Here is a 144179-nt window from a genome sequence, read left to right as displayed (position 1 = left end):
ACTTTATCCCTGACCTGTCTGGTGTCTAAATCCAATCCAGAATCTGTGGCAAGATCTGAAAACTGCTGTTCACAAACGCTGTCCATCTAATGTGACTGAGCTGGAGCTGTTTTGCAAAGAAGAATGGGCAAGGATTTCAGTCTCTAGATGTGCAAAGCTGGTAGAGACATACCCTAAAAGACTGGCAGCTGTAACTGCAGCAAAAGGTGGTTCTACAAAGTATTGACTCAGGGGGCTGAATAATTACACACACCCCACTTTTCAGTTATTTATTTGTAAAAAAATGTTTGGAATCATGTTTGATTTTCCTTCCACTTCTCACATGTACACCACTTTGTATTGGTCTTTCACCTGGAATTCCAATAAAACTGATTCATGTTTGTGGCTGTAATGTGACAAAATGTGGAAAAGTTCAAGGGGGCCGAATACTTTTGCAAGCCACTGTATGTCTGACAATATTTTCATGGACCGGCCTTTAAGGTGTCGTGAATAAATACAATTAAATATGTCCAGTACCAGTACCAAAAAAAAGAAGATTTATTCATAACACACGGGAAAAGACCCAGGGAAACCGAGTTAACGATAAAAACGATTAAAAAAAATAACAATAAAAGCCGATAAAAACCCCTAAAAACCATCAATTTCACACCCGAGCCTCAACTCTCGTGGCCTGGTACCAAACGACTCATGGACCGGTACCGGTCCTTGGCCTGGGGGTTGGGGACCGCTGATCTTAGAGGTCACAAAAGAACCCAGAACAGAATCTAAAGAACTGCAGGCCTCACAGTTAGGGTCAGATTTCATGATTCAACAATAAGAAAGAGACTGAGCAAAAATGGCATCCATGGGAGAGTTCAAGAAGAAAACCCTCGCTGAGCAAAAACAACACAAAGCATATGCCGACAAACATCTGGAGGATCCCCAACACATCTGGGAAAATATTCGGTGGACTGACGAGACAAAAGCTGAATGTTTTGGAAGATTTGAGTCCCATGACATTTGATGTAAAACTAACAGCATTACACAAAAATAACGTCATACCAACAGTCAAAAATGGTGGTGGTGTTGTGACGGACAGGGACTGCTTTTTGCCCTGAAGCTCAAAAGCACTTGAGTTAAGTAGTAGAACAATGACCCAGCACACAAGAACAAGTCCACCTCTGAATGGCTAAAGCATGGTTTTTGGGTGGCCTTGTTGAACTCTGGACTTAAATCCAATTGAGATGCTTTGGTGTGACCTTAAAAAAAGCTCTGAATTGAAATTACTCTGCAAAGAAGAGAGGGCCAAAATTAATCCACAGCGATGTTAAAGACTCGTCGCCAGTTATCACAAACACTTGATTAAGTTTTTGTCTGCCAAGGATGGCAAACAAACTAAAAATTTGTTTGATAACCTTAAACATGTAAAAATGACAAACATTCAAAAAACTAAGAAATCAGGAAGAGGCCAAATACTTTTTTCCAGTAATGTATGTACGGACAGGTGGTGCAGAGATGAGGTTACGCATTCTGTAAACCAATTTTGTAGAACAGAAAACTAAAAGCAGCAGAGAAATGAAGAATCGCTTTAATAAAAATGTAAAACATTTTGCTGCATCTGATAGCAAGCTTAACTTCATTCATGTGAGCCTGAGAGAAGGATTACTTACAGTGATATATCAAATCCAGCAGGTTCAGAGCAGTGAAGTATTAGAGATGGCTGTTCCCCCCCGATAGAACATCTGAGAGCAGCACAAACGGCTGACATTCGACTTTTCATGTGTCCAGAGCCTGAAGCTGTTTGGCACAGGCGTGTGTGCCAAAACTAAGACTATAGAGAGGCCAGAGGAGGTTATGTGTATGTCCACGCCAGAGGACTGATTTATCTACTGATAACTCAGCGGTGGTAAATGAGAAACTGAGAGGCTGCTGGCAGATCTCAGGGTCCTCTGGCCTCACAGAAGCTTTATCTTTGGCACACTCTCTGCCACATAAAGCTGCAATATGACGATGGCAGGGATTCATATAACAAGCTGATGAGGTACAGCATGTTGGTGGTGTTCATTTATAGACTCTGCATCTGCTTGCAGGTAATTATCCAAAGAACAGGCTTTTAGTTTTAATTCAGTGTTTCGTCTTGTTTTATTTTGTTCTGCTGTATTACAGTTGCTCTTTGTTTGTGTTAATACAATTTATTCACATAGCACCATGTGGGGGGGCGTGCAGGGAGGGTGCACCTGCACGGCATCCTTAATCACGCCCACACACAGGGACTCCGGGGTTGGTGTGTGTTGTGGTGTGATGCAAGTCAATAAAATGGCTGAAAACGGTGGGTCCTTACTGGAGCCAGGGAAGGGAGGAGCTGGCCCAGAGGGTGGCCCAAATGGCGGCCGTCCAGCGGGAGCAGGTGGCGGGGGTGCGTCGCCAGCAGGAAGAGCTGCGGGACCAGACCGAGCGCCACCTGAAAAGGATTGGGGAGCTGGCGGCACTGCTCTGGGCCTGGGCACCACCCCCACAGGTGTGTCCCGAAAGCGGTGAAGCGGTGGGGGAGCCGCATGAGGCACCTCAGCAGCTGGAGGTGGCAGACTAGGCGTGCGGGGATCTGCGCCGGCCAGAGGAAGAGGAGCTGCATGAGGGGCTGCTCGAGCCGGGAGCAGCAGCAGCAGCGGCGGTGACCGAGGAGCCGCGCGAGGGTCTGATCGATCCGGGAGCAACGGCGGTGACGGAGGAGCCGCGCAAGGAGCCAGAGGTCCCCGTGCCAGCGGAGCCTGCTCAATTGGAGCTGGCGAGCGAGGCGTGCGCCAAGCTCAAGATCGGCGTTGTCGCCAAACCGGCCTCACCTCCACCAAAGGCCGGTGCACGCCTGACATCTGCCCAGCCGCCTGTGAGCTGGGGCTCACGACCGTGCTGGCCGCGCGGCGTCCACCTGCCACGCGGCCGACCTCCGGACCAGCTTCGCAGGCGGCTGCCTGAACTCACCTCCTCCCCGTCGCTTGTCCAGGGCCCGGGGGCGCCGACTGTCCATCCATCTCCCGCTCGCGGTGGGGGACTAGGTTCAGCCTCAATCGGGTGATGGGGGTATGTGGGGGGCGTGGTCTGCGGTGCCATGCAGGGAGGGCGGACACACCTGCACGGCATCCTTAATCACGCCCGCCGAGTTAAAAACACGGGGACTCAGGGGTTGGTGTGTGTTGTGGTGTGATGCAAGTCAATAAAATGGCTGAAAACTATGATCCTTGGACCCGTCGTGTTTCATTCACACCACACACCAGTTGACAACAATGATTATCTAAATGCACTTTATATAACTATATATCTACAACGGTCCAACAGAGCACCAGGAGAGACACTTCAGTTTCTTAGATGTACTCTTGGTCTGATAAGATTTAAGATTTAAGAATTCCGGATCAGGACTTTTTCATACCACGCAGCAGCATGTTAACGACTGACCCTGTGTTTAGATAAACCGTGTCTGTTTTTTCATGTTTGGTCTGTTTTCAACATCTTCTTCTTCTACCTGTGATATGAACTTTGAGAACAATTTAACCCTTCCCTGTAGCAATGTATTTATATTAGCCTAACCATAGTTAGCAACAGGTAGCACATCATTAGCTCAACTAGAACTAGGCCAACTTTACTAATAACACTCTAAATGTTACAGCTATTTAGATTTCCATATTTTTTACACTCACAATTGTAGCCATGGATTTGTTTTTAGTTTAAAGCATTTCTAAAACAAGACTGTGGTACAGTGATACCACCTTTGGATGGACTAGCTAGCTAACGCACTGCTAACCTAAGCTAATCTGTTTCTCACTGATACCTGGATGCTAAACGCTGATCATTTTATTGGATATGAAAGAATTTGAAGCACATTTAACTCTCACTGTCACCTCAGTGTTTGTTTCCTTTGGGGAACCAAGTGAACATTAGCGCCTGGCTAATGACATTAGGCTTAATAAGCTAATCACAGCTTAACTAATAGATGGTTTAAATTAATCTGATTCATCCCTAACTATCAGTCTTGTTAGAAGGGAAAGTTTGGAGCGTTGGAGTTTCCTGAACCCAAACATGGAGCATGTTGTAGCCAGCATGATGATAATACAGGATATGTTTTCAATGTTTATCACATCTTTTTTCAAAAGACTGTGATGGTAAAAACGATTAGCTCAAGGCTTCAAAAATGGGTCATTGCGAACCAGTGAAAAACGTGGTAGTAGCTTCTGTGGCGGAAATTTGTAAATGGTGGTACCTTTAAACCGTTATGAGTAAAACAGCCACAACAAATGCTTACACCTTATGTTTCAGCTTCTCCCAGTTTGCAGTTAGACAGAAAAAGCACAGCTTCTGAGGTCTTGGATCTTTGGGCAACCAGTATTCTCAGGAGGAGCCAGTGTAACTTAAAGGCGTCATGATGGGAAGAGAGATCACACTTTAATAAACTGCTTTAAAAGCTGAATGTGGTGATTTTTATTTTTTAAGAAAAACTGCTAATATGTTAACTGCTACTTTGATACAAGCTTCTGCTCAAAAACGGGATGAATAACGTCAATTTTGCTTTAAATCCTGTTAAATCCACAGGGCATCTCTGACCATCTTTTTTTACTCCTCTGATTTTTTTCTCCTTCTATCTTGTTTCTCCTCATTTTCCCTTTGTCTCCTATATTCTTCCTCAATTTTCTTTTTATTCTCCCTCATGTTTCTTTTTCACTTGTGGCTTTTATAGTCCCCCTACATCCCCCGCATACCTTTCAAGGACAATCTACAGGTAAAGATGTGTTTGCTGCAGCAGCGATCCTGACAGCGCCCACTTTTATCCGGAGACTCAACACAACTTCACTTTGAAATCCATCATGTCTGTTCCTATGGGCTCAGCGTGAGGAACATGTGCGGGGGGTTGAAGGCTGCGTGGTGAGTGTTGCTGGTGCTTCGGTGGAATGATGTCATTATGTCTACCTTAATACCCCCGGAAACTGGGATCCACGTCGGACAGAGTTCAGCACAAATAAGCCAACCATGTCATCCCTCTAACTGGTGAGATTGTGTCTGACAATGGGGGAGGTTAGGGCATGTTTCTGTTCTCACACACACACACACAGACACACACACACTGAAATTCAGGAAAAACTGGGTTGAGCAGCTTTGGGATCAGAATGGATGGATCGTGGCTTCAAGGATCCAGTGTGCAGCATGTGCGGATGAAATCACATCAACATGCCGACTCGTTCTTTTATTTTAATCTACGTCCCCTCACATACAGCTCAGTGCTGATAAGGCAGAGGTCCTAATGTGGCCCATATGATCAGAAGTAGCCCATCCTCTGCTGGTCATATCAGTATCAGTGATCTAGGACAGCGATTTCCACAGCTTGGAATGGGAAGTACCATCCAGGTGGACCCCCAGAGCTCATTCAGATCAATTTTAGGATTTAAGTAAAAGGAAGCCAGGATTGTTAACTATAACGCAGGACTCAGAGTTGTCCTGCGTTATACACAGAGTTGTCATTTTAACAAGGTTTATTGTTACACAGGTTAAATATGAACAAAAGGTGCAGGAGTGCAGGAGATCACAGGAAGAAGTCTGTTAATGCAGAAAAAAGCTGAGTCGTAGCTTGCATTGATCTCAGAAAGCTCCAGGAGTTCAGCAGTGGTGGATGGTGGGCAGGCAGGTGAGCTCTGGCGGGTAAACAGAGCGAACCAGTCAGCAACTATCTGGTTGATAACGGCTGCTCGAACTGGTACGTGCTGTAATGAGAAAATCAAGAACAGGTGTGAAACTGGGAATCCACCTGAGAGTCTGAGAGAGAAGATAAAAGGAGAACAAGTAAACATTTGACACTGACATAAAGACGAGACCTGTGGTCCTATTAGTGCAAATTATTATGTTAATAAGCATTTTGTAAGGACATCTTGTTACCTTTAATGCTTATTATGACGACCTTAATTTAAAGACTTCTCTCAAACAAAACCATGCTAAGTGACTTAGCATGACAAATACTTGTGTGGTTAAATTCTCCAGCTGTAGAAAAGAGCAACACACAGATGCATCTCTAAGCACTTCAATGGGAAACCTCCCTTGTGTGCAGTCAATGACAAGGTTCCCAAACTGAAACGTCTAAACAAACTGCACTGCCGGAGCTGTCCTCGAAGGTGACGGCGGCAGTGGAAAACCCATCCAAGCTGCCAAGGCCTTTAAAACAGCTTTGGGTCAGAGGACAGCAGAAGAAGAGAACAATCAGGAGCATCACAGAGGCAACAGGAGAGGCGGAAAGACAGCTCTGGATCACGGATGGCAACCAAGACGTGGCCTGATTGCCCCTGGCCACACTGGATAGGCAAGGTGTGTTGAAAGATGCGAAACACTTCGTGACCCCGGGTGATGGTGTGTATTTAAAGGTGTGGACAGTGTAAACATAAGTCCCCTGGAGCGTCAGAAAAAAGAAAGTATGAATTTTTAAACCAGGTGGCAACCTCCAGGGCTGAGGGCTGAAAAATAAAGCCAACATGGACATGAAAAAAAATTCTCTCGTGACCACCGGAGGCCAAAACAGAGTCAATCCCTACAGACTCCCATGTTAAACTTCCAAACTTTTATGTGGGTGAGATGCCACCACTTCATAAAACTTCCTAAAAGTTTGCTTTCCAAACTGCAGGAAACACTCACCTTCAAGTAGTAGTGAGGCTCCACCCACTTTTAGCAAAATTCTTCTGATGAGGGGCATCCAATCAGGGGAAAGGTAAAAGGGGTGAAGCTAAAGCAGCTTTTTTCAGACAGAGGATTAAAGTATAAGATATATGACGATCTAAAATAAGGACCAACTCCTCTAAGTGAACTTTTTGTATAACATTGCACGTGTTTGAGCATATGGGAAACTCAAAAACTGAAATTTAAGGCTGAATGGAAAAAATATCTTGGAGCTAACAAGAGGAGCTGACGTTTGAAGGATGTAATGTTCAGTCAGGCTTCATCACAGAACATTTTAATCCATTAATTCAGTTAAAATGCAACAGATTTACAAATTGAGAGAAATTGTTTTCCATTCCTTGTTTGTAATTTGGGATGACAAGCTGAGTGTTTTTCTACCCCCCAAAAATCTAACTGTGTGCTGCTTTGTTGTCTCAACCGAATAATATGTTTTGGTAAAAAGGCTCCCATGAAGCACAGTGCAGCTTCAATCAAAGATGGAAATTGTTGCAGCGACAAATTTTGAACTAATCAGGCAGCTTCACCTCAATTTTTAATGATTGTGACTCCTTGATAAGACCTCGTAGGATCTTACCTGGTACATTATCACTGCAGCAGACTGGCAGTGGTTATCAACTGTGTCAGGGTTAGTATAGGCACCAAAACACAACTCACAAGCAAAAAACTCAATTTAACACCAAATTTAACACCAAATTTATTTTAACTACAAAAAAAATTTTAATTAGGAAAAAAAAATATTAAATATTAAACAAAACCTCACAAAAACAAAAGAAATGACAAACATTAAGAAAAACAACATAAACAACAACCTACAAAATGAAAATCACAATATTTTACAGCAAAGGAAAAAAACAGAATTCACATCCAATGAAAAAGCAGCAAAATAAATTTAATAAAACACAACAAACAGTCCAAATATTTTAGAAAGGATGAGAAAACACAAGTTGACATGAAATTTCACACAACAAGTAACATAGAAGATCACAGCTTTATTAAAAAAAATTAAAATTAAACATTTTTAAAACTAATTCAGAAAGCACAACTTTTAAAACGTAGCTCACAGATATCGAAGTCCAGTCCTCACAGGCCGGTGTCCTGAAACTTTTCCATGTGTCTGTGTTGCAACACACCAGAATACAATTAGTAGGTCATTAGCAAGACTCTATATAACTTGCCTGCATGCTGAGGTGGCAATTCAGCCATTTGATTCATGTTACAGCAGCTCATGAGTGAGTGAACATGGTGCAATAAAAGTACTGTTAGAAGTACTTTATTTTTTTAACTTACACTTTCATTTCAATTTACTTGAGTAGGGCTACGGGTTGTCACCTCTGCATCCAGTCAAGTCTTGCTAATGATCTACTAATTTTATTACTGTGTGTTGCAGCAGAGAAACATGGAAAAGTTTCAGGATGCCGGCCCTCGAGGACTGGAGCGGTGCCCCGGAGTCATAAAAGGAACCAAACTCTTTGACAAAAAATGGAGGCAGACGCCAGAGTTCAGAAAAGCAACATTATCGATAACTAAAACACATAAGTGTAACTGTTGAAAACAGAACATGACAAAGTCCATGATAGTATCGATACCAGTTCTGGTATTGGTGTCAGATCAATACAAACGCGATGAGATCGATACTTTGTTTTTATCCTCTAAGTTCAGCACGTAGCCCACTTTTGTTGAATAAATTATTTTTGGGGAAATAAAAAAATATACCTGAAACTATGAAAACTGTCTGAACCTTTTCGTGTTGACTGTCATGTCTGTTTTATTTACACCCTAAAGCACAGTCGGTGTCAACAGAAGTGGACCGGCACATTTACATCCCAGGTCTCCAAAAAAACACTGGGTAAAAAACACAGTGATTTAGTGTTTATTAAAGTCTGTTCAGACTTTGCAAACTGATAATGATTCATCTCACAAATCACAACAGTTTTTGGCCGATAAGCTGCATTTATAGGTTAAAAGTCTTGGTATCGGTGTTGGTCCTGTATGTACTTGGTATCAGATCGATTATCGCACATGACTAAAATGGATTTCCTCCCAAGCCGTCCAAGCTAAAAATAGAAGTAATTTCAATAAACATTAATTATTTTGACACTTTTGGAAATGTTGTTTTTTATCAAATGTTTTTGGTTTGTGTTGTTGTGTTTTGTAAAGGTAAATAAAGTTGATGATCAAACGTTCGGAGCGTGGTCTGAATTAGCTGATCTCCCATCTGAGATCAACTTTTACAGGCAGCTCAGAAACCTTCTCCCTGGAAGTCCAGTCCTGACCACTTGCATTAACCTTTGTTACAAATTTAAGGTGGCGGATCATCACTGGTGACAGGAGCGGGGTCTCTGGCTACGATGTGGAAGAATCTGCAGTTTTCTGAGCTCAGAGGCAGCAAATCAGGTGGGAAACGAAACCAGAAACATGCTTGTTTTTTCTTCTTTAACATTCAGTGTTGTGTAAGGTGAGTTCTGCTACAACATCCTGAGATATCTGAGGCAGGAAATGATCCACTGTGTACCTCACAGTAAGAAAAAAGTGTCAGTTTGCGCTTGGAGCAGAGCACATTAAAAACACAGGAAGCTTTTTTTTGCCACACTAGCCCAATTTTTGGTTCCCGCCTGCACTGTTTGTTAGATTTACCTCCGCGTGACTTCGTCCACTTCCCACTTCCTTTGACACACGGGAGGAAATCCAACCTCCATCACAAAGGCGTAATTACAAGGAGACATGAGGAGCCAGCTTTAAATCAGGCTTTTCATGTTAGAGAACCAGACTCTTTGCAGAGCAGCAGAAATGACTGGAGCGTTGCTTCTATATAAATACATCAACACACTGAGAAAATCATCATGTGGACTCTTATTTTTGTTCCTACTATAACCTGACAGTGGATGTGACGGTTTATGATGGCACTGTCACAAACAGTGTGCTTTGTGCAGCCCTCACTCACAGTTTATTTTTGGATATGCAGTCTATAGCTTTATTCTAGCCGGGCCTCGTATTTTTGGACCATAAACACAACATCGAGTACACTTTTAGGGAAATTGCTCCTGACGGATTGCGGCTCTAGTGACTCACATTTTGCAGGCTGATAAACACAACACGTGCAGGACGCTGCAGGAAGTACAGGAAGGTTAAGACGGTCTGACAAGCTCAACTGTACACATACTTAACGTCACTGTCAACACGGAGTCAGCTGTAATCAGGTGAAAGCAGGAAGCACTGCATGCTAATCAGCATCGGATTCACTCTGCCCGCGTCTCATTCTCCTGCTTTTTCGCGTCGGCTCCCTTCATCACAGCTTCTCCACCTCATCAAATCATAAAGCACATCTGCAGCAAAACAACTGCAATCATGCAGGAAGTAAAAGCGTCTCCAGAGTTGCACTTCTGCAGTATTTTTGTAGAAAATCGATTAAAATATGGCTCAGAGTAGCCGCTGATGACAGCTTTGCACACTTTTGGAACGGGACCATGACTCGCTCTCAGTTTAAAGCCACCATATCCATAAAAAGGCTCCTTACACTAAAGAGGTGCGCACTAAAACTCCAGACCGACAACATCGCAGCGATAAAGTTGTGTTTTTGACACTATTTTGGAAGGACAAACGAAGCTGAAGGAAATTTTTCAATCTATTTATTGAAATGTGATGCACAGATTGTTGTGCATACCTGCGGGGGACGTATGGCAGGGAAAGGAGGACCAGCTACAATTTTCAACCAGTAGAAGAGGCCACGTCACGACTGATCCAGATGCTAATTTCAGGAAGCGATGGCAGATTACTCGTTTTCATCCATGGAAAATCTGTCGGGATTCCTCCTGCGTCTCATTATCACAGGCACGGTGTCCTCTGGTGTTGCGGAAGTCTTCCTGCTGTGAGATAATGGTCCTGTTTGTTTTAGAGAAATCTGCATTTCATCTACAAGACCTGTTTGTCCCGTTGGGACCTTGGTGTTTTCTTTTCCCACTTACTTTTGACATTCACTTCCACGTGTTTGTTTAGTTTAGTTGGGAAAAAGGAGTAAAAACAAAGCACCCCTTCACAGCAGTAACCTTTGGGGACTGGATGTCAAAAGGGGCCATGTTCCTATAGATGCTGAAAAGAGCTTTATTGGGTTTGAGGTCTGAAAAGAAGTGAAGTAGGTCCTAAAAACTATTGTGTTTAGGCTCTACTGCTTTGTGATACTGCAAATTTTTGATACAGATCCAATACCAAGTAATTACAGGGCAAGTATTGCAGACACCGATTTAAATGACCACTGAAGCATTTCTACGTTCCACAATAAAAAAACACCATCAGGTGCCAAACCAACAAAAGATTGCTGTTGTTCAAATAAAGTGTCAAACACGTCCCAATCAAACACTGTGTGGGTCCGTTTGTGCCACAGCTATAAACAAAATAGACGTGAAAGTCAACACAAAAAGACAAGTGTCAGCATTGGCGTCACCCAGAGACGCCAAACAGCTGTGTGGGTAAACGAGCCAACCTGAGGTCCTGATAAAATGGCACTAAGCGAGGCCCCGGGATCAGAGCAGGTTGGTTCTGGTGAGTGCACAGTCTGTTGTGCTCGCTTTGAAAACCAGTCTACACCAATACACACAGTTTACTACCATAAGAATCCAAACTACACGTGGCTGCATCGCAGCACAGTTAAAAGAGAAGTTAAATAATATTTTAATTTTACTTTAAGTTTCTGAGCTCACACTCAACAATGGAAACAGTAAAAATTAACTTGATTCATTTCTCGCATTGCTGAAATGAACTTTGGCCCATTCTGGGCACCTCGACATTACACAGTCACGCCAGCAAAGGCTGGAATATCACACAGTACGCTTCCTTATTAACTGCTTACAGCCTCACCTCAGTGTTTACAGCATGACCTCGGGACAGGAGACAGAGCGAGCGCATTAGCCTGAAGGGAGCCGGAGACCGACTCCGAGTGTACTGTGGTGATTCCGAGATGAGGGTCAGGACCCCGAGCGCCTCTCAGGACGGACACCGGCAGGTCGTTTTTATAAAAAACCTGTTTTTATGTAATGAGCTCTGATCCCAGGCGCTCCCACTGAGACCCGATTCAAAATGCAAAAGTTTCAGGGCCTAATTTCCATCTCTCAAAAAAAAAAAGGTCCAGGGATGTCCAGAAGTCTGAACGGGGTTTCCTTCTGTGGTTTGGAAGCTTGATTTCATCATTATTTCAAGTGGGCACGCTAAAAAGAGTGAACCAAGGAGTTCGGAGATACAGATTCTTATTGGAATAAACTTTAATCTGAGGCGCTGCATCGCAAACAGTCCAGACGTGGTTTAAGTGCAGACTTTCAGCTTTAATTCAAAGGTTTTGTCAAGAGTATTGAATGACCTGTTCAGGAATTACAGACCTTTTTGTCCACAGTTTCTCACTTTTAGAGGCTCTTCTTTCACATTTTGATGGTTTGATGTAAAATCCACTTTGGTGGCTTTAAAGAGGCGAAATTAGAAAAAGTCGTGTTATTCTCCAAATACTTATGAACACCTTTTTTTCTGAGGTGTCTCACTTCTGTCTACCCAGACACGCTCTCTTGTATTATTTCTCTGTCTCTCTTCCAGATCCATCTACAGTATCTATAATGGTTTCCACACTCTGGGGCATTTTGTTCTTTTTTTTAACGAGCAGAGCGTGGGATTAATGTTTGTCAGCTGGAGGCAAACGGTCGTCTGGGGAGTTACCTGTCAGGACCCTGCAGTGGTTTGGGCCTCTCTGCGGGGCGATGGATGTTACATAACAGCAGGACACGTCACTTTGGAGGAATGTGGGAAATGGGAGGGGGTGTTCGAGGAGGAGTGGACCGCCTCTGTGTGATACCCAGACATGAGTCACAGGGAGATGAAAATGGGTCAGTAGAAATCAACCTGAAGAAATGCTCCAGTTACACAACGTGCTGTGGCGTGCAGACAATGAGACGGTTGCATGCAAATGAGTTCTGTCCAGTGTGCACGGCTTTCTGTACCTCCTACACAAAACATTCAGCGAATGGGTCATCAGCTGACCAATAAGGGATAGCGTTGGCATGCATTCAGCGTGATTAGGCCTAATATGAACAATGTTCTGCTTTAACACACTAGAAACAAATGCTATCTGCAAACAGTTTGCAACAACATGGCTGCCACTGCTGAAGCCTCTCAGTATTAGCACTCGAACAAGTTTTATTAGGCAGTGGGAACAGATCCTAATGATGCACGCCAGCCGAAGCACACGTCACACTGAGCTGAGCCGAGGTCAGACCGTGCCACGTTCAGAGTTACACCGCATAAGACCCAACAGCTACATCTCAGACAGGCCTGAGTTAGCATGTTAAAGGTTAAAGTTCATGAGAGGACAGTTAGAATAGGACTGAACCGTTTTTTGGGAAAAATTCCAGAGAGAAAGCTTCGTCTCTTTAAAAGAAACCTGAAAGTACAGTCATGGAATGTCATTTGGACAAACGAGACCAAGCACCATGCAATTTATACAGCTGACAGCATCGGCCTGACTTTAAAGGTACTTTTTGTAAATCCTTGTTTAATGAGAATCTAAGACCTTCTAAAATTAACTATCAACAGAATGTAACAACAATTTTAACTTTATGTCCACGATGTTTGTATATTATCATGCAGAGATACCAGTTTGAACCACAAGGTGGTGCAGTGAGTCAGTGGTTCGATCACGAAACATTCACAGACATTGCAGCAGTCTGGTAGTTAGAACAGTCTCCTTTCTAAGACCATTATTACGAATTATGTTCAAAGCACAGACTCCAATACTGTTTATGGTTCAAAACTATACTAAAACTTTGGTCAAACTGCTGCCATGCATTGAGCACTGAGTTTTAACAGCAGGTGGGCGGGGCTTCTGTTCTTACTGAGGCTTAGTATGGACTCTACATGCGCACTGTCCAGCTTCTTTCTGACTGCTACTGAAACTGTGAAAAGTTCAACACAAACCGGAAACCAGACTGTTTACCTTCAAAATAAAAGTTGCCCCTTTTGAAATATGTTGGCTGCCAAGCAGAGCTTTTACTTTTGAAAGTGAGGCTTCTCCATTTCTTTGCACAGGTTTTGTACTACTGGGCTAGTAGTTAGAGAGTAATTGCGGACAAGCATGACCAACCAAACAACCGTGGCAACTGCGTGTTTTGCTCCAGGAGCCACCGCCAACCAGTCGGGGAAAACTCATTCATCCTTGGGAGATATGTCCCAACATGGTGGACAAATCTCGAGCCATGTGTGCGTGATGTCACATGAGAAACCTGAATAGCCAGATCTGTGTGGCTGAGGTGACCGTATAAGGAAAGTCTGTGACTGTGTTTAGAGCAGTGAAGCCTGAGCTTGCACGTGCACTGCCATGTTTAATGTGAACACCAAGAGTAAGAGCACACAAATGAAGAATACTAAAAGCGTGTTTCCTTTGAAAGATGAACTATTTTTATCTCATTAAATACAAAAATATGTAGAAAAAACAGTCGCTCTCATCCTTGATGACTTCTGCCTCTGACTGGCATCTTTTTTATAAGTTAACCAGGATGTGTTGACAAAAAAAAGGAAAAACAAATGGACGCGTCTTCATTGGCTCGTCACTGCCACGTGCACCTGTGCTCCTGCTGCTTTCAGACATGCTGAGTGTGAATGCTTCCTGAGCCACAAGGTCAGACAGACGGTGGCAGTGTTCAGACAGCTCACACACTCACACACACACACACACACGCACACACGCACAAGAGGGACGAGAGTCTTAAATTATTCAGGAGTAGACAAAACCCAGAGTCGGTAACTTTTCCAAGTGTGAAAGAGAAGGCTTCTCTGTCAGCAGGCTCCCTCGGGGACGCAAACCTCTTCACATTCTGACCATTCAGGCTGAGCTTCCTGTTGGAGGGAGCAGCAGTGGTGCTCTGTGAGCGGACGCAACAACAACAAAAAACAAGACATTTTTAGGTGCAGGACTGAAACAAGCCTGCAGGATTTGACCGACTTTAACATCAGACTCAAACATTTTTGAGTCTCAAACATTTTTGAGTCTGATGGTGTTTTTTTTTTCTTTGCATTGTCTTTATTTAAGAACATCAAATGCTGCTTATTTATTTGGCCGTGCTTATCATCAAAAGCCCAAAATAGACTCTGTGTCCTCTGCTGCTGTAAATGCAGTTTCTGAGGTTTTTTTCTCAGAATAAAGAATAATATTCTGGGTCAGTCTCTGAATTATGAAGCGGTCCTGGCAGGGCACTCTCTGCTGCATATACAAACGTGCATCATTATGATCGCCTCACTGAGCCTCGATTTCTGTCAAGATATTTCAGAGTAGGTTGGAATGATCATTAAAATGCTGACGCACTGCAGGTTGTCTCCTCAGATTGAAGCTGCAGGATGAACATTGCGAGGCGAACGCTCTGTGCAGCGTGTTCCTTTGTTTTAGGAAGGTCCTGTTCCAAAGGGAACTTCCATATAATCCAGGTTTACAGTTGGAACTTCAGAAGAAGTGCTGCAGAGCTGCAACTCGGTTTAGTAATAATGGGTAGTTGAATATAATCAGCCATGATTGTAGGGAACAGCAGTAGCAGGATGCTTTTCAGATCCCTGAGTGAGAACTAGAACTCAGGAGGAAAGCTTGTTCTCATTTCCAGGCTGTTTAGTCTCAGGTGTCTAACAAATACAAAGGTCACACAGGCCTACAGACCTCCTGGAGACTTCCACTCGTTAGAGAAGATGGTCGCTGGCAGTCGCTGGGTGAACAGGATGCCTGTGTCCTGAACAGGAAACCTCCTCGCGATTTCTCACAGACACTGACGGAGCACGAACATCCACTGCTGTACCAGCATATCCCTCGGTTTCATTTGAGCAAATCAGGTCGTTCGACGGAAAGTTTTGGAGTGTCACGTAGTTATTTAAAATTTTAGAATTCAAATGTTTTTATTTAGATAAAGAAAAACAAGAAACCAGGTAAAACATCTGTAATTTTGCTTCTTTCATGTTTGGCTGATTCCAGATGTGAGAGTCACAGTCAGCGATCATGAGGCCCCTACAGTATTTTGTGTCAATGTTTTAAGGACTAAATTATTACTTGGAGTGCAGAAAAATGAAAATTTTATTATTTAAAACCTGTAATGTTATGTAAAAGACTTTAACACTAGAATGTTGTTGCAAAAATAAAATTGATCATTGTTTTCTTCTGAACCTCATACGTAATATTTGATAGAAAGAATCATATAATCTTCTGTCTTAGCTTGAACTTGTAGTTTCTACCTTCAGGGTTTTTTGTTCTATACACATCTATCAACAGCTGACCTTACAGTCAGTAACTGAATGAACCTGTTCAGGCTCGTGATTTTACTGGAAGCTACTTTTTTGTCCTATTTTTTTACTTTGAACAGAGATATTCGTGAAAACTTGATGTCTTTACTTTGTTTTTGTTGTGTCTGTTTTTTTTTCTTTTTTTTAGTTCAAAATAAAAACTCTGTTCTATTGTGAAGCTATAAATAACTGTACAATTTTAGGTCTAATTTAGCACCTGGCCCTCACTGACTGCAGTGAGCTTAAAGGATCATGTTTCTGATGTCACTGGACAAAAAAAATCCATCAAAACCTTTCAGCATATTGAAATGTAAGCTTTTGGAGAGGAATTGAGACTCCAGATCATCTAATTAACACAAACTAAGATGAAGTGCTGCAGTAAGTTTAGAAGAGCACTTGTGTCTGAGTGAGGGGGGTTAGAATCCCATTTGAAGCCAGAAGTTAGCATCGTGTTAGGCCTTAGAGTCGGCCATACGAGCTGCACCGTTTCAGGGTTCAAGCCTTGACTACAGCTACAGGTAATTCTTGACTGTCAGCATGTCGCAGTGCTGTGGTCCATCCAACCAACCATCCATTCAACTTCCAGTCTGGATCCTGCCAGTGGCTATACTCAGTTTTCCTCAGAGGTGGAAGCCAGAAGGAGGAAGCTCTGTGACCTCCAATCAAACATCCAGTACACCCAACAAGGGCACCCAGGCGACCTCATCCTTAGCTTTCTATAAGTCGACAAAACACACGCAGACTGGATGGTGAAACTCCCACGGCCCTTCCAGAGGTAAACATCTGGTCCACAGCCAAGATGGAGTCCGCACTGCTCCTCCAGGATCCAGGGTTCGACGGTTGGCTGAAACATGATTTCCATCACCCTGGAGTAAACGTTTCCCAGGGAAGCTGAGCGGCGTGACACACATCGATAACTGGAGCACACCCTCCGGTCCTCCTTTTTGAAAAGTTGACCAACAATTGTACTGTTTCATCATTTCATTTTGTCATTTTGTTTTGTTTTGTTGTCTTTTCTAGATTTTAGTCTTCTGTGCCTTGAACTCTTTACCAAGTAATCCTGGAAGCAGCTGCCATTGGAAAAACCTGGAACTGACGAATGGTCGTCAAACCACATCACTGTTGATCTACACAGAGGTGTCAAAACTCATAAGTGCGCTAAGGGGGCAGGGAGGTCGTCAAAGGTCTTCACGAAACAGTGAAAGCATGTCAGCTCATCAACAGTACCAAAGGATCTGGGTAACTACATGCAGTGAGCTTATTCCTGCACTGCTATAATCCTTCAACATGTTTATTCCAAGCAGTTTAGTATGTCTTTATTCTGAAAAGACAAAGAGACCTTTTGTAAAGACGTCCTTCTTGGTGATTGATTTCGACTGGTTTGTGGGCAAAGGTGAAGGGAAAAACGCTGTTTGTCCTTCCAGTTCGTAAGTTTGCGTCTTCCTGATGTGATTTCAGGGGATAAAATGTGTTTAGTATTGATCCTCGGAGCATTATTCCCTCCACTCAGCCCGAGGTGGAGAGTGTCAGAGCAGTCGGTTAACCAGTCACATCAAAGTCATTCAGTCACTCAGTGCCTTACTCGCTTTTTTAGCTGCATTCATGTAATGTGAGAATCACTTCTCAAAACTAGTTTAAGACTGTCAAAAATCCAAACTGCAATCATGACACACGATTTATTAATAATGCAGAAGAGGAGGAAAATGTGTCTGCTTTTTAAAGCAACTTTTACCAGATTTAATGGATTTCCTGACAATAAAAAGCGGTTTCAACTCTTCAGCCTGGCTGTCAGGTGAAGCTGTCTGATAATATGAAGACTCATTACTTTCTAGCCTTCTGATGTAGGACGTCCTGGAAGTCCATCAGTAAAATGACATTAAAGCTGAATTTGAGGCGAGATGCATACGTAATATGATTCAGGTGTTAGTGCTGGTTCAGTGGAGCCAAACAAATCCTGTTTAGTCAAATACTCCAGCTCAGCTGATCCAATCACAGTTTACAAACATCTCTAACAGTGAAAAATGAGGTTGTCGCTTGTAAACTGTGACTCGACAATGATCTTTGCAGCAAAAAAATGTAATAGCAGAAATATATTTTGACAAATGCTGACTGATAATTGGTGCTTTTGAGCTTGATTTGTCAGAGACAGACAACCATTTACAACATTTACAACACCATAATCGCAGACATCCTCACCACTAAACTGGACCACCTGCAGTTACCACTGCCACCTGCTCCTGGATCAAAGACTTCCTAACCAACCGGACTCAATCAGTCTGACTCGGCCCCCCATCATAGCTGTACACCTACGACTGCACACCAACCCACCCAACCAACGTCACTGTAAAGTGACATCACAGTGGTTGGACAACTCTCTGATGAAGATCAAACAGCGTACAGGTCAGAGAAAGAGAACTTGCCGCACTGGTGCTCAGAAAATAACCTGAAGTTGGACATCCTTAAAACAACAGAACTCATTATGGACTTCAGGTCCACCCCCCTCTCATTATAAATGGAGAACAGAATCTATCTCCACCTTCAGGTTTCTGGACACCCACATCAACACTGATCTCACCTGGACCCAGAACACCATCACCCTGGTAAAGGAGGCCCAGCAGCTGCACTTCCTCCGTGTCCTGAAGATGGACAACCTGGCCCAGAAGCTCCTGCTGGCCTTACTGTTCCTCAGTGGAGAGCATGCTCTCCTACTGCCTGGGTGTTTAGGGTTAGGGGGCCACAACAGGAAGAGTGCGCAGGGGGTAATTAACACTGCCAAAAAATCACTGGCTGCCTCCAGGGGTGGCAGAAAGTGACAGATTTGTCAGAGACAGATAACCTTTTACGAGATTTACAACATCATAACCCAAAATAAAGGCCCCGCACAGATTCAAACACAGGACATTCTTGCTGTGAGGCAACAGTGCGAACAACCACACCACCAAGTTGCCTGGTAAAGACCCTTCAACATGACTAAGAAATTTCAACAGTAACATGAACCCCTCTGAACAAGTACATAATCTCCAGTTTGTAGTTTTGGTCACATTTGTTTTATACCATGAAAGCTGCTGATAACTGTAGATAACTGTAATTCTTGCTCTTTTTCTTACTATCAAGCCGTGGACTATTTGTAAAAAGTTACAGTTTAGGTTTCCTTATGCTTAATAGGACTTCAAGACCTCACAAAATTCCAAAAATATGAGAAAGTAGTTTTCAAACATGCAGACTATGAGGATAATCTACCAGTCCACTATCTAGTGTCTCACCCACGATGCAGAGAAGGTCCTCTATGCAGAAACTTCCCCGAGGACACAAACCACAACCCAGCACTTACACAAATACTCATATATTAAAAAAGGAGGCAACGATCTCATTATCTCACCGGGGTGAATGTCTTCACATTGAGCCGGTGTAACTTTTCAAAGAACTAATAAAATCTTAGTCACATAAATGAAAAGTAGAATTCATAAGCACTGTATTGCATACTTGCTCAGTTTAACGCACTCAGGCTGTGCTCTTTGGCCTGGTGTGACCATTAGCTAATATTCTCAAACTTTATATTGGTGATAACTCTGACATTGCAGAATCAGTTCACTGATCCCACTTCCTTTAATTGCATCCTCGTTTCCCACACTCCCTTGCCACTCAGTCTCTTTTTCCTCTAAACCATCATCTGAAGCAGCATCTGTTTCTGATGGAGCCCGATCAGCTGTCGGTCTGCTTTTAGGGCTCAGTCGAGAGTTTGGTTGGAGGAGACTATGTATGTGAATTTCCTAATTATGCACTGTCCAAATACTAGTAAGGACAGTGCTGTTTGCTGTTGATCTTGTTTTGACTACAGATTAAAGGTTAAGGTTAATTTATTGTCTCAGACATGAGGAAATTAGTATTGCAGTTTCCCAAGACAAGATAAGCATTACAATAAAATATACACCTGAAATAATAATGAGCCAGTTTAACTGACAAAGGCACAGATGAATGTTTATAATGGTTGAGTTTCCATAAATCCTGTCTGTTCATCAAGAATATATAAAATGCATACTCAGAGTGTAGCATTAGGGAAAGGTCAGCTGAAGGGTCATTTCTATAATCCTACCTGCCGGTTTAAGATTACAAATTTGAGGTCACCGCTCGATGAAGCTTGAGCGTGATCCCAAGGCCACCAAACCTCCTGCTGCTTGGCTACACCTCCGTAACGGTTATTAATATAATCAACAGGATTACATCACCGAGTTGTGAGTTTGTGTTTTCAGATGATAAAACAAGAACTTGCCAATTAATTAGTTTGCTTTCTGTTTGTCATTTTCTGACTTCACAAGCAGCAACATCCAGCATCCTTCAGAAGATAGCGTAGCTTATGTTGACCTGAATTATTTAGCAGTCGTTATAAAGGACTGTTTGTGTGTTTGCTCTCCATCTGTTCTGTCAACAGTGTGATCTTTGCAGAGTGCAGAACAATAAAACCACTGAACAAATCCCCGTTCAGCCTGAATAAGAAATCAGTTGTTTTTTGATGCATTCTCTAAATGCATTAGGAACATCCATGACTCACTGAGGTTTATGGTAAAGGTACTTTTTGTATTTACCTTCTGCAAAGGTTAACTAAAACTTTCACCACCAGGGGGCGGTGTTTTACCTGTGCTGAGATGTTATCATATTTCTTATTCATGTCTGTTGCTTCTTTAACTTGTTGCTAAAGATGTTTTTGCCATTAAATGTTCTTAACGACTTACCTGGTTAATTAAATCAGGGTTACAGTGACTGACTGCCCCATCTTGTGGTGAAAGCTGATATTACAAAGCTAAAGTACTTTTAAACACGGGAGTTTACAGTACCTGTAAGGCTGCTTACGACCTTCTGACGTGATCCTGACCCTGAGGTGTGACCTGGAAGCCGGTCCTGGCTCAGTCTGTCCCCTGTGTGCAGATGTGAGCAGGACTACCAATCAGCCCATCGGCCAACCTCCTAAGAGGAAACATGAGGCAGGAGGACACTGGTTTGGACTTTTGTTTGACAGCTTACCTTGGCTCTGTGTGAGATGTTGTTTTTGAGGCTGCTGAGAGCTTCCACATCCTGCTGCTTTCACCACTGTTCTCAAGACTTTCTTCTCGGTTTGAACTGAGAACTTTGGCTTTGAAGTAACATTAATTTTGCATGCCGGACTTTCAGATAGTTTGTCTTGGTTATTATAGACACTGGAGGAATGAGGTCAGTGTATCAAACGCTGTAGTTAAACTTATGTTTTGTTGACTGCTGCACAAAACCAGCTGGACTTTGACAGTGAAGTAAAAACATATTTTTTTATTATTTGTGCATCTAGTTCGTAGTTTAGTTATAGATGGCTTTAGATGTATTAGTTCCCTTTAGCGTTCCCTTCCTGTTGCCTCAGTTTCATCTTTGCGTTAGCCTTGTCTGTCTTGTTCCCCCAGTTGTGTTGTGTTGTGTTGTGTTTAACTTGCCGCGTCTCGTTATGCCTGATGTGCTCCCGCTGTTCCTCTTGGCCTTTGTTGCATCAGTTTCCTGTTTCTGTAACTTAACATCCCGAAACGCAGCGCTTTTGTTGTTTTACCAGCTCCAAATGTTTCCTGTGTTCCTGCTTTTCAGCTTCATTTTTGATTCACCTTTAAAAAGTTTGTCACGAGTTTACATGAAATATGTCAAAATATTGCAACCTCGCAGACAAAAGTTGCATGTCTGAAGACTTTGAAGAAGTTATTGCCCAACTTGAAGAATACTCACAGTGTGTGATTAATGCCACTGTATCCTACAAAAGACTAATGAAAGTTGTTATTTTTTGACAGCTACTTTATCTACATGGAAATATGATTTGTTACCATATGCTAACCTCATAACATCAAGAAGAAGTAGACATGAACCAAACAGGTTTGTGATGACCTGCTGGATATTACGAGGTTACAGTAGTTGATTCTAGCATATGTTGAGACTGAATTCATTGAGCAGATAAGTGGATTATCCACAGCAGAGTTAATTGTGTCACCACCCAACACTCTACATTTCTCTATGTGGAAAAGCCGCTGCATGGTGAGCCGTGGCTTTTTGTGGAGACACACTGCGTTTTCTCACAGTGAACACTTCTGGACTGCATGTATGAACACTCATATCCGGTCTTTAAGTGATGACGTATGAATCCTGCTTCCGGGTCCAAACTTCTCTTTGTACATTCTTTGTATCTTGTTCTATTTAATCTGAACAAGCCCCTAAAACAGTCAGTGATCACTGTTGGCCTCTCTCGGTTTTTATTACCACTGTTCATTTTAAAGCTGAGTTTTTAAAACCTTGCGATGTAACTACAGCACAGCCCATGCAGCAGTATATTAATAACTAACCTCCAACTTCAGTAACTCTACAAACGTCACTGCTGTTTAGTTTCCTGTCTTCATTTTTGTCGGAGGTGATGGAAGAGCTGTACGTCTTAATTTTTCAGAAATCCTTCAGTCAATCAGAACCATCTGCTGATGGTTGTAGCTTGTTAATGCTCTTGCAGTTAAATCCAGTGAGTAACATGTTTTACAAAAACTAAGACTGATGAATCACTACATCAGTCTAGTGGTAAAGATGGGATACTTTTATAGGGATTTAGAACCAATTAGCAGCATCTCCATAAACAGGTATCCGCATAGGAATATGTGGAATTTTTCTATGTGCTGCAGGTTTCAGGTTTGTAATTATGGAGTTGTACTCATGTTTCAAATGAGTGGAAACGGAAAGGGCTGAAAAGGGACCGAGTTTAAATGATGACTAAAATACTACATTTAAACCAGCATCAGCGTCTGCAGGAGTTCTGGCTGCGCTCACACATCCTGGGCATGTTGTATTGCATCAGTTGCATTTTATTTAAATACTGCAATGTTTATGTATATTGTTCCTGAGATATAATAAATAAATAAAACAGAAATAAAATTAAAAGCAGACATTTTGTACTTGTTGCAATCTGCGCTGGTCACAGACCCAGGACAGCACAGATTCAGTGCTGTTCTGTAAATCAAAGATTATATCAGTAGGTTGAACACTTGGTATCCAACTACTGTGTTATGGATTCACATGCATGCTTTTTCAAGCTTTAACATGCTTCCCATTTATTTTGCCTTGTATCAGCCTCATATCAACAATAACAGATCTCGCCAGCAAAGATCCGCTCTAACATCGGAAACGTTGCTGCGCGAAGCCTCCCTCATGGTTTGCTCTGTATACGTATTCCTGTTTGTCTCCCACCTTTAATTTATAATTCTGAATCTCTTGATCAGATCAGGACTTTAAATCACTGCTGAGCGTGTTTTTAATGTTTTGTTTTACCCGTGCTGGAAAGCTTAGCGCTGCTCGTCAGCGTCTTTGATCACCGGAGGCTGCCTGAGGTTTCCATCCTTTTCTCCACACTCAAACACTACAACAGATTCTCGAGGTACCGAATCGCTCCCCTTCAGCTGGACGCTGCGTGCTCAGATATCTGATGAACCGAGGCCATGATTGGTTGTTACACTTAGCTGCTGGTACCTTTGATCTGTGGCTTTGAGGTCATGTGATGAAAGAGATTTATATTGGTCCGGAGCACTGCTGGGATCAAACAGCGAGCCGAGCCGAGCTCAGGTACAGCCTCCCACGGGTCAAATTTATCTCTAATCGATATTTTGGGAGTCAACGGGCTCATTTTAGAGAAGCTACAGGTGTTCGTGTACAGATGCTTTCTCTTTACATGAAGGTGAGGCCCCAGCAATGACAATCCTGCACAAAGAGCTACAAGCATATTCTCCCAGATTTAATCCTCTGGGGTCTGGCTTTTCATTTCACTGCTGCCTCAGACCTCTAACTATACGAAGCATGAATACACTCAGATACAAGCAGGTAACTGATATCACTTTTAACCCAGGCTGGACTCTCTGATTGTGTGTGCTGCCTTAATGCTATGCAGTGATAAAAAGGTAAAGGGTAGTTCAGACTTGTTGTAGCCCAAGGCCTCAGGTGAGAAGCGAGGCAATCAATCGAGAGAAGCAAGGTGCACATAAAAGATCATCCCTGAAGGGAAATTAATAATGGACCCCCTGACAGATTTTAACAACCAGCATCGTTTTATACCCACTGCTGGACTCTCTCCCTCTTTTTACAGTCGCTGTAGTCCACAATCAATCCACATGGTGATAATGATAGTTGAAAAGCAGTTTTGATACAATTTTAAAAACACAATATTGAATTTGCAGGATTATTAAAGTAATTCAGCTAAAACAGATCTAATAAAAAAAAACCATGGAGCTAATGTTTGGGGGGTTTATGCTGCGTTTTAGTGTTTTGTCTCAAGCATCAACTTTTCTAAATTTAACAAGCTCTGAAACAACAGCTGTGCATTAGCTTAGTATATAGACTGTATGTAAAAGATGGTAGTAGTCCACATCACATCATGGTGTGACCTCGCAACTTGCGCAAGAGCATTTTTAAATCAGTTTATGTGGCATCTCTATGTTACCTTGTACCTTTTTGTTTTTACAAATTGCAGTGATTTTGTACTGGAGGATCACATGCTGTGATTTTATCTGTCAGACAGGTTTCCCAGAAGAGACAATAAAATGAATCAACTGAACTGAGTGCTAAGCTATCAGCTAATGCTAGCTAGCTTGGTTAGCGAGCTGAAACACAGAGACTAAAGGAGGAACTTCTTGGACAGTCTGTGGCTCACAGCACACTACAATATTTAAATACTGTTGTCTGCTACAGTATAACATGAAAACACTCAAAGTGTTTTCATGTTATACAAGATGCAGCTCTTTCTTCAACTTTCTTTCCCACTTTGCAACAACCTCATGACTTTTTCCATCACGGTCATTGTAAGTGAGGAAAAGCTAGTAGGAGGTTATTTAAAGAGACACTGAGTTTATCTTTAAAACTAAAGCCCCATCTGTGCTTTGAAGCAAGAAGGAGACATCTTGTTTTACACTTTTATGTCAGTGCTGGATACTGTCGGTCACGGAGCTATGAGATTAATCGCAAACCTAAAACCTTTATTCACCTTTCTTCTGATTGGCTGCCCCTCGTGAATAGGTTTAAACAGCAGGTGGGCGGGGCTCCTGAGCTCACACCCGTACCTGTTTGCTTACAATTCTGGTTATATAATTCAGATTATTGTTGTAGATAACCCCCAATATGACATCATAAAGAGCCGAGAGTAAGAAAAAAGTATTTAAAAGCAGAAGAAGAGCACTTCTACATAAAACAAAAGCACGGCATGTCCTAATACGTTTGTCTTATACACATGATGTCTTAATAAAAATGAGACAAACATGGCTCACAATGATCTCGTCCAAATGCAGCCTGTGAAAGTTTTCATTTTACACACATTTCTTGTATTTTCTTCCCTGCGATGCCGAGCGAAGTCTCCAACTCTCTTAATGCAGGAAATGAGACTCTCCAGCTTTTAAGGGCCTAATATCACCTGATTATTACCTCGACTGGACACCTGAAAATGGACCAAATGTAGAAGCAGAGAGGAAACATAATGAGGTGTTCGGAGGAGAATGAAGTGCCTTCCTGATTGAATGTAGCTCTATTTGTGTTCAGCATCAGTTCTGAATCACACCTGGATGATAGCTGTGACACTTTCACAGATGAAGGGTCACTGAACCAAATCTTTGCCCAGCTGGAGCAATCAAACTCAGGAAAATCACCTCCACCGACAGGAAGTCCTGATCAGCTGCAGCTGGATCGCACTGTATGAATGTGTGGTGCCCTGCAGGAGGAGGAATAGGAGGGGAACTGCAAATCGCCAGGTAATAAAAAGCAACCACTGAAGGTGTTTTGCATTATGCAGCGTCAGGCCTCAGTTTGTCTGCAGAGGCACATCACGCATCACGAGTTTAAGGTCAGATTCACAGCGTGGCATCATTACTCTCTGTCCCACTCTGTTTCCACTTCATTTTAAATGCTCCGCGGAGCTATTTTTCTCTACCCGACTGAAAAAAATGTAAAAAGCAAAACAGCGATCATCTGCATCATAGCGTGGTTTTTCGTTATTAGCATGGTCAGGTTAAAATCATTTTGACTTATGAAGCAGCAGCAAATTTTAATTCTTTACAAGTCTTTGATATTTACTAGAGAAAATGTCGTTATTTATAGTTCATTTATAAAATTAATCTGACTATAGACCCATATATGAGGCACATGTTTGTGACTTTTGGGCCACAGCTGTCCAATCTAACATTTTCCCTAACCAGTGTAACACCACCTCATGACTTCTTGAGCACATCTGGACCACAAAACATCTTCCAGTGTCATAACTGAACCAGACATAGTCCAGATTAGACCCAAATGTTCCCAGAGTTTACAAAAAGAAAGACAAAATCTCTCTAAGGGTTAAGGCACATATCCCAGGAGTGCAAAGACCTTCAGCTGTGAGCTCCTGGTTTGATTCCAGTTTCCATAAAGCGCCTCTGGAGTAGATGGCATCTCCACTTTCACCACAAAATCATGAGAGATACTGCTCGCCAAGTCAAGCCACTTTATTTACAAGCACATTCACAACTACAAGAATAAAATACTAGATTTTCAAATGGGTTTTGAAGTGTCGAGTATTGGTGCGGTCCTAATTTAAAGGCCTGATCTCCTCTCTTTAATCTGCTTCTCAGTCCAACTGGAAGCATCGGGTCAGCTGACCTTAATGATTAGAAAGGTAAGGTGGTGCTAACCCATTTAGCGACTTAGAAACAAACCTTAAAATCAATTCTGAAAGCCACTGGGAGCCGACGTGAAGAAGAAGGAGAAAGCAGAACCATAATCAACCCTTAATTAAATGAAGGCATGGATTACTTATGATTAGAAGATTCAGGCACCCCTGACCACCAGAGGACAGCACTGTGCCAGACTGTTGTTAATGAGGTGAGGTCAGAGGGCAACAACAGCGGCAGACAGCGGAGAGATGACGAAACCCAACAAAAAGCATGTAACTGACAGGAAAAGTTCAAAACGGAGCAGAAGATGTGAGCTGTACTGGCTGCTCGGGCTCCTGTGGAGAGTTTACTGATGCTGTTTGCTGCAGCCAGAGGGCCGAATGCTGCTCTGAGGCAGACAGCTCATCAAGATGAGTGACAAGCTTGTGGGCAGGAACAGCAGCAGCACAGGAAAAAAGAGGACCAGACTCAACAATACAGTCTGTGCCCAGAGGCAAAAACTGGAGGAGAGGTGAGCAGAGGAGACGGGCTTTCAGTCCTCTTGACAATCAGAGATATTGTGGGCTGAGAGCAGCGAGGGGAAGCTCAACAAGGGGGGAGAGTTAATGATACTTTGGACGCCTGAGTGTGTGGATCTTACACTGTGCTTTAGCTCCTATGTGTAGCTGAGGGATGCTTGATGCACTGAAAGTACTGATGCTTTGGTTAAAGCAGTAAATCCTGAACTTGCTGTAGCTGAGAGTCCTAATGTGTGGATGCTTCAGTTCCTCCTGAGGGTCAACATTTCTCTGAATACGAGCAGTTTCTGTTGGAGAGTTAGAGGCGCGCACACAAAACTTCAAGCATCGGCGCTTTAATTCTGACTTTCTGGTGATTTGTTTTTTTAATCACCGGTTTTTACGTTTTCTGGATCATTTTATTAAAAGTTTTTGTGCAGGAAAAGGAAAACACAAACAGAGCATCAGCTGAATCTGAATCTCTCTGAAGCTGTTTTTCTTTGGGTTCCTTTTTCACTTACTTTCAGTCGGGTCATTGAAGTTTTTGGACTGCTGGGTTCTGTTGGGGCTGGTTGGGTAAAGATAAATTCCAGTTTTTAACAGTGTGGACCTAATAACTGTTTGTGCCACCTTTGGCAGTAAGATGAGCCACAGTGAGTCTTTCATAACACTGTGGAGGATTTTGGCCCACTCGTCTTTCCAGAATTGTTTCAGTTCAGCCACACTGGCTAGTTTTTAGAGCATGAACGGGTCACGCCAAAGCATCTCAGTCTGATTAAAGTCCAGACTTTGACTACACTAAAAATAATGTTGATGACTGGACTTGCTGGTGTGTTTCGGATTATTGTCCTGCTGCATAACCGAAGCACTCTTGAGCTTCAGGCATGAACTGATGGACGGACATTATCCTTCAGGATATTCTGGTACAGAGCAGAGTTCATGCTTCCATCAAGTACAGCCGTTCAGGTGATGAAGCAGCAAAGCAGCCCAGACCATCACACTGCCACCACCATGTCTGACTGTTGCCATTATGTTATTTTTGTGAAACACTGTTAGTTTTACATAAAATGTAGAAAAAACTCAAACCTGCCAAAACTTTCAGATTTTGTTCACAAAATATTTTCCCAAAAGTCTTGGAGATCATCAGGATCTAGCCATCCATTCTCTTCTGCCTATCCATATCAGGGTCACCTCTCACCCTATAGAACACAGGCGTCGAACTCCAGGCCTGGAGCACCGGAGTCCTGCAGGTTTAAGATGTGTCCTTGATCCAACACAGCTGATTTAAATGTCTAAATTACCTCCTCAACGTGTCTTGAAGTTCAGAGGTTGTTAATGAACTAAACGTTTGATTCAGGTGTGTTGACCCAGGGTGTCTAAAACCTGCAGGACACCGGCCCTCGAAGCGTAGAGTTCGACACCCTGTAATCATGATGAGAATAAGTACACAGACTTTAACTTGAAATGATCACTGCATTAGTGTCACAACAAACTGAAAGAGCAGATTTAATTTGCACTGAACGGGCTGCTTTAAAACAAGACAAATTGTCTGCTTCAATGCCTTCAACCTTTGTGTGTTTTGTCACATTTATTGGTGTCGCTTTGATTTTGCACATCGTCTCGGAAACAACAGAGCCGAATCCCGCAGCCCGTCACGGCGTCACCGAGCCGAACTCCCACCTGCTCTCTCGCGTTGGTGAGTCACTCTTGATGAGTGCATTAGCAGGACGCATGCAAATGCAAACGGATGCGCTCTGTCACTAGTAAGGCTGCGCCTCGCTTCTTCGTCTGCTTGGCATTTCCCTCTGATCGGCGGTGAGGGGAGTTCAGATTTGTAGTGGCGCAGCGTGCAGCTGAGTGCTATTTAATTACCTGCTTTTGGAAAACCGCTGGGAATGCAACTAATTTAGGTCTTGTTTGAAGGGTAAACAAATGTGCCAGAAGATGTCTCCCGTCACCCTCCCAGCAGAGGAAGAGGAGGGAGGGTGGGGGAGGCAGAAGCTGCTTCCTATCACAAATATTATAATAGCTGTCTGAGAAGCTGTTGGACAGGATTGAAGGCGTGCAGTAATGGTGACACTGAATGTTATGTTTTTTTACTCTGCATAATGCCGCAGTGAATTGATCGAGCTTTGGGTTGTGCTGATATTCAGAGGGCTTTGTTCTCAAACACTTGAGGGTAAAGGCTGTGGAAACAAAAGCAGGAGAATAATGAGGGAAAGAGCTCTGCTTTGATATTTGAGCTCAGTGTTTCAAAGCTGCAGGTGTTGGAGCGAGCTGAAGTGCTGACTTTCATGCTGACAGATACTTTACGCCAAGACTTCAGGTGCTGGGTGACTAATGAAGGAGCTCGAGGAAATCCTCATTTTCGAACGTGGAAATTTGATCCTCTCGGACTAAATTAGAAGGCAACAAAACTTCAGAGGAAGTCTTTGTCGCGGTCAAGTTCAAGTCGAGTTCAGCGTTTCATAACTTTGGAAACTTGCAGACACAAACACGGCCCTTTGTTCCCCTCACAACCACTGTAATTATGTAAATTCAGAAAATAGACTTACAGACTTTTTTTTTAAAAAGGCATCCGGCGCAATATAACACAAAGGATGCTCAGTGCCGGAGAATCTGCTGATCATGGAAGAGGGTGATTTACGTAGGGGGTGCAGTGGGGATGACGAAGGAGTTCATGAAAGAATAATAAACCTAAGAAGAAATGCACAAAGTTAAGGCAACAAACAAACACAACAACTGGGCAGATTAAAACATTTAACAATGATAACAGGCACCACTGACACTATAGTTACTACAATCAAAGTTATGATTTGATACCAGTGTTAAAACAATAAGCTGCGGTTCTTGCTGTGAGTAAAAACTTGGAATTCATTTCTTTCTTTAAGATCATTTGAGGCTCGACTTAAAAATTTCTTTTTAAAATATAACAAATAAATACATCAGAGAATAACAAATGTGAATAGAAATATGATCTTAGTAACAAATCATGTATTTGTTGCTAAATAATAAATGAAAACAGGACCAGCTGCAGTGATGGAGATTCTGTATGATGAAGACAGAGCTGAGCATGAAAGTAAGCTGTCGATTTACCGACTGATTTTTGCTCTTACCCTCGTCTATTGCCAGGAGGTCTGAGATGACTAAAAGAATGAGATGGCAGATACTTACAGTGGAAATGAGCTTCCTCTGAAGGGTGGCTGCACTCTCCCTCAGAGCAAAGGTGAGGAGCTCAATCATTCAGAAGGGGCTCAGAATTGACCAGCTACTCCACATTGAGAGGAGGCAGCTGAGGTGGTTAAGGGTTCTGATTAGGATGACTCTCAGAAGCCTCCCAGGTAACATGTTTCTGAGGCCCGGGAGCAGACCCAAGACACACTGGAGGGACTACATCTCTCAGCTGGTTTGGGAACGACTTGGAGAGCTTCTGGAGGAACTGAAGGAGGCAGCCAGGGAGAGGGAAGTCTGGGCATAACTGCTGACATTGCTGTGGATGGATGGATCTGATATCACCCAGTTCTGAAGTTCTAATCTCAGAGTTTCATGGAAACCTTCCTTTCCAGATGAGAAAATATGTTATGTCCATGTAGCTGGGCACCGTCTGTTGTCCACTGTAGAGCGCATACATCCAGGAGCGTCACTAGCAAATGGAAAAAAGCTCAGTTTGTTCAGATCTCCCCAAATAGAGCAGCTAACAGCGAAAAAATCACCACAATAATGACTGGGGCAGCAGTCAATACTCATATTGGTTTATATGAATCAACACAACTGAGATATCAGTCGGATGAGCTAATTTTTTTTTCTGCACTCTACCTGAAAGCTGAGTCGTGTAAAAAAACTACTTCACTGTTTTATTAAATCCCTTTACAGACCACACATGAACATTCCCTTCTCTTCTCCTTTAGATTGGAGGCCAGTAATGTAAATTCCCATAATGACGGTGCCAGGAAGGAAAACAAAACTGGCCAAAATTAGCTCTCAGGTGACCAGAGGGAGAGCTGGATCAAAACTGCTCTGCTGCGGTATGAATGTGTCGATGAAAGCAACTGATAACAGCTTCTCCACCATCATTAAACTGACAACTGAGTAAAGGAGCAGAGTTAAATGAGGTGGAGAGGCCAATGGGTGGTAGGGGGGGGGCAATTAAACAAAATCGGCATCAAAGCAACAAATTGACAATTTACTGTCTGGTTTTAAAAAAGCATCATAGTTAGAATTTAAAATTATAGCATATGTTTCTAATGTGCAGCTATTTTAGTCTCTTACGCCACAATAAATAGTAATTCTACTACAAGAACAAAAAAAATCAAGCGTTTTATTATTAGAGCTTTTAAAAGGTTTCTCCTAAATGAGTAAGCAACATGTTCACAGCCATCTGAAGCTGTTCAGATCAGAGGTTTGTGAGCTGCTGTGCTGTCACAGTGCAGGGAGGCAAGAGGTGGTCGCTTCTATCACGACATCCAAGGACAGGTTGTTCATCATGTGAAGAAAATCCATCAGCAGAAAACATCAAGCTTTACATCCTTGGATGGACAGGCTGAGGCTGTTTAGTGAACAGATGGGTCCAGGTGTCCAGCTGTCCTTAGGTAAGACACTGGAGCTCTACTATTACTGTGTGTGCAACTGGATGAATGACAAACACATTACAAAGCTCTCTGGTGACCCAGTACGGTTGCTGGTCCTGTGAAAGTGCAGTCTAAAGATGGGCGTAGCCATCATGTCATCCATAGGTTTGCATTTTGGCCACTGCTATTAGAAGTGACCATATGTGCAAAATGGCTTAATTAGGAATCTGCATCTTCATCTTTGGAGTTCTGCCTTGAGTTTCCACATTTCACAGGTATACTGACAAGAGAATTCAGTTAGGGCTGGACCAGGTGACCCTGAATCCTCCCTTAGTTATGCTGCAATAGACGTAGGCTGCCGGGGATTCCCATGATGCATTGAGTTTTTCCCTTCCAGTCACCTTTCTCACTCACTATGTGTTAATAGACCTCTCTGCATCGAATCATATCTGTTATTAATCTCTGTCTCTCTTCCACAACATGTCTTTATCCTGTTTTTCTTCTTTCACCCCAACCGGTCGCAGCAGATGGCCCCGCCCCTCCCTGAGCCTGGTTCTGCCGGAGGTTTCTTCCTGTTAAAAGGGAGTTTTTCCTTCCCACTGTCGCCAAAGTGCTTGCTCATAGGGGGTCATATGATTGTTGGGTTTTTCTCTGTATTTATTATTGTGCGATCTACTGTACAATATAAAGCGCCTTGAGGCGACTTTTGTTGTGATTTGGCGCTATATAAATAAAATTGAATTGAAGAAAAGAGAGCACAGAGAGATGTTTTTGTCTCTCCAGATGGTTTAAACCTTCGCTTTTGCAGCTCTTGTCTGTACTTTCCATAAACTTCAGTCACTGTTGTTATAAAGGGGGAAACATGGGAATCTATTAGGACGTCATCACTTATGGAACTGCAGTTTTTGGCACTTCTGTGTTGTTTTAATTTTTCAACACCAGGAATCGCTGCTTTGTGCAGATCAGTGACAGTCATAGATCATAAACGTATTTCATCATTAGGAGAAAAGAATGGCCCTTTATGTAGTTGATGAGACTAGAAAAGTGCTATATAACTGCAGCCTGTTTACCATTTAGCTAATTCCAGCCGTCTTTAAATAGCCAACTTGTGGCCTAAATCACAGCACACTTGAACAAAGAACACAAAAACCCTGACCTGATAGTCAGATAGTGAGGAGCCATATAAGGCTTTCTCATTCTCCAATTTAGCATTTCCCCAAGTTTATATCTTCTCCTGCTCTGTTTATTTAACTTTCCCGAGAGAGGAAGTGTATTTTAACCACTGAAGATGACGAGAGTAATGATGATGAGGCATGTTTGTTGAAGGCTGGGTGGTTCCTTAAAGCTGAGATTTTCTTCCTCAGCAAAACATTTTATTTGAATCCTACTGAACTATTATTCACTCATCTAAGGACTTTATGAAAAACACAATATTTCACAACTCTATATTTAACTGCTCCAAGAGTAGTGTTGGATTGTTTGAGACCAGTCTAGTCATTTGTGGTATGTTTTAAGTTATTTAACACTTATTCAAGCCAAGAGTGGCTTAACTCGCAAAGTCTAGACTAAATTCTTTCAGCACAAGTCCAAGTTGACTTTTAAGCTATTCAAGGATAGATCCCCATGAAGTTGTGCATCTTATCTTTCTACTTCTTCTTTTTGCTTCATCCTTTGCTATCGTCTCTTGTATGTCCCCTCATTGGGTCTCTTTCTGTGATGTTATACTCATTTCCTTACAGTATAATGTGGCTTAAGTTGACTATTGTGATTCATCACGTAGATGAAATTGAATTCTCTCTGAGGTTTGTTAGAGTCAAGTAGCAAGTCATGCAAAACAATTCAAAGGCATAAGTCCAATTTCCAATCATTTATAAAGGAGTAATTTTCTCAAACTGTTGGTTAAACATCACAGTGAAGCCAGAAATCCTTTATATGAAGCTGTTTCTCCACTTGCACTGAAACTTTGAACTCTTCTACGATTTACCTGACAGAGGTGCATGTGAGAACTCAGATGTCCAACACAATCTGATCAGACTATAACTGGTCTTTAATCTGCTAGCTCCATAATAACAAGTCCATGTATTGTCACATTGCATTAGCTCAACTAATATGCTAGGACATTTAGTAGTAGCAAGTGAAAGGAAGGGTCACTGGAGTTTGACCATCCAGTTTAAAATGTTTGAACATCACAAAGGCTTACAGGTTATGGTTCTGCAGATGTTTGGGCTGCCATGGTCATTGTTATGACTGATACGGTCATTGTGTGACCAAAGTGAGAGCTATGTCTAGTTCCATGGCATAAAATCAGGCATGTTTTCAGTAGGTGCTGGACTTCACCAGGGTTCTGCTTGTTGCCAAGATCTGACGGTCTATCCTGTGTGCCTAGTTAATCAGGGGTTCATCCTACAGCAAGATAATGACCCAAACCACAGGTGCAAGCTATGCCAGAACTACCTCAGGAAAAAAGAACAAGATGGTAAGCTTGGAAACATGGAGTGTCCAGCACAGTCTCCAGACTTAAACCCCATCGAATTGTTGTGTGAAAGCAAGGCAAACTACAAGTGCCACATTTATAGGAACTTCTGCAACAGATGTGTGAAGAACTTTCTGAATACTATTTGATTTCTATTGTAGAAAGAAAGCCGTGGTGACCAAAGGTAGCTACTTTGATGAGTCAAAAGTTTAGAATACATTTTGGTCTATAAATTGACTCCATGGTTTCTTTTTTAACTAAAATTTGCTTATTTGTACTATAGTTTCTTATCAGAGTGCAATGAGACATTAAACTGCACAATTTCCAATTAAAAAAATGTAAAAATTGGGGCCTTCTAAAACTTTTGACCGGTAGTGTCTCAATGAACAACTGAAAAAAACATCCCAGCCTGATTCTCTCAAAGTTGCTCAAAGCTCATGTGAGAAAAGTCTGACAAGTCAATCCTTGCATCATTCCAAACAAATCCAAGTCAGCCTCATCTCTGAAAGCTGTTCCTTAAACAACATCCTCCCTTCAAAGCTTTCTTTGACATAACTGAGACCAAGCTGCCTCCACGAAGAGGCCCGATAATGAAATGATCAGAGTGTGTGCGGCAGTGCAGCGTCTCGCAGTGTGCATGAAAGTGTTTGTGTTTATAATGTGAGTGTGTCTGCTTCCTTTTGCGTGCGTGTTTATACTGCTGATGCCTTTAACCCAGGTTAGATGTCATTTCCTCTCTTCAGGCCGGCCAAATCCTTTAATTTCTCACACAAGCACGCACACACAAAAGATAAATACTTCTCATTCTCGCCCTGCCTCGCACACACACGGACACTCTGTAATGATTCGCTTATCTTTCAGCTACACACACACACACACACACACACTCAAAATTGCACTGATATTTTTGTGAGGATCTTCGCTGACATATTACATCCCCTTGCCCCATAAACAAATTCTTAACTCTCAAACACCCTTTGAAGGTTTGTCCCAAAGTTTGGACCATCCCAAACATCCTGACTTTATGAATTTGGCTCTCACAAAGATAGATGTACCCACATGCTTAACTTTCTGAGTGTGGAGCTGTAGGGAGGGAAAGGGCTGTGCTGTTTCACAAATTGCATACAGACTTTTTGCATCAAGTGTCAGCCCCCCTGCCTCCTCTTCTACCTCCTCCTCCTCCTCCTCCTCCTCCTTCCTTACTTTGCTGAACTCTTAAGTGAAGCACACCCTCCGTATGAGCCGTGACAGAGTGAACGCTGCCCGGATGGATTAGAAACTGTCCAGAAACGCAGGTTTCTCACTGGGAATATGTGACTGTCGAACGTGTGGAATATGGCTCAGCACACGACGGTAAAATCTCAGCTGCGGAGATCTTTCAGCGAGCATGTCAAAGACTCCACCAACAAGGCTTGGGATGTCTTCTGGAGGGGTGTGAGGGAGAGGCGGCTGTGGGGTGAGTTGGGATTCGATGTGAGTGAAGATTAATTAGCTGGAAAAAAGCGGTTTATGCAAGGTTGCAGAAGTGTTTTGGTGAAAGTGTTTTGTGCAACTCAGCATGGTGAAGGAAACTGATATTAGGGAAGGGAGGTATAGTTAAAATCATCCGTCTGTTTCCAAAGCAGTTGAGATGCTGTGCAGAAGGTGAATTAAATCAAAATGCAGTGGTTTGCAAATCAACTGAACCCTAGAGTCCAATCACAAAGTTTTAAATTAGCAATTTCATTGTTTTTCTGCTCATCTTGAATTCGAAGCCAGGAATGTATTTCAAAAAAGTTGGATCAGGAGCAACAAAAGAGTGGAAAAAACACCTGGTGGAACATGCTGCTTTTAACTGAAGTTCACTGGCAACAGGTCAGGAGAATGAGTGGGTATAAAAGGAGCCTCCCAGGAGGCGATAGGGATGGTTTCACCTCTCTGTGGAAGAGTGTGTGGTGAAAAAGTTCAGTAAGTTAAGGATAATGTTTTTCCCTTGCAAAGATTATGGTACACAATATTAAAGATTCAGATAATCTGGATAAATATCTCTGCAGCATGAAGGAGGCTGAACTGGGTAACATGCATCTCTGTGAACATCCACTGATGCTACATGAAACATAACATCCAGGCTTTGTTTTATTTAGGCTAAGTTATGCTTAATTCATCAACATGCTGTCATTAAACAGTCAGCAGCACTGGCCTTTATCAGTCCAGACTACGAGTCACCATGTGAAAACATTTGGATCATTATGTAAGAAAAAAACTATACAATTGTTGTTGGAACAAAATCAAAAGCTAAGATGTTTCTCAGAGTCATCTGCAGATGTTTCCAGCATCACCGGTTTTCTGGAAATTCCAGTGCATCTCTGAAGGAGTTGTGATTCACGCACTCTTCATGAGAGACTGTTGAACTGAGGCGAGAGTTCAACAAAACAGCCAGAAGATGTAAAGACTCACTTCAGTATTGCTTCTATTTATTGAGGCAATGCTGAAGTGAGTCAGAACCCAGTTTGATGGGAGATGTGATCAGAAAGCCTTACCTGATTGGCATTTGGCCAATCCCACACTCACAGTCACCTTTTCATACACCTGTCTGGACTAGTTGGTGTTTTTAGGTCAGTCTGTTCACTCTTTACCCAAAGAAAGCCTACTAGTAGTAGTCTTTGAAGCTCTTTTGTGAACTGAGTGGTTTCTGTCAGGTTTCAGGCCTGCGTGACTGGGTTTGCATCAGAAGTTAGGGAGGGTGGTGTCTGCTTGTGCAGCTAAAACCCTGAAAAGCATTCTAGTGTTCATCAAACACGTCTTTGGTGATATAAACTCAGGTGTCGAGACTCATCAAATGTTGTCTTCATGGGTGCGAAGAAAAGTTCTTGCTCGTGCGTTTCTTGAATGTGTGCTGGATTCTTTACCTTGTTTTTTATTTTGGGGATGACGCTGCGGGGACATAAATCTGGTGAGAGGTCCAGACTGTGAGTGAAGACTGTTTGTGTAGGCAAAAACAAGTAAAGCTCCAGGATATCACATCGGAGGATAAATTCATGGTGCACAACAACAAGTGACTGTTGAGCTGGTTCATTATCTCACTCCTCACCTGATGCACTGGCTTCAGGTTTGGATACTGCGGTCTCTACAACTGAAAACTATAGAACTCCTCGGTTGTAGCTGAAGAGCCAATCTATTATCATAAACCAGAAGAAATCTCTTTCTAGATGACAAAACAAGGTTAGTTAAAGAAAAATTAAACTAAAATTGTGCAAAAGTCATGCAAATTGCAATAAAAGATAATATGTACACTATAAATTTAAGCAAGAGCTGCAAGAACATATGACACAGAAGGCGTTGTAAGTTGGTTTCTAAGGTGTTGCTCTGGCTTTTCCTCATCTTCTAGTAACTTTGCTGGTGTCTTTAATCGAGGTATTTCGATTATTTCTGTTTGGGTCCTCACTTTATTTCCACCATGCTGGTGAATTTGTATCAGCATCAGATTATGGTAGAAATTTATTTCTGGGACAAAAGAACACCAAGTCCTGAAGATCTGAAGCATCGTTGCCTCACTGGCATCATGAAATCTACACCTTTGCCTTTAAAAGCTAATAATAATAACATCCATGGACCGTATCATAACATGGTGGTCAGCTGCTGCTTTCTGCTGTCCATCATAGACAGTTCCATGAAGCCACTAGCATGTGAGCTGCAGCCGTAACTGATTGTGGTTTCACGTCTCATTGAAGCTGAGCGTTTTCCTGCGCCTATTTCGCGCTGCGAGGCAACTCGCAGGGTGATACTCAGGGTGCTAAACGGAGCTCTCGGTTTTCGAGGAATCCCAGCGTGGCGTCCGCAGTGAGAACTTGAAAGCTCTCTCTCCATCTGAGAGGTCAGCGGCAGCATTTCAGCGCTCTTAACACAAAGCAGGTTTTAAAGGATCCGTGAGCCCGCGGAGAAAATATCATGCGGTCGAGCCAAAGCTGGGTTGGTCTTATTTTCCTGGAGGCCGTTTGTGTGTGGGCTTGTTAGGTGAGCCTGTGACTAAAAGGTTAATTCACTGAAGTAGCTGGGAAAATGTCAAGGTGACCCCCGAGCGTGACTCTTCGCCTCCACCTGCTGTGCCCTGTGTGCTCCACTCTCAGGTGTAAATGTGAATGTAAAGCAGGATGCTGTGAAATACCAGCGCTTGCAAAAAAGTCGAGCTTCAAAGGACTTTCAGTGCTAAAGTGAGAAGTTGAGAACGGAATAATATTTTCTGCTGTGTGCATATGGATGGATTATGAAACCGAGGTCCTCCAGGCAAGACCTCCACACTGGAGAAAAGACAAAGCAGCTCATGCAGATGTGTCTTTTTGTCTCCAGCTCTGTGTCTTGCAGGTATTTTGTGACTCCTGCTAATGATTTGACATCTGTTTGGAGTGTTTTCCGTGGACATTTTTATTCCATCCTTCAGTAATTTTCTCCCTTTTGTTGTTATTCGTCTTTGATGATAGTTTATCAGTTCATTTTTGGTCATTTTCTGTGCTATTTTGGTTATTTTTGTATTTCTTTCTGGGCTGTTGTGCAGGTAAAGTCCAGTTTTCAGTTATTTTCACCTACTAATTCATTCCAACCTGTCATGTATGCTTTATGTACTCACAGCATTTCATTTAAGCTGCCAAACTGAGAAGAAAGTTAATGAGTCAGCTAATGTTGGTAGCTCGTTACCGGGTCTCATAGCCTACTGAGATCATGTTTTGATGCTTTCTGCATAATCATTGGATGTTTCTCTTTTCACTGGTGCTCATTGTTTTCAATAGTGTAGTGGTTTAAACATTACCTGGACAAGCAGAGGTTTGCTGGTTCAATTCTATCCAGAGGTTGTGTGTCAGAAAGAACCAAAAGGCAGTCGTGTAACTCTTCTGAATCAAACATGTGGATCTGCGCTCTGTGAAGGGAGCAGAAAATGTAGCTTTTCATTATTTCTTATTGCTATTTTATAAACAATGGTAACCCAGAGATGTCTTTGTGAGGAGGAAACTCCACCAAAATAAAAGTACCAGCTGTTTCATTCTAAGCTTTCACACCAACACCAGGCTGACACTTTTCTATCAAAGCGAATCGTAGCAAAGTGAAACTGTGAAGCAGTTTTCATACGTTGGTTTCACAGGATTATATTCATACTGGCTCAAAAAGATTTCTTTTCAATAGGAGCAAAAAATGGAAATGCTTTTGAGGATCACAAATTCTTCAAACTGATCCATTGTTAGCGTTATTTTAATTTTCTCTGTAGCATTTGGAAAGAACACTTTCATGTGGGCGTGCTTTACAGAGCCCTGATTGGAAGTCGACTGAGGTGGAAGAACGAGCAACTTCCACAAAAAAAGTTAGGCAGCCATTCATCTTTGGACGAAACCGTGGTGTCCATTTGGAATCAACAGCTCTTCCATACCGACAGTTTGTACTACAGAAACATATTTCTGTGTAATTATTTTAACCAAATTCAAGTAAAAGTGGTGGATTTGACTAAAACATCAAGAACTTCAAATTCATGCTGCAGTAATGCATCACAAAGAGGCCATGGCCTGAAACATAACCCTACTTTGGCTATTTTACTCTGAGACCGTGATTTTTAAAATTCAAACTAGAAAGTAGAGACTGAAACCATAAGATCATCATTTCAGCTACATTCATGCCTGAAAATATCTTAAAAATTATTTTGTGACCCAGAAAGAGTAAGATTAAAACTAAGTAGCTGCCGCCATTGTTAGAAACGAATTGGTTGGGGCGCACTATGAATTCTGGGATAGGTTGGGTCACGAAGGATACACCGACTCGGCCTTCAAATGCGACCTGCGAAGGATGCAGTCTATTTTGCTAGATCTCGCAAAAGTTAGAGCTTAATCTTTTTTTTTTTCTCCCATGTCCCTCGCGGGGCTCCGTAACTATGCAATTCTAACTTTTGGGCAAAATCAGAGACAAGTGAATGAAACGATTAACATATAAACAGTGTTGGGGAGTAACGGAATACATGTACTGCCGTTACGTATTTAAAATACAAAATACAAGTAACTGTATTCCATTACAGTTACTGTTTAAAAAGGTGGTATTCAGAATACAGTTACTTTGTTGAAATAAATGGATTACACGGCGGTATTTTCCTGTTTCATATGTTAGGCTGTCCCCTCTCTATTTCTGGTAATTCCACGCCGGTGGAAACTCAAACAAAACACACATTAAGAGGCTCTAATGCCCGTGTCTCAATCTCCGGCCCATGTCACCTCTACTTGCGGTCGCATAATGACGTGAAAGAATATTTTTTAAAGTTATTATTCAAAAATTTATTTAATACGAAGGCAACAGGCAGAGTGTTACAGGCACAACCCTAAAGAATGTAGCATGATGGGCAGTGTAGTCCGTGCTGCAGGGAGAATGGACTGCCATACACGTTATGTGTCTGTGAGCGAGGGAGGGAGAGAAAGGAAAAGTCCGAGCTGTCACGGAGCAGAAACGGGAGCTGGAAGCATGTAAATATAATAATAACCACAGCAGCCAAAAAAGAGTGCCTGACGAGCCCAGCTGTAAGTAAGTTATTAAGACTCGACTGTACGCTGTGTTCATGTTTTCCTCCCAAACGATAAGTTCGGTTGGAGCAGCCTTTCAACGCCTCTCTCTGCCTCTCACTAGCAAAGTTGACCCAGACAACAAAGTAAAGCTAGTTTTCGGCTACGAGCCCGACACGAACCCACCGTATTAGCCAGAGGTTTTTTTATGTGGTTCAGAGGCACGGACCTTTATATCCACGCGGAATAGTTTTCTATACAAGATCGCTGCAAAAAGTGCAGCCTTACCTAATGTCCACCTACTGTTACTCATTTATATTAAGATTTAAACATCTAGTTGGTATTGGTATGGCGAGTAACCTTCAGTAATCGTAATAAATCGCACAGCAATAGTACATTCATGTAGTTGTAAAAAGCATGACAATATATTAAGTAATCCAAAGTATTCAGAATACGTTACTCTCATTGAGTAACAGAATACATTACAAAATACATTTTGGGGCATGTATTCAGTATTCTGTAGTGGAATACATTTTAAAAGTAACCTTCCCAGCACTGCACATAAAACACCAGCTTGCCTCTACTTAAACACATATTGTGTGAGTTTTCCTGAATCTGAACACCACATTAATGTGGCGCCACAGAACTGCCACATTAATCGGAAACACACAAGATTGAAATATACACACATTCCCATTGACCCCAGTCTCCTGTCATAACATGTAACTGTGGCCTCATTTTGGAAGAAGTGGCGAAATGAAACAGAGTCTGTGTTGATCCAAACAGCGGGGAGTGGGATATGTTACAGATCAGCAGGCTGCAGAGGACGAGGCCGGTTTCTGAGCTCAGAAGCTTTTAATGACAACGCTGCAAATTCAGAAGAGCTACCTGCAGGTCTTCGAATGAACGTGAAAGTTGAGTAATCGTAGTGCTATTAACACCAGAGTGTGTGTGTGTGTGTGTGTGTGTGTGTGTGTGTGTGTGTGTGTGTGTGTGTGTGTGTGCTCTGACAGCTGGTTTGGGTTTTCTAGTGAGAACAGATACCTGACTCCAGCTGTGTGTACACTTACATCAATGTGTGTGTGTTTCTGGATCACATCAACAAATGACGTTGGAAGGGTTGTGCTCACTGATTGGCTGAGAGTGCGATTATGTAACGATGTGGTTCAGATCCCTGTAGCACACATATTCACACACAGCTGAGAGAAAAGCAGCTACAAAAAGTTTTGGTAATGGCTCAGTCACAGGGTGTAGGAAAATAAGACAGCAGCCTTCTGGTGACGAGAGAGAAAATCTGTGTTTGCCTTGTGCCTGCATCGTTGTTTTTGTTTTTTTATGGTGGTTCAGAGGTTGAGTGTGCAACACCTTCAACCTGTTGGCGACCACTTTCAATCAAGAAGGAGAGGAAACTTTCAATTGCTCTATCAGGTTACCTAGTTCACAGCTGTCTCGACACAATAGTGACTGACTTTAATCACTCTCAGACAGACTGTCAAACATTACAAATATCTACAGCCTGATTGCCAACACAGACCAATGAATCTGAGTCAGTCTGTGCTAATGAGCACAATCCATCTGCGATGTGTCTCTTTGCTATAGAGGACTCAACTCAACTGGTTGCCAATGTAAAAATGCAAGGTTCCTTAGCACCAATGTCATTGTACTGATAAATCATCATCCTGCAGCAACTGAAGCACAATGTCTGTTTCAAATCTATAAGGGCTCCATCTGGACTCTAAAAGTAAAAAGTGTATGTGAATTAGTGAATCACAGTTAGGCAATCATCGCCATTTCCAACTTGTACCCATTTGATTTCAAACTAATTGTAGAGTAACACATTTTGAGATACTTTGCAACTTGCTGCCATCTTTAGTGATATTAAAGTCAGTGAAGATGGCATCTGACTGATCCCTGTCTTTGAACCCAAGACAGCAAGAATACATTTAGATTTTATTTTTGTTTGTTTGTTTGTGTTGGCTACGTTTTTTTTTTAAATTTAATTTAAACTATTGATGCGGGTGAGGATAGACATGAAACAATTAAATTTTGCTATCCTCCATGTGTGACACCAAAGATGTGATTTATTAAAATATTATTACTCACAAAAAACAAACTAATTTAAACTAAAACTAATTTAGCCACACAATAGAGCTGACAAAAGTGTGTAACATTCATAAAATAATTTGAAAATTGCCAAAAAGCTTTTGAGATTGTCAAGCTTTTGAGCTAGCTAGCTAAATATTTGTATTACCAGGTGTTCTAGTGTTAGCTAGCATAAGTTAGAAAGGAACATGGCTCAGGGTTGGATTTGCTTTTTGTAAAACAAGCAAACCCCAACATGAATCGATTGCCCCACTGATGTCACTTGTAGTAATCCTCCAATAGCTACATTTCCATTTGGTTTGACAGGCTCCAGAAAGAACTGGCTAATGTTAGCTTATCTGCTAAAGTGAATAAGCTGTTTGATACCCAGTATAGCATATAGCTGCTAACGTCATTGTTTCTATCTAAAAACACGTCCGTTTAGAGGTTTTGTTTGTTTGTCAGTATGTTTAGCTTGTGTTGGTGGGCTGTTAACTAGTCATTTAGTGATGTTAATGGTTACTGAGCTCCATTTCTAAGCTGACATTAGTGCTTGCAGCTAATGTTAGCTATTGTTACTTTTGGGTTTCTGAGGAGTCATTCATATAGAAATTAGTCCACAGGCTGTTAGAGGCGCCACAGAGTAAAGTCTAATTTGTACTGAGTGTTATTATAGTCTCATAAGCACAGGCAATAAAGCTTAACCAATAAACACTAAAAAACTACAACTATTAAGATGCATAAAAACAATATGCTATTTGTGATTAACATTCACACATTAGTATCATCACAAAAAGAGTTGTTTGTACACTGTTCAGGGGAACTAAACCCTACAGATTTAGATATCCATACATGATATTCAAGCTGCTACTCTAGTGACAGTAAGTGATGGTTATTTTCTTCTTTTATAACCAAACTGTCACTGAAGTGAACCAGGTTTGTGTCTCTCTTGAGGAGTGACAACTGTGTTGACTTGTAGTGTGAACACAACCCTCGAGAATCGCCTCTAAATTTCATTCCTGCCTCTCGTTTTGTCCTCTGGTTTTCTTTTGTTGCTCACTGTCTCTGAGCCTCTCCACCACGGCAGCCATTCTTCATCAGCCTGTCCCAATATTTAGAATAAAAACATTTTGTCATAATTCAAATCCCAAATATGGCTGTCCATTGAAACCTTGCAGGCAGCATGACTCCAAACAGTCTGTGTCATAAGCTTTCTATAAACTCTTCTCCACCGATATGAAAGCACGAGAATATCCAGAAACTCACAACAGGTGCAGGTGCCTGCAGATTCATGTCCATGGAGAATTTGAGCGCTTAAAAACCTTTTATAATCGTGTGGAATCAGCTCATCTTTTGTATTTTATGCAAACATTATGATTAAAAGAACATGATGAGTAACTGTTGTATTTTAGGCAAAATCATTATGTTTAGCTTAACCTAATCCAGTTGCTTTTACTACTTAAACTTAACCAGAAAACATGATCTTGGATTAATAACATCCCCCACCTCCACCAACCCCCCCAACCACTAAATTTCAACTTTTTCATCTTTTAAATTTGTAAATCACTAAATATAAGAGTGAAAATTGTCATGATGGACACGGAAAAGGGGGCACAGCAACACAAATTAACAGATTTGGGGTTCTGACTACTGCCTATAGACTGGATCCGTTCACACACCAATCACTTTAATTCAATTCAATGTCAATTAAATTTAAGTTAGTCCGACTAATTTTCCTGCCAAGAAAAATTAGCAACCTTCCTTTTTTCCATCTTACCTAAATTTTGCCAAAGCTGAAATATTTTCAAATGAACAAATGCTCATTTGCCATGTTCGCATCACTTGAGACAATTCACCCTAATTACATACAGCACCACACAAAACGCTTTGCTTTTGGTGGATTTTGGCTCTCTATGACATCACAGAGATCCAAAAGTGTAAAAAAAAAAAACTGTGTAAAGCTGCTGTTTAGAGGACTTATTATTTGTATATGTTTGTTTTGGGTGTTTTTTTTGTTTGTTTTCTTTACTTTGGCCATGTTTAATTTGTATATGACAGAAAATAAGGACAATTCTAAAAGGTCCAGTTGAGAGTTTAGGTTTTCTCGTCATTTCCATGATTTCACTGTGGGCGGCTTAATCAGTATTTGAAGACAGACGTGAGAAATGCTTGATGGATTACTAATTCTCCCCACAAAGCGTTCTTTTAATTTTGGCTTGCTCGCTTTGGGATCAATTTGCCACCAGTAGAGTTGTATTGATGGAGAAAAAAATAATTACAAAAAAGCGTAAATTTCCGTCCTTGCATTTTTTTATTTCCGATGAAGCCGTAGAAGCTTCTGCTCTCCATTTGCATAAACAGACAGCAAATTATACAGTGATTTTACAGTTAAATAGCCTTGCATAATGAAGTGGTTCTTGAGGATAAAGATGATTAAAACTGAAAATGAGAAAGCAGAGAGTCACCGAGGCTCTGAGCCAAAAGTGATGGGGGAATCGATGTGAAGGCTGGTGTTTGTTCTGCGATCAGAGACGGGCCAAACTAAACAGCCGAGTGGGGAAAACTGGGGTGAGAACCAGGGTGACACGCACACACCGAAACAAAACACAAACTTCCCCTTCATGTCTCTGCAGGCTTGACAGTAAGAGGATAACACACACAGGGTGACACACACTCTTTATAATCAGCTTTCAAACACACACACACACACACACACACACACACACACACACACACACACACAGAGTTTTGTTTTCTGCAGCTTGTGTGGTAAATGATCTGTTTTGGGACAGAAGGAGCAGCATGACTGCAGAAAAAGGGCATGTGTGTTTCATCATCTGTCTCTGAGCGATGGCAGGACGTGAGGAAGAGCGTGTGTGATGGAACTAACTGCAGGGTTTAAAACACAGGAGACAAAGAAATAACAAACACACTGTACTCTCCCACAGTTTGAAGGCTCAGTCACGGCAGCACTGCTGACACACAAAACAGTGGATACAATTCAGTCCTTACCCTCAATGAGGTCCGTGACCTCCCGGCCCACAGCTGAACCCTGAGCTGTTGTCATCTGTCTAAGTTCACGCAGTTCTCTGGTTAATTGCCCGTGGGGCATCACACACTGAATCATTATTTTAAATAAAAAAGAGACAAATAAGGCTTAATGATGTATCAGTTTGCAACCTGTTTGATCTACAGCAGCCATTCTTAAAATCAAGAGTGCTGCGACCCACACCAGAAAATCCCACACGGCCCACCCAATCTTAAATCTAAACTCTAATCAACATACATGAGAGTTTATTTAACTTAAAAAAATGTGATTCAAAAATTATAAACAACGAAGGCTGTTTTAACCTCCTAGGGCCTGGCGTCCACACATGTGGACATCACATTTTGGGTTGTCTATACCACAACATTACATTTTGCTCTACAAGGGCCTGATATCCTCCTCTCAGAAACCAGAAATCAGGTAAAAAGATAATTCTTTGTTTTTACATTGATGAGCTCCAAATCAGCCCAAATAGCAGAAAGAAATTAAAAATGAGAGTTTGGGTCTCAGGAGGTTAAGGCCAGTGTGTAACCCACGTGCCACTGGGAAGCAAACATCAAAATAAGATCAGTAAATTTAGGTCAGAGTAATGAGTAACATCACAAACTGACCACCTCTATTACCAGTTTGAATTCACATTTATATTAAAATAAATGCATGCATTTATATAAATGCAGCTACACATCTTCATTTCAAACTGAATTTCTGTTTTTACTGCGGCACACCTGCAGTACTTTCACGGCCCACCAGGGGGCCTACACCCACACTTTGGGAACCACTAAGGGTTAGAACATCTGTTGATACTTTCACGAAACCAAGAAACAAGAATGAGGCTGCCAGCGTCTCACATTTACATTGAAAGTGGTTTTTGGCGTCAGTGTCTTGACGCTCCTGATTTATTACAATCTGCCTGACCGAGCGTCTTTGACGTTTGATAAGACGCTATCTTTGTAACATGCTGCAGTTCTTTGTCTCCTTTTTTTTCCAACCATGACTCTTGTTCTCTCCAGCTTTTTGTTGACTCTTGTCATGTGCAACACATCTATGAACTCTAAAAAACCCACAGTGTAGCTACAGTGTAGACTTTTAAAAGCATTTTCATAGTGAGTAATCCAACATATTAATGACTAATATCATGCTGAGAACGGGCATGAATTTGGTCCATTTTCAGACCCTCCGCATTAACTTTTTTTTTTTTTTTGCAACAATTTAATCGTGACCTTAAATTGTTCCTCTCCTAATGTGTTTATATTAGCCTAGTTATAGCAATGTAGCTAGCTAGCATGTAGGAGACCAGTATATGCCAAGTAGCCAAACGTCGCGAGCTGTCCAAACATTGCTGATATTTGTGAGGCAAGATGTCAATTTCATGTCTGCATACTTGTTAAACTCTAATCATAATGTATTATTGTCGATGCACCTACCACTGAGCGTGCAGGACACCAGTGATTGACATATGACATTACCTAGGCAACCAGAGCCCAAAATCTCCACCTGTGACCAACTATCAGGTTCAAAATGACAACAAGCAAATTACTTCCTGTGTGGATGCAGTTGTTGTACTCTCTGCAGATTATGGGTCATTACGTCCCTGTTGTGGAAAAACCAGGGACCTAACAAGTGCCATTTATTTAATGTTATCCTTTGTAAGCTTTATATTTCTATTGCTTTGCATTCAGGTAGCTGCTTGGTGCATACGCTGTTAGGTGCAGGGAGTATGTAGGTAAAGTCAAAGTAGTGAGAAGTATTAGCTGCAGCTGTGTCAGGGAAAAGCTATAGTCACCACAGAGACAAAGAAATCTCTTTGAGATTGTTCGCTTTCATAAACGCATTGGATGTCTGTCGTCATCGCTGCCTGGGTTTCATCAATGGTATTACCTCATCCTCAATGCCTTCCTTCACTCCGTCTTTTTTCCTTTCCCTCGCTCTGCTTTGCTCTTTTCCTCTCCATGTGCTGCCTCCGCTCTTCTCCTCTTTCCTCTGTTTGCCGTCACTCCGGCTGCATTCATATGACTGACTCTGGAGAGTACCAAGCTGTGTGTCTGTGTGTGTTCGATGGGCTTTTGAAATTCAGATGGAGGCTACGCTACACTTAAAAAACCTTTCCAGATGTGCAGTGGGGGCACATAGACTCCAGCTGGAATAAAAGAGTAAAGGATTCAGTTTCAGGTTTCTCGACTCCAACATCCACAAAGAGAATATTTGAAAATTGTCTTATTTACTGATAGGTTTCCCGTCTGCAATTTTCCCCTCACAGTTCATGAATATTTTAACGTATGAAGCCCTCCGAATCATTTTTATCAGAAATTGTTTGATTTATGAAGATGCAATCTTCATGTGGGGGAAGATGAGAATAAGGAGGAGGCAGGTCTTCCTGTACAGAATGAGAATGATGGACTTTCTGCTTGAAGCTGAAAAGAAAATGTCAGGAGAGGCCACAAAGTGCTCAAGTTTGCGGAGCTATTCAGGGAGCCTGTTAACACCGCCATCGACCGCATCTTCTTCTGTGAGTTAAACTTAATGGTTTCAGGGCCAATCACAGAGAGCTTTGTGTTTTTAAACCTTTAAGTTAGTCCAATGAATAGCTGATGAGTCGGTGAAGAAAAAGCAGGACATTAAAGAGTTGGGAGTTTACTTTTGACTCTTCACACAAAAAAACAGCAAATGGACGATTTTTCAGTCACTTGGCTCTGCATTAGGGAGGAGGACGGCTGAGCGTGGCAGCAAGCGCCGTACCAACTGGTTGAGTTACTTGTTGTGAGGCGTTGGATCAAAATGCTTCATGAGCCGATTCATATTTAGCCCATGTCAGATGCAGAGGAATGAAACTTTCATGCGCTATGTCCATCAATGCTCGCAGCAAGTAGCAGCTTGACTCCAGTTAAATTCCAAAATTAAGTAATTTCCCTGAAAACCAGTATGCACTGGTCTGATTGCAATACACCACTCTGTTGATTTCCATTAGGACCTAATGAAAATCAAATGAATGAGCTACTGGAAGCTCGAAAACTCAATAAAAACGTCCTGGCAGTATTTTAGCTGGCTGCAGTCTGGCTCCTAATGAAGAGATTCAAAGTTGAGTTTCAAAGTTACTGCCTGGAATTCATATGTCAGTCTTATAAAAACTAAAAAACATCATAGCAATGACCTTGACATGTTGTGTACTGACTTTAATCAAAAACCACTCTCTCTCGTTTGCAACCTCTCACAACTTCAGCTCGAGTGCAGTCGAGCCAATAGCACCAAAAACTCTTCACTCTGTTTCCACACCATGAAAAAAAAACCTGTCCATGAACATAAAATTCTGTTCCCATTAAAAGCCACGTTTTCAAAGTTCAGTAATTACAGTGCTCAAACCTCTTTAACCAGCTTGTTAAACACTGAAACATGATGGCATACAGAAAATTAGATTTTCAAATTAAGATTAATTATTAAATTGAAAACCCACAATTTGGAACCAGTAGTCTGAATATTTCAAATAAATACTTTCTCTAACCTATAATTCACCTGTAATCACATCTTGTGACCTGTTTCTTTCTTTCTGGGATATTTTAAGGACTAAAATATGTGCTGTTGTAAGGTGGTAACCAGCATTCAGGATTCCTGGAGGTAGTACAGCTGGTATTTTCCCCATTTTCCTGCCACAGATTTCACAGTGTCGAGAGATTAAATAAAATGTTCCCTTCCATCTGTGCTCAACCTTTTAGTGTTTTTGTTGCTTTGCTTTATCTCTCAGAAATGACAAATCACTCCAATGCTCCTGTCATAATAACACGTACTGCCACAAACTCAACACTGCAACCATATTTTTAATGCATGAGGTATCAAACAAAGAGCACAGTTAAACTTAAAGCAAAAGTTCTGAGAAAGCTAAAGAAGCCAATCAACTGCTTTGTGGGTCATACATAGTTAAGAGGCCAGTTTGTGTCTCCATCATCATCTAACTATTTTTCAATCAAGACTAAACATCAAGTAAAGACGGTCAGCCGGTTGTTTTGAATGGAGAAAACATAACAAAGTGCCTTTTGGTAAACTTTTAAAGGTCCTATTACCGATCGATAATTATTAGAAAACAGATCAAACATCCAGGGTACCAGTGCTTGTGTTGGACTGAGCAGTAAAGGAAAGTCAGGCACAGGTTAAAGTCCAAAAAAAAGGTTTTTTATTTAACCCAGAAAACAAACTTGGTTAAATTATACTAAAAATGTAAATCTTGGGCCCATAAAAGAGGTCAAAGTAACAGAAATCTACTCAAACGCTGGTAACAAACACTACTAACTCAAACAAACTGACCTACATAAATAAGACAAAGGGGAAACTTAAATACAGCCCACGAAGGCAGAAAGGGGTAGTATGCACACAAACGTAGCTGAAACTAACATAACCAATTCCATCCCCCCCCCATGATCCAGACTTGTGGTATGACCCAGTTTACAGGTCTCCATATAACCTTGCTCCGCCCCTTTTCCACCAATTAGCTCATCCACTATGAGACTGGGAGCAGCTGCCACTGAGGTAACTCAGAAAACAAAGAAAGATTATAATCATACACACAACAGTGTGAACTAAAATGTGTGCACTTATTTTAGAATACAGTGTTATGTGATTGTATAAGTAAATTAATTCTAAACCAAAACCAGTTTTTAAATTAAATCCTATATTTAAAGAGAAAAATATAAGTGTTGTGTTATTGTGCTGTTGAACTTGGTCAGATGACTTGCCACAGTCTCCATTGCGTTCACATTCAAATAATGCCATGTGTTTGGCAAACTGATGTTACTGAAGCCAAATTGCTGGGAGTCGGAAGTAACACAGCGGTGAGCAGTGCTGGGAAGATTACTTTTAAAATGTATGAGTCTATGGCTTTTTCTCTACTGTAGCTGTTAGATTAGCGGCTAGCGGACTTTCTGTCCTGCCACTTTTGACATTTTCCTTCTAACCAGTTAGATTGTTCTACACTTCTTACTCACTGCCATTGTTGGGGAGTATAGTTACTTTGTTGAAATAAATGGATTACACGGCGGTCTTTTCCTGTTTCATATGTTAGGCTGTCCCCTCTCTATTTCTGGTAATTCCACGCCGGTGGAAACCCAAACAAAACACACATTAAGAGGCTAAAGCCTGGGTCTCAGTCTCGTGCCCATGTCACCTCTACTGCAGCCCGCATAATGATGTGAAGAAATATTTTTTAAAATTATTATTCAAAAAAATGATTTAATATGAAGGCAATAGGCAGAGTGTTACAGGCATAGCCCTATACCAGTTATGTGCAAAAAAAAAAAGGAGAGTGTAAAAGTACGAGTTGTCACCGAGCAGAAACGGGAGCTGGAAGCATGTAAATATAATAATAACCACTGCAGCCAAAAAGAGTGCCTGACGAGCCCAGCTGTAAGTAAGTTATTAACAGTGATGGGAATAACGGCGTTACAAGTAACGGCGTTACTAACGGCGTTACTTTTTTCAGTAACGAGTAATCTAACTAATTACTATTCCTATCGTTACAACGGCGTTACAGTTACTAACAAGGTAACGCGGTCCGTTACTATTTTTCAACAAACAGACGTTGAAGCTGTGTTCAGCTTACCGCATCTTATATCAGTTGCACGGAAGTAGCTGTAAGTAATCTGGACGCTACAGCTTTAAGCAGCTGCGCGCTCCCGCGGATGGTAATCACGATCACTGTCTAGCACAACACCTGGAGCTAAGGAGGCAAAACAATCGCATGAGTGCTGCTGTTTGACAGAGGAAGAATAAAGTAGTCGTGGTAAGTCAATCACATGACCACTTAAAGACAAAGCAACAAGGTACCAGTTTTTAAATTGTGTTGATAGGCCACGTAAAACCAGATATGATAAACAATATATACGCGGCGTTTTTTCCTCAATAGTTTCGCCACGTTAGCGCTAGCAAGCACTCTCTGCTTATGAGCAAAAAAACAAAACAAAAAAAAGTTTTAGGAGTGACGGAGAGAGAAAGAGAGAGAGAGAAAGAGAGAGGGAGAGAGAGAGGGAGAGAGAGAAAGAGAGAGAGCAGGAAAAGAGAGAGAGCGAGTTTTGAGATGTGAGATTTGTGACGTTTAGCGTGTTTGGAGTGTGTAGTTAATGTGTTGTCTTGTGTAGTTAGTGTGTAGTGTTGTGGATAGTTTTGTGTTGTGTGTCAGAACAATGAGGCGACTGCTGTCTCCAGGTAGAAACAGGAGTGATACACCTGCTGCTGTCAGACCTGCGGGTATCAGGCTGTGATGTTCTCCTTTATAGTGAACAGAAATTATGTTTTTTGGAGTGGCACAAATAATTTGTGTGGCATCTTATTGAAGAACAGCTGATTGTTCTTTAAATAGTTTGAAATGGTTATTTAAAAAAAAGGGTAAAAGGTAAATGGATGCAAATAACTTTGTTGTTTGCAAAACTTGTGCATAGGATTTTAAAATTGACAATTAATATTTGCATTTGAAGTTATGAAATATGATTCATTAAACATGTTTATGGTTGTTACAGTAAAAATATAACTTTTTCTACTCTGATTTTATGTTTTTTGTCTGATTTTAGATCAATTCTGGTTATACAGTATGTCAAAATGAAAACAGAACTGTAAATTCAGGCACGTGAAGTTGCGCTAAAAAGAATGATACCAAACAAGGCAAAGTAAATAGTTTTTAAAGGTAAAATGTGGAGAGAAAATCAAGAGTAGTAAAAAAATGGCCAATTATACCCTGGACCCCAGGGGGTTAAACGTTCTTTGTTTTTTTTTTTTAAGTAACGCAATAGTTACTTTTCCAAGTAATTAATTACTTTTAGAATATTGTAACTCAGTTACTAACTCAGTTACTTTTTTGAAGTAGTAACTAGTAACTATAATTGAATTACTATTTCAAAGTAACTTGCCCAACACTGGTTATTAAGACTCGACTGTACACTGTGTTCGTGTTTTCCTCTGAAACAATAAGTTGGAGCAGCCTTTCAACGCCTCTCTCTGTCTCTCACTAGCAAAGTTGACCCAGACAACAAAGTAAAGCTAGTTTTCGGCTATGAGCCCGACACGAACCCGACGTATCAGCCAGAGGTCCCTTTACTACGGTTCGGAGCCGCGGACCTGTTTTATATACGCGCGGAATAGTTTTCTATACGAGATCACTGCAAAAAGTGCATCCTTACCTAATGTCCACCTACTGTTACTCATTTATATTAAGATTTAAAAATCTAGTTGGTATTGGTTTGGCGAGTAACCTGCAGTAAAAGTAATAAATCACACAGCAATAGTACATTCATGTAGCTGTAAAAAGCTTGGATTACTTAATATATTATCAAAGTATTCAGAATACGTTACTCTCATTGAGTGACCTAACAGAATAGGTTACAAAATACATTTTGGGGCATGTAATCTGTAATCTGTAGTGGAATACTACTAACACGAGTGTGTGTGTTCAAAATGGCTAGCGACTGCGACTGTTTTACTTTAAAACTGCCTCAGTTACATCTAGATTAAATTCTGCTTTTACTAAGGTTTGGTATGTGTGTGACATTTATTTTAGTAGTAACTAGATTCTTGTATTTTCCATTATTTTCTTTGAGTTCTTTATAAAGTGTAAGTTCAGTGAGTTGCAGCTAAATTGTTAAATCAAGGATTTGCTTTTTGGTGAACATTGTCAACACTTCAAGTTGATAGGATTAAAGTTCACGTAGAGGAATGATGCTGCAGTGATTTATTTTGTAGAATAACAGAGCTGGTTCAATTGATATGAAGGTCATAGATCATGTGACCTGTTTAAGGGTTTTTCTTCTCAGTGGTAAAACAACGGATCACAGACGAACTCAGTCTGAAGCAAGCTACATAAAGAGCAGAGATTCCACAGTCCAGTTACCTGGATGGCGAGACAACCCAAGAGTTTATATTACTGCTGAGACTTCTTTGAAGCCAGAACTTCGCTCCCATCTCATGATGGGACAGATACCTGCAGGACTTCAAGCTTTCCTTCTTCACTTTGGAGTGTGGTAGGACAAACAATTAAACACACACAGACCGGGCCCTATTGATCCATCTGTTATCAGACATCCATTCACACATTTGACAAACTGTGCGCGCGCACTTTTGTTCTTTTGGTGGGGAGTGTTTTGTATTTAGTTTTATTGCATTAAGTACATCTGCAGCTGCTGTGCGTTAAATACATAATTTTTGTCCACTTTTTACTCTTTTAATGTGCTTCTTCATTATTGATGTTTATAACTTGGGTAACTGCCATTCCCAAATCCTCGGATACTGGCCTCGTAGGGCTGTTCAATAGGACGATAAATATCGGATGACGATATGAAAACATCTATCGTTTAATATTACACTATCATTTGTTTTGTGGTGTTGCGAAATAAGCTGTTTACATCAATATTTCTTTATCGTTTGGTTGATCACTGTAGTGGCTATATTAATTTCTTAAAGTTCTCTCTTTCTCTTATATTTAAAATAACCACACTACGGAAAGACAAGCGACTGTTTTTACGCGTACTTTTGTTAGCAGCATCAAAAACCATCGCGTGGCTCCGCCGTCTGCTTGTTTATTGTCCACATAAACCTTTCACAATAAAGCTGAACATCCTGTTGAGATTTTTCAAAATAAACTGAATTATGACAAAATACATTATTCTCAAATATCAAATTTTAGAATCAGCATCAAATAAATTACCTCAAATAAAAACATGAAGTAACTATAAATGGCGCTTACAGTCACCACGTGGATGCAGGCACAGAGAATCCCAGCATGGCCAGTGAAGATGAGGCAGAACCAGTTAGCTCCAAACAGAAAGACCAGTCAAAACAAATCTAGGACCTTATTCCTTAACGAGGGGCTGCCTCTGTAGCATGGACATGGTTTGGTTATGAAAAGTCTGACACGGACCAGAAAACTGTACTATGCAAAGTATGCTGCAAACCGGCCCCCAGCACAGACTCAAGCACTCAAATAAACCTTTGACTCAAACGTTAAAACAGGCTTTTCCCCGCAGCACGCTGTGTAATAAATACTTACAAAGAAAATGGCAGCTGATACAAATATTGTCAAAAAATGTATAGTTTCAAGCATCGGTCAAAACGCTCAACTCCAGGTACACAACGCACAGCTGTAAACGCTTCACGCAAGTCGAGTTGCCCGAGATTCATGGAATTTTTACAGAAAATACAATATTTTGTGATATATATCGTTATCGGGATAAGAAATGTCTTTTACCGGGATATGAGATTTTGGTCATATCGCACAGCCCTATGGCCTAGTGTCCTTTTCTCTAGTTTAGACATTACACTGGTGCAGTTCATTGAAACTGTGACCCCATGATACTGGCGGCCAAAGCTGGCTATAGAAACAACATTTTAGCTTCAGCTCGTGACACTTAGAGTGATTGTAAAATTGCTGTGCTTTTTAACAGAGCTTAAATGTGCTTTTAAGCCCTGAAAGTATCAGATGGATGTTGTACTAATTAAGTTAGGAGGGATCAAAAATGCTGGGATTGTTAAAAATTACTGCATTATTTAATGTACCACTATTTTAGGATTTTCCCCTTAAAGATGTGGCAATGCAAATACTTTTTACGGTCTCCCCTTGCATGCACACTTGCCGGGCATATTTTCTATTTAGAATTTGATATAAATGTTTTCACATTTCAGGCCACTCAATATTTGCCTCCAAGAACCGAGCCGGCAGCCAGTTGGCAGGTTTGACGAGGTGGAAAAAAAACTGCTCTCTGCATCTCTCGCCACAATGAAATTCAATGTAAAGCACCTGCGGTTGTATTAAAGCAGCAGAGGGACACAGCTTTGAAAGGACAGCAGAATGAAAAGAGGAAAATACGCTTTCAGCAAAAGCCAGAGTCCCATATTCCACAATATTTATTGAGTTGGATTTATTATCTTGGAGGAAATGTGCTTTAGTTGTTTCCAAAGAGAGCAGAGAGGCGAGGAGGAGGCGGCCACCTGAGAGCCACAGAAAGGCCCAAAATGGCTGCGTTTCTCATCATCTCTCAGCAGATTTTCAGAGAGGCAGGGTGTGGCAGTAAACCAGGGCACAGCTGAGGAAAATGGCTTATCTGAAATGATTCTGCTATCCCGGAACAGCAGGGTGTCCTGTGGCTTAGAGAGTGAGTTTGTTAAAGGTACAACAGACTCTTCATCTTGTGGCAGCAATAGTTTCGCCTGTTTCGGTGCAGCTTTTACTCGCCTCCTCATTCCCGCACAACCTTAAAATCTAGTTTCTCTCTTATTGGATTTGAGAGTCGTTCTGTGGTGCTGAAGTCAGAGACATGGAGGTGCTATGAAAACACTGTATCAACCCCCGCTTTGCCATAGAACTTATAAGCTTGTTATAAGAGCCTCACTAACAAAAGAAGTTTTGTTTTTATTATTAATGCCCTACAGGTTAGAATAACCAGAAACCCAGAAAATCTTAAACTGGCTGCACTTACACCAACTCCAGCTGAATATCGAGCCATTTGCTGCTGAAAAATTTGGTGTCAAATTTACATAATTCTGGTGCATTAATCAGTGTATCGTGTGTTCTGTGATGGAGGATTGCAGAAGACTTTGGCCATTAGCTAAGCATTACTGAAGTAAAGCCAAGTTTATTTATGCAGCACATTTAAGTACAACAGAAGTTGAGTGTTGTGCTGAACAACACATGATAAAATAGCAAAACAGTAGAAAACATAAGAATATAATTGTAAATAACAGTAACATCCTATACTGTTCATGATTTTACCTCCTGCCTCTTATTTTGGATAATTCTGCACTCTCTACAGACATCGTCACTTTTCTGCACTGTAAAAAAATGATTACTTCTATATTTCCCATCAAGAATATAGTACTGTTAGCTGACGGTGAGCAGTGGTGGATGAATGAGTGGAGTTATTCGTTCAGTAAAGGAATAAAATAAGTAAAACATGAAAGTGTTTTCAAAAAAATTATTTTGGCAAAAATGTTACCAAATAGCGTTATATGGATCAATATTACTGCTGCATTTGTTTAAGATAAGCTCAGTTTAGATATTTTTATTCATATATTCTCTTGAATCTACAGTATTGAATCATGTTCTATAAAATTATATTTTTGCCGTGTGGCTATCAAGTTAGGACCACGTGTCACTGAAAAAAGAGCTCTGAAAAACAAGCTACCACCTTTTGTTATTTTTTAAACATACATATTACAATACAGTAATTAAAAAATCACAGCTGAATTAAAGGGTTTAAGCCATGTGTGACAATATTCATGGGAGATTATCAAAAAATTGTGAAATCAAAATCCCTACAGTTTTCAGTGGTGCCTGACAAGTGAAAGATTCCTGGTTTGAGAAGCAGACAAACAAATCTCTTGGAGCTTTGTCGGGACGGGTATCTGGCATAGAAATCTGCCAAATCACATATGCAGGACTCACTGTAGCAAAGCCTCGTGAATAAGGCAGCAGTGGGAAGTCGCTTTCTGGGCCAACTGGGGTTAAGGCTGCTTCCAGAGACAATAGTCAAATGTGGCCACAAGATGTCACTATGTTTAAAGGATGGTCTGCACAGGCAACAAGAGAAGCTTAAGTGACAGAAAACTGTTTGAGATGAGAGAAGATCAACTTAATTTTTAGATTTCACTGGGTAAGCAGTGCTTGGCCTGACAGAAACCCACTACATTAGTGTGGAAGGCCTTTCCAGACAGTTTGGGCTTCTAGAGTTTAGGTTACTGTAAAAGACAATTTCAGTATAAAAGCTAGCTGGAACTATTAACATCTATCAGATAGCTAACCTAAGCATTCACCGTGGTGTATAAATTGATAACATGTCTTAAGGACAACGCTTGGAAGCATTTAAAAGTGCTGTCACTGCCTCTAAAATCGTCCGATCCACTGCTCAGCACTTTTCATAGAGTTAAATGTAGCTCAGTGTTCCACAGAATCACTGAAGTTGATTAAGACAGAACAAGTGCAGACAGTAATTAGCTGGATGGAAAAAACCAGTGGGCAATTAAAACTCAATAAGTTGTTATTTCACCTGTCAAAGCTTATCATCCTGTGATGTTCGGTCTTTGTAAGCTGATTAGCTTTTCTTGTTATTCCTCCTGTATGTTGTTGTGCTTCCTAGTGAAGGCCTGACATGATTTTTGTTATCATTTTCACATTCACATAATGTTGGGGTTGTGAGCCTTGGTTATTTTATGCTGTGTTTTTGTAGCTGTTGTTTCACATTGAGAAAATGTCTCTACCTGACTGAGTGTTATGTTCATTTTCATATCTCTGAAAACTCCCAGGACACAGTCATCATTTGGGTATCTGGCTGAATAACTTTCCATTCACTTTCCCAGGGGGGAAAAAAATCTGTTTATTTACTTCTTGTAGGAGGACGCATGATAACAGCGCAGGCGACGAGTTGGTTGGGACAATTGAGCACAGCGGCATTGTGCTGCTGAGACGGATGGAAACGAGTCGCCTCGCACAGTGTTGTCCCCAGACGGACCTCATTTTCTCTTCTGCTCGAGTTAGCACATTCACACTCACTGCTGGGTGAGACGCTTCAATCTTAGAAAAACTGTTTTTCTTATGTAACAGCTTTTTAAGACGTGGGTTTGAACACAGTAGCTGGATGAATTTGCTTAATTCTCTGTTGGTTATGTTGTCAGACCAAGTGGGTAAGATATTGATTTTATTTTGAAGTCTGTGATGCTTTGCTCACCTACCACTTTACAGTACTTGGTACACTTTGCTAGTACTGGCTTGGGCCCCCTTTTTCCTTTTTTACGCCTCAGTAGTTATAAAAGGCTGATGGGGTAAAAAAGTCACCCAGCCGGGTGGGCTGGCAGCATAGATGCCTAGGTTTGTGAATAACTCAAGAACAAGATGATGTAGGAGTTTCAAATTGAATCCATATGTATATCTACTAAAAATCTTGAAAAAGCTTGAATCCTGGTGACCTCAAGGTCAGAGGTCAAGTTTTCTGAATGGGATAACTCAAAAACAAGTCAAAGTGGGATTTTAGAATTGATACCAGCCCTGCGACAGATTGGCAACTTCTCTACCCCGCCTCTCGCCCTAAGACAGCTGAGTTAGGCTCCAGCGCCCCCCACGACCCTGAAAAGGATAAGCAGAAGCGGATGGAGGGATGGATGGATGGAACTGATACCATAGGTGTATCTCCTAGGAGGCTAAGGGAAGCACTGGCAGCCATCAGTATTTTTTTCCTTTAGAACTGAGTTAAATGTTCATGGCATAGATTCAACAAGTTACTGGAAAAATTCCTCCGAGATTTTGGTCCATGGTGTAAATCTCCTGTTACACCACATCCTAAAGGTGCTCTGTCGTACTGAGATCTGGTGACTGTGGAGGCCATTTGAGTACAGTGAGCTTGTTTTCATGATCAAGACACCAGCTGATTTGAGCTTTGTGATAAAGGGTGTTATCATGCAGGAAACAGCCACTCTGGTCATTTTGGAAAAATTAAAAAATAGCCTCAGGCTCATCCCATACTGTCAGATCAGAGTCTGGGAGGAGCCGGGATGGAGGAAGGTTGCAAATCTTAAATAGTGGACCCCAAATGAGATTTGCCAGTAAGATGAGTAGGAGCCAGCTGTAATCAGCTGATGTGCAGGGATTGCAGCCGACTTTGAGTTTGCCTATATTAGGTTAAATATACGAGTCCAACTGTCTTTATTTCACCTCATTATCAACCACCGTTTGTCCAGATTCGGGTGTGAAGGCAGCAGCTGAAAAACACAGGTGCCTTTACTCCCTCCAGATCTTCCTGAGGGGAATCACAAAGCTCCAGCGTGTCCTTTGGGAAACATGCAGGTGTCAGATGACCCAACTACCTCATTTAGCTTTTTCACCTCGAAAGAGCAACAACTCTGTTCTGAGCTCTTTCTGTTCCCTGGTGTTGGTCCACAGTCTCAGTAGAGACAAGTCATTTCTCTGCCACCTGCATTTGTGAACTTTCAATTACTACCAAGAGCTTCCTGACCCTGGATGATGACAGGAAAACATCAAGTGCTAATTTCAAACTTTTCTTTTGAAATTAGCACTTGAGGATTAACGTCTTTTGTCAAAGAGTGCGCACTGTTGCAGGCTCCAGTCTCCCTTAACTCATGAACAAGAGTGAACTCCTTCAACTCTCTCCCAGGTTCCTGAGGCCAACATGCTGTTTTCTCTCAAAGTACCTTCTCCCATCAAAGCTGTAACCTTTTGTAAATGGTCCATTTTTGGTACTGAGTAAAGTTTTGTAGTGTGTAAGCTGAAGTTTAAAAAAATAAAATTGGAAGTTGCTTCATTCACAGAAACTGTGATCTTAGATAAAGTGGATGGCTGGGTCGTGCTTGTCTTCTCGAAGTGACGTTAAAGTACTTTATTAGAAAGAGTCCAACAGAGGATTTTGACCTTCATCTCTTTCAGTCATTCTGACAGTATATTCTGACCAAAATCTCATCAACTCCTTCACAGTACACATGCTCACATCTTTCTTATCCGGGTGCACAGCTCTCCGGCATCCCAACAGTCAACACAAAACGAGTCCATTTCAACAGACTCTCAGCTCAGCCTTTAATGAAACAGACTGGCTGGAAAAAAAGTTGCAGCTTTCTGCAGGTATTCAAAAAGTTCACCGGTTCATGGAGAAGTACTTAAAGCTTGAAAAGATTAAAGCACCACATCAAATACAGCAAAGTAGTGGGTTACATCACATATATCCACCATAGCCACGATATCTTTGTTAGTGAGTTTAAGTTTATAACATCTTTACGTCCGTGTGTACGCAGTTTGAGATTTTATGTCTTTCTTTGCAAAATGTCTCCGTAATGGCAATGTGGGTCTCACAGTTGGTTAGCAGAAACTATAAACAGTTACTGAAATGACTGTCAGTCATCAGTTTGATGCTAATATTCATATCAGAGGGTAAATCTTGATCATTCGGATAATTCCTGTGTTAATCCTTAAAGGTGCCAAGGTCATTTGAGATGCAAAATAAAGTATTTTATCCTGAAAAGTTCAGGCTAGCTCTGCCTTGTCCTGTAATATCACATATTTGAGTTTTCAGTGTCAATTCTGTCCATCTGACTGTCTCAAACTGCACTGCCTTAGACTGCAGCTGGTGTTTAACCACGCAAACTAAGGTGATGGAGTTGGACTCCACCTGCAGGATGAGGGATTTGGTAGAGAGACAACGTTACAGTCACACAAGAGAAAGCAGTGGTTGGAGACCACAGCATGACCAAAATTCGTGCAATAGGGTGCAATGAATTTGCGATTTTGCAACTGTTCAAATGTTGTGACCTTTGAACCGACACTGGTACATCAAGACGGTGACAAAATGCATTCAGTCTGCGATGGTCAGGTTAGCAGTTGCATGCACTCTGTTTGTGATAAAATGGCAATTAACTGTAGCAAATCTGTAAAAATCACAGATGTGTTGCTGTGCTTGTTGAAATCTGTTGACGTTTATGTACTTCACATAACAGAAATTCATGAACTACTTAGATTTGAGTCCAGCTAGAAGCTCACGGGTTTAACACAGAAATTCCTCCATAAATTGGGCCGTGGTTGCTGCAGGACGGCGTTTAAGTGTTCATCGGTTATGCTCATCAGTGCAGACTGATCAAAATATGTTGGCTGTATAATATATGTGTCTGTCAAACACTGTGATCATTGGAGACAGTTGCCTCCCACCAGGTGACCTCTGCCATCATCTTAAGATGGGCATGAGGTTGGCAAACTGGAAAGCAGATAGCAGAATAAGGCAGTTCTCAAATAGACTGTCAGATTGCTCTCCCTCATAGTCTTGCATCTGAATTCTCAGTCTTGGTAGTTTCTATTCAAAATAATGAAAACAATAAACGTATTATTGTCAGTATATTTCAGACTGGGCTTTAATATACTGAAAACAAATATATAAACTGTGTGTTTTGGGAGGTGATCGTTGACTGTCTTTTAACCTATTTTCTGCTGCCAGACTCAGTCTTTGGATGAAAGCTTCAGCATCATGCTTAAAGCATAAAAATGTGACTGCGTTTCTTATTCAGGCTGAAAGGATATTTTAGACATTGTGGGATTACTTCTGCTCATTATGTGCATGAAATGATTCTCTGTGTGCGATCGCTGTCAGTCATTTGACATTTCAAATGTTCTCTTGCTATTCTTTCCACTTTCACACCAGGGGAAACAACGATTAAGTATGCAGCGGTGGGGCTGCAGTTCATGCATGTATTCATGCGTAGTAAATGTGTAGTGAAGTGAGAGTGTTTAACTCGGTGGTTGTTCCTGCCCACTGATACACGTCTCTCCGCCGCTGCACGATTTACATGTTTACACTGCGTGACTCTGTCAGGATGCCTCTCAAACACAGCTGCGGTGATGTTTGATCCGGGTTTTACCTGCACGTACGCAGTTATCACAGAGCATCAGGAGAATGTAAGACTCAACGCTGGCGATGAACAATATTGAGTCAAAATGATAAAGCACTATCACTGAAACGTCAGTTATTAATTGCACTTCAGGAGCGACTATTCAAACATGTTGATTTTTAGTAGGAGCTGTCATCTGCGCTCATACTGTGCTCCACGACTTCCCTCTTCACTCCAGTGTTTTAGGAATTAATGACTGTCTGCCTGTGTCTGTCTGCAGACATCAGTCATACCTTATCAGTATGAGAAATAAGGTGCTTCAGGAAGTTCAAGAAAAACTGTAAACTATCGTAGCAAAACATTTCCCATTACAAGTTGTCATCATTTACTTTGGCTTTGTACTTTAGTTACACCCTATAAATCTGCTCCAGATGTTTTTTAGACAACTAAGAGTCCATAGCCATTCTGGCCTTTATTTTGAGCTAAATAGTAACATGCTATTGCTTGGTTATGCACTAGTTCACAACAACACTGTATTGTAAGGCGAGCAGCACTTGGTGTCAACAGGGAGGAAGAACTCCCGTTCAACAGGAAGAGACCTCCAGCAGAGCCAGGCTCAGAGTCAGGCACTTTTCTTATCTTATCTATTTGCTTTCTTAGTAAAAGATTCATTCACACAAACATTCATACAGCACTTTTAATCTAACGTTCACTCATTCACACTCTGATAGAGTCATTGGGACAAACTCGGGGTTCAGTATCAGTAAAGTACCTTAAATGAGATCAGAGCTGCAGTGGGAGGAAATCCACACAGTTTTGTCATCTGGAGGACGCTCGTATGGATCCTGCTGCTCATTAAAGCTGCAGGTGAAATTCCGCTCAAAATTCCTTCAGCTGTGCCATGATTTCTGGGAATGCAACGGACATTTCATGAGGTATTTCAGTCTGGAGCAGAAGTAGTAAATCAAAAATATCACCATCATAAAAAAGTAACATTCACTTCAAACACTTATAAAGTTACTTTTTTATTAGTGAGTATCGATCTGCCAGCACCTGAGTGACATCAGTGATAATTTAGTTGAATGTTTGACTTGTGTCATTGTATTGCATGAATACCCTCACTAGAAGCTTTGTTGTACATTCATATGTTGTATATTGAGTACTGTGTGCATCCTTTGATATAAACTCAGTGGTGACTTTAGTCATCCATCCATATGTGCTGCAAACATGATAATTCCCATAAAGCACTGTTCTTGCAAACAGTCGCTCTTGTTTTCCGCACACATACACATTTAGCCGTGGAGCTAAAGTTGCAGTCCCCCAGAGAAGGATCTCTAACAGTGGCTGATTGGTGCTTTGGTGGCTCTCTGTCTTCTACCTGCCTGTATCGTTGTCATTCACATCATCACAGGACAGAACTTTGTTTGCTTTTATAGCTTCACTCGGAAACCACAAACAGATGAACAGATGCTAAATGGTTTTCAGAAACGGTAAACAAGCATCTATATTCATTGTGTGTCTGATGGAGTGTGTGAGACTGTGTGTGTTATAGGATTGGCAATGTGACAAGTAACTCTGTTGTAAAAGAACTTCTCTGCTCGAGTCTCACGTCAAACAGCCAGAAGCCTTATGGCCCTAAAAGGAGTTGTGCTGTCGGACAAAGATGAACATCTCTGGTCAGATTTGTTTGGACTAAAGCTCCCGCTGAACCTGGAGACTTCAAAACAAAAGTGTTAGCCTGCATCATTTCTCAGCCGAAGGGTGACTGCCTCCGTATGCAGCTGTTTTTCAGAGGTGTCCACAGGGTGTATGGGCTCTTTTCTTTTGCTTTTGCTTTTTTAGCGGGGGAATGGGTCTGAGCTCATTTGCCATTTATGGGTCCAAATATTCGTGAAGTTCCTAAAGTACAAACACTGTGACACCACTGAGAATTAAAAATGGTCCTGATTTGTTCAGCTCCAAGAAAGTGATGAGTGTGGCTGTTCTCCTGGGTGCTGCATTAAAGTTTAATGTCCAGACATCCATGAAAACTAAGATTTACAAGGCTAGAAAAAATGTGCACTCAACCAGCTGGCGAGTGGTTGCAGGAGGTTGCTGGGTGAAACTGGACCCAAAGAGGATTCTCCACCAAAAACAACCACAAGCAGATTGGTGCGGTTGCCTGTTGTTTGGTTGGAAGATGCCAACTTGTCTGCAAATACTTAGAGAGCAGTAGCAAAACCTGAAAAAGCATGACACAAATCAGAAACGGGCACTTTCAAAGTAAAACTAGTGTCCATTTCCAATTCATGTCACACTTTTTCACTGATAGAGAGTATCGGAAAAGCATTTGTAGACAAGTCAGCATCTTCGATGCAAACTACTAACAACCCCTGCAATCTGCTAAGCCAAACTAATCAAAAGGAGGTCTTTGGCTAACCGTTAGGGAGTACACATTTTCCTCAAGCGAACAGTCATTGGTCCTCAACCATCTGCCAATCACTAAGCCGTATTCACTTGACCCTACATAGTCACCGTAAATAAATAAATTGAATCTCATTACTGCTTCATGGACCACCATCAGACTGTTTGGTAATTAGAAATTGATCCTAATTAGTGCATCTTTATTGGAATATTACATTTTAAAATGTTAGAAAATAGTAACAGTAATAGTTTCCAAGAAAAGTCTATGGATTTTTTATTAAATGAAATGCTCTCCAGCATTGCTGTAAATCGCCAAACTTTCCAGTTACTTTCTCATCTATATTCTGAAGGCAGATGCTGAAGGGGATTGTTCATATATCATTCATAGCCAGATTTACAGAACATTTTATACCTACAAACATGGCCCAAACTGATTTTTCTGGAGTTTGACAGTTTTCAGATTTATGGAGTGATTAAAAATAAAAGATTTCTAAAATCCCCCCTGTAGAAGCGCTCAGATCTACCAACAAAATCAAACCGTGTTCAGATCTATGTACTCAGTTTTCATCTGATTGGCTGTGCCGTGAAAAAGTATTTCCCCCACTCCTGACTTCTCAGGTTTTTTTCTTGGTTTCTTATCTCAGGTAATTACTTAAATAACGACTATAAGTTCAGAAAGGGGGCAATGCTTTCTCACAGCACTATATTGGAGATATCCTCTCTCTGACATCATGCAGATGCAAGAGTAGAAAAAACTGACAGAAACTGAGTGTTTCTGTCCGTCTGAAGCTGACTTGGATATTCACAGAGTCACTTCTTTGAAACTTTGGGCATATTTAAAAGCACGTGTCATTGTAAAAGCGCAATATAAGAATAGTGAGTCTTCTTTAAAACACATGGACGCATAAAAATGATTATTCTTCCCCAATGTTTCCCAGCTTTACCTCAGTGTTCATTTCTTCATGTTAAAGAAGACAGATGATGATTTTTCTCTATTACTTTCCCCTCTTAATCCCAAACCTGCTGTTTTACAACTCCATCGCCACGAACCATCCGTCTTCGATAATGAGTTTACTTTGATGGCGACAGTCGATTTGTCAGAGTTGCTGAGCGGGGTTGTGAGGTGCTCATTCACCTGCAGGATACAGTCAGGCTGTCTGAGCCCAGCTGTGCCTCCAGACAGAAAGCCCGCCGTCCCCGAGCCCGAGAACTTTGTCATCATTTAATGTCAGTGAAGATTTTCAATGTGAGCCTTTCATTCATCAACATCAAAAATGTTTTTGTTTGGCGGGTTTTCACAAGCTTTCCATCAAAGTCTGCTCTACGTTTCTTTTTAGCTCTAACGGAGACCAGAATTTACTGAATAAATATCATGTTGCATTCAAAATCACATGAAACCAGTGACTGAAACCACAAAGTCGTCAGCAAAGTGTTTTCTGTGCTCATGAAGAAGTGGGGTCATATTGCCACAAGCTTCTATATAATCTTCAGATGAGGCACCCCCTACTGGTCACTGAACAGAATACAGGTTTAAGGTACTTAACTGATTTTCTTATCAGATATGGAAGCTTTTGGTGTGTGTGTGTGTGTGTGTGTGTGTGTGTGTGTGTGTGTGTGTGTGTGTGTGGTGTGGGGACCGAAAATTGGAAGTGTACTATGCTCGTGGGGACCAACAGCCCTTATGGGGACAAAATCCCAGTCCTCACCAGTTTGAAGGCATTTTTCAAGCTCAAAATGTGGTTTTAGTGTCAGGGTTACGGTTAGGTTTAGGCTAAGGGTTAGGCATTCATTCATTTTTGATGGTTAGGGTTAGGGTAAGCGGCATTATGTCAATTAGATGTCCTCACAAGGATATGAAAACACCAAGTGTCTGCTTTGCTTTATTGCGAACAACTGTGTGACTGCTGTGCCAAATCAGTGTAATTCAGCCAGCAGATTATTTGTGCTAATGGATGAAAGCAAACCAAAGGTGTTGGGTTTTATTTGTCTCGTCTCTCCTGAGAACAGAGCAGGATTACAGCAGCCGCAGAGGAAGCAGCCAGAACAGGAAGTGGACGTTTCTTTTATTCTCTTATGAATGCAGTCGTAAACTTGGCAGAGTGGCTCCAACATTAATCCCGATCCGGTTGCTCTGTTTTCTTTTTTGCTTTTGCTTTTTCATGTTTCTGTTGTTGGGTTTTTTTGGAGTCCTGCGATACCACCGGCTGAGGATTACTCGTCCCCCTGCTGCGTTCCTGGCTCCAGCAGCTCATCCGGGTGGCTGCGAACCCCTCCGATTCATCTTCGTGCAGCGTGAATGTGGCCACTGCTGATAAAGTGGAGCTGCAGCGGCGCCGTTGTTCCCCTCAGCGAGCGGAGAGGAGGCTCAGACAAAAGGAAAGGAGAGGAGAGAAAGGAAGAGATGTGGGAAGTTGAAACCAGGTCCAGTGACACATCATCTGCATTTATGACTGTCTGATTGCGCTGCAATCTCCATAGACCCCATGTGAAAATTTCCACCTTTAAACACAACAACAGCCTTAATAGTGTTTAAATACTTCAGTCTCAGTCTCACACGGCTGTTAACCTCCTCCTTGACTCCAGATGTGAGGATCACAGGAGCCTCGTACTTTGACTTCCATGTTTTTCTTTTTGCTGTGCAAGGTGTTCCTGCTATTTTAGGAAAAGCACTGTTTACTCTTTTCTTCAGCTGGAAAAGCTGCAGTGCAGGAAACAACTGAGCTGTTCCTCATTTTTAAGTGGGCACCCTGAGGAGTCCCTCGAGGACCCCCGGAGCGCCCCACATCACTAATTTGCTGCCTTCCCCCACTGAGCTGACGGTGGAGAGTGAAACTTCATGACAACTTTATATAAAACAAAAGATCTTCAGCTGAGCCGTGTGTGTGTGTGTGTGTGTGTGTGTGTGTGTGTGTGTGTGTGGGCTAATGATCTGATATTGTTTTATGGGTTTGTTTTGGAGTGTGTGTTTGGTTGTGGTTAGCAACAACAGGCCTGCAGGGATTGAGATGTGGAGTGAGAAAAACGAGGGAGAGAGGGTGAGGATCCAGCCAAGAGGCTCCATATCTGCCAGGCTGTGTATGGAAACACGAAACACACACACACACACACACACACACACACACACACACACACACACACACACACACACACACACAGACTCATCTCTCCTGAACCCTCTGAGCCACAAGAAGAAAGGAAAATCAGGATCTCTGACTGATGCACGCCCCACCCCTCTCCTGCAGATTATTCCCACATCATGAACTTAAAAAAAAAAAAAAAAAAAAATGCTGCTCCAGCAACTTCTCTCTTTTTTGGAGGAAGTCAACCTGCGACTCTCGGCTACCGTCCCTCACGCCGAACCCCTCCGTCAGGCGACATTCAATTTGCAGTTAGCTCTCTTTCCATTTGCAGTTAGTTGGCTAAATGTGAGACTCCGGGGACGTGAAGAGCAGGCTGAAGATGAGCAATCGTTGTGGCGCTTCATTACTTAACTCTTCTCCCTTTTGGGAGCCAAAATTCAGTTTAAGTGTGTTTGGAGGAGGTGAGAAATTCGGCAGCAATTAAAGGCACCTTCCCTCCACGTCCAGAGACAAATGCGCTGTTTTTACTGAGGTTAATGCGAATGTTTGATATCCTGAGGACAGGATTTCTCATGTTTAGTCAATCAGCTATTGAGCAGAATATTTATGTCTCCACATTAAGCTGTTCAGAAGTGACAAGTTTGCACATTTCTCCCTGTGGAGGCGTTCGTTTGAACAATCAATGGAATTTCCAGTACTTCATAATTTTGCCCGTTTGGCCATCTTTTCCGTCTTAGCACCACTGGGTGCATTTTATTTTTCTAATTTATTACCTTTGTTTTCCCAGGAAGTCCAGTTGAGATCATGAGATCATTTACATGATCTCATAAGTCTTTACAACCCCAAACATCTCAAAAAACAAACACAAACTCCACAATGTAATTTGATATTGAGTAAATACCGAGCCGATATCTGTTGGCTATCTATTGAACAGACGTGTTTAGGCCACACACCCACTTTAATGTCACTTTCTTATGATTGGTTGAACAGCGGGTGGGTGGGGTTTCTGGGGCTGGGATGACCATATTAGGGATATATGCAATCTGTGACATCATCCAGATCCAAGCAGAAAAAACTGCCTGGAAGTGAATGTTTCTCACATAAGTTTGAGTTTGTACAAACGCCGGCTTCTTTGTTTGAACTTTTAGTCATCGAAATATGAGCATCCACCACTGCAACTGTATATCTGTGACAATAACGGAAAGCATATTCAGGCCACTTCTGAGGGTTTTTTTCCACTATGTGATTTTAATGTTTTCTGGTGTTTTCACTTCTGATACAATGCTTGCTTTTAAAAGCTCACAAACTCCACCCAGCTGCTCTGTCAGCAAGCCCTTATACACACATCTAATTTCTTTTGTCCACCTTTCACTGCATCAGTCAGTGTGGAGATTTGAGCATCTCATCATTTACATGGTGAATAACTTTGCTCTGTTCTGCGAGGTCACAACTAAAAGCTCATCCCGGATTGCTTTCAGAGACTCGTTAGCCTTCTTGGGGAAGATTGATTTATAATTTTACTCCACGAGACGTCCACAATTACAAAAACTGGTTGCTGGCATGAAAATTCATAACGAAGTAATTATTAAACTTCACAGCTACGAGCCATTCGCGTGACCGTAAGGATGCAGCCATCCTTATAATACCCATCTTAATCATCCGTGCCATCGCTGTCATTGTTGTCTCAAAATGTGTGCAGCTTCTCCTGTTATGGATGAGAAAATTCAGTACAAAATTACCCCGAATGTAGCCCACCATCTGTTAGAGCCAAGTTCTGATTGTCATCATCATCATCATTAGCGAGTAATGGAAGACTACCAAACTGAGCTGGCCTCTGCCCAGCGGTGGTGTGTTTTTAAAGTGAATCGAGGATGGCTTCTCGCAGTTGTTCTGCATCCAGCCGACAAGAAGATAAACAACAAGAGTGAGTGAAAGAAAACCAGCTGCAGAAACAAATTAGTGTCATCAATTTACGTTCCAACACCGCGGTGCAGGAGAGTTTTTGTCCTAAAAGTAAACTGCCATGGTTACGTATTATCGATATATAACAGGCCCTGCTAAGACTAAACAAATGTTTTCTGAGCTAGGAGGAAATAAACCACCAGCTGTGAATAAAAGATGGCATAACTGTTGGTTTCTGAAGGAATTCTGAAGCTTTTTGGAATCAAAACTGACTTTAGCTTGCGAGCTTGGCTAGCAAGTGATAAACATGCTAATGAGAGCAAAGTAGCTAACAAAGATGGCTTCCAAAAGCCACAGCTGTGTTTTCAATTCTTTTCTCTTGATACTTTTGACACATTTAATTAAACAGCAGAGCTCACAAATACTGATGGTTATAAGTACAGCCTGTAAACTCTCACCAGATACTTTACCGAGTACACCTTGCTAGTACCGGGTTGGAACGCGTTTTTCCTTCAGAAATGGTTCAGTTATTCATTGCTCAGAGATTTTGGTCCATGTTGTCATGACGACATCACACAGCTCCTGCAGATTTGTCGGCTCTACATCCATGATGTGAATCTCCCGTTACACCACATCCCAAAGGTGCTCTGCTGGACTGAGATCATTTGAGCACAGTGACCAGTTTTCGATGGTTGAGCTTTGTGACACAGCGTTATGATCATGTCTGCATCCTTAAATGCAACGAGTTGCTGCCGTGTGATTGGCTGATTAATGTACTTAATGAAGTGGCTGCTCTACCAGATAGCAACTTTTTCTCATTTTAGCTAAAGAGTGGTTTTTTTAGCGTAGACGCTGGGTTGAGGTCGGCTGAATGACTGATACGCGTAAAGTCACTCACTCCTTCACATATAAGGTCTTTTGTGAACTTACTGCACATTTTCTTTCACATCCTAAAAACAGTAACAGGAAGTGTCCTGCTCCCTCCTTCCTCCACAGCCGGTCCAACCACTGCACACCAGAAAAATCACACTGATTATTTAGCAAGAGGCTGCCATCCTCTCTCTGACGGATTTGTGAGTCTCTTGCTTGAAGCGGCGGTCCTATTCTTCTTTCTGGTATTGTTATGTCTCACTCTGTCACGGCTCCAGCGGATCTCCGAGCCAGCCGGAGCAGCGCTGCCTTCGCCGCCGATGCCAGACGCGCTGCTGGAGGACTCTGCTGTGGCCTGGCTGCTTCTCTTCAGTCATTTGGCCTGATGGATAGCTTCGTGCTGTTGGATGAGTCTCAGGGATGCACCAGGACCACTTTGTCACTGCAGCTCTGTCTGCTTTGTGTAGAGCTGCTGCCCAACAGTCTGCCTACGACTGTAACCGAGGCGATCAGCGGTGAACCCGAACGCTGTGATGCAAAATCACAGAGCTTCATTTACTCTTTTAACAACAACAAACTGACATATATGATGTAACACCAACTATTCTGCACGACTCTGACTGCTCTGCTCCTCACTAATAACAAACAGGTGAAGCAGACGAGGTCACCGAGGGGACGTCGGGTTCACGGAGGCCATTCGCTGCCGTAGTTCTCATTACATTGTGCCGCGGGCCCTTCAAACCTCATTCGTCACCGCGGGGATGGAAATGACGAGGAGGATGCAGCTGAGACGAGGCAGGAGGCTGAAAAACAATCTGTTTATGTCTGAGATGGAGCTCTGAGGGAGCTCGCTGCCTGGGGATCAGAGTCGGGGTCAGGCAGGTTTGTAAAGTGATTCATATCTATGAGTATATTTTTCATTTGGAAGCAAATGTTCATATTTGTTGCTGGAAACTTGTTAGAAACTTTCCAGGAAGTAGAGCTGTAGCACTGAAATACCAAGGAGGGGAAAAAATGAGTGAAATGGAAAAATAATTCAATATTTCCATTTCATGTTGCAGAAATGCAGCAAGCTTCTACCTGCAGAAGGACCGCATGTTTCTTCAATGAGGGTTAAATGTATAAAAAGTAAACAAAAAATGCTGATTAAAACAAGAGTAGAGGATTCATAATGAAAAGAAGTTATTTTTTAAAGCCATAAACACAATTTAAGCTGCATAAATTCCTCTTATTTTGTGAGCAGTGAGCGTTCAGATCATTTTATCTGCTCTGTGATGTTAAACCGGGCCGCCTGAACACTTCCAGCGCTGATTAATGTTGTGGAAAAATAAACAGAGCGCTGAAAGCGAACTGATCTTATTGAAACAAAACTTTGCAAAGGGATCAATACAGCAGGGACAGGTATAAAGAAATAATGCCAGCTCATTAACACCCACTCTGTGGATCCAGTCTGTGTTCAGTTGTGGAGAGTGGGGAGCTGTGGTTGTAGGAACCAGCCTGATAATGAAGACACATGAAGTGCATCAGGACCTTGAACACAGCTTACAGTCAGTTGTTCTCCATCTTCAGACTCACTATAAACAAACAACATCTGATGCTGCACCGTGTCCTTCCTCAGAGGAGAATCATCCGTTCTTTTGCTCGTCTGCTGGATGAAACTCTTTAGTCCTTTGGGCCAGAATCAGCACGACGTAGGGTCCGATGTGACCCACGAGGCGGCTCTGCCAAGTAGGGCTGGGTATCGTCACTGATTTCGAGAATCGATTCGATTCCAATTCACAAGGTCCCGATTCAATTCAATCCACGATTTTGATTCGATTTGATTCAATTTGAATTGGGAAAATTTTGCAAATTTTCTCAGACAGTCAGAAATGTTATAATTCTGATCATTTATCAGTACATATCTATATTTTTATATCTATAAAAAGCTGACACTTGTGAGACGTGTAAGCATCACAGCAGATGCCTTTGTGTCAAAGTAACAGAGCAGAAAACATAAAAAAACATGAAGGAGATTTTCCTGGCCTGGCTTTTTATAGCAGATAACTTTAAATATTCTGCAGTAGAACAAAAACAGAAGAAAGCCATGAATCAACATGTAAACATGACCTGATGCTGCTGAAGTGAAGCAAAGTCACAGAGGTTTAATTAGAGACACAGCTGAGCATTTTGCAATTTTCCATAATTTTAAAAACTTTACATTTCTTCAGTATTGAACAGCAGAAATGAGGCTTTCTTGTCGGAGGTGATTAAAAACAACAGTGTTTGACAGCGCTGTACACAACGACAGGCTGGTGGGTAATAAGCAAGCAAATAATGCAGGAAACAGTTTTTTAGATGGGGAAACTACACTGAGAGAGAGAGAGAGAGAGAGAGAGCTGTGCATGAAGTGTGATTTTTATCGTGGTGGAAGCAAAACAATAAAAGTCAGAGGGAATTCATGACGATGTTTATGTGAAGCGAAATGTGAAGCGTAGTTTGGATCTTCTTTGCCCGTTCTCACTCCCGAGGCGTAACATCCCGACGTTTTGTCACGTCCCGCGGCGTTCCTGAGGAACGCGAAAGGTGACCTTCCACGTTGTTATGGTACGCGGCGGGTTCCAGCCCTGTATTGCAGCCCTAACCATAACCATATCCCTAAGCCTAACCATGACCTTATTCCTAACCTTAACCAGCACTTTAATGACGTGAAATAGTGTTTTCCCAACCGATTTTAAGGGGAAAAGCAAAGATGTGTAGATTGAGTCCAAACGGTTCTCGTGTGTCCGCAGTTTTCTGATGTCGTCACGTAGGAATGCGTTGGGTGCCCGAAAACGTAATATGTTGACGATTTGTCACCTAGCGTAAAATGTTACGCTTTGGGAGTGAGAACGTGTTGCTGTCTTTGCTGGTTCAGTCAAATTTGGTTGGAGAGAAAACTGCAAACTACAAAACTGCAGCTTCAGAATGTAGCGCAAAAAAAACATAAACACAGACCTGAGATTCTGACGCTTCAGGCAAAATACATTTATATTTAAAAATCAATTCAGGATTTTAATGAACCAATATCGCTTTACCAGAGCTAAAATCGATAAATCGATTATTGAAACCCAGCCCTACTGCCAAGTGTGAATGAGTTTTGCATTAAAAAATCCTGATGTGGAGAAGAAACTGGAAGCATTTGTGAACTTTACAGATCGTGGAAAAAAAACCCATTATGGTTTAGTGCCAAAGAATCTAGACATCATCGGTTTTGTGAATCGGTTTTTTTCATTGAAGGTGAATATTTTGAGGATGTGGCTCTCTACACTGGCAGTATTAGAGATTTTTATTGAACTTAAAAGAGCCTAAGACTCCTGGATTGGACACCAGGAGGAAACCTGCAGCTGCATGTTGCAGATAATAGATGCAGGTACAGTTTCCCCACCTTCACACTTCAGATGCGTGTACTTTTAACCTTTAGCGTCCTTCAGTAACTCCCTCAGCTGTTTTCACATGAAAAAGATGTTTAGATGTGTTTAGATGTGGAGTAATTCAGCAGCAATGACAGAGAGTTCATAAGTCAACCTGAGTTAGGTCTGTCAGAGAAAATTAAAAGGTTAATCATAAAATCACATTGACTGTGGAGATTAATATTCGACGTCTGCCTCTCGAGAGGGCAGAATGCAAAGCGTCCACACACTTGTGCAGCGTTTCTAAACCACCATCCATGAAATTTCACTGCGACTGTGATGAAACTCCTCATTAGGATCAGTTTGTGTGGTGATCTTCTCTTTGTCACTTGAAGGAACATTTTTGCACAATTATGTATTTCATTGTTAGAAGGTTTGTGACAAATTGTGCAGTGAAATGAAGCAGATCAAGCACTGAGCAGTGGAGGAAGCAGTGATACGAGAGGTTTGAATGTATGACTGGCAATAAGCAAGTTCTGACTGCTTAGACTGGTCGACCATGAGCAGGTCACTGAGTCCTGACTTAACAAACCAGCTCTTCTCTGGGGTTGTCTGACGCTGAAATAGAAGAAGGGTCTGGTTTTCAGGATAAGGGGGGCATCCCGAGCCGGAAAACTTTGCAGAAGCGGCTGCATCCATGAGTCAGTGTGCTGCAGGACATTGTGTGTCAGTTAGGCTAAATTAAGAGCTCTGCAGCTCTGACAGCCTCCCAGCCATGAAAGAACCTTTTTTTCCTTCCCTCCCTCTCTTCAGAGGATGGTGTGGCTCAGCCTGTGAACTAAAAACTCACCATGAAGATTTATGATAAAGGCCTGAGAAAGCTGCTCTTATCTTGAGCTATTTCTAAAATAACAGAGCTGAAAAACAAGGACTGCTATCCAACAAACACAGAGGTACAAACTCTACGACAGATGGATGATTTTTACAAATGAGCTGCTGCTTGTTAAGGGAGATCGTCTCCATGTAGGGTCATTTTTTATTATTTTTATGAAAACAGCAATTAGATATGAGTTTCTGTGCTGATGATAACATCTTGTTTGCATAAGTTTCACTCCAAACACAGCGCTTAGTACTAATCAGTCAGCTTTGATGCTCCGCAGATATACATACCAGCCTTAAGTTACTATGAAAGAAATACACCTTTCAGGGGTTTGGGTAATAAATCAATATTCAGCTAAATGATTAGGAAATAGGACAAAAACAAATATCTTTTCTCTTTGGATGCAGAGCTGCTGACATTGATTACCGATAGTTTATTAAAGGCACAAAGAGCCTAAAACACAGAATTCAGATCAAACTGGGCACAAACGAAGTAAGACACAAAAACCTCTTTAGTGACACAGTGTGAGCAAACAGCGCCCTCTGTGTCCATAAGTGGTCATTACAGGATGATGGTAAATTCTAAAATTGGTTACCAGACGTCAAAGATAAAGTAGCTAAAAAACACACTTGACGACTGGATTGATACACGCCGTCTATGACAAGTCTTTAGATCCACATTCTTTAAAATGGCCAGCAGGGGTCGACTCCTCTGAGAGCATGATGAGTTTATGGTCTCGGTTGTTAGTTTCAAGTTTTACTGAATAGAACACAATGTTCATAAAACTACAGTTTAATTTAGACTAAAATGGGCAGTAAGAGCACTTTTATGCTCGTTGCTTACAGCAACAAAAACGATGTCTCGTCTGCTGGTGTTTGCTGTTGTTTTGGCTTTGCCTCGACCGGTCGTGTAATTTTTGATTTTTATAACCTGTCACTGCCGCGACAGCTGGGTTAAACACATGAGTGTATAATCATTTTAATGCTATTTCAGTACAGCAGCTCAGAGATTGACACATTATACAGACAGAAATCTTTGGAAACTTGAGACTTTGTGGAAAAAGTCATCGGCACTGATGTGGCGGTATTGTCTGAGTGGTGACACCTACTGTTCAGGAGAATACTGCAGTGGCTTCCTGCGCTGTACTGGTTGGTGTAAATAAAAAAGCATAAAAGTGACCATGTGATGATGGTGATGATAATGATGATGTGGTCTGTGGTGAAGCGACCAATGCGAGGCTATGAACATACAGTCTCTTTGGTTGTCCACCACCCCTTCCTCTTCTTCTGACCACTCCCAAAATACCAAGATGGTGATGCCCAAGATGTTCACCTCAACACATTTATCTCCATCTTTTGTGTACAGTCTATGAATGTACAGCAAGCTGCTTTTTTTTTAATTGATTCTAAAATCAGTGACGTTGTTTTTATAAGGTGACCTCCAGATTTTAAAGACCAATAAATGAGCTTAGAGTCAAACTCAAACTGAAGACGAGTTTAAAGATTTAAAATGTACGTGAGGTTTCAGTCGCATTACCTGCACAGTCGAGCTGCATTAATGTTGCAGACATTAGCTGAATAAAAAAGAATGAAAAAGACTCTTTTTAAACTCAGAGTGTTTTACAGGGCCACGTGCACGCTAACACTCTCAGGTGTTTGTTTCTTACCATCCAGTTTATGCAACAATATCATAAATATTTTCCAACACATTTCTACATTTTATAGTCATGCTTTGTAATAACAGTCATAAATAAACAGAAAATTGTTAGCTATGAAACTTTAGTCGTATTTAACAGTAAAATAATCATATTTATTAATGATTTTATAGCCTCATCACTGACACCTGCTACCCTCCTTTATTTATTAATGGTAGTTGTTGTAAAGTGTTACCTTTGCATTTATAAATCCATGGCTTCCTTGTTAAGGCCCTGCAAACAGTGAGGAGTGGAGTGTGGAGCGTGCACAGTGCCGTGCGATAACAGCCTGATAATCGTATTATTTCTGCACCTCTGCCACTGATCTGTGACGTCTTCAGAGTGAAAACCAGGAAAAAAATTAGACAAAAATCGCTCTGCTCTAATCTCCACTTTTCCTGCATCCCTCCCACAGTTTACCTGGCATCTTATTGATTTCATGCACCTCTCCACGGTCCCCGGTCCTGCTGTAAACCTGTAAGCCAGTCTGTTGCTCTTTATGGATCAGGTTTTTCTCCTTCATAAGCACATGCAGGGAAACTCTGCGAGGTGCCAACCTCTCTGCACTGCTGCCTCCGAGGCATATCCCTGCACATTTATCATACTTGTCGGATAAAGTGACTCTGATTTAGATCTCTCCCCCTCCCCGCTTTCCTCTTTCTTCCTCTGAGCTTGGAAAATGGCTTATTCTGCTCCGTCCTCTCCAAAAGAAAGAAATGCATTCATCTCGGGGTGGCCTAGCTTTTGCTCCCCTTATTGCTGCTTGTCAGCTGTTTTCTCCTCAAACACGCTAACTCCGTCTGACCTGCTTATCCAGCACTATCCGGAGCCGCTGTGGCCCGGGAGCAAACTGTTCCTGGCCCGAGTGAAATCCATCATGCCACCTGGGCTCCTTATCACGAGGAGAAGGGAAGCAGGAAAATACGATAGGGGTGGTCCTGACACGAGGAAGGTGAGCAGAAAGAGAACAGAGGAGAGATCGGAGGCAGAAGAAGGGGAGATAAGAGGAGAGAGGAGGAGGAGAGATTTGAAAGAGAGCAAGAAAGTTGGGAAGGCTTCAGGGAGAGATGGAGTCTGAGAAGCAGCTTAGGAGCCGGGGCGGTTCAGATAAGGCAGATGCGACAGTCTGGGAAGACGTGACTCAGATAAGATGCACGACCAGCTACAAGCAGGGTCAACAAACAAAACGAGCAGGCTAAAAGAGAGGCGGGCAGAAGCTTTAAGCCGCACGTATCGCCGCCACATCAACCCCCCTCAGGGCCAAAAAATATAGCAGCTAGACCCTTATTTACCAGCTCGAAACACGCCAAGGGATCCACCCATGCATATTTTTCCAGTTCTGACACCAATACCTGATTAATAAGCTGTGCTCCTCTCTGTGAGGAGGAGACAGGGAGTTGTAGTTTTATTTGTAAGGTAACATCAAGCTCAACTTAAACTTGCTTTTGTGACTTTGTAACAGAATAAATGACAAATAAATGACAATGGCAAAACAGCTGCACAACTACTACTGCTGAAATCTTCATTTACTGAAGATCATCAGTTATTATCAGCTCGCCCAGCTCCAGTCTTCTTTAATGGGACACACCCATGAAACAGCAGACACTACAGAATCCAAGAGCTCAGAGTCAAGCAAAGACAACCTGAGATGGAGGGATAGTGGATATACTGGACAAAGACGATTAAGATGGAGCTGCATGGTAGAAGGAAAAGGAGAAGACCACAGAGAAGAGTTATGGATGTAGTGAAGGAGGAGATGCAGAGGGTTATTGTGACAGAGCAGGATGTTAGGGACAAGGTGAGGTGGAGGCAGACGACCTGCTTTTAGGAGCAGCTGAAAGATGAAGAAGACTTATGTTGTAAAAATTTACACTTTTTGTATAAAACGTCCCTGATTCATCTTTTTTTGTATCCTGAGAGAATTTCTATCTTGTTGATTTGTATGTTTTCTACCTCATATTTTATTAACAGGGACACAAAACAAAAAACAGGGATGTTAAATGTTTAAAAAATAAGATATAAACATGCCAGAGTTTAGTGAAAAACAGCTAATTTTCATTATAGTCCCAGAGCAGATCACATGAAACTCTACAACGCACTTAATGACACACACATAAACACACACAGAGCATGGACAAACAGTCTTTGGATGGACATGCACTAATAACACCTGTATGCTTGACTGCACTTTCTTTCTGTTTCTCTCACTCTCTCACACACACACACACACACACACAGACACACACACAGACACACACACACACACACACACCTACCTTTCCTCTCGCAGTCATTTAAGGTCCCAGCAGCCCTGATCAGATTTCAGAGCCAGCCGAGTGTGATGATACAGACGAGCTGCAGCACTGCAAAACACCAGCCTCACACTGCTGCTTTCCTTGACTCGGTGTGTGTGTGTGTGTGTGTGTGTGTGTGAGGGGTTCAAGAAGAAACATACATGCCAGCAAAAGTGTTTCCCACCTGGGATCGGAAGCATTAGCTGTTAAACAGAGCATCGGGGTCAAAGCCCCGCGCCGCTCTCGGACTTTCAGCAGCTGCTCAGTCCGAGTGCAAAAAGCTTTCCCTCAAATGATGTCACATTAGAAAACAGCTGGAAGAAAAGTGGAAACGCCTCGCTGTCCACACTGTCACAAAGATGAGTTTACAGACGCAGGGAGAACGTCGGATAGCTTTAAGAGTTTAAGCAATCTAATATTCTCCTTTGAGACAGAAAAAAGTGAAAGTAGGAATATATGAAGACTGGGATGTTTAAAATCACTGATTCCACTGGGAAACTGGCATCGTGCACAAGATATGTTAGGTGCTCTGAGAACGTGTTGGATGGCAACATAAATCAGGATAATACAACACATGACGAGTGTCACAATGCTCAAACAGGGACCAAAATCACCAACGTCTGCAGGGTCACAGCGTGAAACCCACGTGGAGCGTTTCATCTCCCAGTATTCCCAGTTAACTACATCAGAAAATAGTTGATCCACTCTTCATCCACTGTTTACCGTTTTTAACCCTGTTACTCACCACCCGTCCTACTCACCAGATCTGGCTCCCTATGACGTCCACCGATCCATCTGATTAGTGCACCAAATAACTGAAGTGTCACAGGAAATTATTCAGAAACTAGCGATCAGTATTTTCTCAGTTAGTCTCAATCAAAGCAGGTTTCATATTTCTTCTCTCTCCTCTGTTTCCTCCTCTGAACTCTTTGATTTTCTGTCTTTTTGTCTCCCTCCATCACTTCTCCTCTGTCACCTCTTCTGTCCTTTACTCTGAGAGGGAGTCCGCAGGGAGAACAGAACACGTGTCAATCATCTTCTTATCTCCGGCTTTTAGAGAAGAAAGCCCGGGAGTTAGATGAGACACTGAGTAATGCTTTCTTTCTGTCTTTCTTTTCTTGGAAAAGCTCGCTGTCAAATTCTCCCGCAGCGTTCAGCCTCGGCTGACCTCTCTGATTCGAATAGGTGCTCATTTTGCACACCGGGATACGACTGAAGGTCCCAGGGACCGAACAAAAGCTGAATTGGTGAAACTAGTGTTCTTGAGTCGTGCCTCGGCTGTTGTGACGGATGACTTCATTCACTTTCGCTCCCTTCTGGAAAACGCAGCTTTAACTGTGGTCGAAGCGTCTGAAAAATGAAGTGCAGTTTATTCCAACAAATCACCGCCCACCTGTAACCCATACAGTTCTCTGAATAACCACCTCCATCACTAGCAGATTCAGAAAAGGAAACTGTGACTTTACCTTATCGAAAGCTCTATGAAGGAGGCCTGAAACACAGAAATAGGTTTGTGCATCTCCTCGTCCGTCATGTCAAAGTAAATCCTATTTTTGAGTTTAGTCTGTGGTTATAAGTCTGAAATAAATCGATGAAATTAGCTTTAGTAATTTTCACAACTCATTATTTTTTTGCTATTGTTTCCCAGAGACAACTCGCACATTAAATCAGCCTCTAAGACTTTTGTTTCTGTGCACATGAGTTACAGAGGTTTGCCATGAGAATGACATAATCCTAGCTGTGGCGCCTGATGCAGACAAACAAGTTTTATTCAGGAAAGAAAGTTAAAAAATATTAAATTCAGACCCCATACAGCTGTAGCCAGCTGGGGTGTTACTACAACTGTACAAAAATAAATGGCCACTTAAATAGTTTGTGGTATCTTAAGGTTGACTCTTTAGGTGCAGACATGAATTGGACACGCCTACAACTTCTGTTTCGCCTTTGGCGTCCCACGTCTGTGTCTGGTCTCTACTCACATAAAACATAATTAAGTATAATGTTGGCTTCCACATCCCGGCGTCCTCTCCGATGTATTTTTAGTGTATTCATTTGGAAAAATTCAAGGTTTATAAGAAAACATCACTTTCTGTGTATATTTATGAGTACACTGTCCTTGTTGTTAAACAACCTGAAAAAACTACTGATTGTACCTGTAAAAATCACGTAATACAAAGTAATTTTACGCAAATATTACTAGTAATACAGATTTACTAATTATTGCGCAAAGCTACAACAAACTAAAACAAAAAAGGTTCAATGCCATATTAAAAAAAAACAAAGTCACCTCAAGGCTCCATACTGTAAGATAAACCCTACAATAATAGAAAGAAATCCCAGCGCTCAGACGACCTGCTCTGAGCAAACACCTGGCGACAGTGCGAAGGAAAAACTCCCTTCAACACCTCTGTTTGGACCTCTGCTCTATGGGATGTTCTCCAGGAGACAAACAGTCCACATGACAGTTGTGACTTTCACCCAGAAGTGTTTCGTGTCCCTGTGAAGCCAAGATCATAGTGGATTTACAATTTTTAAACTGGGTGGATTCACCATTTTTAGCTTTAAATTAAGCTTTTTTTAATTTCAGTTTTCTGTGGTGCCACACGAGAGAGAGTCTTAAACAGTCATGCAACCAAAGCGTAGTTCATTTCTAGCCTAGCATCAGTGTTTTATTTGTGTGATTGCAAAGATGTCATCTCTGCAGTCTCCAGTATCATCTCCCACAGAAGCTATGTGATATTCCCAAACATTAGACAAAACCTGTTGGCTTTTTGTCCAGAGAGCCAGAGTAAAGCTACAAAAAAAGAAAAAGTCTGTCCTGTGGGTCACGACTTGTAGTAATCTATAAGTGTCCGTCTGCTGTATTCTGTGAATATTATCATAAATATAATGTGTGAGGTTCATTCATCCTGATTTCTGATGAGACTCTGAAGTGTGAACTGCTGCGTTCAGCTCTTTTATTATTAAATATTAATAAAACATTATATTTATTATAAGACTGTAGCTGTAGGAGTTTCCTATGCAAAGAGCGCCTGCTGTCCTTCATCCAGACCCGCTCTGACTGACGGCTGCGTTGCATTCTGGTCCGATGAGTATCTTCGAGGTGCTTTTATTTTTTCCCGTGTGCCTCACGGAGACCGATCCCCCCGTTCTTTTGGTTTTAAAGCGACCGGTGTGAACACCTGACCTTTCATCAGATTATTTAGATTGCAGACTTTCTCCTCGCTGCAGAATCCACTGTATCAGCGGCAAATGTCACGCCGCCGTGCTTTACATTCGCTCAGGAGGAAACTCTCTCACCTCGCTGATAATACATCTTTAATACATCCATTCAAGTGCTCTACTCTATACTTCCACTCCACTGCGTTTGAGAAACACTGCACTGATTTACTATAAAGTAACTGGCAGCATTAGTGATATTTTGCACACAGTCCAGTTTCTTGATTTTTCACAGAACTCTACCCAGTTTTTTATTTAAATCATCCTATTTGTGTTTTGGTGTTTTCCGTGGCTTGTCTCTGACTGACAGAAGATGCACATCACCAGTTTACAGTAAACGACCCCTTAATTTGGTCAAAAAAGTCCTAAATGTTCGCACAACATCTTAAACTGTCAGTCATGCTGCCAGTGCACAGCCGCCATCAAATCCATAGCATGCGATCACATGCTTGGAAGCAGCGTCACAGTGTAGTGGCGTTCTCCTGCCACCAGGGGTCGTGTTAGAGAGCAATAGGAAGGAGGATGAGGAGAGGGAGCAGGGCAGTGATCTCTGAGTCTCAGGCATCAGCGGCTAAACATCATCTACTCACAAAAACACTGCAGGAATAACAGCTCAGCACCTCGGCTGCAGACAGCTGACATCTGAGACGTAGAGTCTTCACAACGAGGCAGGAAAGGTCTCATGGTCTCTTTTTTATATCCCTGTTTGGTTCCTCTGACTGTGAGGACAGGGCCCACCATTTCCTGTTTTATTTTGAAGATGAGTTCCTCGTGTGGCTCTCTGGATCTTATTTTTAATGCTAATAGCATCGGGGGGGGGCGGTTAGTGTTGTTAGCCAATGAGAGCCCGGTTTCTCAATCTGGTTCACCTCCATCCAGTCACATCCAGTTTTTGTGTGTGTGTGTGTGTGTGTGTGTGTGTGTGTGTGTGTGTGTGTGTGTGTGTGTGTGTGTGTGTGTGTGTGTGTGTGTGTGTGTGTGTGTGTGTGTGTGTGTGTGTGTGTGTGTGTGTGTGTGTGTGTGTGTGTGTGTGTGTGTACTGTAGGTGTACAAACGTGTACAGCACATTTGTCAGTCAAACTCACACCAAGGCTTCAGAAATCACATCTATTCAAGGAGGCTTTAGAGAGTTCACATAGACGTCGCCCAATAAGGCACCGACATGTCGTAGCTGGCCAGGTCTGTGATCATGTGACTTAGAGCCAAAAACACTGAAGGGGTGTCCAAATTGATAGGCTGCTTCCTCCTGAGGACCCGGCCATGGTCGACATGGGCCGGGTCCTCCGAAGGACGGGTAGGCCGGAAATAAACGGCTGTGAAATTGGACGATCTAGTCTTCAGTTTTGCGTCACCGCTGTCTCGGTGGAGTTTAATAAACTCAGCCGTCTGCTCCTTCCTATCTAAAATATAACAGGACACTGGGGTAAATTCTCGACCATCTCACACTTCTGTTTAATCAGTTTTCCGTTTGACGTTTATTCATCTGTGTGAAAACTATAACTTTGATCTCAGCCAAACTGATTTACTCACGAACAAATAAAACACTGAGAAAAGCCAAACAACAACATTTTTAAGTTATCTAAGTGACTCATAAATCATGTTTAACCTGAGTAGCAAAAGACCGTGGCGAGGTTGAAAACGATGTGCAGGGAGTTCGCTGTTATCGCCCCAGCTAGCATTCGAGCGGGTGGGTAACAGACGTCTCAGAAAATGTCGGAGCACTTTTGCAAATATGTGATGTCTTGATAAACCGAGCAGATATTTGAAGTTTACACAGCTACTTTCTCGCTGAAAATATCTTAAAAGATTATTTTGTGACCCAGAAAGATTAATAAGAGTAATATTAAAACTTAGTAGCGGCCGCCATTGTTGGAAACTGAAATTGGCTGGCCCGCGCTATGAATTCTGGGATATGGTGGGCCACGAAGGACACACCCGACCCATCCTTCAAATTCGGGGAAAAGGAGGATGCATTTGTCTGCCACATTCGGAGGAGTCTATGAATTTGGACAGCCTTCGGCGCGTCGCTGTGACGTAATCGGCCTACAAATGCAGCCTCAGGAGGATGCAGCCCATGAATTTGGACACCCCCCTGAGCGTTACTGCAAATGTGGGAGGTATCTTGTAGAGCCAGCTGAAAAAAAAAAGGTGGAAAAGTCCAACTGAGGGGTCGTATTTAACGTTTGTCCCATCCAGTCTCTCACAAATCCATGTAATCCACTTTAAAACAAAAAAAAAGTAAAACATGAGTAAATTAAAAAATGTAAATCTTGAAACTAAATGGAGCATTTTGATTTACATAAAAGTTTTATGTGAAAAAAAGACACATTGTAAGGTGCCCGATAAAGCATAAATCTTATAAAATTGAAAAAAATAGAAACAATTCCAAAAACTCATTAATGTAAAAATTTCTCATTCATTTCACAACTTTTAAAATCCAAGAAAATCCAAATCTTTCCCCGAGAGCTGACATCATCGCCCGCTCCTTGGCTGAAACATGTTGGATGTTTCTCATTCTGCCGTTTCCTCTCCCAGCGTCAAACTCGGATCAGTCTGCTTTTGTCTTTATGTAAAATATGAATCAGTGAATCACGTTTGACTTTCATTCGCAGGCAGTTTGCACATCAAACTGTTAAGCACTCGACAGCGGGGCGAGAGGGAGGGGTTTTTGTTCTGCCGCCTCCCCTCCGTCTCCCAGCCCTTCATGCAGCAGTGTTTTGTTTTCCACAATATTGATCCTTTAATGTTTAGTTGATGGAGTGCTTTGTGTTGGTCAGCATTTTCACCAACTGCTGACGGTGTGCTGCCAGTTATTTCCACCTGCTCCGGGCTGCATGCTCGGGTGTTTTTCTGCAACATTTTTTATCCTCTGCAGAAGTCGGAGTGAGACGTCAGCTGCACTGAGACGTGAACAGTTGACGAGAATGAGGGTTAAACTGTGCAAACTCACAGCAATTACATGAACTTCTTGTGGTGCACTTGATCCTTTTCTTGCTTTTGAAGGTCTAATTTCTGCTTCTTCTTTTTTTTTGGAGATCATCCTCAGAGGCACCAACTGATCTAAAGAAATATATAATGAATGTTTGCAGTAATTAGACGCCACCTTCATCCTGTATTCAATCATCAAAATGTCGCCTGCACGGTGCCTACAGGAGAGTTTGAAGTCTTCAAAGCAGGTTTCTAATAAAAACACGTGTACTTATACACAGTAATACTGCGTAGTACTTAGACATGCTGGACGCTGGGTACATTTATGTTTGTCTGGTTGTGCTGCTGCTAATAAGCCGGTACCTTCAGTCATCGTAGTATCAGTGAGATTACGTGAGCAGTGCATCAGCCTCCAGTCACGATGATTTAAGAAACATGGAGCTACTTTAGAAACCACCAACAAAACGTTAAAACCTTCTTGTGTCTGTCATATGTTCACGGTGCAGATCTCAATAAAGTCAGATTTGCTGTGTTTCAGTGTCTAGTTAGTGCTGCTGGAGAGGAGTGAAGAAGTGGCAGGTTCAACATGAACTATGACCTATCAAGAAAACTTTAAGAGCTCCAGCCTGAAATGCTGCCCTTCATCACAGACTCACTCCAGCTGATCAAACTCCAAGTTTAGTGTGTTATACATCCATGTCACATGGTTCAACCTGCCTTTGTAAGCACATGCGTGTTGCCGTAGAGCTCGAAGGCGGAAAGCTGCAGGGTCAGAGGTTAATGTCGTCCTCTGTGAGGGAGGTGAAAGGCATAATTTTGTGCTGCCGTTGGTGAAACTCATAATTGATTGAGTTAGAGTTAGAATAGCTCTTTAGCTCACTGGCTAAGGATAAAAAGGACAAAGTGTTTGGTGAGTGATTTGCTTTGTGGCCCCCGAATAGAAAACGCACACAAACAATAATAACACATGATATATGAAATCAAAGGCAGTCTAGACGTCTCTCTCTCTCCATCGGCTCCTCAGGGGCCCAGGCCAGGTAAGATGTACGAGCTCCCCGTGTTCTCGGTGCACCCTCAGGTATCCTACCAGCTGGAGGTGCAAAGAGAGACGAGCACAAAAACGTGCATGTTGACCTCAAACAGGGAGAAAATGACCGATAAAGGACTAAAATTGACTATGAAGGGACTTTGTCTCAGGAGATCGAGCAAGTTTGTCCACAAAAGAAAACGTTTTTAAAGCCTATTTAAGGGCAGACATTACAAGTGAGCAGGCAACAAACTAAATTTATTTCAATTTAAATTCAAGGCTTTCCCCACAGATCTAATTGTTGTAGCAAATCCATCAGATGTTTTGATGACTCCGTATGTTGTTCTTTAAGACTAAACTCATATAATAACTAATTAATGAAAGAAAAATTTGTACTTTCCCTATAAAAGTGTTTTATGTGTACATTTGTTCACACTCCAGAGCAGCAGGGGGCAGCAGCAGGACACACGGGAACCAGAAGTATTTGTGCAGTAAGCGGGAAAGCGTGTGATTGTTTGTTTCTTTGCTTTTCTTGGAACATTAACTGTTTGTTTAACAGTTTTTTATCCTCAGCAGACAAAATATGGGATTTCTTTCCAGTTTAGCTTTTTATATCCAAACACAGCCGTGAATGCTGGGAAACATTACCTGCAGCTCGTCAGCAGGTGTTTCTGTGGTTCACCCACAGCAGCGCTTTCAGCGGCAACATTTCTGGCAGTGTGGACACTGCAGCTGTGCTCTCTCATGGTCAAAATGCTAAATTAACTCCTAGATTCAGCATTTTAAATATAATCACAAACACAAAAAGGCCAAGAAAGAAAAAACAAAATGACTACAAAAAAAATGTAAAATGATTTCAGAGACACACAAAATGAAATTTAAGGGGGAAATGACAACAAAGATGTAATCATGGTCTTTTAAACCATGATTAAAACAAAATGAATAAACACATGCAAGACAACTTCAGAGAATGAAGTAAATTTAAAGAAAAAAGGCCAAAATGTAACCAAATGAAGACAAAACTCGCACAAAATGAGCACAAAGAGCTGCAAAGTGATTACAAAATGACCATAAAAGAAACAGGCAGCTATTAAAAGAAGCGAAATGATCACCAAAAAAAATACTACTCATATCTATTGAAATTAAAGCAAAACTGTGACAGACGGAGATTTTCTGCCATTTAGATTTTTTCCAAAATTAGCTCGTCTGTGCTGCTCAGTTTCACCTTCCTGTGGAGAAATAAGCTGCACCCTGGTGTATTAAATATACATGGACACAGAGCTGAGACAATAATGTACACAAAACTAAACTCGGGCCATGACCACATCGAAGAGCCTCTGTCAGCTCTGAAAGCAACCCACTTTAACACACACACACACACACACACACACACACACACACACACACACACACACACACACACACACACACACACATTGCTCTCTGCAGGGTTCGTCTGCTGCTTTAATCACTTGGTTCCACCGACTCTCTGCTAGCGCGCCGTTAGCCTACATACAGTATGTCTAATTCTTCAGCCTTTAGCGCGCTGGCCTCGTTTCACTCTGGGATGAAAATCGATTTTATGGCGAAATGTTGCTGAACAGTTTGTGCTTTCAAACATAAAGTAGGACAGCAAACGGAGCAGCTGCTCCGGTAAACACATGCATACATACAGTACACATGTCGTAGCTGACTGTGAGGTGGGCGGCTGCTTTTCACCCTCTCTCTTACTTCTTCATGATTACAGTGAAAAAACCCCGTTGGCTGCTCTTCGTGACCTCCTGTGTTCTGGGTGTTTAATTCAAGTCTGTCTGACTGCCACAGGGCTGCACTGGAGCAGGAAGCAAGGCCACGCTTAATTAAAAGTATGTGCCTCATTTTTCCCCCTTTATTCAAAACCTGATCATCCTCCAACCAAACTGACCCTCTGTTGGTTTCATGTTTGGTCTCCACCGAATCCTCAGAAGAAAAAAGTTTTTTTAGCTTTTACAGACTCTTTCTAAGTTTTTTAGTTTTGTGGTAGAGACTTTTTGAGCCAAGTTTTCAGGCTAGTGCTAAGCTAACTCTGTGCTTTTCAACCTTTGCTGCAGCGATCTGGATCAGTGTGCTGACTGGGAAAGCTGGAATCTCAAACGAAATCAGCAAAAGTTTAAGTTATGAAAACATTTTTGACTCTAAATGTTTAAAATGATTTATGTAAAATCAGGTTTTTTATAAAAATCAGTATACAACATGCTATGCTGTATACGCATTAATCTTCAGGTTACAGCAGGGGACATGAAACCAGATTTAAATCATTGTCTGTTAGCTTTTTTTTTTTTAACAAATACTGTCAGATATTGACAATAAAAATGTTCAAAACTATTAAATGAAATTAAATCATTTCAAAAAGGTCCAAAATAACTTAAAAAAAACACGGAAAACAAATACAAAGAGAATTAGACGACCTTCAGAAGACATAAAAACACTGAAAACAAGCATAAAAAGACGAATCATGACTGCAAACAGATGCTAAATGACTACAAGGACACAGAAATGACGATAAAGGGAAACTTGCAGCCAATAAAAGTCATAAAAAGACCACAAAACAAAGAAAGAAGTGATCAGATGTTTTTTTACAAAACACATAAAAAGATACAAAAAAGACTAAAAAATGAAAGTGATGACACCTTAAAGATACAAACAAGATACAGACTCAGAGACACAAACTGAAGACAGAAAATGACCACAAAGTGAGACTGATGGAGGAAATAACGAAATCTAAAATCACTACAAAATTACACAAAATCACCTTGAAGAGAGTTGCAAGTAGAAACAGAAACAACATAAAAAAGATGCAACACTACCAAAAAAAGCGCAGTTAAACAGATACAGAGACATAAAAATTACTATGAAATGACCATAAAATCATGTAAAATGACAACAGACACACAAAAATAACCACAAACCTAAACAAGTGAAGGCTAATAGAAACAAAACGACTAAAGAAAAACATAAAAATATTTTCTTAATGTGAAATGACTCACAAGGGAGAAGAGAGAGCCACTACCAGGCACAAATTAACCACAGCGATTCAGGCTTTCTTACATTTAACAGACAGACGTTGTGTGCAATGTAACTATTTAAAAATGTGGTGGTAGTAACCAAGCTTTAAAAACAGAAAGAGGTCAGAGCTCTTTAATATCTCCGTACTTTTACTCAGAGTTTTCAGTTTTAATTCAGAACTTGTATTATCGTATTTTTACCCTCCTTTATCTCCGACTGTAGTATTCTCAAAGACATCCGTCTGTCTTTGCCACTGCAGACTCGTCTGTTCTTCCTCGCTGCCGCTCTCTTATGGCCTCTCTGCTCATACCTTTAATGTCATGATCTTTAGCAGCCAATGATTTTCAATAGGAAAAGGTGGCCTGACCTTTCCGTCAAAGCCTTCTTTCCGAATCCTCCTAATACAACGAGGCAGGCTGTTGTGAGAAGCGGGCTGCTGGCTTTGGTCTCTGGTGATGGCGGGATGTGAACTGTATACAAATGTTTGGGAAAATGTCTCAGTTTATGAAGCGGAGTCTATGACCGGGGAGAAGCAGGATGAAAGTAAAGCCACAAACATTTTTTTTTGACTGGGAAAGAAAGATCTTTTTTTTAAGTAAGAGATAGATATTGTTTTCAGGAGCTGGTGGAGACCAAAAACTGAGCTGAAAAAGAGCTATCTGAATTAGAGACAACCAACCTTTTCAAAGAAAGAGTTCACGGCCTTCATAAAATCTGTTTCCCTGCCTGATGAAGGCTTTTTCTCTACCTTAAACATGACTGTGATAACACCCAGAGAGCAGACACGGGGCTTAATGTAGGCTACTTTCGTCACCAATGGCTCATCTATGACATAAGTCATATAAACCAGTCATAGCTGGGTGGTAACATGGGTTACAGCAGGTGTTGTCTGGACCACATGTTGACCAAATGTCTCAGTGCTCCTAACATCTGCCTCATATTAGTTTAACCTGTAGCTGAGCTGTGGAATCCAGACTAGCCCTGAGCCACTGCCGCCAGATGAGGAAACTGCTAATGTGGGCCACATTTGGGCCAAACAACGAGAGCTTTCTGGATAAACACACCTTAATTACCCTTGGAGTCTTCTATGGAGTTTTTTCTTGGGTTTTTTTTAGACTTTACAGATCCATTAATACTACAGAGAGAAACTCGGCAAATCCAACTTAGGAGGTCAGGTGAGGTAGTATAGAGTGCCACCGGTTGGTGGATCCACCAGCCACCTAGTTGCAGTCTGCTACCTGTCAGTATGAGGCAGCAGCCATGCAACTCACAACTGTTACGCTAACTTAAAATAAAATCTGCTTGTTCAAATATGTAAAAATTTAGTCCCACAAAAGACAATTGAACTCTGCGTTTTCATGCCAGCCGAGCACTGTGCATAAATGAAAAGGACTGTAATCCTCTCAAACATGTGAAAGTATAAATAACACTGCTGGCAACGACCACGTCACAGCTAAAGCCAACAAAGAGTAAACAGAAAGTGCTAAAATAACATCCAGTGTGGCATTATCCAGCGAGGCATCAGCAGACTGAACTTCTAAGTGGAAAAAAACAATTCAGAAAATCCCCCTAAAAACAGCTTCTTTTTTTCTTTTTTTTACACTAAAAAGCCCTCGAGCAGCACCGGGAATCATGATTCTCGTCCACTGGGAGCGAAGAGGAAACAGTGTGGTGTTGCTTTAGAGCCACAAAAATGTGACGACTTGCACAGGAAACTGGTGTTTGTCTCCTACCAGTGAATGCATGTTTCTTTGCTCCCTAATCAGGTCATTCTTGTTACTAAACCTAATCATATCCTATCTCATCAGGAAATGAGGGCGCTTATAGTCAGCATAATTTATCACTTAATAGAGAGACCGTTACGAAGAGCAGGTCAAGGGAATGAATGGGAATTCGTGTGTGGAATTTGAGGGAAAAGAGTTTAGTAAAGCGCTCCGTCCAGCATGAAAACGTAAATATTTTACACAGAACATCTGCTCTCTGAAACATATCCCGTTCCCAGCATAATTCAGTTCCTTCTTAGGACCTTCTTGCACATGACAGGGGGGCTGTTAATGAGGGACTTGAGGACCGAGTCCAGGAAATGAGCAAGACATACCAAAGCATATGAATCAGCTGGAGACCACTTACATCTGTCGTGAGTTGGATTCAAATTTGGACACTATATCTGGATAACCTGGTCTTTTTTTAGCCCAGGTCTACTTCAGGATAATGCCCTCACTAATTTCAGGGTACACATTCATACGTCAACATAATGAATTACTAATATGTGAGGAGTAATTATCAAATCTTTCACCTTTAGTACCTACTGAACTCTTATGACTCGACCGCTATTTCGATGTGGTGTTAGATGGAGACAGAAGAGAAAGAGATGAACAAAAATCAAATCAGCAGAGAGAAAATACCCAGCGACAGGAAGCAGACAGAGTTTACTGATTACTCATTACCGCTGATGACTTCTGGAGAAGTGATTAGCACTTATAGCTGTGTGATTCGTCATTTCAGGTCGAACACAGATATACTGTACAGTCAGACTTAGAACTACCTCCATCCAGTAAGGCATTTAAATTAACCTAATAACGTCCATATTTAAGACTATAGAGCTAAGTGACAAAGTTTTAGTGGATGTAACCAAAAATCTTAAGCTGAGAAAGCTTTGGGACACAGAGAGACCTGTGCAGATAAATGTCCAGCCAAGTTACCAGTTTAGCCCCAGGAGTTTAGACCAACTAGCTACTGACATCACCTGAGTTAGCAGACATGCTAGCATAAGTCAAACACTCTCTCCATTGATTGAACATTGATGTTTAGCATTTAATCAATCAAGCAGTCATTCCTATTAGGGAAAACTGGCTTTTTTAAATGTTAGTTAGTTAGCTTGTCAGTGAAGCTGTACTCACTGTAGTAGCTAGCTAGCGAACGTTAGCTTGTATGCTAGCATCACTAGAAAAATAAAAACAAAATTGTTTTTAAAAGTAGATGACGTCTAAAAGACAGAAAATAAGTAAAAATAATCTTAAAAAGATCCATCATGACTACAGAAGATTAAAAAAACAACAACAATGGATCAAAATGAAAACAGAAATGCAAATTGACCACAAAGACAGAGGCGAACAGCAAAAGAAAAAATCTACAACTACAGAATGACTACAAAAATACCCAAAACAGTCAGAAAATACTCAAAAATTATACAAACAGATAAGGAAATAAAATGGATGACTATTAAAAGATATTATATTCCTTTTCTAATGATTTTATAAGTTGAAAAATAACTTTAGAGATACATAAACAGAACATTAAGGGAGACTATAAGCAACTGAAAAACACAAAATGCAAACAGAAGCAAAAAAAACAACACAAAGTGAGACAGAAAATGGCTAAAAACAAACAACGTGTTTTAGAAAAGAGATTTGAACCCCAAAAAGTCCAGAAAAATGTCTATGAAAAGTGACTGACCACAAATGGAGACAAGAAAAGTACAAGAAAAATTGTGAATATAGGGTTCGGGTCATTTACAGATCAACGTTCTTGCTATGAAATTAAAGCTTTTGGCTTATGGCCCTCATTAGGAACATCGTAAAATATACTGAACATATTATTTGTAATAAACTTTCTCTTGTGGAACGGCTGAAGCTGTGCCAGAAACCCTTCTCTGCCTATATTATAATTATTGCCAAATGTTTCCGTAATCACATCCTTCATACCCAAGCGGTGCTCGTCTCACAAAGGTGTGTGTATCCTGAAAGAGTTCAAACACTAAAAAGTTGAGTCTTGCAATTCTCTCAGTAAACCTGAGATTTATGTCCAATGCAGAAAGGTGTGTGTGAAGGTCAGAGTGGTGAATGTGCAGGTAGTGTGTCAGCCTTCAGGGTACTTTGGTCAGAGTTAAGATACCATCACATACCTCTGAGCTACAATTTTATTCACAATAAACACATTTTGTTTCCAAATTCATCCATGTGGTTCTTCTTATTCTTATTCTTTCAGCTGCTCTCTTTCAGAGTCACCAAAGCAGTTCATCTTCTTGCATCTTATTCTGTCTCTAGCATCCTGTTCTGTCACACTAACCCTCCTTCACTACATCCATAATGCTTCTCTCTCGCTCCCTCCTAATATGCCTTCCTCCTCTCCTCTTTCTTTTTCTTTAGCCAGCAGCAGCACAGTGTTGGTCAGCAGCACTGGACGTGGTCATTGCTATTAACAATGATACTGACCTGAAAATAACACCTTGACTTGGGTTGTTTGAGATGAAGTTCCACATGGCTAGAGTCCAGTCAGTGACCTGTGATCTGGCAACCACAAGCCCAGGTAGGTAGGGAGCAATGTTGGTAAGCGGTTCCTGGAGGTCAGTGGTAGTTACCAGGTGAGGTGTATAATGCTGCACCAAAAGCCTTTTTGTGATTGCTTTGGTTGCCAAGAATTCAAGCTAGTTTCCACTGACTTGTCTGCAAACACTCACCAAATGTGAAGCCAGAAGTTTGTGAGCATTAGCAAACAAGTCGGCATCTTCCACACAAATTTCAGATTACAGCGACAGCATTAATCTGACAACAGGAAAACCCCGGCAACTTGTCCAAGAATACACATTTTTCCTTAGCGATCAGCCTTTGTAATGCGTCTTAGTCAATAGCAACTTATCTGCTGGCACAAAGTAAAGATGTATGGGTAAAGTTTGTGTTTTAAAGTACTGACAAAACAGCCCGTGAGCTTTTTCACATCCAAGTCAACTTTGGGGTAAGCTTGTATACTTTAGTTGAGCAAGTACATATGATAATACAACATAACAGTGTTGATACTTTAGGTGAGTTTCCCCATGCACCAGCAAAGTACATGCATTTTCGGCTTAAATGTAAGTAAATATCCATCATAGCTGCACATTTAGCCAAATGTCAGGGTCTTAGGAACTAATGAGGACAGAGGAAACGAGTGGAAGTTCATTATGCCTGTGTTCGTTCTGATTACTTCATGCAGATATTTAAAACTCCTTTTCACCATGAAACTGGGACACTGGTGGATGCCATCGTGATGCTGTGGGACTACAGCACTCAGAGCCACCTTCTATAGATCAGAGTGTGATTTCCAAAGTCAGGATTTTGGTGGAGTGTTCCTTTAACAGTTCAACCAGCAAGACAAAAGGGAGTAGGAGATGTGCAAAGGGAGGGAGCATGAGAAGAAAAGTGAAACGACAAAAGAAGCAGACAGATAGTGATCTTGAGTAAAGCAGAAAGATTGAAAAACAGAGAAAAATAAAACCCTACGAGGGACTAACGGAGAGAGATTAAAAGAGAGATTGAGAGTGAAAGAGTTATCCACAAGCTGTATATCCAGGTCACTTCAAAGTACTAAGAAAATCCAGAAGTCCCCTGGGCAGGCGGCCAAGTTTTACCTGCCCCTCCACTTCTTCCATTAACACCCCTCCCAAACCAAAAAAAGCTGCAGCAGATTTAGTGCAACTGCAGGAAGTGTATATTAAACATTGGCAGCTTAAATACAGCTCCCTATTAACACCTCGGAACTGGATTATGAATCACCAATAACGCAGCGGCCTAATTTTTTCTTGTTCCCGAGTTATCAGTCGTTCCCATCAAAGGTTTATGGGCCCCAGGAGGGGACGGTGCTGGAGAAATCGTCCTCCAGTAGAGTGATTAGAAGTTTGGAGATGAATGTGGAGTGGAATTAAGTTTCAGAAACCAAAGAAAGACAAAGGAGAGTTTTATGCTGCTGAGCAGCGAGACATTTTGTTGCTTCAGTTTGGTGGATCATCCATATTTAATGTGATGTTTGGAGCATATATTAATCTTTTGTCATTGAATATATTGTAAAATAAACCTCTGCTCGGGTGGCTTTGAGAAAAAAGCTGAAGAATTTTCTCTGCTGAACTATTGGATGATTCAGATGACAGAGACTCATTCAAGGGTGTCACATGACGGCTTTCAGTCAGCTGTACCTATGAAAAGCAGGCCATTGTTACGCAGAAGGCATCTTCAGCATTGGTGCCTTGCCACTTCAGCCGTGGCAGTACTGGCCACCAGGAGATGACGGTCTGTTCTAAGAACTGGCAAACCACATTAGGGTTCAAAAAAATCAGTGACCCACTAAAAGACCCAGTAAAGGAGTACGCCAAACAAACTAAACAAAGGCAAACCATTATCCTCTATTTTTTGAAGTTAAAGCTAGCAGTACATAGAGTGATTAATAACTTTTTGTGGTCTGATCTGCTGATGAAAAAGCTATACTGGAACATAGAAAGTATAAAAAATAAATGTAGATTGAGATATCAGATGTACTTTAGTGTAATAGCACTTTTTAAAGACTTTTCCAAATGACATTTTGTGGTACAAACACTTTATTTACATTAGCGTGGACAAGGGGGTTAAACACTGCCCCCTGGTGGTGAAAGCTGCAGGCTTTCACCACCCTGTGCACGAGAAAATGCTAACTTCCTGTTTTAAGACCTGATGTAGTGTTTTACATTTCCTGTGGCTTTATTTTGCGGTCATTCGCTACTGCGAAGATGGACTCCAAAATCATGTCCAAAATATGAAAATGGAAAGATTATGTTAAGTTACAAAGAGCAGAAGGTTTGGACACTCGCCATTGTGAGTCCCACTGTGTACTGCTGGGGGGAGATTTAACAAGATGTTAAGTTTCCACTCCTTTCCCAAAGATCCTGAATTGTGCCCACAGTGGCTGATAAAAATCAGAAGGGACGGCCTCACAGTTACGACGAACTCTAGAGTGTTTAGTCAGCATTTTGATACTGGAGAGATCTTCCTGTCATCCTCTGGGAAGTGCTGTCTTCAGCCGAAAGTTGTTCCATCATTATTCCACTGGAATAAATGTCTCGAAAAAGACAGAGCGACCCAGAGTTTGGGAGCTCCGGCCTCGACCTGTTGATACCGTGGCTATGGCAACCGAGAATGACAATACAGAGGATGAAAACACCGATCGCTGGGCAAATGTTCAGTCAAGTACAGACCTACACAGCATGTCAACAAACTGTGAAAAAAAGCCACAGGATATAAAATAAATGAGTGATTGCTGGTAAGGGTCTCTATATATTAGTATTTACGCAGGGTATGCTGTGACTTACCTTCAAAATTATACAAATACTGAGAAATATAAAATTTGAATCTTTTCTCTCTTTTGCTCTGAGGCGCAGGGAAAAAAACATCGGCAAGTTGATGAACATCATCTACAGATATATTCGGTAAATGTCCAAGACACCTTCAATTCAATTCAATTCAATTTTATTTATATAGCGCCAAATCACAACAAAAGTCGCCTCAAGGCGCTTTATATTGTACAGTAGATAGCACAATAATAAATACAGAGAAAAACCCAACAATCATATGACCCCCTATGAGCAAGCACTTTGGCGACAGTGGGAAGGAAAAACTCCCTTTTAACAGGAAGAAACCTCCGGCAGAACCAGGCTCAGGGAGGGGCGGCCATCTGCTGCGACCGGTTGGGGTGAAAGAAGGAAAACAGGATAAAGACATGCTGTGGAAGAGAGACAGAGATTAATAACAGATATGATTCGATGCAGAGAGGTCTATTAGCACATAGTGAGTGAGAAAGGTGACTGGAAGGGAAAAACTCAATGCATCATGGGAATCCCCGGCAGCCTACGTCTATTGCAGCATAACTAAGGGAGGATTCAGGGTCACCTGGTCCAGCCCTAACTATATGCTTTAGCAAAAAGGAAAGTTTTAAGCCTTATCTTGAAAGTAGAGATAGTGTCTGTCTCCCGAATCCAAACTGGAAGTTGGTTCCACAGAAGAGGGGCCTGAAAACTGAAGGCTCTGCCTCCCATTCTACTTTTAAATACTCTAGGAACAACAAGTAGGCCTGCAGTGCGAGAGCGAAGTGCTCTAATAGGGTGATATGGTACTACAAGGTCATTAAGATAAGATGGGGCCTGATTATTTAAGACCTTGTATGTGAGGAGCAGGATTTTGAATTCAATTCTGGATTTAACAGGAAGCCAATGAAGGGAAGCCAAAACAGGAGAAATATGCTCTCTCTTTCTAGTCCCTGTCAGTACCCTTGCTGCAGCATTTTGGATTAGCTGAAGGCTTTTCAGCGAGTTTTTAGGACATCCTGATAATAAAGAATTACAGTAGTCCAGCCTGGAAGTAATAAATGCATGAACTAGTTTTTCAGCATCACTCTGAGACAGGATATTTCTAATTTTAGAGATGTTGCGCAAATGTAAGAAAGCAGTCTTACATATTTGTTTAATATGTGCGTTGAAGGACATGTCCTGGTCAAAAATGACTCCAAGGTTCCTCACAGCATTACTGGAGGCCAAGGTAATGCCATCCAGAGTAAGAATCTGCTTAGATACCATATTTCTAAGATTTTCAGGGCCGAGTACAATAACCTCAGTTTTATCTGAATTAAGAAGCAGAAAGTTAGCGGCCATCCAGGTCTTTATGTCTTTAAGACATTCCTGCAGTTTAACTAATTGGTCTGTGATACCTGGCTTCATGGATAGATAGAGCTGCGTGTCATCTGCATAGCAGTGAAAATTTATGCTATGTCTTCTAATGATGCTGCCTAAGGGAAGCATGTATAATGTAAACAGAACTGGTCCTAGCACTGAACCCTGTGGAACTCCATAATTGACCTTAGTGTGTGAAGAGGACTCTCCATTTACATGTACAAATTGGAGTCTATTAGATAGATATGATACAAACCACTGCAGTGCAGTACCTGTAATACCTACAGCATGTTCTAATCGCTCTAATAGGATATTATGGTCAACAGTATCAAACGCAGCACTGAGGTCTAGCAGGACAAGCACAGAGATGAGTCCACTGTCAGAGGCCATAAGAAGATCATTTGTAACCTTCACTAAAGCTGTTTCTGTGCTGTGATGAGCTCTGAAACCTGACTGAAACTCTTCAAATAAGCCATTCCTCTGCAGATGATCAGTTAGCTGTTTGACAACTACTCTTTCAAGGATTTTTGATATGAAAGGAAGGTTGGAGATTGGCCTATAATTAGCTAAGACAGCTGGGTCTAGAGATGGCTTTTTAAGTAAAGGTTTAACTACAGCCAGCTTGAAGGCCTGTGGTACATAGCCGATTATTAGAGATAGGTTGATCATATTTAAGATTGAAGCATTAATTAATGGCAGGACTTCTTTGAGCAGTTTTGTAGGAATGGGGTCTAAAAGACACGTTGATGGTTTGGAGGAATTAATTATTGAAGTTAACTCAGAAAGATCAATTGGAGAAAAAGAGTCTAACTTAACATTGATGGTACTAAAAGTAGCTGTAGATAATGTTACATCTGTGGGATGATTATTGGTAATTTTTTCTCTAATGATAAAAATTTTATTTGTGAAGAAGTTCATGAAGTCATTACTAGTTAACGTTAAAGGGATTGTTGGCTCAGTAGAGCTCTGACTTTTTGTCAGCCTGGCTACAGTGCTGAAGAGAAACCTGGGGTTGTTCTTATTTTCTTCAATCAGTGACGAATAGTAAGATGTTCTGGCTTTGCGGAGGGCTTTCTTATAAAGCAGCAAACTATTTCTCCAGGCTAAATGATGATCCTCTAAATTTGTGACACGCCATTTCCTCTCCAGCTTACGAGTTATCTGCTTTAGGCTACGTGTTTGAGAATTATACCACGGAGTCAGGGACTTTGGATTTGAGGCCTTAGTTTTCACAGGAGCTACAGTATCCAGAGTCGTACGTAGTGAGGAGGTAAAATTATTAACAAGATAATCGACCTCTGTTGGAGTAGCGTTCAGATAGCTGCTCTGCTCTATGTTGGTACAGGGCATTGAAGATGATAACAGTGGGTGGATTATATTCTTAAACTTAGTTACAGCACTTTCGGAAAGACATCTACTTTGATAAAGTCTACTCTCCACTGCTGTGTAATCAATTATTGTAAATGTAAATGTTATCAGGAAATGATCAGACAGCAGAGGGTTTTCAGGAAACACTGTTACATGTTCAGTTTCTATGCCATACGTTAAAACAAGATCTAGAGTGTGATTAAAGTGGTGGGTGGGTTCTTTTACATTTTGAGAGAAGCCAATTGAGTCTAATAACAGATTAAATGCGATGTTGAGGCTGTCATTTTTAGCATCTACATGGATGTTAAAATCACCCACAATAATTATTTTATCTGAGCTGAGCACTAAATCAGATAAAAAGTCTGAGAAATCAGAGAGAAACTCTGTGTAAGGCCCAGGTGGACGATAGATGATAACAAGTAAGACTGGTTTCTGAGTTTTACAGCTGGGGTGGACGAGGCTAAGCATCAGGCTTTCAAATGAATTAAAAGTCTGTCTTGGTCTTTCGTTAATTAATAGGCTGGTGTGAAAAATTGCTGCCACACCGCCCCCTCGGCCTGTGCTTCGAGATTTCTGGTAGTTAGAATGACTCGGGGGTGTTGATTCATTTAAACTAACATACTCATCCTGCTGCAACCAGGTTTCTGTAAGGCAGAGTAAATCGATTTGTTGATCAATTATTAAGTCATGTACTAACAGAGACTTGGAGGAGAGAGACCTAATATTTAATAATCCACATTTCACTGTTTTACTCTTTGGTTCAGATGTGGATACTGTATTGTTCTTTCTTTGTGATTTTTTATGTTTAAGTTGTTTATTGCTGGTTTTTGGTTTGTTTTTTGTCTTTTTGGGAGCTGACACAGTCTCAATGGAGATGGGTTTTTGGGGGGGTAGCAGGAGGAGAGAAGCTGCAGAGAGGCGTGTAAGACTGCAACTCTGCTTCCTGGTCCCAACTCTGGATAGTCATATTTTGGGGGGTTTAATAAATTTGTCCATATTTCTAGAAATGAGAGCTGCTCCATCCAAAGTGGGATGGATGCCGTCTCTCCTAACAAGACCAGGTTTCCTCCAGAAGGTTTGCCAATTATCTATGAAGCCCACATCGTTTCTGGGACACCACTCAGACAGCCAGCAATTTAAGGAGAACATGCGGCTAAACATGTCACTCCTGGGCACCTTGAGAAATGTAAATCGCCGCTTGATTCGTCCATTTGGTTGACTTGTTTTGGAAAACTGGACCGTAAACAAGGAGCGAATATCACACCGGAAACGAAGCACTCTACAGGAGTTTCCCCACGGAAGTAGCATATGCTACGGCGCACATAGTCTATTCAGAGAGGTTAACTGCAAAAAGTACCTTTAAGTAGTTGATACATAATAAAGCAGGAAAGATCTTTAAAGCCAATAGGAGAAGGGACCATGATGCTAAAGGAGGCTACAGAACTGTATATGTTTGCTTCTCTTAAGAGGTTTCACAGATTTTTTTTTTTTTTTTTTTTATGTAATTCAAATTATAAAGTTACAGCAAAGGTTGTGCAGACCTGACCGTTGTGTCCTCAGTGGCTCTCTGCACAAAACAACTGTATTTACACATTTTATTTAAGATTTCCTCGAACATATTGGTTTCTCTCGAGTTAAAGAGGTATTAAGTAATTTAGTGTCTAGACAGGGAGCGCTCCCTGTGATACAGGCTGCAGCCAGAAATCTGAGCAGCTGAAGGAATAGTTGTTTAGTCACTCGTATTGATCTCCAAACTCTATCAACCCTCTGCAGATGGGGATTCTGTGCTGCCGGGCAGTGAAAAAAAGAGAAAATCTTACTTATTGCTCTTTTACAGCTAAGCAGAATGAGGCGGGCGTAATAAAGTGAGCAGCCAGGACGGACAGGTAATCAGACATATGGGCAAGAGGACAGTTGAGACAGCCGAGCAGACAGTCGCATTACTGCAGAGACAAACAGTCGGACAGCATAATAGGCAGACAGACCGGCAATCACGCAGCCCCTCAGGAAGGGCCGCTTAATCACGGCGTGATTTCCTGAGCAGGCGAACACAAGCGCTACAAAAGGCTGTATCGTCCTGCGTATCACAGCGTTCTGGGCGGGGACTTCCTGCAGTCACGCTACAGAGTCTCTGAGGTGTGGATGACGGCGTCCCCACAGGAGACCTCGAGGAATGTAGGCTGAGAAGCACGTAGTGAGGGTGCTCTGTGGTCACTGCCTCCCAGGTTTGTTATTTATAAACACACAGGGAAGACTTCACCACATAACTCGTTTTTGAAGGGAACACTGGTGGAATGACAAAACCTTTAGAGTGCTTTTTAATTGTGTTTCCATACATTTTTATATCACCAATTACAAAAAAACACAAACGGAGAAACCCACTCTGTGGTGCGTGCATCATGTATCCATGATGATGGGTGTGCAGCAACAACAAATAACATCATTTGACTGGCTAGAAATGTTGAACATTGGCTTGAAATGCAGGTGTATTCTGGCACCTATAGTTAGATAAACTAGGATTCAGCTGTAACTGTAACCACACCTATAATGTTGCATTATCATAAGTCTAAATACAGTTTAAGTGGGTGACTTGAACAGTTGGCACACAGGAACAAATTATCTATAGAGACACAAACTGTTTTTGTAGCAGGTTATACACAAGATCATGTGCGTCTATGGGGACTGACTGATGGGGAGCCCCAAGTGGACATTAGAGGAACTACAGCTTTTGGCAGTCCAGTTCTTTTTAATAGAACGGTTTCATTAATACAGTTTCTTTTTCTAACAGACTTTACTGAAATAAATCAGTTTCTGTGAATATTAACCATCTACAAAATGCAGCACAAGCATAATCTAATCTTATACTCTATCTTATAAATTTGTCATTTTTTCTCATTTTTCTTATAAATACGGGTAGTTTTCCTCATAAATTGGCAGTTTTTATATTAGTCTACCACTTTCTTCTCATAGATGGTTTTTCTTGCAAATTTTGCATTTTTTTGTTTCCTTTTTATTCATTAATGTACCATTTATTTCTCATGTATTTATCTTTTTGTTTTAAATATGCTTGTAAAAAAATTCTCATAACTTTAAAACTTTCATGTAAAAAAGTTTTTTTGTTTTTTTCACCAACAGAATTGTTGCTTAATGTTACAGAAAAAGATCCCCGGTGTTATCGGTAACCGTGCCAGGGAACGAGCCGGTGTGTTTCCAGTATTTTTCCAGTGTGTGATCATATTTGATGTTGTTCTTGCAACACATTTCAGAGAAAACAGTCAGCTCCTATAAATGGAAATCAGACATCAACGCAAACTTTTACTGTCAAGTTGATGATGAGTGTTTAGATGAAAACACACAAACACAGTGCGTCTAAATATATGTGTGCCAACAGCAGCTTGAGAAATCAGAGGGAGGAAATCCCAGAGCCATTAATAAGAACACGCTGTTTTACACTGTGTGGAAAATCTGGATTTTATCTTTAGAAACAATGTAAATTCCAGAAGACATTAACCAGACAGTCACACATTTTTCCAATTTTTTAACCTAATTTTTTAACAATTAATTTGTGTCGTCACCTCGCTATAGCACCAGGTTGGACACGCTAATTCTGCTGTTTTCACCTCATAAATGTGTCATTTTGTCTTCTAAATTTGTCTTTTTTTTTTTCTTATATGTGCCAACGTTTCTTTTTTCAGTCACACAAGTTTTATTCTCATAAATTTGTCATTTTTTCCTCTTTTTTTTAAAACGTTTTTCAGACTTGTAATTATTGTTAATTTGATGGGGATTTTCTTTTTGGGTAATAACCACCCCAAGGACTGTTGGGATGACACGAACAAGCACAATGCTTCTAAATATACCCACACCAACACAAGCACACCCAGATGTAAGTCAGAGTGCAAAGGAAGGAAATCCCAGAGCCACTTATGAGGACATGCTGGTTTTACATGTAATTTGACTGGAGTGACCACGTAAATGACAGGAAGCATAAACTATGGCCAGAGTTCAACATTCATGATGATTTTAATAGTCTTTATGCATTTATTTGTGAAACCAGCTGAATTGGTGGTCTGCACCCATGATCCCCGGGAAAAACGCCAGCATAATGTCCAGTGAGGACAGTCACCGCGTTCCCGGGTTCATGAACTTATTTTGATGCCACAGCTAACGGGAAAGGAAGTCCACCACATCCTTGTTGAACAATAAAACTTTATTGTCGTTGCGATCTTGCAGTTCATACTTCTGCGCTGTGAAGATTTAGGACTGGTTTAAACCCAGGTTTGTTTATTGGTCAGGTTGGGTTACACATTCTGTTTGTGATAATTCTGTAAACAAAGGTTTGCAGTACAAATGGGTGCATTGATGAAGAGCCATTTTTGACTATCCGGATTCAGTTTGAGTTAATTACAGCTTCACCTCTCTCTGGAGCTGCATGGTGGGCTCTACAGAAGCTGATGGCACTATTCGCTCCACTTTGTCTCCTGCCATTTTAGTGTCTTTTCCTCAACACGTGAATTATTCATAATTTTGCAGAAGTGTTTTTATGTCTTTTATTTATTTTTTGTGGAAACACCACGCTCTGTTCCACCCCGTTGGTTTGAAATTGTGAAAGGCAAAATGCAGTTAATATTTAATGTTATAGAAAGCAGATGACATAATAGCTGTCATAATAAAAGTCGCCTGTGATGCGAACCCCATCGGATGCCGTTTCGGCCGTGACACTGAAGGTTAGGTGTCTTTTTCAGGTGTTGTGTTCCAGATGAAGGTGCTGACAGGTTTTGGGCATCAGAGATGGCAAAGCTGTTGTTGAGGTGGAACTTCCTGACGGGAACACTCAGACCTCTAACAGTGACCTTCACTGGACACAGGTTTCCATTCATGGCTCCGAAGTCAACAACAAGCCCTCATTTATTTATAGGAACTCTTGTTAATAGTCTTATATTTTCTACATGAGTGTTTCTGCCTGACTGATCTTTGCGTGTCTTGATTGTGTCTTATTGAATCTATTCACACTTGCCAAATCTATACCTGCTCTCTTACACTTTAACAGTGTCCTTGTTTGGCCTTTATCCTCAACATCAACAAGGTCACATCGACTTTTTACCTGTTCAGGACACCCAGATAACAGAACTGAGCAGCCACATGCATGTTGGAGAGTCGGTGTGAAAGGTAAAGGGAGCTGAGGGTGAATGTGAAGCTGTCCATTTAGTGGCAGATCTATATTCCTACCCTGGTGTCAGAAGGAATCGAGGAGGTGGAGGATACAAGCAGCAGAAATGAGCTTCACTGAAATCCTGGTTTAGGAACCTCTCAGTATCCCTCTGGAAGACCTGGATGGTGGTGGCCAGGGAAGAAGTAGAAATTGGATGGAAGGAATTAAGAACCCACACTTTTTTTTAGCTTTTTCCTAATCTTCTGTTTTTGGGAACACAAACTGCCCACTGTGGCTTCGTGCTCAGCATCTTTGCCCTGACGACTCTCCAAACTTGGACTTTTGTCAGAGGAAGATGTCAAACATGGCGCCAGCCGGAGCCAACTGCCACACTTGGTGTTTAGAGGAATTTTGGAACAATATCCTGAGTGAAAGGCTGGTAATAACATCCCTGCACATGGTGCCAGGGGCTCTGCTGACCCTTGGCAGTGTCCCCGGGCTTTTCTTCCACCGGCCAGAACAAAACAACAGAGAACACTTTATTTATAGCAGCATGACAACAAATAAAGTTGGAAAGGTCAGCCGTGGGGCGTCCACATGGGATAAAGGGGCCTGTTGCACTGCTGAACTTCACAGCCAGTTTTTGTATGTATTTCCTAGCAACAATTACACTTCATGGCACAAGTTTTTAGTCCCACTGTTGAGTTTCCCCAGGCACGCAGGATGCTTCAGATCCCAGCTTTACTTCCAAACAGGTGCAGCCGGCTGAGAATTCATCAAAAAGAAACGGCAGCTGACAGCATGATAATGTTTGGGTTTTAGCATGGAAATAGGGATGAGCTCTAGAAGACGATAACAAGATGGCAAGAAGAAAAGCAATCCATCAAGTAAATCCCCAAACGGCCATTTCTGCTTGTTATATCAACAGCATTGTGGAGAGGGAGCTGAATGGGCATTTGGTAACAAAACAGCTTTTGTCTGTAATGGCTACCACACTTCACTCTCTCTTCTTTTGTGTTTCTGGCATTTTCCTCCTAATTTAAAATGTGCTGGAATCCTTGTTAATGCTAACTGTGCTGAAGGCCGCATGCAGACACAAAACTGTGTAAAGGCAATTCAGACAGACTTCGACTTACTGAAGTTTGAGTTAAATCTGCACATTCCCCCAAATAATATATCACTAAAATACTTCAAGAGCAAGCAAGACAGTCCCCAAAGAAAACATGAACATGATCAGCACCAACGTTAACCCAAATGCTTTATTTTTGGAGATATTAAAGTCTTTAATAGATTTTTCTAGGAGATTTCACTTCATAGACCTGAGCTTGAGGTTTTGGGCTATACTCTCAATATATTTAACTAGTCGTCTTGTGCTGGTGCTATCTTCTTTAATTGGACAAACTCTGTCTGATTGCATCTTTGGTAAATCCCAGGTATTGGTTTTAAGATTACCTCTATATGCATCAGTAAATACTTTAATTAGATTCAGTCCTTCCTCTTCTGTGGCTTAGGTGTTTTTTAAATAACATCTTCACTGCAGGTACAGTTGGGTCAATAATTTGTTGAACAGAGACATGTTTTTTTGTAGCTTTGCATGTACATGAGTTTGTACATGAGTTACAGTGAGTTTGAAATATTAAAAGTACAGACTTTCAGCTTTAATTTAAGGCCCATAAAAAAAAAGTATTGCATCAACTGTTGAGTAATTACAGGTATTTTTACACACAGTTCCTCATTTTCTAAATTCATGTGATTAATTGACTGACACACTGCCTAGGTAAAGCTGGATCCCTCTTAAATCCTCAACAGGTTACGCGAGAAAGGATGTGGAGTTTGAAACTGATATTCTTTGGGGAGGCCAGTCAATGACTGCCTGAAGTCTAGAAACCATGGAAATGACAAAATGCTGTTTCCTCTCTTTAGATAATCTGTCAGTCCATTACTGCAGCTGCTGCTTGTTTTATTGTCATTCATTCTGTTACAAGTTCATCTCGGTTTCATTGGTCTAACCTGGCCTTCTTGTTCTGGAGTGGCACCAGAGGTTTGCACCTTCTTATAAAAACTGTGCGTTTACATTCATGAGGGTGATTGTTGACTTTGTGAATGATACACCGACTTCCTCCACAGTGTTCTTGACTTGGTTAGATGTTGTAAAGTTGTTTTTCTTAGACATGAAAATAATTCTGTGATCACCTTCTTTAGATGCCTTCGATATTTTAGATGTTCAGACCATTCATTCTTTTTAAAAATGTACCAGATTGGTTATTTGGGCACTCCCAAAGTTTCCGCTGTTTCTGTGTGATATGTTTATTTTGTTTTTCAACCTTCTAAATCAACTCAGATATTATGTCTGCTTCATTTAGTATGAAATAATGAGGAGATAATACTTTTCTGTAAGCTGCTGAAAGATCTCATCTTTAAGATGAGTCTAATAAACAGTATGATGTGATGCCCTCACTAGTTCATTCATGCCACCCAGTACAACATTCATGTATCTGTTAGAAATGGTGTGGTAATTACATTTTTGTATTGGATGTCTAGAAGGACAAATGTCCAGATGATCATGTATATTTTGTTCTAATAGCCAACAGGGGGCAGAGCCTCTGGTTTCCAGTTTGATAGACATCTGCTGGAAAATTATCACTTTATTTATGACCTGAGTAAACATGTTCCTGGTGATTTTATGGTTTTGCTAGTTTGAGGTCACAATGGATGACAGATTATGGCCATATTGTAAATTAAGGTCCTTGTTAAGGTTATAAAGGGTGAATGTTAAGTCGATGCTGCAGGGTGTGTCTAGGACAGCAATGTAATAAGAAACTGGGCCCTTTGCACTCTCAATGATAGCTTGAGGCTTCACAGCAGGACTGTTAAGCAACAGGTGACGACACAATAGCTACATCCATCCTCTATATACAGTCTACAGTGTTATCTTGAAGCAGACTGAGTGGATGCTGGAACAAAAAGGCGAAGCAGCTGCAGATCACTTAACACAAAACCTGCTGAAAACATCTCTGAATCTTTAGCATTTATGCTAAATTAAATTGTAGATTTTGATTCTATTTGTATGTATTTCTATTATTTTATTTCTCTTTTGCAGATAAATTCATATGTATGGCATTTATGCAACTATTTGCGTTGCAGTCACTCTCCAAAGATACTAAAACAGCTGAAATAAAACCAAAAGGATGCACAAATGAAGCTAATTTACTCACATCAAATCTGGATCCAGATGAGGCTCATTTGGACAAATAAAGCAGCAGAATTTAAATATAACAAGCAGGCAGGGACACAAAAACTCTGCTATGTGTACTGCCAGACTATTTTTTTTCGTTGTGTGGACGGCCCATTACTTCACACTCTCAGATGGCTCGTAAGCGCTAATGAAGAGCAGCTTTAATCAGATTCCTAATAAATTGACCATGTTTGAGGTTGGATGTACTCCTGCCAAGTCAAACAGTTCAAACAAAGAGTGTTTACCTCCACCAAAGAAGAAGAAACCAGGATTTAAGCTTAGCAGGACAGATGCTCGCATTCACACTGGTACTTCAGTTGGATGGAGACAGAGGTGCGTTTACTGTGATTATAAATTACATCATTCGTGGTTGTGTAGTGGAACCGTACGTGTGGGTTTGATGTGATCTGAGGCACGTTTAATGAAGTTATCTGACATTGTTTTGGTCCACTGCAGTGGATAAGGCTTTATGAAGTCAGCAGCAGAGACAGAGACCAGGGCAAAAACACCTGTGCTCCTCCAATGTTTTACAGTGAATTTAAGGTGGCCCAGGCAATTTTTTTAGCACATCTCACTAGATGCAGAAAGAAACTGAAACTCCATCACTCATTTTGATGGTAAATAATCTCTTTGACGCTTAATGTTGTGCAGCGGATACACAGTCAGGCAAATGTCAGAAATGCAGTGACAGGTTCAGAGTGCATCGTTCAGAGGAGGAGGCCACAGTTCACGAGAACGGCTCGCTTCCTGTGCTGCTGCATCGGAAATGCCAGAAGCGAAGCCTCCACGGCGGGACTCAGATGAAACTGTGCACACTCAGGAGCACGCAAAGTAAACCCAAAGCCGTACACACCCCAGAAGCAATAAACACAGCCTCGCATGCTGATGCTGCCTCCCTCAAACACCAAAACACACACAAAGGACACGAATGTACACACAGGACACGTGAGGATTGTCCTCACACTGAAAACCTCCCATCCGCTGGAGGTATTGTTGGACTCTTCCTCTTCTGACGCCTGTGAGGCTCATGTTTAGAAAGAGGAAACGCAGCCTCGTCTACGTTTGTACACAGCACAGAGGCAGAAGGTTTGCACCGTGTTCTAAACCCTCTGTATTTATACTCATGATGGCGTCGCTTGATCGCAGACTTTCACAATGAGACCTCCTCCACATGCTGAGAAGTTGTTTTTCTAAACCATAGAAATAATTCTGAGATCATCCACTTCCGTGGTCTTTCAGGCTTTTTGTTGCTGCTGAGCAACAATTGTTGACACATTCTTGATTAGGCCTCACAGAGACGGTGTCTGCTGTGTCTGCAACAGCTTTATTTTCCAGCCGTAGCTCAATCTGCCGTTGAATAACAAGGGAACAGGCCTCACCTGAACATGAAGCTGAATGTCTAAAAATGGCTTTGTTGATGCAAAACTTTTGTTAAATAATTAAATAAAAACCTTTTTATTTCTGCTATAAAGCTGGGGTTTTTAAATAGCAAGACACTGCAGAAGTGCCAAAACCTGCAGTTTCTCTAATGTCCACTAGAGGCTCCAGTAGTGAGTCGGTCCCTGTAGGCTGCCAGCGTGACAGCAGAAATAAACACACTTACAGCCTGATTCTCCCACTGCTGTCTTGTTTGAGCTCTTGTTGCGTTTTGGTGCATATTGAATCAAATAAAAATACACCGGTACATTTAGTCACCGACCCTTGGACCCAAGCGGACTTATAGTAAAGTATAATCCTGGCTAACCAAGCTTACTATATTTAGCAGACTATTAGCACTCCACCCTCGTGACTTCTGGCTCCAAAAAAGCACCACGGCTAACGTTACAGATTCACAATGCTGACTCAAAGGCCAACAGTAAGAAGAAAAGGAGAATCTATATTTCAAGATGGGAAATACTCACTGAAAGTTTAGATTTTTTAATATATTTTTATGACTGATAGAATATTCAGATATAATTTTATGACTTTAATTTTGTAAATCAAACTTTAATCAGATCCTTACTTCCTTTTTTTGATCATCCACACGTTCCTCTGTCCAGCGTATGTACACCTCTGGGATCACCATCCCAGATGTCTCCATAAATCCCAGATGTTGTAAAATATCAGAGTAAATATTAAGGAGGCAATAGAAGTGATTGAATGTAAGCCTGCTGCTCAGTCTGTTCACAGCAGCTGCCGTCTCACACACACACATCCTAATTAATCAGTGTGAATTAGGCCAGTTTAAGTGGTGACATGGACCAAAATATGACCTCATCTCTAAGATCTCTGGGTAGGTTAAAGCAGTTTACCGGGCCTTGTTTCCACTCCTCCCTGCTTCCCTCTGCACCTCCACACACTGGGAAAAGTCCATCAGTTGTTTACATACTCCCACTTCCTCCTCCTCCACTTGTGAATTAATGATGCGAGTGCCGCGGACCGCTCTCCTCTCCTCTTCTCTGAGGGAGTTATTCACATTTAAAAGCCCATAATCAAACACCTATGCGTTAAATGGAAGCCCATTAACGCTAATGGTATACCTTGGACCGAGCCGAGATGAAACCTTGAAGAACTACAGACTATTAGGGCACGGCAAGGACTTTATCCTTCCCGTGTTGAGTCATTGGCTCCGTCGCATATCTGTCTTCCATTTCATCCAAAGTGGTTCTTTTGCAGCACCAGTAATCGGCTAAGGTCGGAGACTGGAGCTGGTGGAAAGCACTGGATCTCAGAGAGAAGGAAAGTTCATCTTGTTAATTTCCTCGCTGGTTTGTCTGTCTGTAATTTCACCGTCTGAGGGTTGTGATACCAGCCTCGAGCAGAGGAGATTATTGATTAGGCCTCTTTTCAGGCAAACTGGATTTTCTGTTTTATAGTATTAAACAAGGGGGGGGGGGATAATAATCACCAGCCTGCCTGGGTGCAGCCAGGTCGCTCTACAATCTAATATTTCCTTCTTTGGAGGACCTTCAACATCTGTACAGATTTTATCTCCCAAATTCACCCTTCAAACTCAAAGCAGCTCCTCCAGCAGGCGCTCACATGTCTGCTCAAGTCTTCCCTGTGGTTATTTTTAGGATACCCCCCCCCCCCCCCCTGTCTGTGGTGATCAGATGGTCTGGTCCAAGGCATGGGAAGGGAAGGGGAGTGGTAGAGGAAAAGGGGAAAACTTCAACAATGACTTCATTAACGCGATGCCCGACACGACCAGCATAACTGGACTTCACAGCTCCGTTCCTACACTGGATATACGGCTCTGGATTTAACTCTTGATGAAGCTCGTGTGTTTGTCCGGTTCAGCTGTCAGGGGTGACATGGAGGCCTGCTGAAGTTTCCTCTGCTCACAGTCCTCACACCTCAAACAGCATGTTGATCACAAGTGAGTATGAGTTCAGCTCAAGCTTATATGTGGTGTTACACGACAGGATGGGAGGTAATGAGATCGGCCTCTTAATGCTGTTTCTCTCTGATGGCGTTATTCAAAGGAGGTGATCTGGAGATTAGTTTAGCGAGAGACATAAAAACTTTTTCAAAGGTTTGTTTGTTGAGTGACTTCAGATGAGATGTAAATATGTTGATTCTTGAGGCAGAAGAAGAATTTAAAGAACTCCAGCGCTGACTAAAACTTCTTTGTTGTTTGAAGGCCGTGGGCCTGAAAACATCACAAGTGAGCTTTTGAACTCTGGTGATATAAAAGCTCGTTTTACTGGCAGGAAGAGCGTGGGATTCACTCTGAATGTGTGTGGGTTACTTTTGAAATGGAGAGAACTTTCCACCTGCTGAAGAAAACCACCGTACACATATTCAAACGTTTAAGTCTGAAAACACATTAAAGTACGTCGAAGGCACTCCTGTATGTAGACTCAATGTAAAGAATTTCAAAGTTGAGGCTTTTATTCTGAAACATGGCACCTCATATCTGTGTTTTCCTTTTGGACCCTTAATTTATCATTTCTTACCATGTTTTTATTGTCAGTAAATGTGTGTTAATGTGAGGAAGAACCTGTTTGAACTGTGGCGTAGTGGGAGCAATCCGGATGCTGTTTGGAGGTTATTGGTTTGATTCCTGGTGCCTTTTGTCCAAGTTCAACTTGTAAAGTGATTTGAATAGAGGTTTTGTATATATGCAGTTCACTGTGGCTCCACACTCGCCAAACAGCGGAAACGTCCTCGGTTTGATCCCAGGAGGAGACTCTCTTTGGGGTTGTATCAGGAAGGCATCCGGAGTAAAAAAAATCTTCCCGATGAAAGTTGCTTAGCTGCCGCTGTGGCGCCTCCTGGTGAATAAGAGCTTCGTATATGTGCTTCATTGTTCAGTGTGTTGCTTTAGCTCTCTAGTTCCAACATTTTAATTCATCTCTTTTTGAGATTAAAACGTTTGTGGCTTCTGGACGTTTGATTCGGCATAACCAGTGATTTTATTGATGGTGGGATTTTTTATTACTAATTTAATTATTTTATTTTATTTATAATTAATTTATCTCTCACTCATTTGTCAGTACTGTCCTTGTTCACACACACAGAGAAATGTTTGTCTGTAAGTTGTGTTGATGAACTTCCAGCATTGTTTTGTTTGAGTTTCCTGGCATCACAGGGGTGTGTACAAGGTGCCCTTGGGTGTTGATCTCTTGGCGTGCGAACCAGCCGTGGTAGTATTATTTGCTGAAAGTAAACGGTCTTGTTTGACAGAGCAATAAAGTCTACGAAAGGAGACAGGAGGGGTGGCAGTGGCTTAAATCATGAGACTAGACAGTTATTCCTGCCTGTTCTCTTGCCCAAGGTTAGTGCTCACATGGTTCATTTACGCACAAGGTCTGTTATTCCCAACTTGTCATTTAGTAGGATAAGTAGGGTTACTGTGATGAACAGGTATATTTAATGCAAACCACAGTATTTTCTACATATAGCCAAGCAGTTTTTGTACCAAAACCCAACCAGAAGCATCTAACAAGCTACCTAAAGTTGACCAAAACTACCTAGTCAAGTACTTTTAGTGCCTAAACCTAACCAGTGAATGAAAGTGAAAGATAAAAAAAAACAAAGTACAAATCCCAAAGGCCCCAACAGGTCACAAACTGCAGTCTAATGTCTGATAAACCTGCAGCTTACACCACCTAATGCAGTTGTTTTGAGAGAGATTCTTTCCTGAATGTCTTCAGAAACCTCCACAGAACACACATTTCTTCCTTTACATAGAAAAAAATAAAAGTTTTTCCCAGTAAAGGTTAAGAGAGAGTTTCTCCTCTTTTTCTAACTGCAGTTAATTCTGGTCCATTTCCTTCTCCTTCTCCAGATACTCATCTGTAAATGCCAGAGAGCCTCATAAAAACAAAGTACAGCAGGTTTCATATCATAAATAATAATAATATATCAGTTGACCTTTTTTTCATCAAAGACAACTTAACCATAATTTATTTTAAAAACTGCAGTAAGACTCACCGAGGACCTCGTACGTGTTGTTTTTCACCTAACAGTTAATGAGCTATAGGTGTTTCTACCTAAATGCACAAGTGGTTCATTAAGTATCAGGACTCACTGAGGTTTTAGAGTCAATACTGAGGTGAAGACATGTTGCAGGCCAAAGCAGATGCAGTTAGGAACCTGTTGGGAAATCAACTCTTAACATTTCATAGTAAACAGTTCATATTTTTGTGCCAAACTTATGTTTGTCATTCCACTAATTAAGTCAACATATCTCATTGAATCTTTTAACTTAAAAGAAGTATAAAAACAGGTTTCTTGTGTTTAAGTATTGTAGCTTAAAGTACCTTTAGCTAACATGATGATCTGCCTCATCAGTCTTAAAATGGTCAGTGTAGTTGCTCTACCAGGTATAACAATCGAGTTTAATATCCAGGCAGCCATAAAAAAACATTTTAAAGGATTTATGAAGTTTAACAGAGTTAGAAGTTAGCAGGGAGTTAGCTTGCTAGTTTCCATCTTAAGATGATATACCATGTTCTGACTGAGAGATTCCTGAAAAACTAAAACGTACAGCTCTGCATAAATTAAGACAGAAAGAAAATTAAACAGCAGCAACGTTTGTAGGGTTACTGAAGTTGGGCTAGCTGGTATATAATGGTGTGCTATGTGCTGGCTAGCTACAAAGCTATAGTTAGCATAATATAAACACATTAGCACAGTGAAGCTGGTGGATAACCGCTAACTTTTTCCCCTCAAATAAAGTTAATGTAAGAGTCCCTGCTGAGCAGATGATCCATCCCCAGCATGAGGTTAGTCATTATTACACTGCTGCATGGTTTGGATGACTCGCTATGAAAAAGTCCTGATCCTCCGCTTCATGTGCACATTCAGATCTTAGTTAGCCTCAGTGATTCTTTTCTGAACCGTTCTGAAGGCCAAATATTTGGTGTCTGGCAAACCATGAGACGACAGTGATAATAAAAACCCAGAGAGGCCACAACAATCACTGACTATTTTTTAAGGGCTTGTTCAAATTAAATAGAACAAGATACATAGCATTAAAACACATTAAAAAGACAACTGCCTTAATGAACACAGTGCAGAAGCAGGTTTCATATGTCATCACTTAACAACCAGATACCTATTTTACTGTTATTAACAATAAATTCCGTAAGTTGACTTAAAGAGAACAAGACTCTGAGTAATTTGTTATGGGTAAGCACTATGGCGTATTATCCGTTAAGCTAACATAAGGTATCGCTACAAGTTGACCAAAAAAGAACGTTTGAGTAATTTCTTTCGGTTAGGCAGTATAGCTTATAGTCCATTAAGCTAATGTCATGACTCTTCAAATGCAAGACTATATAACCTTAAATTGGGGAGGGCCACACCCCCATTTTCTTCATGCTAATTCTAGGTTTCTTCTTGTCCCAAAGGAAATCTTTAACAAAATGAAGTCGTATGCTTCTACAGGGATTGAATTAAGAGTGATTCATGTGTAATAGATGAGTAAGCAGCCTCATGTTGTCTGGCCTGAACTTAACGAAGCCTACTTGCTCTTCACCTATGTTCTGGTTTAGGGGCCAGTGAGTAATTGAGTGTGTCCCACTTTGAACTCGCTACCCATAATGCCGAGTTCCTGAGAAATTATTCACTCCACCTCCTGAGCCATGTACCTTCTTTCTTCTTTGCCTTCTTTCAGCCCCACCATTCTCACATTAGTCCTCTGGCTCCAGTTCTCCAAATCCTCCACCCGTGCCCAGAATGTCACCAATTCCTTGTCACACTTCTCCGCACATTTCTCCACCCGAGCATTTACATCTTCGACATCGGACACTCATTGTTCCACTTCGCCCAGCAGTCTCATTTGAATATTTTCTACTGAGTCTTTAAACTCTTTAGTTGGTTCCTTGATCAAAATACAGCCATCACTTCCAATCACGCGTTCACCTTTCGTTTCTTACATACAGTAGCAATCAGTACTTTTCCTGTCAGTATAGCTTGAGTCTTTCAGAGTGCTCAGAGTCACTGAAATACTTTCAAGCAGTGGGCTGGACCTCGTTGCTAACTTGCTTCTCGTTCCCACACTTAGCCTTGCTAACTTTTTCAACAGTTAACAACATTTCTCTGGAAGAATGCTAATATCTGGCTACTGACGAAGATTTTAAGTTTTTACACATCAGAAGTACTTATATTCTGATAGGTTGAGAGGCATATAGTCCCAATTTATGTGAAATGAATGATGACTCCACAGTTAGCTTAATAGTAACCTGAGGGAGTTTATCCAAACTCACAAAAGCCATCTTCCACTGGCACAAAGGCTTTGGACAGACTCTGTTGTTAGCAACAAAGACAGTAGTGGAGGTTAATTATACTGTACCTACCTATCAGGTACAAACTAATACAGCAATGACTGAGGACGAGCTCAAACAGATCCAGTATCCTACAGCATAGATATAACTTTACCACAAAACTGCTAACTACCAGTTTTAGCCTGCAGATGTTTAAACTGTCCAGAGTTCTCACACAGATGTTGAATTACTATTATTACCAATTATTTGCTGTAAAACACATTTCAGAATATCAATGAATCAGACTTTAACAACATCACATATTAAGATGCTTGATATAATTCAGGATAACATCAAGTAATTCAGAATTAAAAAGATGTTACCCTGAATTTAACATCATAACAAGCTGCTCAATCAGCTCTGTGCTGGTATTACTTACTGTTTTAGACCCGTATGAATGTGACCTGGATTTACTGATTAGATATGTGCATTAAAGAGCAGATGAAATGAAATGTGCACCTAGTAAGTGTTTTCCAGGAAGGCGAAAGATCTGATAGCTGTAAAACTCACTAAATACTTGAAATTACTGAAATGTAAAAGTAATTATATCATGCAGCAAAATAAAGACCACAAACAGACAATGAATAGTTTGATGTTTATGTTTGTACACCAGCATCAATTTATTCAGGACAGCTAGAAGTTTCTGTAAGTGTACCACTGAGGAGGTTTGATGAACGGGAGCTTGTATTTATTGGAAGATGCCATGAACTCAGGGTCACTGCTTCCTGAACACTTTTAAACAGCTATTTCTAAGGGCTTCAATGCAATGAAGTCTTTACACAAACAAATGTTTTCACGTGTTTGTAAGCATGTGAAATTGATTTTTGTTCCATTCTGTGGGTCAAAGAGGTGAAAGTCCTTTCAGAACCCACAAATTGGCTCATTATTACTGTTTGCAGTAACAAATCTCTTCAGCTTTAATTAAATTCACTTTTCGTAAAATCTGGGAGTTTATTTGTGAGTACTTTGCATGTTTTGTACCAAAGAGTCATAAGTTTGGTTTTCTTACAGAGTCCACAGAGCCGCCAACATGCAGTGTAGATAAAATGCTGTTACTGGACTGTCAGTCCTGTCAGTGCAAAAAAATCACTTGTGTATATTTTTACTGTTGTTGGTCTAAAGCTACATTTCTGATTTGGTGAGTTTTGGTATTTGCCCCTTTGGCCCGTCATGACCGCGGGCGTCTTAAACTTTGCAAAGCTGACTCCTTTTGCAAAGCTGACCGAACTGACAGGAGAATACCGCAGAGAAGGAGCGAGGAGGAGTGCGGAAGCATGGCGTGCCGTTTTGACAGGCAGCTGACATACCTCTGATCTCCAACCACACCTCTGGAGCCCTGGAGACGCTCCCGAGCTCTCCCTGAACGGCAAACAGAACATGGACCAGTCACGCAGACGTTCAGTGAGGTGTAAAAAGCACTGCCCTCAAATATCGGTTGGATATTGGACGTCTGAAGGACGGGAGCCGCTCATGATCTGAGTGTGAGAGAAGCTGAGAATATCTGGCTTCTGCAGAACACAGCAAGTTAGAAGCAGAGTTGGAGTTAATGCTACTTGTTTTATATGCAGTTAGTTGGCTGTCATAGTTTATATAATACATTATATCCAGATTTGTTCCAGATTACAATAAACTGAATAGTTTTTTCCTTTCAAAATACTAATTACAGTCACGTAGTCCTTCAAATTAAAGTCATATTTGTCTTTTTTGTTAAAGGAATAGCCAGTTTTTAAGAACAAATGTTACCCAGTTACCTTTTCTTATAGTAATGTTGCCTTTCCCGTTTGTTTTCAGAAAGCCTCAGCATCTCAAAACACACACGCGTGACTCTGAACATGCAGAAAGTTCTGAACATGAGCAGAAATCTTAATTTTTAAGTAAAAAAAAAATTATTTTGTTTGTTTCTGTTTACACAAACGGGTACACATGCACATGTTAGCATGTTACTGCCCCGAACAAAACACATAAAACCCGCCTGATGTGGGAGATCTGTGACCTTGATAAACTCTGACTCACAGGAGTAAATCCTGCCGATTTGTGGTGGTTCAGTCTGGATAACAACAGAAAAGTTGAGGACAGTCGTTGTTCTGAATGTACCCTAAATTTCCATCTGCTGCCTGATTTTTGTCTTTTCCTTTACATAAATTAAATACATGTTTTTTTTAATGCAAACTTATGAATAAAATTAAGCATCTGCTGCTCAAAATTAAACGATGACAATAACCTACAGCCATGTAGTTTCATAAACATTTTAAAGCAGTTCAGCGACTGTCGTTAACTTTATTATCATATATCTGAAACCTGACGTCCGCTACTAGACCTTAAGTCTAAATCTTTATTATGCATATTTTCAGTTGAGGTGTGATGCAGTGAGGTGACCCAATAGTAAAATCTGTAAACCCCAAATCATCCTGTTTTCTGGTGAGCAGTGATTCTGTTTGTTCCAGGTCAAAGCTTTGGTGTCGAGACAAGCGTAAACACCCAGACACAAACGGTCCACTGAGCACGTAACCTCACCGTGCATAGCTCCTCTCTGCCGCCACACATACACTGTCCAGTTTCCTGCCGCAAGCCGGGCGGAGTCACCCTAATCAGACACTCCAATCTTATCAGGGCCCAGAGGGGCCAAATCACAACTTCCTCTGAGACAAAGTCATTTGGAAAGGGAAGAGGCCTCTGCCTGCTACTCAAACAGGAGCTCAGCAGATACCATCGCTTACGTAAATACAGAGCGGAGTAGAGTGGGGACCAGGGTCTTTCATCAAACCTGCGAGACCAGTTTAAAATACATTGTTGCTTCTTGACAGGTGTGGAATGTGTCGTTCTTCACTGGACTCATAATTCATGTGAAAATCAGGTCAGAAATGAGTTGAGTCCATTCTTCCACCCACTGACAGCTCCTCTGGTGCTAGAAGACGCTGGGATGTGTTCTTTGAATCACTGAGGGAAATCACGAATGTTAAAAGTGCGCTTGGTAATATCACTGATACATGAATTAGAATAACAATGCATGTTATTCTAATTCAGCTAAAGATGAGACGTACTTTATTTAGTGCGTGACGACAGCCAAAGCATGAAGAAACACCAAAGGAGCTCAAATCAAAACTGAAACTAAAATGCAATAATTAACTTACTAAGAAAAATCTAACAAATAAACTGCATGTTGTGGTATGAAACGGGAAGGACTTCCTGTTTAAATCAGCAGTTTATGATCACCACATCAGTTGTGACGCACGCCAACTGTGACGTCACCATTTATACTGGTGCTTTCAGCATTTTTCACCTGAACAATAAGTGTTTCCACTCAGGAAAAAAACTCTGCATTAGCACTGTGCAAGAAGTTGAGATGGGAAGCAAAACGATTGCAGAGTTCTTCTATGCTCTGTGCAGTAAGCCTCACCTTTTCAAGCTGTTACATTAGCTTCTAGCTTACATTAACATTAGCTTCCACTAGCTTCTCTGTACCGTACCTGCATTTTATCTGAAGGCCACCAGATGGCGATATCAGTGGTTCCAGAAACATTTCTGGTCCCTTTGGCGTGTTGCAGACATGTGACCATGTGTATTTCCCAGCTAGTTGGCAAAAACTTCTATGTGATTGTTTTAGTTGCTAGCATGTTCTTGCAGTTATTCTCCGAGCTGTAGTGAAACCTGAAAAATAGCAAAGCAAACCGAAAATCTTTGTCTTTTCCTTGAATGTAAAATTTGTGCCCTTTGAAACATGTTAGCTGCAGCACTAAGGTGAAACTTTGACTTTAGCGAGTATTTGTTGGCTACAGCCAGGGAATGCACATTTTACCCAAGCAACCAATGGTTGTATCTCTATCACAAGGATCCATTTATTATCCATATCAATTTTCCATCCAGTCATATGGATGACCTCTATTCTGTCATCTTAATGAGGTTCGTGCATTTTTACAGCACATATAGACATACAGACCGAGTGTGGTGGAAATGGTATGGAAGACAGAAAACTGAATCAGTTCATTAGAGCTTTCTCTGCCCATATAGGAAAAACTGCTAATTGTCTCTTTGCCAGAACTGAACAAGCTTTTCCTTATTTTATCACCTCTTAGACATCAGTGGCAAAATAGCGTTTTATGGCCTGCTGCCTTTTAGAGTCTCTAAGTTTCAAAGCACAGTTCAAGCATCTAACTACACTGCAGCACACAACAAATCATAGGAAATCAGCCTTTAATTCAAAGTCGACTGACCTTTTTTATTTCCACCCAAACACCCACAAACATCACTGATTCCCAACAGTTACCAGTTATTTACAGGCTGTGGAGCAAAAGCACCCAACAGTTTCTGAAAGTTCTCGGTTCTGCCTCCAAATTCCTGTTAACCTGCACTTCCACAGCTGTTTACAGTGCCGCTTACTGACAAAAATCACACCTTTAGTGCAGCGTCTGTCCCTCTCTGATTTCAATTAAACTGTTAGATAATTGTAATAATAACAATTGTCCGTTTTTTTCCCCACTAAGGCTGTAACCTCAAACATTTCCTGCAGGAGCTGTGAGCCCCTGTAGCCTTTAAGTAGGAAATAAGAACCTCTTTAAAGTAGGAAACTGGTTTAAATGACAACTTCTTTAATCTTGTGAGCCCAGAGGTTGCAAAGTGACAGGCTGTGCTTTTTTCTTCTGTGCTGTAATGGTCGGAGTGAGAGAAAAAGCAGTTCGGAGCTCTGGTAGATTCACATATCCCTGGATTTACAACTCCTGCTGTAGACATGAGCCAGCCGCTTGACAAGCACTTGATCCCTTTCCTGTCTTGAATGTCACATCTCCATTGAGACGCCAGAAGCAGCACCTTGCTATCCCGTTATGTCAGGGTCAACATAAACATGCTAATTTGACTATATTTTACCATTCAGCCTGTTCCTTTCATTCTGTCTCCCCCTTCTGTCATTCTGAAGGTTTAATATCCGCCTGTGTTTACATATCGGGACCATCTGCTGTTCCTCTGACCCGGGGGGGAGGGAGACCACATCATAAGCCAAGTTTCCATCCTGCTGTCAAGCGAATTTTAGTCAAAGTTTTGAAAAGTCACATAAAGTAAAATGAGAATTAGATGCCTTTTCTTCGTGTCAGCTGAAGTGAATAAGTAGGCAGTAAAAAAAAGCCCAACCAGCAGACAAGAAGCGTTAGAAGAACCAATCCGTCATGGCCAAACGGCTGTTGTTTGTTCTTTAGTGGAGACTAATGTCGGCCATATTTCATGCTGTCTGAATATGAAAACAAGAAATGCCCTTGGCAGTATTCTGACTGCTAACTGCGACGGGCCTCTTCTGCATGGAGAGAGAGCAGGTTTAACGTTTCGGGGAGTTGTGGTGGACAAATATTTTGAGAAATCCAAATCCTCCTCCTGAGCCACACAGGCAGACTGAGAAAATGATTTCTGTCGCTGCTTGTTGTAAACATCCTGGATCAACTAAACGTATTTGATGCTTCCAATCACAGTTTTCCACACAAATACCGGACGGCAGCTGAAATTAATTGGTATTCTGGTGTGTGCATCTTTCATGTTGTTTTGAAGTGGGGAGGAAATGTGTTGAAGCATGCGCGCCTATTTCTATTCCTGTTTCTCATCTATGTGTGTGAGCAGGGAAGAGCATTACTGTGTCAAGCACTGTTTCAAGTGTACTTTACTGTGTGTGTTCTTTTTAATGCGTTTGATAAAATGGTCACTTAAAAAAACAGACTTTCATTTAACCCCACCATCCTCAGTGTTACTCTATAGAGCTGCAATAGCCACAAATATTTTTTAGAGGAGGGACGATATGAATTTAAAATAAACATGCGTGAAATCTTATAACAAATGTAGGAGATTTATGCTGCTTGGCAATATTTTTCATGTTCCAGAGTTATGACAAATCTATATTTTGGGATATTTACATTAAAGCAGTTTATACTTATAAATGCTTATTCCCCATTTTAGAAGTTGACTTCCAGATGAGGGTTAGCACTGCTAGCAGATGTATTGACAATTTATAGCATGCCCCAAAGTAAACAGAGTTTTGGTGGGAATAAAGCAAAACTAAAGCTGAAAGGTTTTACATTTGCACTTTTGCATTGTGTATAAAATATTGATAAAGCAATTTAAGGACGAAAAAAAATATTAGCTAGGTAACACTGCTAATGACTTAATCGGAAATGCTGCACTTACACCTATATAATGAGGCAACTACTTAAAATGTGTAAATCATTAAATATCATAATGTTATGTTGCTGTTTCTTCTAATGCTGCTAGCTATTGCTAGTACTAGCTAACATGCTAGCTAAAATGAATAGATTCCTACTAAAGAGTGCAAAAAGATGTTTTTTGTCCTTTTACAAAAGTAATACGTTTTCAGACTCTTGACTCACTCATTAGCTTTACACTAAAGGGGATTTGTTGTGTTGTTTTGCAAGCCTACAGACATTCACTGAACTAGCTTAACTGTCCTTGTTTTAAAGCTAATTATTTTGGAGGACCCATTGTGTTGCTAATAAACTTCTCTGATGTCAAAAAGCAGAAGCTAACTAGCTTACCTTTAGCACAAAGCGGTTGGGTTGGATTTTCTGTGAGACTGATGAAAATGACCTTTTAAGGCAAAGACATGTTAGATTTAGGTTGTGATATTAGCTACTAGTAGCTAATGCTACTAGTCGTATACTACTAGCCCTCACTAAGGGGATTTGTCAAGTTGTTTGCAAAACCTGTCTATTTTTAGCTAGCTAAACTGTGTTTTACCATATTAAATATTTGCAATAGCACATTGTGTTGCTAAGTAATATTTATCATTTAGAACCCATTATATTTTGGTATCTGATAATATTAAATTCAACACGCCTCATGTCACTGGCAGCTCATTTATTAGATTTAGCACAACCTGTGCCTAATCTGGGCTTCTTTTGCCACTAATGGCTCACTTAAACAATGTTGTGTTAAGCAAATGAGCTGAAAGTAATGAGGTGGTTCTAGCATGGGTTGCAGGAAGTTTAATGTGGACTAGATGTAGCCTAAACATTATGAGCCAGGCTTGACAAGTGTTATGTGAGCCAGATGTGCCCCAAACACCTGACAGCTGGCCCATATACGACTTGTGGCTGGTTTAAGGCAACCAGACTCACCCTGTGTCGGGACCACTAATTAAAACCAGACGTATTTATATGTGGGATATGGAAAGCTTAAATCAAAGATGCACACATTCCAGATGTATTACTCTGAAATATCTGTGGAGTTCAACCTTTGTCATGGTCTGAATAGAAAAATGAGAAGTATGTAAGAGCTGGTGTGTTGATGAGCCCAGCCACAGCAGTGAGTCTCAGAGGAAGAAGGTGACAGATGGCAAGAAGTTGAAGAGGAGGAACCTCTTTTCCCCTGCTCTCTCAAGAACCCCCATCCCCACTCTTAGCCAATTAGCAGTAATTAAAACGGCCTCTTCCAGGAGTCACAGTTAATTAATAGCCTGAATGTGCTTCCAGTTTTTCTCCCTTCATGTTCTTTTTTTGCTTCCAAATGCAGATGTAATTAAACTTCATAAACAGACAGCTGATTAAGTGCAAATATTTGCCCTCTTAAAGCGGGCGGAGCATGAAATGATTATAATTGAATCAAATGTTGTTTTCTTTTCTCTGTGTTTGCAGAGATTGAAGCCAAGGAGGCCTGTGATTGGCTGCGAGCAGCCGGCTTCCCTCAGTATGTACAGTTATTCAAAGGTAAATATGAGACTGTTCAGTCGACTCCAAGATGACAGAGCGTAACCCCAGACGCCGTCTTATTGTGTCATTTGTCTCGTCTGTGTTTCAGACTGCAGATTCCCCATTGACATCGAGTGGGTGAAGCGCGATCACCACTTCCTGGATAAGGATGCACTCGAGTCGCTCTGCAGGTAACAAATGCCACGGGGGAGTGCGATGCATTATTATGGACAACTTTCAGCAAGTTAATAAAACTCTAAAGTCAGCAGCAAACTTTTAAGTATTTTTCGATCAGATTCGAACTGCCCAAAAAAGTTCCCAGAGGATTTTCAAGATCGATCCATTTCAATTTCTTGGTACAAATACAAATTTTGGTACAAATAATCCCTGTTCACTCCTCTAAGCACTCTGGATCAGAGAGTTGTTTTTTTACTCTGGGACTATATGATGTCAGAGAGAAAGAATACCCCTAATATGGGCGTTTCAGACACAGATTCTTTAGAGCCAATTGGGACAAAGTCGTCTTAAACAGAGGGGGTGGGTAGCACTGAGGGCCAGCACACATATATGCAATGGTTATTTTAAGCTGTTAATCATGCAAAGCTACTCTAATAGTTGAGTAATAATATGAAGCTATGAAGCTGAAAAACTATAATACATGCAGTTTAATGTTCCAGTATCCCGCACTCATTTACAGGCAGGTCCAGTATTACTACAACTTTAATGGGCGTAGCATTTTTGTAATTTATATCATCATTATTATTGTTGCTGGATTTCAATTTTCTGAATTTTCAGGTTCAGTTTGGAAGATGAAGACTAATTGTTTTTCAAAACTCGCCTGACTGTCTCTTCTCCAAAGAGCCCAAGTTTTTTTATTTTGGCCTCGCAGTCTTTGAGCAGCAACTGACTAAATTTGGAGTGAAAATAAAAACAGTAGCCTAAGGTTTACAAGAGTGATCCAGGGTTTTTTATACTGAGCACAAACACTCCAACAACAGTGTGATCTGTGCCTGATTAGATGTTATTCAGGAGAAGCTGGATGTTTGGTGCCTTGCTAAAGGGCTAAACAGAGCTGGTAAAGACAGAGGGGTTCTTTCTTCACGTTCATGCTCCTGGTTTGGGCATTAAACTCGCTGCCTCGTGATCCCAGAGTCATATTTTAAATCAGATTTTCAGGTTTGAACCACAGGTCTTTGGTTTCTTAAAAACTGTACTGAAGGTATTGATAAACAAGTACGAGCTACAGTGTGCCATTTAACCTCCATTCACTCTTCTTCCTCTTCCAGGAGGTTAATCACTTTAAACAAATGCGTGGAAATGAGGCTGGAGCTGCGGAGATCAAAACGCAGGGTGAGTGCTGAGAGTGAGCAGCGAGTAACTTGAACGCAGTGGGACGCTCATATCAGAGCGGCTGGCGCCACGCAGGGGGGCTTCACGCCATGAAATCTGCTCTTCAAGCCCCACTTGGAGTTCACTGATATCAGCTGATCGCTCCTCCTCCTCAATGCTTCATTCTCTAAGAGGAAGTGTTTGATTTGTTTTTCATGCCTGAGTCTTTATTGTCTTGTATCGCTGTGAGGTCTCTGGTGTCACGTTTAATCCATGCAAACAAACATAAAATTGCTTTTTCAAGCCAGGAAAGTGCTATCAACGCTACAGACGGTGAAAAGATTTTTCACTTTTCGTCCCCTCTGTTGCGTCGGGGACAAAACATCTACACTTCCCACAATGCAGCTTATACACCTTTCAAACCCCACACCATGACTGTGTAGTACAGGTTTGCTGTTAAAAACAGGCCATAGTTGTGTGTTTGCGTGGTTTTCAAACATTTTATGGGTTTTCTGAACGGGCCATCATCTTCTTCTTCTTCTAGGGAGATGACAGTGGCGAGGAAGATTTCTGTGCCATCAGCCCCAACTGGACCTACGACAGGCGGACGCGACAATGGCGACGCCTGGACTCCTCCATGGATATCCTTCAACTGTCCCCCAACTCGCCTGATGTGTCGACATGTGATGACCACCATGATATCTGCTCCATCCACAGCTCCAGCAGCACTGAGAGCGAAGGCCACGAAGATCACCAAAAGAGACTGCGAGAGCCGACTGAGGGCTCCACCGTCACCACCGCAAGCACCCCAGATGACCTGGAGAACAGCAGGAGCTCGTCCCGCTGCTCGTCCTCGAACAAGACCCCATCCCTGGATACTTCTCTCAGTGGACCCCCCTCTCCCGGTGGAGGGTCCTCCAGTATGAGTCTCGAAGCCGAGAGCTGCTACCCCGAGAAACCACCCAGGAGGAAGTGCATCACATTGCTGAGGAAGATGGAGAAACTGAGGCTCAAGGGGGTATCAGGTGAAAGCAGCAGCAGGGGTCGGGCCCGGCGTGTTATAAGCAGGCCTCTTCTCGTCCAAGACGAAGAGAGGATGGGGGGGCTCCACTGCACGTCAAGGTGAGGCTGTCCATCCTACCCGGCGTTGACTCCAGCATCATTAACCCTGTGTGTCTTTAACTTGTACCATCCTGATTGTCTCCAGTCTGCAGGATCAGCCCAGCAGTCATGCATCTTCGTCGCCCTCGTCGCCTCACACCATCAGCAGCAGCAGCAGCAGTAACAGCCACTCAGAGAGCAGCAGCACCGTCAGCACGCCCAGCCCGGTCACTCGGGTCAGGAGCAACTGCAAACGATCCAGCAGCAACGTCGGGGTTGGCGATGGGACGAACCACACAGGACCAGAGGTCAGAGCATGGACAAGATTCCTCCAAACCTTTGATTTCATCTAATCCTAACCTTTTAACCTTGACCTATAGACCTGTATAGTGACTGACTCTGTTTCATGTATTAAATCCTTTTTGTTTCCAGTTTCTGAAGGGATTATGATATAACCTAAAACATTAGACCCTTCCCATCTGTCTTACTTACCAACAGCAAAATCACAGCTTTCTTCTTTATTCGCTGACTCCAATGTTCTCATTATTTCTAGGACTACAAGAACCAAATCAACAACAACAATAACAGCAGCCACCAGAACATGGTCTTCACGATCCCCCACGGACACAAACCAGGGACCTTTCCTGCCTCCCTCATGCACAAACACGCCAACCTATCCCCCATCAGCTATGACACCTCCGTGAACTGGAGGACTGGGAGCTTCCACGGTTATCGGACGCGTCAGACAAGATGCCATGGGATTTCTTCTCTGGCGACCGGGAGCATTTCTTCCTGCAACGTTCCAAGCCCGCTTCCTGTGCTCGATTACCGGTTGAGCGTCTATGACAATGTGCCCGACCACCACCAGCTGTCTGAAAGTGAAGGCGGCAGCGGTGGAAGCGCCAGCGATGCAGACCGGATGAGTGAGTCAGAGGTGGGTTAAATCACGGTTACAGCATTTTTACTTTATACAATAAATAAGTACTCTATATAATATTACACTGACCTTCTTCTATGATGGGAAATAAGGTTATAATAATATCCTTAATATGATGCGAAACCACCTTGTTGCTCAATTTATGTTTGTTCAGCCAATCAGAAGAAAACTGACTTAAAGTGAAGTGGAAGCCAGGGACAGCAGACAGAGGATGAACTGTCGACCCAGAATGACACAAAGAAGGATTATTTTGAAGCTTGACTCATACAAAGCCAGTGTAGAAGAGTCCAAGAAATAAACGTGGAGCTGGAAAGGATCACAATGCATCCACTTTGATTTTCAGTGTTTTCTGTATTGCTGTTTTTGGACTCCTTAATGGGACTTAGTTTCAAAATGAGATATTAAGCCACACAGTGATATGTAGAAAATAAGAATATCATTTATTTTATACTACATTGTGTTTTCATAGTAAAAAAGCTTTAAAATTAAACCTTCAAATGAAATTTAAAACAGGTAAAAACAGGAGGAGGCGCCCTCTCAGTTCCTCTTTAGCTCTGCTGTAGTTCTACAAAAGAGGATAAAATCTCCAATCAAAGCATATAATATTGTTGTTAATTTAATGGAGGATATTGATTCTGCTAAGCTAAGCATTGGTATCAAGTTGTAAACTAATCTGGCAAAATCTGGCAGTCATGTAAAAGTAGATAAGAAATATTACTGAATTCATTAGAAAATGGCTTTTCATTTCTGCTCCATGAGTGTGGAAAAAATCCCAAAATTAAACCCTTAATATACAAAATCTGCTAACTTAGAAAAAAAGAGAGCGATAGAGCAGTCATACAGCAGGATAATGTTGAATGATATTTTAATTATTTGTGATTTTGCAAATCCCACAACCAGGAGTAACAGTGTGCCTTTAAAACTCCACCAATGACGCTGCAGAAGATACATTTAACTGAGTCTAGTATCAGCTGTAATCCTAGCAATCTCTGCTATTAAAGCTGCTGTAACATGCTCAAAACACATGCAAACCTCTGCAACCTGCAATCTTCATGTCGCTTTCCCTTCTTTATACTTCCTGTTTGTGAAGGGTGGAGAAGGTGTAAAAACAATGTACTTTTTGCTGTAGTCACCCCAACCAAACTGATTTAAAAGAATAAAGCACTCTGCTTGGTTCCAGCCAGGTGTATTTTCCATTACTGTACCTTTTGTCTCTTGCTCCAGTTCCTTTGTACATTTTTTTTATGCATCTGAGGGGCCCCATAGTAAACAGGAATATGTGAGCCAAACATTAATTGCCATCTGGGCTCCTTCTTGTTGTTCACCTACTAAACAGAACAACAGTTAACTAACAGTTATTCTTCTGACCTCGTTATCTCTCTCAGGTGAGCCGAGTGTTGGCAGGTGAGGACGTTTTCTCAGCTCTGGACAGCGTTTTGGAGAAAATCAGTGACCTCCAGCAACTGGTGTCCTCCTGGTCCGAAAACTTGTCCGAAGATGACAGTCAAAGAACCTCCTCCTCTTCCTGCTCTCAGGACTCACCTGCTCACGGCTCCTCTGCTGCCTCCCCCTGCCCGTCCTCGCCAAGCCATATCAACCTGGTGGTGCAGCTTTCAGAGGAGGAGGAGGAGGAGGAGGAGGAGGAGGAGGCTGAGAACTGTGAGAAGGTTCCCTTGGAGTCGAACGCCGTATTACGACGGAGAAAGAGCAGGTGAGTGTAACGTGATTCAACATTTCACAAGCTATATACCTCAAAGTGTTTCACAGGTGTTGGTAAAAACTGATCAGGGTCATTTAAAAAAAGATAAATTCAGGCTGTGCAGACATACTGGATGCTTGGAGAAGCCCTGGACACAGTGAGTGTAAGCCAAGTGGTAATAATGACAGTTATGGGGATTTACTCCCTCAGGCATCGACCAAAGTAAGAGTGAATTTAATGTCAGGCACTAAAGATAAAAGCAGCAACCTCATGCTGCATATTTGTTTTCAGATATAGAGCAATAAAAAGTTATGAAGCCTTTCAGGTAATGCAAAGTAAGCCATACTATTAGTGTATTTGCTCATGGGCACTGCTTCTTCCTCCTGTACCCATAACAATATGGGTGTGTGCACTGTTGCTGCAAACTAGCGTGTGGTTTTTACACCACAAAATATCCCATTACTGGATACACCTGTCAGCCTGTTCAGCCTTTTCCTATTTTCTGTCATATCTTGTTCCACTGGTGGATGTTCACATTAAACACGGCCAAAGTTTAAGGTTTCATAATGGTAATGAACTTTGAAGCGCTGAAGTAACTACCTCATTTTTTTCTGGATAATTTCGTTCTGACGTCAAAGCTCAAAAAAGATTTCTCGCCAGGGCTAAGCCAAAATTTGGAGTTATCTCAAAATTGTGGGATATTTCAAGATTGTGGGTTATTTTAAGTCACTTACTTAAAAGTAAGTGAAACCTTTAATAGAACAAACTAAGAATTTCAAGTCAATAAACCAAAATTTCTGAATGAGAGGCGGGAAACCTAAAACACGAACACGTGACTTCTTCCTTAGGGGATACACTCCACTGAGTGCCATACTCAGGAGTTCGGTGCTGTAAATTTTGATAGTGACTTTGCCTTACAATGCTAACAAGTACATTTATTCAACTGATTTACAGACTTAACCTCCAATCGTTTATTTTTGGACATGCATGCAGTTGATTATGATTTTGCGGGTGTTTTGTATTCTATACATAGATAATAATCTAGAAAATCGGTCTGTGCTTCCCACCCGACCCTTGGAGTATTAATAGCTATAGTATTTTTGATGAAGCCTAGGTACTTTAGAATATTTCCAGAGTTAAAGGCCCAAATCTGATGCTTTATAAAAAGAAAAAAATGTAAATAGGACAGTAGTAGAAACCCATTTGGATCCAGAAGGAATCAGAACTAGAAGCTGGGCCTGTAATATAAATATTGGTCAAAATAAGACTTTTATTATGTTCTAGCTGTTTTGAGCATGACCCTTGTAGGTTTACCCAGAAAGCTCTTTTTTAATTTTTTCTCCTGAGAATGATCAGACAACAGAGCAAACATCCAGGGTCTTACGCTTGTTTAGGTTTGTCTACGTCAAAGAAAATAAGTTAGTCTAGTTTTCCCTTGGATTCGGCGTAAAACTGATTTGGCTCAAGTTTCTAACCGAGCTTGTGTTTTTCAACCACATTTTTAAACCACCCTATGTGTACTGTGAGGGCTTCTTCATGGCTTCATCAAATATTCATAAGTTATTCAGAAAAAAGGCAGCTGATTCTGAGGGGGTCCTTCAACACTGCTGCTTCACGCCATGATGCGGTTATTCCGGTGTCTCCAGCAGGGTGAGCCAACAGCTCCTCTGGTCCAGCGAGCAGAGCCTGCCCTCCCTGCCCTCCAGTCCAGGCGTGGAGAACCAGTCCGCCTCCCAGTTCCTCCTGCTCCAGAAGCTGTCACTTCTCAAACTCACCGCTCTGATGGACAAGTACTCCCCGTCCAGCAAGCAGGGCTGGAACTGGTAAGAAGTGTGAAAGGATGGAGCTTAGTGGGTGATTTCATGCATGAAAATAAAAGTGGAGGCGAGTTCAGCGGAGGTCGACAAGGTGAGAAAAGTCCACAGATGTGAGGAGAAACTTTTTCAAGGAAACAACTGTGGGAAGGAGGACAGGTGGGTGGGTGGAGGGTAAATATTTCAGGCAGCCTATTTAGAAAAGTCATTCATAATTCATTGCTCAGGTGCAACCTTGCCTCATCTGAAAAAAACAAAAACAGAACAACAACACACTTCAAGAGGAATAAACTCCCGCCCAAAAAAACACAGGGAGGACTGCCAGTGGCTCACCTTGAGTCTGTTTTCCTGAGAAATTAAAGGAAAGTAAAATCTGTAGTTGTTTCTACTTGGCGCTCATGCACAGTGGCTTATTTTGACCTGTATTGTCTCCTTTTAAAGGGTCAACGCATTTACATTGTTTATACTGCTGCACCTAATGAATTGGAAACTGACTACAAATAGGGGTACAGATAAAGAGTCAACATTGCTAAATTAGTGATTCAACATTTAGCTTAGAATTTTATTGGCTTAATTTAAAAGTAGGCACAGGTATATATGACCCTGTTTAAGAAAGATTCTGTTTAAAATGAGACAAATCAGCAGTCTTAATTTACTTGTGTAGCATCTTTCATGAAGGTACGTGTATCTCCTTGTGCTCCACTGATAGCTTGTAAGAAAGAGCAAAATGTAATTGTAGTAATAAAACAATAAAAAGGAAACTGAAAAAGACAATAAAACTAAATGGATAAGTAAAATACACGTATTTTAACCCTGTAAGACCCAACGCACCAAAAAATAGCCAGAAAATTCTGACTTTTTGGGGGGGGACTGAGACGTTTAATAACCCTTATAACAAAATCCACAAAAATGTTTATGCTATATCATGTTGTTTATGATAAATTTTTATTATATATTTATTACATAGGGTTTTTTTGGCCATAACATTATTAAAAAACCCACAAAGTGAATGTAATAATGCACCTCTGGGTAAAAGAGGCTAAGTTGCATTTATTTACCGTACACGTGAAACCTGCTATTTAGTAACGTATTTGTTTTTATTGTGAAGCTGTTAAGTGTCAGGGGGTGGACTCGTGTCGACTACAGGAATTGTTATCAGTGTTAATGCTAAGCTGAGCTACCTATTTACAGGTTGCAGCTACACATTTATCATAAAGCCCTAAATGTGGTATTGAGCTTGTCATTTCAGTTTTCAGTAGAAAGTGAATAAAGTTCATCCAATTATATCAAACTAGTTCTTTTGTTGTTGTAGAAGAACTTGGCTCAGTTTTTTTTGTGTAATCAGTTTGAATCTTCCTGAGTTGGCAGGAGTGTATGTCGTGTTTTTAATGTTGCTATCGGAGCGTAACATGCGAGTTCTGAGGACAGGTTAAACACAAATGATGCCTGTCTGTTTATTAAGAGTGTTAAAGTCGAGCTTTACTTATGCTCTAAATGTAGGGCTCCCCTTATTACTGACACACATGGCTGTAATGAGATCAGCGTTTCGCCTCCTACTCTGTTTTTGGAGTGAACCCTCGTTCAGAACTGAGACTAATTCATTTTTCATTAGAATAAAACATTCAAACATTCTGCTTGTTTACTTTGCTAAGCACTTAGATTTTTATTATTATTATTATTATTATTATGTGGTCTCCGTGAGCATGTGACCTGCTTGTTTTACACTTTGGTAGAAAACCAATTTGTTTTTGGTGGAGGGTGTTATGCTCAATGAGATAAGGCTGGATGTGGGAACAGAAAACCCTCCTGAAATTACTCCTGGTAGATATTCCTCTTTCATTTTCAGGATCAGACGTGTGTTTGAAGGGAATAACAGGGAAAAATTCCTTTGTGGAAGCAGGTTGGGGAAGAAAGCTTCCTGTGCTCCAATTTGGCATTTCAAACTACTCCGCTGAGTTAAAAGTCTAATAAACGGCATGGAAGGGAAGGAGGAAAGCACTGCAGAGATGACCTCTAAGACATTAAAGAAGTTAAGATTAACATTAAGTTAACATTTGTGGAGCAAAGCAGAAGTTTTAAAATGGCCCAAACCCTGAAGTCTAAATGACTTATTCTCACTCACATTACGTTAAAATAATGTTCCTCTTTTAGCCGAACCAAATAAAGACGATGCTGTTGTTGGGACTGAGTGTCGATATGTTTCACCCCATCCATAAAGACCCAAACAGGTTTTGGTAGCCGGCTGTAAACAGGTCTGTTTCTGCTGTAAGTTTGGATATTTAAATACGGGACTCTTTGGGGATTTACCCACTTTTAGAGCCAGCTACAGGAGATGGGCGCTCGTATGAACACATATGAAAGAGGTGTCAATCTTACCTTCAGCCTTAATAACAAAGAGTGAATAAGTGTAGCTGTCACTTCAGCACAGTTGAGAGAAATACTCCAGCAATAGAAGAAAAACACCTCCAGGCTTCAACAGTTTGATCAAGTCTTCTCATTTCATTGATTTAATCACTGATGCCAAAGCGAGCTCTTGATGATTAAAAATACGGCAATTAACTGCTGATTGGGGCGCCTGATACTCGGAGGCACTTTGCTCAAAATAGCCGGTTTGTTTCCGAGAGAAGCTGCAAGAAAAAATGAAGGAACAGGAAAGGGAGTCGAAAAACTCTAAGACATTTGTCCTTTTAGAGGAAGCTTCAGAGCCGGGACACGGTTTTATAACTTTTAGAGATAATGAGCCAAGTAAAAGAGAAGAGGTTTAATTTCTATTAAAAGACTGCAGTTTTATTCTGAGTGCACTCAGCACTACAATTCCCAGCTAAAAGGCAATCATTCAGTCATTAAAAGGATGCTGGTACCAGTTCAGAAACACAAGGAAACTTTAACAGTCCTTCCAAAAGTTCAGATCTCTTTGATCAACGTCCACGGTTTTTGAATGTTTTTCCTGCAGCGCTGCTTTGAATGGCACACACATTTTAGCAACCACCAGGGACTTATGCAATCAAAAACTGTTTATTTGGCTCTCCCTTCAAAAGGAAACACTTCCAAACTGATTTTTTCCCCCAAAACACTCGACTGGTTGAGATTATACATTCTTGAGATGCCTGCAAAATAATTTCAGAGTATACATTCATTTCCATAACTTGTCTGTGATTATTTTTTATATATTATATATTTCACGGTCTAACAGAGACCTTTCTCTCCCCTGCAGGACTGTTCCCAAACCCCCGAGGAAGACCAGGCCGATGGAGGTGAAAGGCCGACAAGTGTTTGGGGTTCCTCTACTCCTCAGTGCCCAGCACACAGGAGAACCGATCCCCCCCTGCATCCTCAGAGCTCTGGTCTACCTGAGGACCAATTGTTTGGACCAGGTAAACCAACAAAAACCTGCAGGGACTGAAGAAGCTGTGTTTAACAAGCTGTGTCAAAAATGCAGAGTGTCGATACTGTGTTATTGCTGCGAGAAACTGCCTCTGTCCACCGATCAACGGACCCTGACCCTAAACCCAACCCTTTAATAAACGCTAAGCAGAATTGATATTGTCCTTGCAACATTGGAATTTCATCAATGCACGAATGGCTTGGCGCACCAAAGAATAACGTCACAACATTCTGATTGGTGACTTGCAATGTTGATCCTGGAACAACACCAACACGACAATATCAGATCATCCGTGTTATTCAGTGGCCATTTGTGTTTCATTAAAGTTGAAAAGACAATATTTTTTACATTTTTAAAACAAATTTCACGGCCACATGTGCTTTTGGTGATACTGGGAAACAGTTTTAGGGAAATTGGCTTTTAAAAATCAAAATGTGACCCTTAAAGTGGCCTTGTAATGGCACATAACTGGGTGTAGACTGTGATGAAGGCTGACTAGTTTCTATAAAATAAAGATAAAAATCAGAATCACGACGCATCGTGATTTGATTCAAGTTCATCAGATTTAGTTTGATGAAAAAAGTGTTTAGCACTATAACTGTTTGTGTCTAGTACATTAACTTTTGTAGTAGGAATTTTGTTGTTGTTGTTTCCTACTTTTAACTCCAGCTGAATGTTTCTTCAAAGTTGAGAAGAATTGAAAGCGTTAAGAAAAAGTGTCTGCTGCAATCTTGTACAATAGTGTAAAATATGACAATAAGAACATTTAATGTCTTTTACTTCCTCTCAGGTGGGCCTTTTCCGGAAGTCGGGGTTGAAGTCTCGCATCCAGTACCTTCGTGAACTGGTGGAGTCTGATCCAGACGGAGTTTCGTACGAGGGCCAGTCCGCCTTCGACGTGGCCGACATGGTGAAGCAGTTCTTCAGAGACCTGCCCGAGCCAATTTTCACCAGCAAACTCTGCGAGTCCTTCCTACACATTTACCAATGTGAGCAGATAACACTCAGTTGTGATTGATTGTCATGAGGGATCCTAACATGCAGCTTTAATAAGAGAAAGTTCAAGGACTTTATTCTTGCCATAAAAGTAATCTCGTCCCCTTCGTCATGCAGATTTTCCAAAGGATCAGCAGCTGGTCGCGGCTCAGGCGGCCATTTTGCTGCTTCCGGATGAGAACAGGGAGGCGTTGCGGACGCTACTCTTCTTCCTCAGTGATGTTGTGGCTTGCGTGGATGAGAACCAGATGACTCCCACAAACCTTGCTGTCTGCCTGGCGCCGTCTCTGTTCCACCTCAACACTCTGAAGAGGGACACTAATGCTGCTAGGTGAGCCGAGGCCAAGAAAACGGTCTTAAAATGTGTTTCTGGGCATCAGCGGGCATCGGTTACCTCATCGCTTCTTCTAAGCGCCTTTTAAAAACTGACATCAGACGTTTCACTAACTATGAGGAGTCACACAATCTCAATATGGAAAGAGACGGAGGGCGTGAGGCGTCTGACCCACATTGTCAGAGTTATGTAAGTTTTAACAGCAGTTACATAAAGAGCTGGAGGTGTGGAGTCCACTCTGCCTGTGTGTGTGTGTGTGTGTGTGTGTGTGTGTGTGTGTGTGTGTGTGTGTGTGTGTGTGTGTTGCTTTGGTTTTGGCCTAAAATGAAAGAAGATGAAGATCAGAAGAACTGGGAGATTTCTCTGAGCTGTTTCTCTCCTAAGCAGCTTGTTTTGCAGCTTTTAGCTCATTTACTGCAAATCGTTTATTTGATATCTTGCCTGGAGTAGATTTTCTGACACGTCTCATCCTGTGTGTCCTTAAACATAAAACCGAGCATCGTTTTGTCCTCCTTAGCATTCTATGAGTTGACGACATTAATGCTGTTGTGACAAAATTAGGTAAAACTAAAGTAGCCTCAACTTGTTCGTATGAAAGACCAAAGTCTCTCAAAAATCTTACAGTTTTTTAATAATCGATCCAATTTGGTAGCTTTGCAGTCTCTGTAGGTACCATTTTAACCCCTAATAACCAACAATTCACCTGTGCCTGTTCATCTGAAAGTATACAGGGCAGGTTGCTCATTGAGGTGCTCAAAAGTGCTTTTTCTTCCTCATTTTTCCGTGCTGGATGGCAGTTTTCCGAAGCTCTCTGCTCTCACAGGTCACATGACTTCTGGATCTGATTCATCTTCTTCATATGTCTCTTGTCTGTTAGTCGGCAGAGTGTACACGGAGAACTTATTACATAAGCTCCACAGATTTCCATCTGACCTCAGCTTCACTCAGTCAGAGGAATAAGTAGATTTTTTGCCCCTCATCTGTTTCATATTGAGAATGTGGTTCATAAAACAGAAAAACTAGATGCACTGATGATATTCTGTAGTATTAGAGTTCATTTTTTTAAGGAAAGATCCACTGTAATTGTATAGAAAGCTCATGACTTGGCTTGTGCCGCTTTTGAACACGTGTCCGGTATTAGAGAGTAAATGTATTTTTTTTTTAAATGCAAACGTTCAGCAGTGATTTGTTGGCTGTAGTTCAGTAGTAGTTAAGGCTCTGAAAGGGTTCATCATGTGCGTAATAAAAATTAATCTCAGTGCAGATTTCATCATCGGCCTTACACAGAGTCCTAAAAGTTTGTAAAATGGTCATAAAACACAGTTTTTGCGTTTAAGATGAATTTTTTTTGTCTCAGGTCACACAGATAATTACGTTCAATCACATGAATAATGTCACAACAAGTGGTTTTCATTCATTTTAAAAGGGGGGGTTGACACAAACAGCGAATTCCCAGGAAAACTGAAAACCAGAAGAGTTAAACTGATTTACATCGAATCAGACTGAATGATTATAAAGTCAAATATTGCTATGACTTATGTTTCAAAAAGCCCAAAAAGGAAAGTTGAAGAAAGTTAGAAAGAAATTAAAGCAAAGCGATGTTTAACAGAGTAAAATAAAACTGTCCTGACAGCAGTGATGAAGCTTAGGACGTGTCTGTCTGAGACCCTGGTTGTAATGCAAGCCTCTCCTTTTAACCACTTCAGCTCCTGTTAAAGTTTTGTTAAACCAGAGTTAAACTGTTGGTTTTTTGTACCTTCAGGAAATCAAACAGTGAAGCTGCATTTTGCTATTTAGGGCATCTTTGGACCAGTGTTGGTGATGAAACATGAGACAAGCTTCACGTTGAGACTAAAAAAAGTCTTTTTTTTGTTTGTTTGTTTGTTTTGTTTTTTCATAAAGTAAGAGGCTGACACCTACTACAACTGTCAGTCCTGTCTTGCTGTGTAAGTTTGATCTTTCTTTCTCTCAGCCTTTTTTACGTAAGCCACTTTGAATTGCCGTCTTGTTGAAAGGTGCTACACAAATAAGCGTCTCCCCTCGTGCTTTGTTTTTTGTCTGTCAGCCTTTCTCTCTCCAGCCTCGCTCCACTCATTCTTTCCTCATATCTCCTCCTCTGCCTCCTCTTTCGTCTCTTGTAATCACCCTTCTTTCAGCTTTTCTACCTTCTTCCTCCCTCCCTGCCTTTCCTTTTCATCTCCACCTCTTCCTCTTTCCACTTTGCCTCTTTTCCTCCCTTCAGGCTGACGGGACGGATGATGGAAGTGACACAATCAGCACTTTGTGCCTCCCGTTCTCCCTCGAGCTAAAGTCCCGGCCCGTCAGAAATCATGTCACACTTTGTGCTGGGAACAATAACTCGGGGTGGGGGGAGACTGCTGCTCGCCGCCGTTTCCCACAGATCTATGAAATCTCATCTGGTGTTTCTGCTCTGACAGAACTCACCACTCCCACAGAGTTATACTCTCTTTAATGCATCTGACCAGCTGAGGTTGCTGGAAGTACCGTGTAATTTCTCAGTTTAAAAAAAAAAAAAAAAGCTAATCTCTTATCCGCCACAAACTAACACAACTTGAAAGGAAAAACTACTTTCTGTGAATACATCCAGTCAGCCTCAGTCGATCAGTGCGAAGGTTTTCCAGAAAACACGACCTTCTGAAGGTGGTAATTCCTGGTATATGCACAACGCCTAAAATGCTGTGACGCTGACACATTCCCAAAAAACCAAAAAGTATAGAGTAGCAGGGTTTCTGTGGATTCTTGAAAAAAGGCGTTAAATTAATTTGATAATAACGTTCATAATGTTTTTGCCCCAAAACAAAAAATTACTTGACTGAAATCTACAAATCTTCCTGCCAATCTGACCATATTCCTACATAAAAACCCAAATGAAGAAAACTGTTTGTGAAACCTGATGACTGTAATCTGACAGTGGCATAAAGTTTAAAACAAGAAGCTTTGACGGCATGATGCTGGGTGGAGGACCAGAGCAAGGGAACGATTATGGAAGGATTATTCCTGCTGAAAAAACAGTTGGGAGAAAGTTGGGAAGGAAAACCAACTTTGTTCTCGGTGACCAACCCCGAGCACTTAAAGTACTCCTCTTATAGGAGATGATAACAGGATGTTGAACTTGCACCTGTGGTGTCGTTGCTGTAGGTCGGGTCACAGGAAGTACAGCCTGGGCCGCCCGGATCAGCGAGACCTGAGCGAGAACCTGGCCGCCACCCAGGGCCTGGCTAACATGATCACCGAGGTCCAGAGACTGTTCCAGGTACCACCAACCCCATCCGAAGGACGTTAAAAATGTATTTTCATGCTTATAAAAGAGATTAAAAGATCTAAATCATCTTTCTGCAGCTTCCAGAGTTTTGGCCCGGACAGAGTTTGACCACCAGTGATGACGTCTTCACTGAGGAGTCCAGAGGAGGCCTGGTTACCTCGAGTCAAAGCGGCGGTGAGGAGGACTTGGAGGAGAGAAGGCGCAAACTGCAGCTGAGCACTCAGCAACTCCTGAAGGAAGCCAGGGAGAAGAGCCGAGGCTGGGAGAGCCACCCGGCTCCAGATCACGTGGAGCTGGCCTACAAGAAGGTGAATGTGTGTGGGGGGTGGGGAAGGGGGTTAGTGACATCACCACACGGTTTCTTTGTCGCACTATGAAGGCTCGGAGTTAACCTTAAGGCCCGCCTCTAATTTATCATTTCTGCTCATCTTCAGATGGACGACAGCTGCCCGCTGTGGATGTGGCGAGGCTCCGTAGAGGTGGACGCCGCACAGGGGGAGCTGCTCCACCGGCTGCTGAGGGAGCAGCAGCTGTGGGAGGAAGGCCTTCATCAGGCCGCAGTCATCCAGACCTTGTCCAAGGACGCAGACGTCTACCGCTACCTCCTTCAGGGCCAAGGCCACGGCCTGGGCTCGCAGCCCCTACAGGAGCACCTGCTAATCAGGTAATGAGCCACAGCGAGCCCGCGAGCGCTCGCCTCGACCTGCTGAGCTCTACGGAGCGGGGAGGACGGGGGAGTCGAAGCTGAAAGTACCCTCAAAGTGTCACTTTGAGTTACACTGAAACACAGCATACTTTTTTGTGTGCGTGAGGCTTGAATGGGGGGGTTGATGAAATTTTAATCAGAGCCTGAAGTCAGATGAGACATGACAGTATCTGTGTTTACAGTTGGCCCGTGTCGCTGGTGCACCTTTTCTCTTTCAGACTCCCCTGCCTCTGTGAGCATGAACTCAGAGTTACCCCCGACTAAGAACTAAAAATCACCACTTCTGCATAATGCATTCAAACGAGGTCCTTTACTTTCACCAAATCCCTCACAGAGACCCAACCAGAACACTAATGAAAACGTCAATCTTTTAAAAAAAAAAAAAAAGTTTAATTTGTTAGAAGGAGTGAAAACACTGAAAGCAGCTGATCGGGGTCTATTTTAACCACCTTTGGTGTAACGCTTAATAACTTCCCCAGCTGATGCCCTAAACTGAAGCAAATTTGCATTTATTTACAGCAGGACTTTCAACACATATTAAACAGAAAGGAAATAAAAATGATATTTGGCACAAAGAAGGGTGACTGTAGTTTGGTTGGAGCATACCTGATATGATCTGGTGGGATTTATGCATTTAGATGGGACTATTTTCAGTGGCGGATTATTCCACACAGTAAAAATAATGTTGTGGAAGCAGTTTTGAACACTCAGAAATATCTTATTCTCCTTTGTAACGTGAATCATTCCCTCCTCAGGATCTGGCAGGCAGACCCGTCCTCCGGCCTGACGTACCTCTCCTCTGTGTCTGCCGAACTCCCCGAGGTGCTGGCGGAGGGGATCAGGGTCCACACCCACGTTTGCCTCTACCTGCTGGAGCCCACAGGAATCAGGAAGACCCGACTGACACACCTCTGTCGGACAGATACGAGGTGAGGAGACGTTTTAAACATCTGAGTTGGTAGTAGAAAGCATTTAAATTTGTTTACAGTAAAGTGGCCAAACGGTCCTTTAAGCTTAAAGGCTGAAGGCTGAATTGTGCAGTAACTACAAAGAGGCCGAGAGGGTTTAAGGCCGTGAGAAGCCTATTAAAAGAAATATCTGGAGAGAGCGCTTAGTCCATCTTATCTCTCTTAATTGAGCCCGTTCTGTGTTTTTGACCTCTGCCAGCACCCATCTGCAGCTCCTCCCTGTAGGTGAGCACATGAGAAAAATGAGGAGGAGGAGGAGCAGGTCTCCTCCTCATGATTCATGCCCTTTGAAACTAAGTTGCTGCAGATTTTCTGCTGCTTATGTGATCAGGCTGACTCTCGGCGGAGCCCTCAGCTCCATTTGTCTATGCTGATTAAATGAAACTAACCCTCCGTGCGACAGATAGCAGGTGGCGATGGCGCTCTTGTAGCGCTCATCCCTGTCATTGAACTACACGGGAAGGTGCTGTAGGCAGCGACACTGATTCAGTGTGTTGGAGGCGCATTTCTGCCAAAATCCTGCACATATGTAAGCTCCCAAGTTTGATCTGGTCGAGAGATTTCATATTTTTTTATTGAACCATCACAAACAAAGCAATGGTGATCCACCCTGTAGCTGATGAGACATTATAAATTATTGTCATTATTATAATAAATCCTCAGGGAACCACGAACAGCTCCACAAGATTTCATAGATGGACAAAAGAACTGGGCCACACCTTTTAATCTTGGAATTTGGATGCTTTAAGGGCTCAAAATCTCATCTGGCATTAACATCATCACAGAAACTGTGCACCAGGAGCTTCGTTGCATGGGTTTCCATAGGTGTAATGTGTACGTGGACCAGGTTTTTTTTGTCCATATAAAGTCTCAATAACTACTGTGGCACTGCTCTGGGAATAAAATAAGACACAAAAGTAGGTGCAATATCTCCCCTGGGAACCATGAACATCTCAAAAATATAATAGTGACTCATTCTTCCTCCTGCAGTGGATTCAAACATTACAAAAACACCGATAGTTTTTATTTTATTGCATTAAACAGCTCAACAGCTGCAACAGGTCTTCATGGTTCCAAGAGGATGCATCCCACTCGCTCCGGTGTCCTAAATGTGACGACAGAAGTGATGTCTCAGCTGCTTACAATGGTATCCTTGGATATTCCTCCATCCTTGAGGACGGACTGCCATGTACATTTGTTCCTGGTTCCCAGAGGAATTACCACACTGACATTGGTGTCATGGACTCATTTCTGCGTGTAGTATTGGCATAAGACCTATGACAGCGGTGCTGAGCAGAATTCATAATGCCAACGTGATTATGATCATTCTTTCGGGAAACATCTCTGCACACATTTCATGGCAGTCCATAAGAGAGAATAGGGTACATCCCCTGGGAACCACGAACAGCTCTACAAAATAAGTAACATCAACCTACAGGTGGAAAACCTGCATCGCTGCTCCCAGAAAACTGTTATACACCAGAGCTCCTACACAAAGCTCTGGATGTATCCTCTGGGAACCAGAAACATGTCTATAGAACTGCATCCAGGTTTTGATAAAGACCAGACCAATCAATGCTGTCCATAGAGCAAGTATCAGAAATAACATTTCGAAGACTGCAATTCGTCAGGATTTTCTACCGTTTCACTTTTGATTTCCTAATTTTCCCTGAATGTTGTCCCCATGTGAGAAAATGAACTCCAAAGAGTGAAAATGGTGATTTGTTACATGAAACGGAGGGCAGAACAGCAAAGACGGGTTTGATCTCTCACTGTGTGATTATCTCAGCAGGCTTTTCAGTCGGCCCATTACGACTGAAGTGAAAAGAAGCGCACAATCACACACTCGTGTCTGTTTCTGATTAGTACGTGCTGAATAAAGAGCCGCCTGTGAAACTGAAACTGTTATCCAGAGCGACGTAGAGCGCATACAGAAGTGATATCGGCTTCATTTCCAGGCAAACATCAGCCCGCTCGCGCTCCTGTTACGCAAGAGTGATCACGTAAGAAAGAAGTGAAAACGCCCAGAGGGATGAGTGCCTTCACTCTTCCCTTTGTCCGACTTCCTCTCGCCTTTAATTTCCTCTCATCTAAACGTCTGTGATGCGCCAGCCTGTCTCGGGCTTATTTGCTGTGGCATTAATTTTAAGTGCTTGTTAGCTTTCAAGGCAAGACAATAGATCCACTGCATCAAGGTCAGCGGGGCTTTTTACAGTACAGGGCTGTGAAGAAGATCCTATCGCCTCCAGAGGAAATTAAACACATTACAGCCTCAGCGAGAGGAGGGAGGGAGTGGGGAAAGCAACATGGATTTTCAGGCCGAAGCTCAGATGCTGCGTTACCATCCACCTATTCTTACTCAGGTTTGGATGACAAGCCTGAATACAAGAACTTATAAACAAGAACTGCAGAAATGTATTTAAAGGACTTCATACCTCAGTCAAAATCTCTGAATACCTTCTTTGTCGTCTCATCCAAAGCTGTCAGACATAAGGACAGAGACTTTTGAGTTTTTGATGTGCCTGCCATGCTTCCTGCGCTGACCCCTGACTAAAACACTGAAGACCATAAAACATTTTACCAACATTTGAAACAGTCTTGGTGCTCATTTGAATCCAAGCTTTAAGAAATCCAGCAAAGAAATACGTCCATTAACAGTCTAAAAAAACGGAAGGGGGGCAGTACTTCCTCTGTGACACGGTCTGTGCACTGGCTAAAACTGCAGCCCCCTGGTGGCCTATGCAGGTACTGCAGGTGGGCCCCGATAAGTCATTTGCAAAATATAGCTTTAAAAAACAGTAATTACATATTAAAAGATATTAAAACTTAATCCTCTGTGATAAAGCGATAGTCTAAAATGCCCAAACCGATCCCAGGATCCAGTCATTTGGGGTTTCAAAATCAAAAAGGATTTTTTGATTCCTGCAGGCCTCCATCTCTCAGGTTTTAATAACCGTGATGAAATTGTGAAACTGAAACTGAAATTACATTTTTTTTTAAAAAGTATGGCATCAGTATTTATTGATGCCGACGCGTGAAATCCGTGCCCATTTCTTTTGTGTTAAAATTATTTTTTGGTCTATTTAATTGGATGAATTTAATTTTTTTTCTAGATCAAGCTCAGTTTTTCTAATTTTTCTTATTTTTTTTGCAGCGAGATCAGTGTGTCCACACATTACACGACAAGTTTGAGCTGTAAAATTCTGAATTTAACGTTTTTCCTAATGCACTCGGTGTGTATCAGCCTTTATTCCAAATTTTTGAAGCTATTTTTGATCCTGATGTGAATCCTGATCTAAAGCCATTGATGGAGACTCGAGTTCAAAATCAGAAGATTGAACCAGTACACCAGGGTATGTCCTGAACGACAGGTGTCGCCACTCAAGCAAGGCCCAACACTGTTTTTTGAGTGTCATCTTTTCAAACTGCTGCTGCGTCTCCCTGAAATCTTACACAATCGTAAACTTGTGTTTTGTCCCTGCTGTGGCGCCACAACGCAGGAGGTTACAAAAATGAACAGCAGCAGACATGATGTCACTTGTGTGCCTGTAATGGTGTAATCTTTACCTGTGTCCCACCTTTTTCCCGCTGACACACCTCCTCTGTGTTTTATCTTCCAGGGGTCGGTCGCAGGAGTGGCACAGCAAGGTGAGCGGACTCCGCCTGGCCTCCGGCCTGCTCGCCATCAAAGACTCCTTCAGAGCTGAGTACAAAGAAACAAAGATATGAGTCCATGCAGAGAAAGTCAGGCTCATCTGGAGCGCTCGCCCTCCTCCTCCTCCTCTTCTTCTTCACGTCTGGTTGAACTGCAAACCGAGCAGAATGCAGGACGAAACGGGGCGGACCGCACCGTCGCTGTCCTGCGTCTTTCTCGAAGTTTTAAAACTCTGCCGTTGGAGTTTTCTCTATATGTTTGCTTTTTACTGTGGGTGACCTTGCGGATTGCCAGCAGCACCTCTGCACTCCCTGCTGTGCCTGTTACGCTTCACACTCAAGTTCACACACAGACACACAAAAATGCAAAGCATGGCGAGCTTTGACAAAGGACGTTTTGATGGGAGGGTGAAAAAGCTGAGGTTGGTTTGACTTTGAGGAAAAAAAGGAGCAAGTGTGACTTCTGGAATAATGGCATCACCGGCAGGAAGAGAAGGAGGCAGGGGAAGCTGCCGGGACAAAGACAGGAAGCGAGGACAGAAAACATCAGGAAGCAGACTTTCAGCCACCAGAGAGCGGCTGCTGCATCAAACCTGTGAGCGAGAACAAAGAAAATGAACGACGTGCGGCCGTCCTGGACGCCTAAAAAGGACATCGAAAGCTGTGAAGTCGGCTCGAGGGTTCCAGAAAGAGTCCGGCTAAACCAATCGGGAAAAATCTGAGGAGAGACGAGCAAATAGTCTTTCTCGAGCTTGGCAGTGACTCCAGGGCGTTAATGGCTGTAAAAAAGTGGACTTTCTAATGCCTACACACACTTTTTGCCATCACCAGAACTTCTAAATTCGCTCCTGTGACGGTTCGCAGACGAGCGATATCTACCTCTACATGGGACGACGCCGACGCCGCAGTGGTGCAAACTCGGAGGCCGAACTCCAGGATTTCTTTTTTTTTTTAATTTGTATTTATTCTTGTACAGATCTTCGAGTGTTGCTTTTAAAGCCTGCTTGACCTGAATACTGCATGGAAAAGTCATCAAATTCTATATCAGATTATTTAACTTCTAAAGTATATCTGAATACAAATGTTCTATCCAGATATGTTATTTAATTCCTGGCTTTGTGTGTGAAACCTATCCGTGCCAAACACCTAATTAAAATGTTTATTTCTCCTCAAACCTGCTTCCTGTGGTTATTTCTCCCCCTCTCTCTCCTCTGTGACTCGTCTGAGTGCCAAACAGATTACCGACTGTAATTTTGAGGGAAGGCGGGGGAAACAGCAGGCAGCGTGAAGATGAGGTGCCACACTGCGCCACTGAAGCACAAGAGATTAATAAGTCTGGCAGTGCGATCCAAAAAAACCTTCCAACCCTCACCTCTTCCTCTTCCTCCTCCTCCTCACAAACACCCAAGGTTTTATGCAAATCATGTCTAATTTGCATATCTTATTGATTTATCTCTCAGATCACATGGTTAAATCGC

At 41.6% G+C, this 144179-nt stretch overlaps 1 protein-coding gene across 5 annotated transcripts; it reads left to right on the top strand.

The window, feature by feature from the left end:
• Positions 1-35408: 35408 nt before the first annotated feature.
• si:dkeyp-23e4.3 (rho GTPase-activating protein 7) lies at positions 35409-143875 on the top strand. 5 transcript variants are annotated; one of them, XM_019363999.2, is made up of 18 exons: positions 50281-50326; positions 53596-53802; positions 122442-122513; positions 122605-122686; positions 123782-123845; positions 124369-124946; positions 125032-125233; positions 125479-125859; positions 127248-127573; positions 129208-129384; positions 132590-132749; positions 133551-133749; positions 133874-134087; positions 137250-137364; positions 137451-137681; positions 137808-138037; positions 138835-139008; positions 142668-143875. In XM_019363999.2, the coding sequence occupies exons 5-18, from the start codon at positions 123813-123815 to the stop codon at positions 142774-142776; spliced, it is 3129 nt and encodes a 1042-aa protein (XP_019219544.1). In that variant the 5' UTR covers positions 50281-50326; positions 53596-53802; positions 122442-122513; positions 122605-122686; positions 123782-123812; the 3' UTR covers positions 142777-143875. The 5 variants fall into 5 exon arrangements, with proteins under 5 accessions (XP_003454015.2, XP_005472368.2, XP_019219544.1 ...); XM_003453967.4 differs by lacking the exons at positions 50281-50326; positions 53596-53802 and adding an exon at positions 35409-35633 and having other exon boundaries at positions 129211-129384; XM_005472311.3 differs by lacking the exons at positions 50281-50326; positions 53596-53802 and adding an exon at positions 35409-35633.
• The last annotated feature ends 304 nt before the right edge of the window (positions 143876-144179 follow it).

The sequence above is a fragment of the Oreochromis niloticus genome, linkage group LG10, assembly GCF_001858045.2.
Source record: "Oreochromis niloticus isolate F11D_XX linkage group LG10, O_niloticus_UMD_NMBU, whole genome shotgun sequence".
Taxonomy (NCBI): domain Eukaryota; kingdom Metazoa; phylum Chordata; class Actinopteri; order Cichliformes; family Cichlidae; genus Oreochromis; species Oreochromis niloticus.
The sequence above is the reverse complement of the archived record's forward strand: the minus strand, read 5'-3'. Positions and strand labels throughout refer to the sequence as shown.

Excerpts from the sequence above, each read along its gene's own strand:
- si:dkeyp-23e4.3 (XM_005472311.3), top strand. The coding sequence starts at position 35,513 with ATGGCTCAGCACACGACGGTAAAATCTCAGCTGCGGAGATCTTTCAGC. Across the intron at positions 137,365-137,450 it reads AGGTCCAGAGACTGTTCCAG|CTTCCAGAGTTTTGGCCCGG; the intron begins GTACCACCAACC and ends ATCTTTCTGCAG. Across the intron at positions 137,682-137,807 it reads TGGAGCTGGCCTACAAGAAG|ATGGACGACAGCTGCCCGCT; the intron begins GTGAATGTGTGT and ends GCTCATCTTCAG.